The sequence below is a fragment of the Sminthopsis crassicaudata genome, chromosome 4 (genome assembly GCF_048593235.1).
Source record: "Sminthopsis crassicaudata isolate SCR6 chromosome 4, ASM4859323v1, whole genome shotgun sequence".
Lineage (NCBI taxonomy): Eukaryota > Metazoa > Chordata > Mammalia > Dasyuromorphia > Dasyuridae > Sminthopsis > Sminthopsis crassicaudata.
The window spans coordinates 70,726,618-70,870,796 of record NC_133620.1 but is presented as its reverse complement, the minus strand read 5'-3'; the positions used below and the strand labels follow the sequence as shown (position 1 = coordinate 70,870,796).

At 36.1% G+C, this 144,179-nt stretch overlaps 1 protein-coding gene, 1 long non-coding RNA gene and 1 pseudogene across 6 annotated transcripts; 1 reads left to right on the top strand and 2 right to left on the bottom strand.

Moving 5' to 3' along the window:
• Positions 1-25,802: 25,802 nt before the first annotated feature.
• Positions 25,803-29,036, bottom strand: LOC141540594 (heat shock cognate 71 kDa protein pseudogene; annotated as a pseudogene).
• Positions 29,037-30,853: 1,817 nt separating this feature from the next.
• LOC141565459 (uncharacterized) lies at positions 30,854-52,213 on the bottom strand. 4 transcript variants are annotated; one of them, XM_074308529.1, is made up of 2 exons: positions 52,132-52,213; positions 30,854-41,514 (listed from the first exon to the last, which is right to left on the bottom strand). In XM_074308529.1, exon 2 carries the CDS (start codon positions 41,402-41,404, stop codon positions 40,238-40,240), a length of 1,167 nt encoding a protein of 388 aa, XP_074164630.1. In that variant the 5' UTR covers positions 41,405-41,514; positions 52,132-52,213; the 3' UTR covers positions 30,854-40,237. The 4 variants fall into 4 exon arrangements, with proteins under 4 accessions (XP_074164630.1, XP_074164628.1, XP_074164627.1 ...); XM_074308527.1 differs by lacking the exon at positions 52,132-52,213 and adding an exon at positions 51,359-51,920 and having other exon boundaries at positions 30,854-49,449; XM_074308526.1 differs by lacking the exon at positions 52,132-52,213 and adding an exon at positions 51,359-51,920.
• Positions 51,910-136,604, top strand: LOC141565461 (uncharacterized). Of its 2 annotated transcripts, none has more exons than XR_012489027.1 (4): positions 51,910-52,186; positions 89,694-89,759; positions 128,238-128,330; positions 136,238-136,604. It is a non-coding gene; the product is annotated as an uncharacterized LOC141565461 (long non-coding RNA). The 2 variants fall into 2 exon arrangements; XR_012489026.1 differs by lacking the exons at positions 128,238-128,330; positions 136,238-136,604 and adding exons at positions 108,363-108,429; positions 108,715-110,189.
• The last annotated feature ends 7,575 nt before the right edge of the window (positions 136,605-144,179 follow it).

The window sequence follows — 144,179 nt, the reverse complement described above, 5'->3', positions numbered from 1 at the left end:
AAATGTTTATAATAGCAGTGGAGTCAAACAAGCCTTTGTAGACTGGCTTAACCATCAATTAGAATATTGTTTCAGTGGAGAGATGTATTACAAGTTCTGAACAATAGTCTTAGAAAATAAATTTGAAGGGGGGTGGACTAGATGATCTGCTAAGTCTTTTTGACCTCTCACTAAATCTAATCTTAATCTAAAATGCAAAAACTTTAGATTCAATATAAGGAAAAACGTCCTAATATTTAGAGATTTCCAAAAGTGGTTCCCTGCTCTATATATACTTCATACAACCAAATATCTCTCCAATCCTTTAAAAAACCCAATCTTCACTTGACCCCAGATATTGATATCCTATATCTCTCCTCTTTTCAGCTAATTCTTTGAAAAAAGTCATCTGTACCTGGCATCCCCTACTTTCTTTTATCAGAATCTGGTTTCTTATATAACCAATTCAACCAAAATTACTCTCTCCAAAGTTCTCAATGACCTTTTACTTGTTGAATCCAATGTTTTTTTTTCTTAGTTCCCATACTTCTTGATCTCTCTTAGGCCTTTGCCACTATTGAACACTCTCTTCTCCTTGATGGTCTTTTCTCTTTAGGTTTTCATAATACTGCTCTATCCTGTTTTCTTTTCCTATCTATCTGACCTCTTCTTCTCAGTGTCCTTTGCTGGATCTCCATTTAGGCCATGTCCACTAACTGCATTTGTTCCAGAAGCCTCTACCCTGGGCTCTCTTCTCTTCTTCTTCTACCTTACTTTACTTGGATGTACTCAATTTTCATCACCATGCTGATGATTCTCAAACATTTATCCAGTCCAAGCCTCCTTGCTAATTTCAAATCTCCAACTGCATATTAAGACATCTTGAAATAGATGTACAGCAGACATGTAAGCTCAGCATGTCAAAAAAGAACTTGTTATCTTTTCACTAAAGCTTTTTCTACTCCTAACTTTCTTATTACTGTGCAGGACACTACCATCCCTCTAGTAATTTTATAAAGGTTTAGTGTTTATTAATTTCCTATTATGCATCAGGCACTGTGCTAAGTGCTTTATAACTACAGTATCTTCTTGAAGTTTTGCACCATTCTGTTTATTCTCTCCTTGATATTTTCTAGGTTATCAATATGCTTTCTAATATGTGGTGAACAAAATGAAAATCAATGATCTCTCTGTGGTCTGACCAATGTGGAGTACAATGGGATCCCAATTCTCATTTCTTGAATATTATTCTTAATATAGCCCAAGATCATTTTAGCTTTTGTGTGTTTGTGTGTGTGGTTAAAATGACACACTGTTGCCTCATATTCAACTACCATAGTACTAAATATTCCATATTTTCCCCCATGTGAACCATTGTCCAATAGGCCCCTCTCATTTTATATTTTAAAATTAATGTCTTAAATCCATAGTTATCATCCAGTGCATTAGCATGTTAAAGTGTTTGAGATAGTTTGATCTGAAGTCTGAAGACCTGGATTTGAATCTGGGCTCTGCTCCTTAATCCATTTAACTTCTTTGGGCCTCAGTTGCCTTATCTATAAAATGAGGGAGGCAGATGATCTACATTATCTATAGCATCTCAAAAGCTATGATTCTGTAAAGATGAATAGGGCACTAAACTTGGAATTAAGAAGTTTGGGTTCAAGTCATTTTTAAAATATTGACTAATTATGTGGTTGCAAGCAAGTCTCCACCTCTGAGCCCCAATTTTGTCATTTACAAAGTAGAGATAATAATACCAGTAATACCTACCTGACAGTGTTGTTATGAGTCTCAAATAAGAAAGGTTTCTTTTTCAACAAAAGTGGTATAATAATAATTCTCCACCTACTTCATAAATTTATTGTTAGGAAGAAATATGACCAGTAAAGCAATAAAATTGAAAGTACTTTAAATACTGCAAGGTACTCCAAATAAAAGTTGTAATTATAAGGATAAACATCATTATTCTCTAGCAAGAGTTTGTTGTTTGTTTTCTTTAGACAAAGAAAAGGTGGGAGAGAAGGAAAGGAAGGAATTAGGATAGACAAGCATGACAAATCAGCTTAAGTAGTTAATATCCCAGCCCTCTTCTTTACTTCAATTGTTGTCCCTCCAACACTTTTCTCCTGTAAAAATTTTGTTGCCATAGCAACTGCAATTCAAGGTCACACATGTGAAGAAAAAGAGGTGATATGTGCACACCCACTTGATCTTTATTACCTTTTAAAAAAAATGAACTTACTTTTCCTGATGCCTGAAGCAGAGACATTACCAATATAAAATGTCAATTGATAGAAATTATTTGTCTGTTTAAGCAGAAGGAAAACATTGTGTAAAGGCTTAGGCAGGGCTCTGACATAAGTCTTACTAAATCTCATAATCACCAGATGAATGTTTATTAAGGATAAATATGTTTTCATGCCACATACAAATTGCAAAAGCAAGAGGTCAGCAGATGTATTGCTTATTGAAATTGAGAATGATTGGTGATCCCTTGGTCATAACCTGGGCACAGCAGGAAGCTGGCAGAGGTATCCCACCCACCTGCTGTCTAGAACAGACTTGTTATGTCTTGAACAGATTTGTCGGTGCTTTAATTTTCATTCTCTTCAACCTGAGCTACCTGTCCAACTGTTCTTCTCATTTAGAATTAAGGAACACATCAGCAAAGAGTCTGGAAAAAAAAAAAAAAACATCTACAGATTTATGGATTGCAAGATATGGAATCACTCAATTAACAAGCATTTAAGTACCTACTGTGGGCTAGTCAACGTGTTAGGGACTTGGGATATAAGTTCAAAGGATAAAACAATTTTTCACAGCAAGTACTTGTATATATACATATACAAGTACATACAGTAAATATAAAGTGAATTAATAGAACCAAATACAAAGCAGTTAAAAGTGAAGGAGTTTTGGAGGGAGAGCACTATGGAAAGAACTTTGAATACAGCTAGTCCCGCTCCCTCATTTTAATGAGAACTGATTGGACCATTCTGAAATCAAGGTTTTAAAGGATTGTGATACTTTGAACAGAAATTGAAAGTGTGTAAGAGGGATGTGGGAGAGGCACACAAAAAGAACTTTAAAACCCATCCCTCTTCCACACTTTCAAAGTTTCTTTTTTGTGCCTATTGAATTTGAAGTAACTAAGGGATATTGTTTGAAATGTTCAACAAGGAGTACATGATATCTAATGGGAGTTTAGGAGAGAGCCTATAGCTGGATACGTAGAGCTTAAAATCAGATGCTAAGAAACTGAAGCCATGGAAGCTAATGAAAAGCCTGGAGATAAAGAGAGCCAATGAAAGAGCCCTAATATACATACATAGTTAGTAGGCATGACAAGGATGAAAAACCAGGAAAGTAGAGTGAGAAGACTTCTGGCAAATAAGAGGAGAACCAAGAAAGAGCAGTGACATGAAAATCTAGAGAAGAGTAGTAAGGAAGAGCTAGGGAATCAGCAGCATCAAATGATTTGGGTAAACTGAGAAAAGGCCATTAACAGATTATTTGTACCTTTGGAGAGAGCAATTTCAGTTCACTGATGAGGAGAAAATCCAGACATCCAACTTAGAAGAGTGAAAGAAAAGGAATCAGCAGACTATTTTCTGTGCTAGAGATAATTCTAAGGTTTCCTGAACAATGAAACAATTTGAACAACTTCTTTCCAAAGAAGTTGAAGGGATATTCTTAATTGATGACCTAAGGAATGTCTTCCAAGACAGCTAAAACTTCCAGGAAGAATTTTCTTATACTGAAATAAATGTTTTCATTTCCTTCTACTAATCTACAGGGATGGGTAAAAACAAACATTGTAGTTCAGCAGAAACAACCTATGTGGAATTAGAAAGCTTCACTTTAAATACTGATTCTGCCTGTGTGACCTTTGGCGAGTCACCTGGCCTTCAGTTTCCTGGCTATAAAACTGGACTGTAAAAGTGACTGGCTGTAAATCTTTGATCCTATAGTTAGATACTAGAGACTCTCAGCATAGTGGAGAGGAGTTGGAGACTGGGGCAGCTGCAACAGAAGGATTACCCCTAGTTGGGGGTGATACTTGAACAATAGATAGCCATGCAGGACTTGGTTGGCTATGAAGGCTATGTGAGAGCTTTTTGCGTAATGGATTAGTGGTACCATCAGAATAAGAGCAAACCTGAACAGAAGTAGATTTAGGAGAAAAAGGATAAGTTTATGTTAGCTGCATTGAGTTTAAAGTGTTTGGGGCAGATATTCAAAAAGCAGTTGGAGATGGAGTAATGAAGATCAGGGAAGCTATTAGTGCTGGATTATAGATTTAGGAATCCTCTACCTAGTAGTCATTATTACAGCAAAAAGACTAAATGTAATCAATGAGGCAAAAAATTGTTGAGAAAAGAGGGCTAGGAAAAGAATCTTTGATGGGGGGCACTCAATTACAGAATACAATAAGGATTATAATTCCATTAAGAAGAACAGGAAAAAGTTAAATAGTAGGAAGAGAATCAAGAAGACACTTCATTGGGAAGTCACAGGAAACTGAAGAAAAGAGTATCTGTCCCACTTTGCACCTCAAGCCAATGAAATGTTATTTCCTTAAAAGAAGAGTCCAATTAACTTTTATATCTTTACTCTAGTGCCTATCACAATACCCAGCACATAGAACTTATTAAATGTTTGTTGTATGATAGTTTATTAAGTGCAGAGTATAGTATAAAGTGTCCAATTACATTGGAAATTTAAGGAAGAATAAATCTCTCCTATATCCACCTCCAAACAACCATAACACAATGACTTAAAACATATCTTGGAACAACAGAAACAGCAAAAAGATGGGGTGAAACAATATTTTAGCCCAAGAAACTTGAAATATCAGCAAGAAAGGTCTGTCTCATTGAGGTAAAAGGGGAGTGCAGTCCAGGACAGGAAGCAACCCAATAAGCCAGCATCAAAACTTCAGCAAACCAGAAGGAGATTCTGAGCCCCAGTGTGATGGAGCAGGCAAACGTCAATTCCAGGACCACCATGTACCTCAGCATAAACAGAGGGAATTGAAGATTCCAGCTTCAAATATGTGCTTTAGTGTGGCTTGGGGCAAACAATCATATTCCAGGAACCAGACCTCCTTGTGCTTCACTGTAGCCTTGGGGAAATGCAGAAAAACCCTCTGGCCTCAACACCCATGAGATACCACACTAGGATCCCCACTCAGCACGAGGTAAACTGACTTCAGCAGTGTTAGCCAGTATTTGTCCCACACTCTCAGTACAGACCTGGACACAGGGGTCCCATTTAAGCCTCAGGGCAACATCAGTGCAACATCAGGTAAACAGCCAGGGCCTGAAGACACTGGCACAAAGAAGTCTGACTTTGCCTCTTCCACTCTGGGAGCAGAGCTCAAATTTAAAAAAAGAAAAAGGTCCCTCCTCCCCCAAATGAGAAAACCACAAAAAAAATTTGATTATTAAATGTTATTATGGTGACCAAGAAGACCAACACACAAATTCAGAAGAAGAAATCAAAGCTTACATATCTGCATACTAATGAAATGGATATGTGTGTTTATTTTTACATAAAGAGTGAAATCTTGGTGGAATATTTGATACTTTTTACTGTTGCCAAATTTTTGGGACCTCCCTCACATTCCATATGACCCCATATGGAGTTGCAACCCATAATTTAAGAATAAGCTTTACTCTAGACTTCTATCTCTTTCAGGCAACATAATACAGTGAGGACATTGAACATGGAGTCAAGTGGTCACTTTATTAGCTTTATTAGCTCATTGCTTGGGTAACCTTGGACAAATCCCTCTTGGCCTCAGTTTCCCTGTTTATAAAAGGAAGTTGGACAATGGTGTTAAACCCAAATAGAAACAGATCCCTGTGGATTGTATATTGACTTAGAAAACCACACATTAACGTTATCTATGTTGTACCATTTATTTATTTATTTATTCATTCAGCCATTTATTTACTTATTTATTTATTTATTTATTTATTTATTTTAGCTTTTCTTAATGATATATTTTTTAAATTTTTTATTAAGCATTTTAAATTAATTTTTATAATTATAACATTTTCTTTAACAGTACATATGCATAGGTAATTTTTTTTTTACAACATTATCCCTTGTACTCCCTTCTGTTCCGAGTTTTTCCCCTCCTTCCTTCCACCCCCTCCCCTGGATAGCGGGCATTCCCATACATATTAAATATCTTATAGTATATCTTAAGTACAATATATATGTGCAGAAACGAATTTTGTTGTTGTTGTTGTTGTTGCAAAGGAAGGATTGTATTCACAAGGTAAAAATAATCTGGGAAGAAAAACAAAACAAAAACAAAAACAAAAAACCCAATGCTCACAGTTTACACTCATTTCCCAGTGTTCCTTTTCTGGATGTAGCTGATTCTGTCCATCATTGATCAATTGGAATTCGATTAGCTCTTCTCTATGTTGAAGATATCCACTTCCATCAGAATACATCCTCATACAGTATCATTGTTGAAGTGTATAATGATCCCCTAGTTCTGCTCGTTTCGCTCAGCATCAGTTGATGTAAGTCTCTCCAAGCCTCTCTGTATTCCTCCTGTTGGTCATTTCTTACAGAACAATAATATTCCATAACATTCATATACCATAGCTTACCTAACCATTCTCCAATTGATGGACATCCATTCATCTTCCAGCTTCTAGCCACTATGAAAAGAGCTGCCACAAACATTTTGGCACATACAGGTCCCTTTCCCTTCTTTAGTAGTTCCTTGGGCTTATAGCCCAGTAGTAGTATGGCTGGGTCAAAGGGTATGCACATTTTGATAACTTTTTGGGCATAATTCCAGATTGCTCTCCAGAATGGTTGGATTCTTTCACAACTCCACCAACAATGCATCAGTGTCCCAGTTTTCCCACAGCCCCTCCAACATTCATTGTTATTTGTTCCTGTCATCTTAGCCAATCTGACAGGTGTGTAGTGGTATCTCAGAGTTGTCTTAATTTGCATTTCTCTGATCAATAGTGATTTGGAACACTCTTTCATATGAGTGGAAATAGTTTTAATTTCATCATCTGAAAATTGTCTGTTCATATCCTTTGACCATTTATCAATTGGAGAATGGCTTGATTTCTTATAAATTAAAGTCAATTCTCTGTATATTTTGGAGATGAGGCCTTTATCAGAACCTTTAACTGTAAAAATGTTTTCCCAATGTGTTACTTCCCTTCTAATCTTGTTTGCATTAGTTTTGTTTGTGCAGAAACTTTTTAATTTGGTGTAATCAAAATGTTCTATTTTGTGATCAATAATGGTCTCTAGTTCTCCCTTGGACACAAACTCCTTCCTCCTCCACAAGTCTGAGAGGTAAACCATCTCATGTTCCTCCAATTTATTTATGATTTCATACCTTATGCCTAAATCTTGGACCCATTTTGATCTAATTTTAGTATGTGGTGTTAAATGTGGGTTCTTAATGATATTTTAATCTGGTTCTAGTGTACTTAACAGTTTTATTGGTCCTATGCACATCCTGAGCTTGAAACCTCTGGATTAGATGATCCCTAAAGTCTTTTCTAGCTGTAAGATCTCTTTTTAAGAGTTCTTCATTTTGGGGGGGTAGAGCCATGATGGTGGGAAGGCACATGCGACTTTCTGAACCTCTCTCATATCCTCACTACCAATTAAATTCAGCCTCAAAAATAGTGCTTGACTGGAAACATCCCTGAAGATTGGAAGTGCAACAACTCACCAGCCAAAGATAATCTGGAAGATTGCCAGAAAAGGTTTGTTCTTAGTGGGAACAGACCAGCACAGGCTGGGCTAGAATGAGAGGCTAGCATTATTTGGAGTGAACCAGGAACGGGGCAAGCTCTCTGCCATAGGCTGACTGCTTTGCTTTGGTTGCAGAGTAATGAACTAGCAGAGAAATTAGAGCCTAGGGTAGAGGGCACTCTGAAGGATGCCAGAGCCTAACAGGATCTGGCTGTGCCCATCCAGGATTGGAATGACTCAGTACAGACCATAACAGAGCTCTGCAATGGCATTCTGCAGTTAGGAGTTCTTGTTGGGGGGCAGTTACAAATCTGCATGGTAGGGGGCACAGCCTGGGCAGCCCCTAATCTGCATAGTCAGGGGCTCGGCTTGGGGCAATGGAATTTACCCAACTCGACTACACTCCCCAGGCAGACACTTTCGGTGCTGTGAGGGATAAAGAGACTGCTAATACCCTAAGCAGGCTTTTGGAGAGGGGGGGCAGGGATACTTTCACTGCTCAGCCTCTAGTCCCAAGGCAGTCACTAATCCTCACAGTGGGGCTCCTTGCAGGGCATTTCCCACAGCTCAGCCTGTGATACCCAGGCCTAGTCACTTCTGTTGTGGAGCTTTTCCTAGAGCACTGCTGTAGCTTGGCAGCTCTTTGCAGCCCATTGACAGGACAGCTACTGTCCATATATCTATCCCTGCTCTGCAGAGGAAGCTGGTAACCTCCTTGCCCTGAAGGCAGACCCTAAAGGCTTTAAAAAAATGAGTAAAAAAAAAAATAATCAAAAGGACGATGGATAGCTTCTTCACAGAAAGAGAGCAGGTTTTCAACCCCAAGGAGAGTAATAGCAGACAATCTACAGACAGTACCCCAAAGGGGGATGTAACCTGGTCCCCATCACACAAGGCTCTCATAGAAGAAACTATAAAAAATCTTAAAAGAGAGCTAAAAGAAAAATGGGGAAAGGAAAGAGAAGCTATGTAAGAGAGAAACAACTTCCTGAAATGTGAATTGGAAAAGGTAAAGAACTCCCAGGAAGTGCAGAGAAATAGAATTTGTGAATTGGAAAAGGTAAAGCACTCACAAGAAAGTAGGATTTGTGAATTGGAAAAAGAAAATAACTCAGTAAAAAAAAAATTAGTGAAATGAAAAAAAATTTCATAGAGCAAAACAACTCATTTAAAAACTCAATTGGACATATACAAAAAGAAGCAAAAAAAGCTAATGAAGAAAATAACTCACTAAAAATCAGAACTGAACAAATAGAAATGAATAATTCATTGAGACATCAAGAATCAGCCAAGCAAAACCAAAAAAAAAAAAAAAGAAAAGAAAATAAAACTTAGAAAAAATGTTAAATATCTAGTTGGAAAAACAACAGACCTGGAAAATAGATCTAGGAGAGATAATCTGAGAATCATTGGACTTCCTGAAAATTATGATGAAAAAAAAGAGCCTAGATAGATACTATTTTACAGGAAATCATCAAAGAGAACTGCCCAAATGTAATAGAATCAGTAGGTAAAATAGGCATTGAAAGACTTCATTGAACACCTTCTGAAAAACTCCAAGGAGTATTGCAGCTAAATTTCAGAATTATCAAACTAAGGAAAAAATATTACAAGCAGCCAGGAAAAAAAAACAATTCAAATACCGAGGTGCCACAATAAGGATCACTCAAGATCTGGCTGCTTCTACATTAAAGGATCGAAGGGCCTGGGATCTGATATTCCAAAAGGAAAAAGAATTTGGAATGTAGCCAAGAATAAACTACTCAGCTAAACTGAGCATTTTCTTCCATGGAAGAACATGGACGTTTAATGAAACAGATGAATTCCATTTGTTTCTAAGGAAAAAACCAGATCTAAACAAAAAAATTTGATCTTCAACCATAGGATTCAAGAGAAGCAGAAAAAGGTAAAAAGAACTCTTGAGAACTGTATTTCTGTTGTGGATATAAAGAGTACATGTAAAATTTAATTTTACTCATATAACATAAAAAAGGGAAGTAGAAATGGAAAGGGGATAGTGTCAGAAAAAGGGAAAAGGGGAGGTAAAAAGAGGGAAACTACATCCTACAAAGAGGCAAAGAAAACCTATCATAAATGAGGGAATTTAGAGAGGGGGAGGTACACTGTGTGAATCTTACTCTCATCAGAGTTGACTCAAAGAGAAAATAATTGACATATTTGTTTTACAGAGAAACTTCTCTCACCTCATTAAAAAATGGGAGAGGAAAAAGGGAAAAGGAAAAAAGTAATAAGGGAAGGGTACAAGAAAGGGGAAGGGATTCAAAGGGAGTGAGAGGGATTCTAAAGAGAGAGAGCTGTATGATGCAAGTTTAATACTAGGAAAGGGGGTAAGGGAGGGCAAGAAAAAGAAAAGCATAATCTGGGGATAATAAGATGGCAAGAAATACAGAATTAGTGATTTTAACCTTAAATGTGAATGGGATGAACTCTCCCATTAAGCGGAGGCAGATAGCAGACTGGATCAAAAGTCAGAACCCTACAATATATTGTTTACAGGAAACACATTTAAAGCAGGGAGATACATACAGAGTAAAGGTAAAAAGTTGGAGCAGAATCTGTTATGCTTCAGGTGAAGTAAAAAAAGCAGGGGTAGCCATCCTTATCTCAGATCAAGCAAAAGCAAAAATTGATCTAATTTAAAAAAATAAGGAAAGGAACTTCTTGCTAAAGGGTAGCATGGACAATGAAGCAATATCAATACTAAACATATATGCACCAAGTGGTATAACATCTAACTTCCTAAAGAAGAAGTTAAGAGAGTTGCAAAAATAGACAGCAAAACTATAATAGTGGGAGATGTCAACCTTGAACTCTCAGAATCAGATAAATCAAACCACAAAACAAATAAGAAAGAAATTAAAGAGGTAAATAGAATATTAGAAAAATTAGGTATGATAGATCTTTGGGGAAAACTGAATGGTGACAGAAAGGAGTATACTTTCTTCTCAGCAGTTCATGGAACCTATACAAAAATTGACCATATATTATAAAGACCTCAAAATTAAATGCAGGAAGGCAGAAATAATAAATGCTTTTTTGCAGATCACTATGCAATAAAAACTATATTCAACAAAAAGTTAGGGATAAATAGACCAAAAAGTAATTAGAAACTAAATAATCTCATTTTAAAGAATGATTGGGTGAAACAACAAATTATAGATACAAGTAATAATTTCCCTCAAGATAATGACAACGATGAGACATCATACCAAAAAATTTGTGGGATGCAGCCAAAGCGGTAGTAAGGGGAAATTTTATATCTTTAGAGGCTTACTTGAATAAAATAGAGAAAGAGAAGATCAATGAATTAGGCTTGCAAATTAAAAAGCTAGAAAAAGACCAAATTAAAACCTCCCCAATCAAATACTAAACTTGAAATTCTAAAATTAAAAGGAGAAATTAATAATATTGAAAGTAAAAAAAATACTATTGAATTAACAAACAAAACTAAGAGTTGGTTTTATGAAAAAACCAATAAAATAGATAAACCTTTGGTAAATCTGATTAGAAAAAGGAAAGAGGAAAATCAAATTGTTAGTCTTAAAAATGAAAAGGGAGAACTTTCCACCAATGAAGAGGAAGTTAAAGCAATAATAAGGAATTACTTTGCCCAACTTTATGCCAATAAATTTGATAACCTAAGTGCAATGATGACTACCTCCAAAAATATAGGATTCCCAGGTTAACAGAGGAGGAAGTGAATTGCTTAAATAGTCTCATTTCAGAAAAAGAAATAGAACAAGCTATTAATCAACTCCCTAAGAAAAAATCCCCAGGACCAGATGGATTTACACGTGAATTCTACCAAACATTTAAAGAAAAATTATCCCCAATGCTATATAAACTATTTGAAAAAAATTGGGAATGAAAGAGTACTACTAAATTCCTTTTATGACACAGACATGGTATTGATATCTAAACCAGGAAGGTTGAAAACAGAGAAAGAAAATTATAGACCAATCTCCCTAATGAATATTGATGCTAAAATCTTAAATAAGATATTAGCAAAAGGACAACAGAAGATCATCCCCAGCATAATACACTATGATCAAGTAGGATTTATACAAGGAATGCAGGGCTGGTTAAATATTAGGAAAACTATTAGTATAATTGACCATATTAATAACCAAATTAACAAAAAATATGATCATCTCAATAGATGCAGAAAAAGCATTTGATAAAATCCAACATCCATTCCTATTAAAAACACTTGAGAGTATAGGAATACATAGACTTTTCCTTAAAATAATCAGTAGCATCTATTTAAAACCATCAGTAAACATCATATGTATTGGGGATAAACTGGAACCATTCCCAATACGATCAGGAGTGAAACAAGGTTACCCACTATCACCATTACTATTTAATATTCTATTAGAAATGCTAGCTTTGCCAATAAGCATTGAGAAAGAGATTAAAGGAATTAGAGTAGGTTATGAGGAAACCAAATTATCACTCTTTGTTGATGATATGATGGTATACTTAGAGAACCCCAGAGATTCTACTAAAAAGTTATTAGAAATAATCCACACCTTTAGCAAAGTTGCAGAATACAAAATAAACCTACATAAGTCATCAGCATTCTTATATATCATTAACAAAATCCAACAGTTAGAGTTACAAAGAGAAATTACATTTAAAGTGACTACCGATAGTATAAAATATTTAGGAATCTATTTGCCAAGGGAAAATCAGAAACTATATGAGCAAAACTACAAAACACTTTCCACACGAATAAAGTCAGATCTAACCAATTGGAAAAATATTAAATGCTCTTGGACAGGGTGAGTAAATATAATAAAGATGACAATACTACCTAAAATAACATATTTATTTAGCACTATACCAATCAGACTTCCAAACAACTATTTTAATGACCTAGAAGAAGTAACAACAAAGTTCATATGGAAAAACAAAAGGTCAAGAATTTCAAGAGAATTAATGAAAAAAAAAATCAAATGAGGGTGGCCTAGCTATACCAGATCTAAAATTATATTATAAAGCAGTGGTTACCAAAACCATTTGGTATTGGCTAAGAAATAGACTAGTTGATCAATGGAATAGTTTAGATTCAAAGGACAAAACAGCCAATATTAATAATCTAGTGTTTGACAAACCCAAAGATCCCAGCTTTTGGGATAAGAACTCACTGTTTTACAAAAATTGTTGGGAAAATTAGAAATTAAAATGGCAGAATAGGCATTGACCCACACTTAACACTGTACACCAAGACAAGGTCAAAATGGGTTCATGACTTAGGCATGAGATTATAAATAAATTAGAAGAACATAGGATAGTTTACCTCTCAGACCTGTGGAAGAGGAGGGAATTTACGACCAAAGAACAATTAGGGATCATTATTGATCACAAAATAGAAAATTTTGATTATATCAAATTGAAAAGTTTTTGTATAAACAAAACTAATGCAGACAAGATTAGAAGGGAAGCAATAAACTGGGAAAATATTTTTACAGTCAAAGGTTCTGATAAAAACCTCATTTCCAAAATATAGAGAGAATTGACACTAATTTATAATTTATCAAGCTATTCTTCAATTGATAAATGGTCAAAGGATATGAACAATTTTCAGATGAAGAAATCAAAACTATTTCTAGCCATATGAAAAGATGCTCCAAGTCATTATTAATCAGAGAAATGCAAATTAAGACAACTCTGAGATACCACTATACACCTGTCAGATTGGCTAGAATGACAGGGAAAGATAATGCAGACTGTTGGAGGGGATGTGGCAAAACAGGCACACTGATGCATTGTTCGTGGAATTGTGAATATATCCAGCCATTCTGGAGAGCAATTTGGACCTATGCTCAAAAAATTATCAAACTGTGCATATCCTTTGATTCAGCAGTGCTACTACTGGGCTTATATCCCAAAGAGACCTTAAAGAAGGGAAAGGGATCTGTATGTGCAAGAATGTTTGTGGCAGCCCTCTTTGTAGTGGACAGAAACTGGAAACTGAATGGATGCCCATCAATTGGAGAATGGCTGAATAAATTGTGGTATGTGAATATTATGGAATATTATTGTTCTGTAAAAAATGACCAGCAGGATGATTTCAGAAAGGCCTGGAGAGACTTACATGAACTGATGCTGAGTGAAATGAGCAGGACCAGGAGATCTTTATATACCTCAACAACAATACTATATGATGATCAATTCTGATGGATGTGGCCATTTTTAACAATGAGATGAACCAAATCAGTTCCAATAGAGCAGTAATGAATTGAACCAGCTGCACCCAGTTTAAGAACTCTGGGAGATGACTATGAACCACTACATAGAATTCCCAATCCCTCTAATTTTGTTCGCCTGCATCTTTGATTTCCTTCACAGGCTAATTGTACACTATTTCAAAGTCTGATTCTTTTTGTACAGCAAAATAACTGTTTAGATATATACATATATTGTATTTAACATATATTTTAACATATTTAACATGTATTGGTCAACCTTTGTGGGCTTCTGAATGATTTAACAGGGAGATGCGCTTACTTCAATGCACACAAAGTGCATACACTTCTACTAAGAACCCACCTGCTAAGAGGCAAGCTAGATATCCCAGTAGATAAATAGGATAGGCTTGGAGTCAGAGAGACCCAAGTTAAAATCTGGCCCCAAATACTAGCCCTGTGATCTAAACAAATTACTTAATTTCTATCTCCCTTAATTAAAAAAAAAAAATAGACAATAAGCACCTACCTTCCAGGATTGTTGGGAAGATAAAATAAATACTTGTAAAATACTTTGCAAACCTATATAAATAGCAAAGCATCAAATAAACATTAGCTATTATTACTTAAAAAAAGACAATTCACGACTATTTTAGTTCATTCATTTTGCCAGTGGCATCTGAGAACAAAGGCTAAAATAGAACTTAGAGAACAACAGCTGGAGAGGTAAGTTAGAATGGAAACAGGAAATGGGGTAGAGATCTGGTAACTGATCCTAGTGAAGGTCAAGGTTGAAGCAGAAGATCTAAAGCAAATGAGGTATGTGTTGATGCTGGTATGTGCCTGTAGGGCTGGTATTGGGGCAAGGCACACACCCAGGACAGAGAACTCAGGGCAGCCAATAGGATTTCTGAATAGTTGCTACTCACCCTTTCCCAGCTTGAAACTCTCATGCCCCAAGGCAGGTGAATAGGTAGACAAAGTGTTTGCCAAAAGGTTCAGCTGGTTAATTCTATTTTTGTATTTAAAATTAGGATCATTGGGGCCCCAAAGGCAAACTAATATAATAGTTAGGATTTTGGTATTCACCCCATCACATTTTTTTAGGAATGTGACTGAGGATCTGGTGGCAGCTGGGAGCTGGGAAATAGGAAATGGGATGTCCACCGAACCATTAAATTTGAATATTCCCCTCATCCCAGAACAGGAACAAAGAAATCTAATTCTTTCCCCCTTCCTATTATGGAATTTTTAATTGGTTAAGGCGCTTCCATTTGAGATTGTGACTGTACTTCCATCTTCAGTTTCGAACTTCTCTTCTCCTCCCTTTCCCCATTCCACTACCCCATCACTATCACATACCACCTTTCACTGAGACCTGTCATTATAGGTCTATGATTGCACCCCTCTTCTCTGTAGTTAAAAGTTCCCTACTGTAACCTTCTCCTCTCATTAGAATCATTTGTCCCAAAACAGGCTTTAGGAAGGCTTGTTAATGTGGTCATTAATCCTGTGTTAATTTACTGATAGACTACGGCAGCTTGGGAACAGTCTCCCAACTTTGTTATGTAACCCATTAGAGGCTTTGGGGGTAGTCAGGGTGATTTCCAAGCTACAAAATACTGTCAGAGAAGATTGTTTTATGAGAAAATAAAATCAATCAATATTTACTGATTTCTATGGTATCCTGGCCTTTTGATGTCCCACAGCCCAAATTCTAGGCAGCCACTAATCTGCCTTTAGAAAGAATTCAGTTAATATTTAGGTTATAATTTACCCTGCCTGCTTCAAAGCCAGCTTTCCAAGGAGATGATTTGTTTTTGTCATGCTCGCCTTTGAATCAGATTCAATTAATCCAAAGGCTGATGCTGCCACCTGATGTATGGTTCTGGGAAAACTTTCTGGTTGTTCATATAGTTAGAGCACTTACCTAGAAAAGGAAGGCACTGGAGAACAATCATAATTACTATTGTGTTATCAACAGTATGAGATTTTGTGTTATCTTATCTTCTTCTTCACTCTACCCCACCCTCACCCAAATATAACCCTTTGTAGCTAGCTTTCAATCTCTAAAAACTACAGCCTTATACATGCAATGCAAGCCCATGATGCATCAGTAAAACCCATTTTCTTATGAGAAACCACTGATATATTAGCAAATCCTTATGGACTATTTCCTATATTGCGCTAGGTTATGTAGCAGATAAAGGAAAATCCTTTGCATTTAACAGTAGAAACAGGGGCAGCTAGGTGGCGCAGTGGATAGAGCACCAGCCTTGAATTCAGGAGGACCCGAGTTCAAATCTGGTCTCAGACACTTTTCCTAGCTGTGTGATCCTGGGCAAGTCACTTAACCCCAGCCTCAGGGGGAAAAAAAAAAAAAAAAAGGAAAAATAGTAGAAGCATCATCACAAGAAGGGACCTGGCAGTTTTGATAGACTTGTGATGGAAAGAACCATTTGCACTCATAGATGACTAGGGAGACAAAATGTAGATCAAAGCATAGTATTTTCTCTTTGTTGTTAGTTTTTTTTTTTTTATCTTTCTCATGTTTCCCCTCCCCTTTTGATCTGATTTTTCTTGCACAGCATAATAAATATGGAAATATGTTTAGAAGAATTGCACATGTTTAACCTATATTGGATTACTTGTCTCTAGGGAAGGGATGGGAAGGGAGGAAGAAAAATTTGGAACACAAAGCTTGGCAAGAGTAAATGTTGAAAACTATTTTTGTATATATTTTGGAAAATAAAAATTTATTACTATAAAAAAAGAAAAAGGGATCTTGGAGCTCTTTCAGTCCAACCCAATTTCTGTACAGAAATTCTTCTAAGTAACATTCTCCAACAAGTGGTTATTCAGGCAGCGAAGAGGAATGACTATCTTTGGGGCAATCTATTCTATTGCATCATATGTTTGGAATAGCTTGGGAATATAAGAGCATCAATTTAAATCTAAAAGGGATCTCAGGTTATCTAGTTTAACACTTTTATTTTCAGATAAGGAAACTGGGGCTCAAGAGAGGTTAAAATGATTTGTCCAGTGTCACAAATTGTTCAAGTGATTGGATTCAACTCGTCTTCTGAAATTGAAGTCCATTACTATTTATACCAAGCTGCAATATCTCTGAGTTTTCTGCAGCTATTTTTTGTTTGTTTGATTTAATGTTACTCTGCATTGTGCCCGTCCTTATACTGACAAAAACTTGTGTGGTCTGTATAGCTTCAAGGGAGTAATATAAATGGAACTGCTAAAAAAAAAAAAGTTACCAAATATGCTACAGCTTAATAACTTAAAAAAGAAGATGGTTGATGATATGAATTGACCAGAAGTGAGTGTATCTCATCATATTTGGAAAGATTTCAGATGAGTATGAGGAAGAACTAACATCAGACCATTTGTTTTATAGAAAACATGGCAAAAGAAGATGCAAGAAAAATACACTGGGATAAAGTGTGAGCAATTAGCTTGCAGCATGAGTTTCTGAAAGATAGTCCTTGATGTAGAACAGAGTGATGTCACATTTGTCAGAGACACCCTTCAATGACAATGTGAAAACTCCAGGTTCCTGGTGATCAGGAAAAAAGGAAAGGCCATCCCAACTGGAATCTAAGTGTATTTGTGACATGGTGACATAGTATTCTTTTCCCTATATGTGAAGTTGATATTGGGAAGGGCAAATAATTGATAATCTTCCACTGTAAATAATCTTTGGGAATGGATGTTCCACTGCAGAAAGTGATCTTGAATCTCATATTTGAAATAAATTGCTTTAACTCTTATGAAGATGAGATTTCAGATCTTTCTAGGAACTGCTTACTTTCAGCTCATCTGTGAAATGAAGAAATTGGGCTTAAATTATCTTCCTTATACTTTAAAGCCTAGGATTTTCCTAAGGGGTAGAGATTTACATTCTGTAATTTCTGTAACACCCAATTAATGGAGAATCAGGGGAAGCACTTTTACTTAAGGATAGAAAATAAAACACTGCCTTTGAGGTTTCAAAAGTGTGTCTACTAACCTAGGCATCCATTTTTGCAGGAATGTAAAATAAATCTTTCCTGCATTCATCAGTGAGACAGGGAAGTTCCTGATAAGAACTTCACTTATATCCACAGTTTGTTTCTTACACCCTTAATCATATGTGTTTCTTAGATGTGTGTCCATTTATTTTACTCAGAGATGAATGTTTCCTAGACATGTATGTCCCATATATATGTACCTTATGCATATGTTCTATGGCTATATACCCTGTATTATTTGTGTCCTTTGGTTATGTGATGAACTTTGTGTAAAGAGAGATGAGGTTTTTCTTGTTATTTACTTTGTTAAGCTATTAAATTAAACATACTAAATCTGTGTAGTTGATCAGATTCCAAAAGAAGAGCAAGATAAAGAGAAAATTATTGTTCTGAACTGGGTTTGGCTCAGGTCAGTCCAGTTAGTTTAGACACCTACAGATGATTCAACAGTTAACAAAAAAGATTTTTTTCCTTATGTGTAGCAAAAGGATAGTCAATAAGGACAAGTACAGAGGACATCTTGAGTTGATTAAGTTCACCAAAGCTTCCTTTCTTGAGTTACCCATTGTAAAACACTAGCTATGTATCTCAGCCCCTTTGAATTTAGGTATTGAAGAAGTAACTTCAACATGCTGAGCCTTTAGTTTTTCAGTGGGGAGGGGTGTGGGGGAGAGAAGTTTAGGAGATTACTCCTTCCCATAATTGCATCTTCCCAGCAGGATTCTATGAATTTGAACTCAGAGCTAATTACATAACCATATTCAGATAATATGGCATTTTTCAATGGCTTAGGAAAAGAAGGTAGTTGATATGAATTGCCCAGAAGTGAGAGTGTCTCTAGAGAGCCTCATCATATTTGAAAAGATTTCAGAAGAGTATAAGGAAGAACTAATATCAGACCATCTACAGGATATTGTTGTAAAGATGTTAAATGCCAATTTTACAATCACTGTCACCTATGTTAGCAATAAGATACACATAATATCTTAGCAAGAATGAGTTTTTCCTGAGGAAAATAAAATACTCATCATCTTGTTTATCAAAATCTCAAAGAATTTTTGACAGCTAAAGCTTTTGTTGTGATTTGGTGGCATCAGAAATTGCATCCCTAAAGGGAAGAGAAAATGTTTGAGAAGAACTAGATGGAGAAGAGCAAAAGAGAACAATCTGATCTGAGACTTCTGGCATTCTTTGCGGATCATTGCTATAAGAATTATAAGCAAACATTCAAGGACTTAGTCAACTGACTCAAATCATTGAATTATGTGGATCTGAGCAAGCTTTTTGTGTTACTGTTTTTAGCCTAGAGGGCTTGGAGAATGAATTGCATCAGAGAGTTATTATATTTTTTTAGAAGACTGATGGTGAGATTCATTATCCCTTAAGTAAAATTAAAGTTTTTAGCTTTGAAGTAGGCTGTCACTAATTAATTTCAAGGCTATGTGAATGCTGTTCATTTCCAGTTTGGTTAGACAAATACACAAGACAAATAGGATGATGAAAAATCCTGAGTCAGTGTGATAAAGGTCTGGTAAAGATTCTGGGCATGTTTAGGGTTGGAAAAGAAAAAAACTCAAGGTGGAAGACATACAGTATAGGTGTCTTCCTTCTATTTAGAGGGATATCAAAATGAGAAAGGATTAGACTTATTCTGTTTGTTTTCTGAGAACAGAAACAGAAGCAATGATTGCAGAAAGACAAACAGACTTCACGTAAAGAAAATCTTTCTCACAATTAAAACTGTCACAGACTGAATGGATTGCCTTGGATGGTATTGGGTTACCTTGGGTGGTGGTGGGTTCCCCTGTCTTGAAGGTTTTCAATAATCTTCTGGATAATCATTTGTTGAATATATTATAGTGGAGATTATTTTCTTATATATATTCCATTAGATGATCACTGAAGCCTCTTAAATTTTTCAAATCTTTATTTGCTTACTTATTTTCTGTAAGGCAGTTTGTAAGGCAATCAGAATTAAGTGATTTGCCCAGGATCACATAGCTAGTAAATATCAAATGTCCAAGGTCATATTTGAACTCAGGTCCTCATAACCCTAAGGCTGGTGCTCTATCCACTATACCATCTTGCTGTCCCAAGCACTGGAGTATTAATTCTAGTTCTGTGACTTTATGAAACATTCTAGTCATCAGTAGGTTAAATATTGCCTGCCTGTGATAAGTTACTGCACCAGCCAACTATGAATAAATTGTGCACTACCATCTTGAGAAAACTAATGTGGATGCAGGCATGATATCTTATAATTCTTATGTATTGGAAGGCTTGGTAACATACATAAGAGAGACAATGATCTGGGGCACACAGTGATCTAGGTCATTGACACACAAAAGCATAGCCAAGAATCTGGGACTTATATCAGTGAATGTGCTGTCAGTGAATATAAATTTTGTAGTGACAGATTAAATCTTGGCTGTCCTTGAATGAAAGGTGCTGTATGTTGAAGGTCTTTGAAAATTTGTACAGGTCAAGAAACACAAGCTTAATCCTTGGGAATTCAAATGATGTTCCCAAAAGAAGAATTTTTTGAAAAAATGGCAATTAGAGCTATGCAATGGATTACTATAGTGGACAACAAATAATCTAAAAAGAGGTGTAAGAATTAAATTGGTGTTACTCAAGACATTCTGCCCTATAAAAATGAAAGAATTATATGATTTTAGATAGAGTTAATATAGAACTCTGGAGCTGATGAAAAAAAGGAATTCTGTGCCTGAATAAGTTGTGGTATATGATTGTGATAGAATACTATTGTGCTATAGGATATGAAAATTATGGTTTCAGAAAAACTTGGGAAGACTTATGTGAACTGATTCAAATTAGAACAAACAGAAGAACTGGGAGAATGTTATAAACAGTAAGAGCAATATTATAATGATGATTTTGAAAGACTTATCTACTTTGATCAAAACAGTGATCCAAGACAATTCCAAAGGGTTCATGATAAAAAATGCTAATCATCTCCAGAGAAAGAGCTGATAAGAGTCTGAGCACATATTGAAGCATAATTTTTTCACTTTCTTATTTTTCTTAATTTTATTTTTTGCAACATGGCTAATATTATTTTATGTCTTGCATAATCTCACACATGTAATTGCTATCATATCACTCACTTTCTTAATAGATGGGAGAAGGGCAGGAGTGAGAGAGAGAATTTGAAACTCAAACTTTAAAAAAATATATATATATTTTTTTTTTAAATGGGGGGGGCTCTCTACTGGCCAAGATAGCTACACACATTTGTAAAATATGTGAGACTTTTCTTGTCTTTGATGTGTTCAGAGGAAAGTGCTAATGGCTTGTATCATTTCAAAAAATCCTGGAGGGTTTTAACATATATATATATATATGGGAAATACTTCATTGGAGGAGAAAAAGCTTTTAAGATTGGATTTTGATCTATCATATCAAAAGTTTTTTTTATGCCCAAGAAGCAATAAGCAGAGTGGAATCTTGAATTCTCTGCTCCTTTTGGTTAACTGACTACACAATATAATTTGGGAAATCCTATCTCTTCCTTTCTCGCATTTTTATCAAAGATGAAATTTCATAAAAATGTGTAGAAAAAGGTAAAAATATGAGCTGGTAGATCTTGATGATTTAGGTAGTAATAATGATCCAATTGTTCAGTGTCTTCCATTTTTAAGATATCTTGAGATTTATCAGCATCAACTTTCACAATTGTGTCACCTCCTTTGTGTCTACTTAATCTAGTCCAGTCACTTTTTCCATCTTTGTTTTCTTTAGTGGCAGCTAAATGGCACAGTGGAAAAAGTGCTGGCTTTGCAGTCAGGTCAACATGAAATCAAATGTAGTCAAGCTACTTTTTAGCTGTGTGACCCTGGGTAGGTCCTTTAAGCTCTGTCTGCTTCAGTTTCCTTGTCTCTAAAATTGAGATAATAATATCATCTACCTTCCATGGTTGTTGTGAGGATCAAGTGCAATATCTGTAAAGTGTTTTATAATCCTTAAAGTGCTATATAAATACTAGTTATTATTATTACTGCCATTTCTAGTTCCTCAATAGGGATTGCAATTGATATGAGTCCAAATATCGCTCCATGAATGAAATTAATGAAGAAAATAGTTTGTTATAGAAATATTGACAGATCTTCTTCATTTACCATCTGCTTGTTGTTCTTCAGTTTTATCCCTTGGATAATCAGGCTTAATTGGATCTTGTGACATATTTTCTGCAAGTTGTTTTTTTTTTTTCTTCTCTTTCACTTCTTCCTGTTTTATAAATGAGTTTCTCTCCACACTACAAAAATAAAAACAGCTTTGCATACATATTATTTGTACAAAATACAAATATATGTTGATATATATATATATATATATATATATATATATATATATGTACCTGTAATAGAATGTAATAATTATAATAATGATACATATTATTTATAAAGTGAAAGTTCCTGAAATAGCTTCGGATTAGTTTTAGGATTCCTGGGGGGGGGGGGGAAGGAGAATAAGTACATTGCTAATATGTGCCAAACAATATGCTAAAATAACTCTTATGCTATAGGTAGGTGCTATAATAATCCCCATTTTACAGTTGGGGAAACTGAAGCAAACAAAAGTTAATTTCATTGGTATGTTTTATTTTTCTATCACCTAAATTTTTTCCAGTTTATTAGATGGCATAATGGATAGTGTCAGGCATGAAACCAGGAAGACTCATATTCCTGAATTCAAATCTGACCTCAGACCTTAGCTGAGTGAGTTACTTAATCCTGTTTGCCATAATTTCCTTATCTGTAAAATGAGTTGAAGGGAAGGAAAGAGCAAACAATTCTGGTATCTTTGCCAAGAAACCCCCTAATGAAGTCATAAGAGTAAAACACAACTGAAACCAATCAACAACAACAAATTTCCCCCACTACCTATCTCTCCCTGTCCTTTTCCCAAAGAATTATCACATATAAGAAAAAAAAATTAATAAAGAAAGGAAGGACATAAAAAGAAACCAGCAAAAGCAAACAATAAATTTAAAAAATCTAAAAGTAAATCCAATGTTCCATTGTCATGGACTTTCCATTCCTGCAAATTAACAGGGCGTGTCTTGTCTTACAGGTCAAGCCTATTCTTTGTAATTTAACAATATTCATTTACAATTGTTTTACAATGTCTGCTGTTTTAGTTTGCATTTGTAGATATTGTGTATATTGTTTTCTTGGCTCTCCTTACTTCATTTTGCATCAATTCATATATATATATATATATTTCCATGCTTCTCTGTATTCAATGTATTTGTTATTCCTTAGAGCATAATAATATCCCATCATATTCACTTTTAACAATTTTCATAGCCATTCCATATGATGAGTATCTACCTTATTTCTATTTCTTTGCTACCACTCACATACCAAAAAAAAAAAAAAAAAAAAAAAAAAAACCCCCAAAAAAAAACCCTCCTATAAATACTCTAGTGTATATATAGGGAATTTCTTTTTATCAGTGACCAGCATGAGATATATGTCTAGTAGAATTTCTGAATCATAGGATATGGGCATTTTAACCTCTTTATTTGTATAATTATAAATCATCTTCCAAAGTGGTTGTACTTCTTCATAGCTCCACCAATAATGCACTAGTTTCCTATTTTTCCCAAAGTCCTCCAACATTTACTATCCCATCTTTTGTCATCTTTACTAATTTGCTGAATGTGGGGTAAAATTTTAGGGTTGTTTTAAAATGCATTTATCTTGTTATTAGTGATTTAGAAAATTCTTTTGTTTAGTTGCTAAGAGTTTGCAATTCTTCCCTTAAGAATTATTTGTTTCCATCTTTTGCTTACATATCTATTGGGAAATTATTTTTGGCTTTATATATTTCCACTAGTTGAACTGTATTTTCAAAAAGACACTAATCAAGAAGAAAAAGGGATAATATCTTCTTTTTGGTAATTAAACCAGCTGTATCTACAAGGCAATCTCTCTTTATGCTTTTTTTTTTTCCTTTTTTTTTTTTTTAACAGCATAGAAGTTCTTGCCTAAGCAGTTAATTGTATATTCCCTTTAGTAGTGAGATTCAGCAATTAGCTTCACTTTAAGTCTGATATAGGCACTATCTTAAAAAGTTTCTAGAATATTCTGTATCCTTCCACCTATCAGACACAAAGAAATCTGTAATTTTGCAGTTTCATGTTTGACACATCCAGATAAAGCCTACCTAACTACTGAAAATCATTTAATAACATTCTAAGTCTTTAACTCTGACCTAAGTAGAATATGTGAATACTTACCCAAATGAAAATTACTTTAGCTGTTTTTTGAAGCCAGGAAAATTAAATTAACAAATCCTGTCTCAGAAATATTTTTAGAAGAGTAAAAAGTATTTTTTTTTTTTATCCATCAAGTCAGTGGTAATATCCCTATCATCACTGTTACCAACTTTTCTTCAAAGGGCATTGCCATTTGGATATTTTTTGGATGACCTGAATCTATTGTCTGCATTTGGATAGGGATTATGCTGGTATTCTAGGAAAGTGTCTACCTCAAGCATGTGAAGACTTCTCCCTTGCAGAATGGGCAAATGAGAACAATTTGTTCCAGTAGCCACAAAGACAACAGGCAATGTGGAATGCTTAGAGCTTGGTCAGATATCAAAGACACCAAGGTCATCCATCACGTTCTAGGCCATTGCCAGTAATCCTGACTTTTGTCTTGCCACATCACTGTGATGATTATGGAAGAGAAAGGGAGGTCGATCCCTTTACACTACTCTGACTCACTTAAATCCAATCACTTGCAAGTCAAGACATCACCCCATGATGTCTGTCCTTGGTTCTCTTTGAAAAAATGAAGGTGAAAAATAACATCTGGATATTCAAGGATAGGTAAGCATATAACCAATAAAATGAATAGCTAGGCAGAATCTTACACTTTTTCTTCCCTATCCTCATTTCCAAACTTCCAGCTTTAAATACACACACACACACACACACACACACACACACACACACACACACACACACACATAAAACACAGGAACCAAAGTTGAATTAGTCCTACAGATGCTCACTTTATGCTATATGGTAAAGAGTGCTAGGTGCTTTCCTTCAATTTCAAAGACAGAACATTTCATCTATACAGTATCTCTAGGCTCCTGAGGTAACAAAATGTAGGTTTATTACATTCTATGTCAATTTTAGAGAAGAGGCTATGAGATTTGGTGGAAAGGGTATGGATTTGAACTAAGGAGGACTGGTGCAAATCCTGATTCTCCAACTTACTGCTATCTACTTTGAATTGAGGCAAGGCCCTTAACCTCTCTGTCACCTTCTTCTTCTATAAAAGGAAGAGTAAGATTAAGGAATCTCTCTTACTATGAGTAACTCATTGAACAACTTCTATTATATGAGGTCCAGGAGGGAGGTTTTGGAAGAAATGATGACTTTAATAATTAAATGAGAATGTCAGTTTATTACTTCTACTATTCTAGAAACCTCTTTTCTGCTAATTCCCATTTGCCATGAAAGACAGAAGAAACTTGCTCAAATTTTCTGTAGCTCAGGGCCTTGACCAACAAATCTTAACTCTGATTCTATCAATGTTCCAAATAGAATGGGTTCCACATAAGGCTGCTCCTTAAATCTGGCCTTCTGTTATTTAGAGGTATTTAAATACTACATCTTTTATGAGTGCCGATTTTAAATAGATCTTAATCTCTGGGACAAGATTTGCATTTGCATTTCCACTTGTTCATTACAGAACTGATAAAGTGAAATGCTGTTTGCTCCTCTTTGCACAGATTCAAGTATACAGAATACTTTTAAACTGCTACTGCCTTGGCTACAAATTTGATTCCTTCAATATTTGGAAAGCTGTGTGGAATGCTTATTCATTTTGTATGTTTAGTTGACCCCTTCATTGGGGGTCCAGAAGAAATACTTCCAAATGGGCTGCTCTACTCCTTGGGAACCCACCAGACATGCTTCCCGGAACTCTGGTACAGTTTAGAAATGATGGGGTTGCAGACCTTCTCCAATTCTTTCTGCTGATGCTCAAATTCTTCCTCCTCAGCAGTCTGGTACTTATCCAGCCACCTGATTATTTCATTACATTTGTAAAGGATCTCCTGTTTGTCTTCATAACCAATTTTGCCTTGCAGTTTTTCATCCTCTGGAGTAGCCTTCATATTGAAAGCATAAGATTCAAGAAAATTATTGGAAGACACCTTGTCTCTCTGCTGCTCATCCCCAGCCTTGTGTTTCTCAGCCACCTGTACTATATGTTCAATGTCTTTTTGGCTCAAATATTTTTTGTTATTGATGATGTAATCTTTTTTCTTCTTGCCTGTGCTGAAATCTAGAGCAGAAACATTGAGAAAACTATTTTCATCAATGTCAAATTTTACTTCAATCTGAGGAATATTTCTGAGTGCTGAGGAAGATTTCAATGAATTCAAACTTGTCAAGAAGTTGTTATCTTTGTCATTGTTTTCTCACTTTCATAAACCTGAATAAGCATATTAAGCTGGTTATCAGAATATATGTTTCTGCTTGAGGGGAATAGTGGTATTATGTTTGATCAGAACTGTCCTAACTCCTCCAGCAATTTCATTTCCCACAAAAAGAGGAGTGACAGCCAATAGCAGCAAGTCCTGCACATTTTCAGATTTATCTCCAGGAAAAATGGCAGCCTGGACAACTGCACCATAAGCCATAGCTTCATCAGGATTAATGCTTTCTTTGAGCTCCTTGCCACTGAAGAAATCTTGCAGAAGCTTTTGGGATGTGAGTAGAACCACCTACCAGGACAATGTCAAAAATCTTATTTATCTAGCTTGGTATCTTTTAAAGCCTTTTTTTTTTTTTTTTTTTTTACAGGATCCAGTGTGCTACAAAAGAAATCAGCATTCAGCTCTTTGAAACAGGCTTGGGTGATTGATGTATAGAAATTGATATCTTCATAAAGGGAGTCATTTTCTTTTTTTTTTTTTTTTTTTGAGGCTGGGGTTAAGTGACTTGCCCGGGGTCACACAGCTAGGAAGTGTTAAGTGTCTGAGACCACATTTGAACTCGGGTCCTCCTGAATTCAAGGCTGGTGCTCTATCCACTGCGCCACCTAGCTGTCCCAGGGAGTCATTTTCAATACTAGACTGGATACTGGAAGAGAGGGTACACTGTACGAGTTCCCAAGCATTATATAGATGGCAAACAATCCTCTTGTTCTCACTGATGTCCTTCTTGTTCTTTTGCTTGAACTCAAGAATGAAATGGTTAATCATGTGATTGTCATCGTCCTCCCTACTCAAGACCCACAGTCTCTAGCTGTGAATTTGATCTCAAAAAAGCCATCTTCAATGGTAAAGTACCATCTCCAAGGACAAAGATCAACACATTTCCAACACAAAACCAATCTGTTTGTCCAAACTATATACAATGGCAGCGGCAGTTGACTCATTGATGATTTAAACCACTTAAAGACCAGTGATTATACCAGCATGTTTTGTGACCTGATGTTGGGAATCATTAAAATAGGTTGGTACTATGACCACTGCATTTGTGACAGTCTTCCCAAGGTAAGCTTCAGCAATTTCTCTTATCTTGGTTGAGATCATAGAAGATACTTCTGAATAGAATTTGAGATCTTCCCTTGGTATTCCACTTAGACATTAGGTCTGCCTGTTTCATTGACTACTATAAAAGACAATATTTCAAGTGCGAATGTACAACTACATTTGCATCTCAACTTAAATTTTCTTTTTCTATGAACACTGAAGTTCATATAATATTAAGATTTCCACTCAGTGTACTTTTTCAACCTCCTTTGCAGTTCCCCATTTAGTCAGAAGATGCTGACACCAACTATTTGGCTTAAAAACAATGAGAGAAAATATGAAAGGAAATAAATATTTATAAAGAGGTTACCATGTTCCAGGCATTGCTTACTAAGAGCTTTTTACAAATATCTCATTTGTTTGTCACTATAGCCCTAAGACGAAGGTACTCATTATCCCCATTTTACAGTCAGATAGAGGTTAAGTGATCTGCCCAGGTCCCACAGCTAATGAGAGTCTTAGGCTGGGCTTGAATTCTTCCTGACTCTAGACCCAGCACTCTATCCACTATGCTTACAACCCAAACACCACTTTCTCAATACAATAATTCAGTCTCTCGTCTTTATAAAGAAACTGAAGCACTGAGAAAATCATTCATTCATATAAGAATTTGTTTAGCACTTAACTCTGTGCAAGATTTAATCATTAGTTAGCTATTCAGAATCCCCTTTTATTATTTATCTTTGTTTTTATTTTTATTTATTATTTTTATTATTATTATTTACTATTGTAATAATACAACTATTATCGTTTGTTTTATTGGCTTAGATCTTGGAAGACTGTTCTCATCTAAAGTAGCTAGCTCTAAACCTTAATTTCTTCATAGTTGTTAGGAAAACATAGCTACATATAAATATATCTATAGTAATGCAAGAAACCCTGAAATGCAGGAAAAGCCTGAATCAATACTTCAAGTCTTTCTAAGGCAATAATTCTCAAATTTTTTTCTTTCCTTATAACATAGCACTATTCTTTGATGTGAGAAATTTTGGTAATCTTATTAATCAAGAGACTTAGCATGTTTATACAATTTGCAATCTAAGTTCCATATAATTCATATCATACCCTTTGAGAAATACTATTTCAAGGAACTATCTTCTCTTCAAAAGAAATATAACATCTTCCAGAATGATTCTTACACTGTTAAGAATAAGAGTCCCTCATTATCCAAGTATTCATAATTTGAGTTCCCACAGTGAAGTTTTGTTTGTATCTGGATCTAGATGGAAATTCCTGACAAAAGATTTTTTTTTTACTGAAACAAAATTAGTCTATTCTACAATATAAAGTTTTAGAGAATTGCTGAGGTACTAAGAAACTGTGTGACTTGCCCAGGATTGTACAACCAGTATGTGTTTGAGGTGAGAAATTTGAACCAAATCTTTCTGACTCCAAGGCTGTCTCTTAATCCTCTAGATTACTGGCTTTCCAACTGTGGTTTGGGAACATTTGGAGATCCCTCATACTCTTTCAGTGAATCCATGAGGTCAAAATTTGTATAATTTATATAAGTGTAAAGAGGTCCTGAGACTAATAAATTTGGGAACTACTACTCTATGTCATATAGCCTCCCTATGAGATTGAGTTGTATATAGAAGCAAAAGTCTATCATAAAATTATTTTTACTAAATAAGTTGATTATTTAATCAGGGTATATACATATATATATCCCAAAGTCCTAGAGCAGTTTATTTTGATACTCTATGTATGTGTGTGTATGTGTTTATACACCTTATAATATATAAAGAAATATGGCTTGTATGTGGCAGAACTACATATTTGGGATCTGGACCAAGAAAGAAGTGTCTGCGGCACCAGAAGACTAGTTGGATGATAGCACAGACCAGGTCCAAGACTTTGGGAGCTAGTGACATTATTTCTCCTATCATCAAAAGAGATATTGGTCTAGAGTTTTATCTGCCACTGTTCAAAATGAAAGAAATTTCCCTGGTTCCTTTCAAATAGCGTAATCTGCTGCAAATAATGGTTGTATCCAAAAAAAAAAAAAACATCAAAAAAACCACTAATAAGCCTATTCATCAAAGAAAATGGGAAACAGAAATTAAAGAAGTTATGTGTGTGTATCTCCAAAAAACATACAAGAGTAAATGACATTTTCAATAGGAAGTAAATTAAAATTTCAAATTAGCCAAAAAGAGGAAAAATAATCTCAACTAGTCTTAAAGCAGCCAGTGCTAGGAGTCAATGGACATGTAGGAACTGATATCCCCACCCTTCTGCAGTTCTGGGACTCCATTCTAGGTTGTTGAACTCCATTTTACCATTCAAAAGCTCACATTTCACCTTTCCTTACACTATCTCTGTGGATGTTCTCTAAGTATGTCTCCAACCAATTTAAAAATGCCTCTTACTCAAGTACATAATTTTTCATTTGGCATCTTCTCAGTTCATCAGGAGAGACTTTTCCTTCCACATATGCAGCACAGGTTTAGTCCCTAGGAAAACCTAACTCAGGTTTGGGCAGAAGTCAGGTCACAACTAATCCAGCCATTCTGGTGAGCAATTTATTTGGAACTCCTCAAAGAGCTATAAAAGTGTGCATACCTTTTGATTCAGCACTGCCACTACTGGATTTATATCCAAAGAAATTGTAAAAAAAAAAGGGAAAAGAACCCACATGTGAAAAAAATATCTATAGCAGCTCTTTCTGTGGTAGGAAGGAATTGGAAACTGAGGTGATACTCATCAATTAGGGAATGACTGAATAAGTTGTGATATATGGATGTAATAGAATACTAATGTTCTATAATTATGAGCAGACTAATTTCAGAAAAACCTGGAAAAATTTAAATGACTGATGTTGAATGAAACAAGCAGAACAAGAACATTGTACATAGTAACAGCAAGATTGTGTGATGATCAACTATGACAGACTTATCTCTTAACAATATAGTGATTCAAGACAATTCCAATAGACTTGTGATGAAAAATGCCATCCACATCCAGAGAAAGATGGAGACTGAATGTGGATTGAAATATACTATTTTCATTTTGGGTTTTGATGTTTGTTTTTTTTTCTCATGGTTTTTCCCTTTTGTTCTGATTTTTCTTTCACAACATGATTAATATGGAAATATGTTTAAAATGATTATGCATGTATCATTTCTATCAGGTTGCTTGCTGTCTTGACAAGGAGGAAGACAAAGTAAGGAGGCAAGAAAAATTTGGAACTCAAAATATCACAAAAATGAATCTTGAAAACTATCTTTACATGCAATTAGAAAAAATTAGGTGGGAAAAAATAAAATAAATATATTACAAAAAGTAACCAGTCCCCACTCAAATGTCCCTCTCTACTTAGTAGTACCTAACCTTGCCTGATACAACCCATGGCAGGAAGTCTCTTGTTGATTATTGCTAGACACTTGAAACAGAATGATCTGAATGCCAAAAAAAAATTATGAAGCTTTCAAAATGTGTTTGTAGCAATGACCATTTTTACAGCCATATTGTCAAAGTCAAATACAAGGCAAATAAAATAATATTGTATCATATAATTTTGTTAGAAAAATTAGCACCCTCTCTTCCCATTAATGCAATGGTCCTCAAACTTTTTAAATAGGGGGCCAGTTCACTGTCCCTCAGACTGTGGGAGAGCTGGACTATAGCAAAAACAAAAACTCACACTCTGTCTCCACCCCTCAGCCCATTTGCTGTCTTTGCCATAACCAGGCGGGCCGCATAAATGTCCTCAGCCTGCTGCATCTGGACCTTGGGCTATAGTTTAAGAACCTCTGTATTAACATGACTCATTATTTGTAAAGCCTCACTAAAGAACATTTCATATATTTTTCATGAGCAAAGGCCTCTCCTTTGTAGACAGGCCCCTCTCATCTACCTCCCAAGACAACGAAATTTTTTTTTTAATCAGGCAAATGTTTCCTTGTTCTACAAATCAAATCAATCTAAGACTTAGCCTAGCTCTTCTCTCCATAGATCCAAAATAGTTAAAATGTAGTTTTCCTTACTTTACTTTTTTTTTTTTAGCACAATCTTTGTTCTAAAATTTAAAATGTATTTATAAATATAATTTAAATTTTATTATACCTAAGATAAAATTGTTTTCACAATTCTGAGTTACATTTTTTTTTTTGGATAAAGTCCCAATTAAACCCTTCCTTCCACACATAAACACAGATACTTTTTACTGTGAAATGTTGGTCCCTATTTTAAGTGGAGTCACTATAAGTAGCCTTTTTCCAGTTCCAATCATCCTTGAATAATGAGGACCTCCTGTATATATACAGAGTGATATAGAACTCTTTGTACACATTTCAAGGAAAAAAATTGGATTTTATGTGAATATTGTTGAAAAATATATGAAATGTTCTTTAGTGAGGCTTTACAAATAATGTTCTTAGCTCCTAATGTAGAGGAAAAACTGGTCCTCTTTATTTTTCCTTTAAAGATCCAAATTTTTGCCAACTTGTTATGTGACATGGAGTCAGGTACTTGATTTTAAATCTAGGCTCTATTATTAAATATTTCTGTGACTTTGGGTGACTCACTTCCCTTCTGAGTTTTAGTTTCTCCATCTTTAAAATGACAGAAACTCTTTATTTTCCTCATCCCTAAAATCTTCTCTAAATGCAAGTTAGATCAGTCTGCTACAAATGCTGCAATACTAATGAAATCCACTTTCTTCTGCTCTAGCAGATGCTAACCCTAGTTTGCAGAAAGTATCCTCAATGAGTATATCATGCTTTGTAGATGCTTTGTAGAACAAAAGAATTCCTGAAAAGTAACAACCCGTTGGTAGGCTAGTGGTTTGTGAATGTCTCACCTGCATTACAGGAACAGAAAGGAAAAAACAAAACAATTTAACTGTGAACTCTATTTTTTAAAAAATTATTTAGTATTTATTTCCCCCTAGTTTTATGTAAAAATAATTAACATTTGTTTTTAAAACTTTGTGTTCTAAATTTTTTCCCCTTCCTTCCTTTCCACTCCCACTCACATTTAGAAGGCATGCAATTTGATATGTTATACATGTGTAGTCATGCACAACATTTTGTTTAAATGCCTTTTATTGGCCTGGATCCCCCTGGGATCACGAATGTGGTGCAATAAGCAGGGAGAGTTTTATTTACATAAGATTGGACTGAAAAAAAAACACTACAGAAAGCTCTTGATTATAATATTCATATAATCCACTTCCTGGATCACAGATATAGAAGATATAGAAAAGATTTGTCTGAGGCAGCAAGTCTGAGAAGGCTAATAGACCACTGAAAAAATAAAAACAACAAAATATCCAAATAAGCAGAATTAAGGTCTCTAAAGTTGAAAATAATGTGAATAGAACCATCAGTGGCCAATCAAATGACCTTTCCTGACCACTTGTATTGAAGACTGACTGGAATTACCTCGAAATAGAATGAGTTGCCTTGAAAGTAAGTCTTCAAGAGAAGGTCAGATGACTACTTGATGAACTGAAGAAGGGATTTTTGCTTGTGCCTGAAGTGGACCCTTGAGTGGGAGCCTTTTGTTCCATTGAAGTCCCAGCTCAAATTCCAGATCATCCATGAAGACCTCTCTCTCCTCTACCCAGCCAGAGAAGAGGTATGGAGAGGGAAAGATGACTCCATGTTGTACTCCTGGCTTCACGTTAAATACATCTCTGAGAGACAGGTAGTGCAGGGGGTAGAATGCCAGGTCTGAAGTCAGGAGTTCAATATAGTCTTAGACATTTAAGCATATTGTGAACCCTGGACAAGCCATTTAACCCCCTTTTGTGCCTGCAAAACTGGGATAATAATAGCACTTATCTTCCAGGGTTGTTGAGAGGATCAAATAGAGATGATATTTGTAAAGTACTTAGCACAGTGCCTGGCACATAGTAGGTTATTATAAATATTTATATTATTATTATAATTGTTAATGCTGTAATCATCAATGAAGAATCAAACTTCACTTGCCTAGTATACATTTATTGAGGATTTTATATAAGGCTGAATATATACTGATTGAAAATGGATTCTTAATCAGTCACTCGTTGGACTACATGACTTCTGAAATCACTTGTAATTACATGACTTTGAGATTTAATGTGGAATACACTGGCTTTATATGCTTAATTAGCCATTCATTATAAATTATTCCAACCTAAGTACCATTATATTTAAATATAAAAGTAATTGATAGCTACAGTTAGATGGCATAGTAGATAGCCAGCCCTGAAGTCAGAAAGACCTGAGTTCAAATCCAGCTTCACACACCACACTTAGTAGCTATAGTGACTTGAATAAATCACTTAACTTATAATGAATGGTTAAATAAACCATATAAAGCCAGTGTATTCCTTACCCCATAGGAGAGTAGGAAGAGAAAGGGGAAAAGAAAGGGAGGAGGATAATAGAAGGTAGGGCAGAAAGAAAAAAGTAAAAGGGATAAGAAAGGGGGAGGAACTGAAAAAAGGAAGAGCAGATTGAGGGCAGAAGCAAAGTCTCATTTATGATCAACGACTTGGAAAATATATAAGACATGTCTTCCTGACTCCAGGCCTGGCACTCCATCCCCTGTACCAACTAATTGTATTTTGTTTTTACATAGCTGTCTTTCCCATTAAACTGTGAGTTTCTTGAGAACAGGAAATCTTTTACCCTTGTGTCTCTGTTGGATGCAGTGATTTATTTTTTTCCCCTGTGGAGAACTGATAGAGTCACCTTCCTACCTTCTTTCAGAAAAGAGGTGGTGGACTAAGATCAGAATGAGGCATACATCATCAGACATGGTCAATGTGCTGGCTGGTTTTAATATACATCTTTGTTGTAGAAGGATAAGTATTATTGGGGGGTCCCTGAAAAATGACATTATTGTAAAAAAAGAAATATCAATAATTTTTAAAATTTAAAATATAATTTTAAAAGGTCATTTCTGGAGCTCAAAATCAAGCTTATGTGTGGTATAGTTTCTAGAAATTCATCTTTTCTACTATCTTGGAAACCAAGGCAACATTTCCCTATATATGATCTATCCCATTTCCCACAATTCTTCAAGACCACAGACAGTGGTTCACCATTTCCACCTATAAGGTTTTTTTTATACAATAGAATATAATTGGTCTGTGTTGTGTGCTGGCTGAGGATGGTCTGTGATGGCTGATAGATGCTACGCAGTGAGAGTAACTTGGTTTATATTTAGGCAGGTGCCTTCTCATAGAGTTTTTTAAGAAATGAGATTTTAGAGGTTATTGAGTTCAAGTCTTTTATTTTAAAGATGAAATGACCGAGGTCTAAATTATTTGCAAAAGACTGCACAGTTAGTTAGCCAACCCTACTAAAAGTAGGTCCAATGCCCAGCTTTTTGCCATCCTCATTATTGGCAATAATACTACATTATATCCACTTTTTAGATATATTTCAAATTTAGCTGCTGGATCTTTTGCCTGGAATGTTTATGGAAAGAATTATGTTAACAATCCTATTCTTTGAAATAGTAGAAGACCTTAACACTTATTTCAATTCTTAAACGAATTTTAGAATTTGTGAAGATTCAAATTATATACAGAACAGAACCTTGAAATTAAGACATGAAGAATGAGATAACTTATCTTTGTGCTGACAAACTTTATTCCAATTAATTTTTAAAAAATCTTATAATCAGTATTTCCTTTCACCAAAGCATTTATAATCCTATTCATTATCTTTTCTGTTAAATTCAGAGCTATTCACTTAGGTTTTCACCAGACTTGGCCTTCTTCCATCTACATCTGCCTCTTACCCACTTGGTTGTCATGCTAATTAGTCTCCTATCCTCAATTCATCTCTAAAGATTTTATCTACGTTTAGCTTCCCAGAAATTTAAAATTTACCTTAAAAACAAATTACTTCTAAAAATCTACCCAGATAGCATGGACAAAACACATCAACTTCCTATTAAAAGATACTCAATCACCTTAATCTTATTTCTCCTAAGCTTTTATCTATTAGCTTTATATAATATTGATTGGGTACCTTATAAAAATGTTATCTAGCTTCAACTAGAAAGCAACTGAGAGCTTAGTGGATAGGGCCAAATCATTTAACCTCTGTTTACCCAAATTCACTGGGGAAGAAAATAGAAAATCACTCCAGTATTTTTGCCAAGAAAACTCCTGGACAACATTGATGTGCTATATGGTCCACTGGGTCATGAAGAGTCAGACATGACTGAACAATAAAGCTCAATAAGGTGATCCTTTTATTAACTATTCCCTTTTTCACTCAACACAGCAGCTCTACCAAACCTCTTCTCAAAACTCTTACACCTCCATTTCTTTCCTTCCCTCTTGATTGAAGGACCCATTATTTGAATGAAAATTGAGACTATTCAATCTGAGCTCCCTCTTCTCATTTTCTTTTAATCTCAAAATTGTTTTGACATCTCACTCTTCCTTTTCCTAGTCTCTAACAATAATATGCCTTTCCTCCCCACCCTTTTTTTGGTTAAGGTTAACACTTTTATATTTGTTCTTCATCCCATTCCCTCCCATTTTCTGCAGCAAATTGTTCCCAATATAATCTTCACCCTCTCTCCAACTCACACTCTTCTCTAATTTTCAGATTCTCCCATCATTCAACCAAAACTGTCCTAGAAAGTTAACATTAATCTCTTGAGGGGCAAATTTTGTTTTGTTTTAAAACTAATGCAAACAAAATTAGAAGGGAAGCAACAAACTGGGAAAACATTTTTACAGTTAAAGACTCTGATAAAGGCTTCATTTCCAAAATATATAGAGAATTGACTCTAATCTGTAAGAAATCAAGTCATTCTCCAATTGATAAATGGTCAAAGGATATGAATAGACAATTTTCAGATGATGAAATTGAAACTATTTCCACTCATATGAAAGAATGTTCCAAATCATTATTGATCAGAGAAATGCAAATTAAGACAACTCTGAGATACCACTACACACCTGTCAGATTGACTAAGATGACAGGAACAAATAATGATGCATGTTGGAGGGGATGTGGGAAAACTGGGACATTAATGCATTGCTGGTGGAGTTGTGAAAGAATCCAGCCATTCTGGAGAGCAATCTGGAATTATGCTCCAAAAGTTATCAAATATATCCCAAAGAAATACTAAAGAAGGGAAAGGAATCTGTATGTACCAAAATGTTTGTGGCAGCCCTTTTTGTAGTGGCTAGAAACTGGAAAATGAATGGATGTCCATCAATTGGAGAATGGTTGGGTAAATTATGGTATATGAATGTTATGGAATATTATTGTTCTGTAAGAAATGACCAGCAGGATGAATACAGAGAGGCTTGGAGAGACTTACTTGAACTGATGCTGAGTGAAATGAGCAGAACCAGGAGATCATTATACACTTCAACCACGATACTGTATGAGGATGTATTCTGATAGAAGTGGATATCTTCGACAAAGAGAAGATCTAATTCAGTTCCAATTGATCAATGATGGACAGAATCAGCTACACTCAGAGAAGGAACACTGGGAAATGAGTGTAAACTGTTTGCATTTTCATATTTTTTCCCAGGTTAGTTTTTACTTTGTGAATCCAATTCTCCCTGAGCAACAAGAGAACTGTTCGGTCCTACACACATATGTTGTATCTAGGATATACTATAACATATTTAACAGGTATAAGACTGCTTGCCATCTAGGGGAGGGAGTGGAGGAAGGGAAGGGAAGTCAGAACAGAAGTGAGTGCAAGCGATAATGTTATAAAAAATCACCCAAGCATATGTTCTGTCAATAAAAAGTTATAATAAAAAAAAAAAATTGTTTTGTTTTGTTACGTTTTAAGTTCCAAATTATCTCCCTCCATTGTTACTTACCTCAAAATTTATAATACCCAGAACAGCTTAGCCATTCACAGTGGCAAATCTTGACAACTGCATTTGCCACCATAGACAGTGTCTCCTCTCTGGATTTTTGTCACACTAACTCTTCTAGTTTTCCTTGTTTTCCTATCTCTGTTTTCAGTCTCCTTTGCTGGCAGCTAGGTGGCATAATGAAAACCTGGATTTTTAAGGAAAGATTTTTAAAATCTTTCTTCAGACACTACTTATGTGACCCTGGGAAAGTCAATTAATCTGCCTACATCACTTTCCTCAATTATAAAAGGGGGGTAATAATAGCAGCTGCATTCTAGGATTATGGTGAGGATCAAAGGAGATATTTTAAAGATAAATTTAAAGAGATATTTAGCATAGAAGGCACTTAATGCTTATTAATTTCTCTTTCTTTTCATCATTTCACACCCTCTAACTGTGCACGTTTCCTAAGATTGCTCTCTCCTTCTCCTCCTCTCTCCACACTCTCTCAGTGACTTTAGGTTCTATAGGTAAATGAGCTCTTTGTGGATAATTTACAAATCTAAATAATCAATCCACCTTTCCAATGATGGGGGGCGTCAGACCCCCATAACCAATTCCCTATCAACTATTTCAAACTGGATGTTCTGGAGGCATTCTAAACTCAAAATATCCAAAACAGAATACATTATCTGTCCCCTGCCTCCCTATATCAACCTCTATTCCAACTTCCTTATTTTTGTTCAAGGAAACACCAATCTCTCAAACTCCCAAGTTTCTAACCTTGGCATTATACATGACTCATTTTCTTTCAACCTATATAGTTAATCAGTTGCTAATTGTGGCTTTCTATTTCCAAAGGATCTTTCATATCTTATCTTAACCTTTCTAGTCACATTGTAGTCATCGCCTTAGTTTTGGTTTCCATAACCTTATTGCAATGGCCTAATTAGTCTGGCTTGTTTTAATCCAACTTCCACAAGGCTGCCAAGATAATATTCCTTAAGGTTCAATCTGAACATGTCATTCTCCTATTCATTAAACTCTAGTGGTTGCCTATGTCTCTATGTTAAACTCCTTGGCTTAGTCTTTAAAACCTGTCAATCTGGACTTATTATACATTACTCCACACTTCCTATATTCTGCATTCCTCATAACACTCCATCTCCTATTTCTGCACCTTTTTATGCACATTTTCATACCTGGAATATATTTCCTTCCTCATCTCCAACAGAGATGCAGTTTAACTATGACCTTCTAGATGATAGCTTTACTCATCTTCAACTGCTAATAACTTTCTTCCTAAACTATTTTGATTTTAACTTTGTCTTTATTTTCTACATTTAATCTATTTATATGTGTACCTGTAATCTCCTCTGTCTGAATGCGAATTCCTTGAAAGTTAAGATTGTTTTTTTTTATATTTGTATCCTAAATACCTGACACACAGGCCCTTAATAAATGCTGTCCTGTTTAATCTAAATAGAAGATAAATGCTGCAAAGGGAACAACAACAGGGATACAGTAGGGAGATTTCTTTGGAATGAGTACACCATTTTTGAGAGATGCAAGTTCATCATAAGGTGTAACAGGAAAATAACTGGGAATAAACCAGAAGCTACATATACCCTTTTTTCAAATTTGAAACAGCTGAAAAATAGATGAAAGCAGCACCTTTATCATGCTAGTACTCCCTTCAAAATTGCTTCTTGTTTTGAAATTCCATTGTAATACTTGTGGATTGTTTTTAGGTACTGACTAATAAAAAATGATAGATGACTTCCATACCGAACATTACTCCTCTCCAAACAGACTATGGTCTGGCCACATAGTCATAATAACCTAATTAACTATTCCTGCCAGATATATTCCACTTTTCATTTCTGTGTATTTGGATGTCCCTCATGTCTGGAATGTTCATTTTCCTCCCCTTTCCTTTCATAGGAACCTTAGCAAGACTTAGCTCAGAGAGCTTTTGTAGATGGCCCTTCCCAGTTCTCTGTTGGAATTTTCCATTCTGTGCATATCTTATATGCTTAATAAATGGTTGTTGATTGATTACTAAGTTATTTTTAAGGATTTAAAAACTAATTAGGCCCTTAGGTATCTTTCAGAAAGCATTAATACTTATATTTCTTAATCTGAAGATGAGACTAATGTAGTTCGTATTCAAGGGGAGGGGGAAGAGAATCCTCCCTAAATAGTCATATTGCCATCTCATTTATGGGCACTGATAAATTAAGTTGAAATCAAAAATTTCCAGACAAATATCAATTTACTTTAAATATGCAAATTCAGCCATACAAAAGGTAGCAATTATTGGCCAGTTTATTAGGGACGTGGGATTTTACAACATACTTTTTTTTCCCAAAAAATATATTTTTCATTAAAAAAAAATGGAGATAACAAAGATGACCCAGATTCTCAATAATGTACACTAGAGGAAGGCTGTACTTTAAGTTTTAAACACAAAACTGTATAAAAGGCTGATATGGGCCTTTAAAGACTAGACAGATATATCTTTGTAAAAGTCCCAAATTAAACAATAAGTCTTTTGGAAGGAATCCTATCCAATACAAACTGACAAAAATCAGTAAAAAATGATATATATATATATCCATAGGCAAAAGTAATTAAAAAAAATATATACATATTTTTTTTTTAAATTACTTTTGCCTATGGATAGAAATGTAAGGTTCAATACTGGATGAGACTTTTTTTTTGGCAGAAATTACTGGACCATTTCCAAGAAAAAAATGGCATCCATAAATATGACTGGAAGATGGAATACAGTAAGGAAGAGGTGTTAGACTAAGTTTCTAGTGAGTGTTTTGGAAAGTTTGTCCTAGAGAACAGGTCTTGGTTTGTATGAAAAAAACAAAGTAATCATACAGCCACTAATCTTTTCCCACTTTGTGTGTACGTTCATGCCTCCTCATAGTGCCTGATTCAGTGAAGGAATGACCACAATAAACACAAGAATATGGCTTCTCTCCAGTGTGAATACGTTGATGGCGCTGTAGAGATGATAATCGGGTAAAGGTCCCACCACACTCATCACAGTAAAAAGGACGCTCTCCTGAGTGTGTTTGTTGATGCCTTTTCAACCTGAGCAGCTGGATAAAGGCCATGCCACATTCCTGACATATGTATGGTTTTTCCTGACGGTGAATTACTTTGTGTTTGGAAAGTAGGTTTGGTTTACGAAACCCCTTACCACAGGTCTGACAGACATGAGGTCTGAGCTCCTCCCCTCTTGGCTTTTGGCCCTTTGAACTCCGTTTATCTGGATCAGCCTCATACTCATTTCGGCTGTTTGCAGACCAGGGGATCTTCATAGTATCATTTCCTAAAGCCACTTTGGCATGTTCAATCTTGTGAACATTTTGTAGATGTCGCCATACATCTGCCGTACAGATGAATCCTTTGTCACATTCAGGACACTTATGTGGCCTATCACTAGAGTGGATCAACTTGTGCATGCGCAAATTAGCAGCACAGAAGAACTCTTTGCCACAGATGGGGCAGCGATAGGGATGTTCAACTATATGGATCTTCCTGTGCTCCTGTAATCTAGCTAGATCCTGGAAAGATGTGCTGCACTTCCTACATCTGTAAGGGAAAGCTTCCCTGGAGACGGGTTCAAGGTCTTCATCAAATGTATCAACGCGGACTACGTTTTCATCATCCTTGCTAAGCACTCCCTGAGCTTCTTCTTCTGGGTTATCAGAGAAAGACAGTTCTAAATCTTCACCTTCACACTGTAAGTCAAAGTTAGTACTGGAGTTGACAAAAATCCCTGTGGTGGCTTCACACCATTTTTGGTTGCAGGTTTCATAAGTTTCCCCATCTTCACACTGTAGTTCCACCGGGAGTTCTTGCTTACCTGAGAGTCCTGTAGAGTGGCAGGACCATCTAGAGGATAGAGAAGACTTTTCTTGTTCTTTGAGCTGGAGGCTGGATTTATGATTCCCTCTTTTAGAGCACAGGTTCACACCATCAGAACATTGTTCTGCTAAGTCCTGGGTGTCACCAACTGACTGCCGGCCCACCTCTCCATCCATTCTGTGCTACTGCTGGACTTGGTAGCTGTTTTGGGCTTTTCCTGGAAAGCCACAGTGACTTACATCCTTACAGGATGGATCTGAGGCATCCTCACTTCAGGTACCAATCACTGTATGGAGGAAAAACATTGAATAAAGTTCAAACTCCAGTCTAGAATTTAAAACCCTCTATAATCTGACTCTACTGAAGCAATCCCATTATTCTTCAAAGTGGACCCTTTGTATCAGGTAGGATGATTTTCTCACAGTCTTTTGAAAACATGCCATATTCCTACCTTCATTTTTGCACATGTTAAAACTTTCTTCTTACTTTTTCTTTATCCCAACTGTATCTTTCCTTCAGGATCTGCTTATATAGATCTCTACAAGGATTTCCTTGCCTACTCTCCTATATCAAGCTCTATCTTTTTCAACTCCAGTTGCATTTTTTCCTATATATATTTTCTATATAATTTTATATATATTATAACTATAATACAGTTTTTTATATATATATTTACTGTATATGACGTTGGCACTTAAAATACTCAGTATACTTCCTGAATGGTTCATGTACACATATTTTCCCAGTCTTTACAAACTAAGCTACTAGAAAGCAATTATCATGCCTCTCAAGTCAAATGTGCCCTCTTTGGCATATATACAGCATAAGCACAAATATACTATATACAGCATAAGCACAATCATTCCTGTAGTAAAATTAATATGCATGTAGTAGGCCCTATGAAAAACCAGAAAAATGGAAGAGCAACATTTAAAAATTCAACTGAAAGGAACAACTTTGCTTTTAAAGTGAAACAGGTACAAGGATAAGAATATTCATCTTTGATTTTAGAATTACATGAGTAGTAAGAAATACTCTTGATTTCCAACTTCCTCTTCCAAACCATAAAGATCTATTGCTATTTTCATAATAATTTAATTTTATTCTCATTATTTCTTCAGATTTCCATTATATTTCAGTTCTACACTTCTCCATGGTCTTAATATGGATTTATTAATAATTTTCTCTCTCCAGATATTCCAGATTATTCATCCAGATTGATCTTTGCAATCTGAGTAGCAACAAATAGTCTTTCCAGATATAGAATGCTCAGCAGCAGAAACCTTTTCTTTATATTTTTATTACCCTTAAAAGCATTCTGATTCTTTAAGGGCTCTAAAACATGATTTTAATTATATGCTAAAGTAAATCAATATATTGATTTATGATCTTTAAAACCAAATAGATGCCCTGTATCCCTGTTCCAGCAAGTTGCTAATCAGAGTCAATAGAAAGAATCCCTTGGAGGTCCATTCCTGGGCAAGTTACCCTAGGAAAAAAAGAAGGAACAGATGAAATTTGCTTCTATTTCCAACTCTCTAGCTATCAAGATAGCAAAGCTAAATGTTTGACAGTTAATGGGACAACCAAAAGCAGAAAGCTTCATCCCAGCAGTATTCATGTCATTATTTATTATGAGAGTGAAATAGATGAGACAGAGAGAGAGAGAGAGAGAGAGAGAGAGAGTATAAAAGTCTGTACTACTGTATTTGGGGAGTAGGATTAAGTTAAACTCAATCATATTAAAACACTATCCTAGTCCTCTAATCTGCAGTCAATAGAGAACCTGTTTATAACATCATTAAGTCATATTAATTTAAGTTTGTTAGAATAACAATTCTCTATACTTTTTTCTTCTTTTATCTTATTCGACAAAACACTATTTAAAAAAAAAAATATATATATATGTATTTTTGCCACAGATTTCCTTTCAAAGAGCTACAATATAATTGAAGGATGGAGATGTTAACTAATTTAACCCACTGATCCTTTGATTACTTAAATATGTTCTTTTCACACTCAAAATACTTAAGAGGATACTTAAATACTTAAAATACCAGTAGGATTTTTAAGTAACTCATCTACATGTTTTCAAATTCGTATTTTAAAATTTATTTGGTAAAATTATATAAACTAAGAATTTAAAGAATAAAGATTTTTTTTTGGGGGGGGCTGAGGCAATTGGGGTTAAGTGAATTGCCCACGGTCATACAGCTAGGAAGTGTTAAATGTTTGAGACCACATTTGAACTCAGGTCCTCCTAACTTGGGGGATAAGTACTCAAAGGCAATATGCTGAGAACAATTACAAAATAAATTGAACACTATTCGATCAAGCTTACATATCAAGACACAATTCTGAATCCTAAAATAAATCTTGAATAATATTAGTCCCTTATTTCCTGTCTCTCAAGTAATATTGAAAGAAAATGAATAATATCAAATGAATATTACAATCAAAATGAATACTAACGGTCAAAAACTATTAAACTGATTTGGAGAAGGAAATAGCAAATTACTTAAGTGTTTTTGCTGAAAAATCCCAAATAGGAACAAAAAGAGTTAGTCACAACTAAAACAAATGAATATTAACTACAAACACATATCCTCAAATATAGATTGTAATTTTCCTTAATGTTAATATCACATTCTAGTGCAAAATGCCCTCATATTTCAGGAAGATTTTCCCTTCTGATGACAAGTTTTTTGGTACATTTTCTTTTTCTCTTATGGCTAGATTACTATCTACCAAATGCAACCAAATCAAGAATACTCAGAAAAAAGGTAGTTATCTGTCAGAAAGTCTGTTTCCACAAAATATTCACCTTCCTCCTTTAACGATATAAACGTTAATTGCTTTTAAGTGAGCAACTATTTGAGGAATAAAATCCAGAACTTGAATTTTGCTTTCCATTGTTTTGGGCAACTTTGGGCAAAACTCAATGTTTTGTTTCCCAACAGGGTACGTCTCCTCAAAAGTTTAAAAAAAAATCAGGCTATGAAAGGGCAGTTTTACATGTCAAATTCCATGACAGCTTCCGTATAAGAAGGTCATTTTCCCAACTGAGGGTCCACTTAATTTCCAACAATACTCAAAACAAGGAGAGATTATTCAGGAGCTAATTATTCAATTTGAGTCTTCTAATACTCTAGTGGCTTCCCATTGTGGTAATTTTACTTTCATTAGCACTTCATCCAGAGACTAGAGGAAGCTATTAAATTTAAATCAGTCATTTTAAAAAAAATTTTGGAAGGTTTGATAAAAAAGAGAAAAGGTGGAAAAAGATAGGAACTCTAGTCAAAAAGAGCTATAATAATGATGATGATAATGGTGACCAGGGGATCTTCATATTATCGTTTCCTATTAATTTTCACTGTTGTTACTTATTGCCATGTATATAATTAACAGATGATCACCTGACTACAATATATAACAAGAAAAGTCCATAGCATTCATCAGCCTAGTAATTTAAAGCAATAGTCAATTCAACAAAATCTTTTGATTTGATTTAGTTGTAACAAAATTTGACCTACTCCAGTTCCAGAAAAAATGCTATGAAACATTTATTTCTGAGTTGTTTGGCTTTTATAAAAATAAAAATACTGGGTCTGGCAAAGAAATCTCCAACTCATTTTAAAGAAAATGATTTAATAAGCTCAACTCATTTCAAAGGCTATTTTCCCCAGAGGAAAAAAGGAAGGCTCTCTTTGGATGCCAATTTATATGAAGAAGTATTAAGGACCACCCCTAAGTGTGAACCCTAAAAGCCAGTAAAGGGTGAAAGGGGACTGCACCACTAAGGGTCAGGTTGGTTCTTTGAAAGCCCCCAGAGCTGTGAATCATAACACACTTGAAGGAATTGCAAATCAGCCTTTACTGAAGCAGATGTTGCTTGTGGATTGAGAATGAAATAAATTGGAGGCAAGAGAAGAGAGGTCAGATAACAACTGCCTCTCAGTCTCCTTGTATCCTTATCATTCTCTCACATGAAGGGATCTATTCTGATGGTCAGTATTAGATCTCAGCAGCCACTAGCAGGTGGCTCCCGTAACAAAGAAGTTATCTAAAAAATATAAAGGAAGCTATGGTATTGTAGAAAAGGTTCTGACTTTAGTTAGAGGAACCATGATGAAATCCCAACTCTTACACTGTAACCTGTAACTGTCTCTTTGTAGGGCCCAGTTTACTCATTGAGATGGTCTTAATCACCTCTAAAGTCTCTTACACTCTAAATCTACAATCCTATTTTTAAAAATTTCTGCTAATAAAAACAGAAGATGGATACACAACTAAAGACTCAGTAGGAAACCTACAGGCTTGACTTCTAAAGAGAATCTCTATTGCACTTTAGCAAGGAAGACAAAACTTATTTTTGGCACAGGGAAATTCCTTTATATAGATTCTACTGAGGGATGAAAAAAAAACCCTATTTCTTAAGAAATTCTGATGATTTCCTAATGAAGACTGGAGAATTAATTTCTAAATGTCCTTCAGTGAAATAGTTGATATAATAACTAATTAATTATAAATATTTAATGATAAATCAACTAATCTAACAGGCAATACACGTAGAATCAGATATTTTAAAATTTTTACAGAGTGGTACAATTGGTTTTTCTACTACTGAGTCCCATGAATTGAAAGGACAAGTGATATTCTGGCAAGAGACAACTTTTACTGGAAGGAACCCAACCTTCAAAGCTGAATCTTTTCAGGAAATATATTAAATTATCAGATAAATGAACTTAATGATAAATGATTCTTCAGGGAATCAGAATATTCTAGTAAAAACACAAAACTCACTTTCTGAAGTTATTGTTATAGAAGATAACTGTCCCCCATAAACTACTTCTTAGTGCCACTAACAGAAACAGAATCCTAGGTTTACATGATATTAAGTATGGTTCAATATGAAGATTTTAAAAGAAATTTTTATACCATGAAACAGTAGGGATAGATCTAATCAGGCATTTTAATCTTCTATTAAGTTTGCATCCTAAATTCTTTTTATGGAAAGATCATTACTTAAAATAAATATTTAAGACTAATACATAATGAAGTATCCCAATTTTGCCTTCAATTCAATCATGCTGCTGCTGGTAGACAGGTTTTATACATTGTCCAGCAATCATATTCAGAAACATTTTTATCCTTCCATTTAAACGGTGTCTAGAAAGTCTCCCTAGAACAGGATTCATATAGTTTCCATTAATTAAAAATTTCTGAACAAATTGTTCCCAATGTTCCAAGTTCTGCTTAAATTTTGAAAGATGAGGTTTTTTTTCCAGTAACTACAATGATATTTTAAAAATTTTAATAGCTTTGCAATGATTTTTAAAACATCAATTTTATTATTTTAAAATGGAACATTTTTTTCCTCCATTCTAATTCACATTAACCACAAATAATCCAGAACATGTAACATTAAACCTGCATCAAATCTCTAATTTCAGATGTAATCATTTTCTAACTATATGGCACAAAGATCAAAAACTAAGCTACTATGTATCATACTCAGGGGTCTACATTTTCTGAGACCCCTGGAAGCTAGGAGAAGGGGATAAAAATAGTAAAGTAGAAATAGAGAAGTATAGTAATCATAAGAAATTCTAGGAGGTCAAAAGAAAAGCCCAAATCTAATACTATATTATTCTTGGCTGCTGCTGCCATTTTCAAGCTTCCTATTATACTATACTATTTGTACATTTGTAATACTCAATAAAAACATTTTCTATTTTTTGGTGGTTGTCAGATTTCAGCTCACCATTCTTAGAATGGTACTCACCTTCTGTTGTGTAGCCTAAAATTATACTGTGATACTTATATCAGTATATTTCTTAAGATAAAAATGCCCTACTAGTTCCCCATACTGTTGTCAAGTCTCTGGTACATAAGAGAACTATGACGAAAATTTATTCTAAGGACTGAGTATTACAGGGAAAAAAACTATTGGTCAAATGAGTATTGATATGGTCAAAAGAAAAAAGGACATTATTATCAAACTATAAATAATAATTTTATTTTTTAAAAACCAGATCCCTCTTTAAGGTACCCTATTCCTAAAGTAGAGACAAGTACCTATCTCACATGAATATATTAGATCTATATTGCTTTTTTTGTTTGTTTGTTTTAAACTATGTCTCCTGAGATAGATATATTTTAATCTTAAAATACATTATTTAAAAAACTTATGGATAACTTAGGAACTACTTGAAAGCTCATACAAACCTATAATTGACATTTACAGAGTTGGCCATATGCTTTACACGAATAATCTCATTTGTGCTTCAAAATTACCCTGTGAGGTCAGTTCTGTAGATACTATCACTCCTGTTTTAAAGATGAAGAAACTGAGCTACTGAGAAGCAATGTCACAACCTTGAGATCTTAGATTTAGAACTGAAGGGAACTCAGAGGTCTTTAAATTCAACTACCTTCATTTTATAGAAGAGGAAACTAAAAACTGAAGGAGGTGGGATTGATATGGCTGATGAAGAGAAACAATAGACAGAAGGAAAGAAAAATATGAAATAGAGTGGGAGAGCACATGGCAAGGAAAGGGATTTTAATAGTCAGTGATGGAAGGGGCAAGTTCCCTGGTGGAATCTGACATTTACCAGGAGAAAGGAAATATGCCATAAGGTTGGGGCATGCCCTTAGCTGGCAAGGAACTTAGCAGCCCAAGAGTCAGTCAGCTCTAAGGAGGAGAAGTGGGCTTGAAAGGAGACACACCATGTGGCATGGGGGATAAGGGAAAAGATACCATGAGGCAGAGAGCTTGTCAGACTGACCTGAAGACTACAGCCTCCATGTCATGGGCCACAAGCTGATTTATAGGCAAAATTTAGCCTCAGGGACTTGACCTAACTTGTTTTTCTGAATGGATGACCTCCACAGAGGGGGGAACCATGAGCTAAACTGATCTCTATCAGAGCCTTCTTCCTGTCAGCCCCAGGGAACAATCTTATGAAGGCTTAAGTTTATCTCTGCCAATCACACCAGCCATTCAGGAGTTCACCAGGATGATTCATCCAAAGTTACCCAGATAAGGAAGCAAATGGAGGATTTAAACCCAGGGCCTGACTCCAAAGCCCATGTTCCTTCCTCTGTCCTACTCTGCTTCTCTTATTACCATTATCATATTCATTATTGTTTTTCACATTTAATTAAAATAATAATGCAGTATATATATGCATATATTATGCACACATAAATATGTATCCCACTTTTAATCAAGTAGAGTTTATTAGATTAAGCACTGTACTGATTTTACCACTGACAATAGCCATCTCTGTGACACCAATATTCTGATAATGCTTTTTGACTAAAAAAAATGAACTACCATTGATGAGAGTTAGGGAAGGGGAATTCCTTTTGGGTCAGCACAAAGATAGTCACATGAAGACACAGAGTCCCCTATAAAAGGAATTTAGAGGCCAGAAAACCTAGATTGATAAAAAGGTTTACTGTAGGGATTTGGAAGTAAAGTTAAAGGTAGAAAGACACTAGGACCAGAGGTGGTCGCTGGGCGGACAGGAACCCTTACATGGTCAGAAGGATACCATGTTTGGGGGGAAGGTCTCCTGCAAGGAAAGAGAGAGCTCCAATTTGGCTCCTTTATACCTAAAGTGGCTTGTGGGTGATGTCCCAAGTTAGCTCAGATCCTGTGGGGGATGGGGAAAGACCAGGATTTGCAAATCAAAGGTCAGCCTTGGGGGGGGGTTCTTAAAGGGACCTCAACCCCCATCACCATGATCTCCGAAGAAACCCCCAAAACAAGAGAAAGATGTACAGTGAGAGTCAGTAGGCTGTTACATGCTACTAACAGAGAGTAGCATGCCAGGAGGGATGATATGAAGGCTATGGATGACCAAAAGGAAGTAAGTTGGTCATCTGAGCTATGGAGAAGGGCTCTTTGTGCACTCAGGCCGGACCATGAATGCAAGCTCTCTTTCCACTTACTAGTTACCGGGATGACCAGGATTTGGTTAATCACCTTCTTTTTCTGGAACTCGTTTTTTTCACCTGTCAAATAATGGCATTGATTTAGATAACATGTGAAGTCTCAGCCCTGAATTCTTGACTGTAGTTAAATGGACACAACCTGATGCACTGGTACCCCTCCAAGCCTCCCAGCCGCTGGATGGATCATCTTGAGGCAGACTCTACAAGGGCACCTGAAGAACAACCTTACAAGATGAGATGACAGAGGAAGTGTGATCTGTGGGAATATGTAACACATGAATAAAAGCACAGCTTGTTCAAAGTATCAAAGAACCCACATTGGGCTGAGCATTCTGAACTAAGTATTTAGTATTTGTGTGTCACTGAGCTCTCACTGACTCGAGTTTAATCTGGTGAGTTCCATGCCCAAGGCAGGTGGGATGGGAAAGCAGGAGACGATCCTTGCTTTCAAGTTCACAATCTAATTGTGAGTCAGACGCGTGGTGGAGCACGTGTGGTGCCAGGCAGAAAGGTCTGCACTAGACTTCAGCCATATGCAGGGGTTCTCAAACTACGGCCTGAGGGCTAGATGCTCTGCTGAGGAGTTTATGCGCCTGCTGGGTTATGGCAAATGGGCTGAGGGGCGGAGCAGAGTGTGAGCTTTTGTTTTTACTATAGTCCGGCCCTCCAATAGTCTGAGGACCTCTGGTAGTGCACGGTGAGCCTCAGGGATCCTAGGGGTACACTAGAGGCCTGGCAGCAGAGCCACTGCTCTGACGGGGAGACTTCACTGGGCTGCCCCACATCATGACAGAAGTTTGGTTTGACTAGTTACTGCAAATGTAAATAGTTCCAGAATCATCTGAAAGACTTCAGGAAAACTTGGTTACTCCCAGCTAAAGAGAACAGAGTAAATCTCCATACATGAGGTCCTTTGAACAGAGAAGAAATCTTCTTTTGGAGGAAGATATTCCTTCACTAATGTCCAGAAGTCAAATCAGTTCCAACACCTCAGTTGGCTATATTCTGACTTGCCAACTGTGTTCCCTTATGTCTCTAGCAGAGGAAAGTTGGGTTATTTTCTGAGTGAATGAATTTTTAACCAAACAAAGAAAGTGTAAGCTCTTTGGGGGCTCTGAGTCCAGAAATGCCCTTTCTGGCGTTTGGCAGGGTAATTAAGTAACTTGCCTAGGGTCACACAGCCAGTAAAAGGCAAGAGTCTGACTGGATTTGAACTCAGCTCCTCCCAGCTTGGCTCTATCCACTGCACCACCTCGCTGCCCCCAGAGAAATGCCTGTTGAAGGATCTTGGCGAATTGGGTGGAGAATGGACTTGTTGCCCCGCAGACCCAGATTCAAATCCTGCAGCTGACACTTCACAGGCATGGGACCTAGTCAAGGCACTCCATCTCTCTGGAACTGAGTTTCCTCATCAGGAGGAACTGATGCATGTAACTTTACTAACAACTAGATTAAAGTACTGCGGCGCTCACCAGCGCTGTGCCGAGGCTCCAGGCTCGGCCCGGGATCAAGGTCTGAGTCCCAAGGTCCTCTCAAGGCCAGCTGGCTGACCCCGGGCCAAGTAATTTAACCTGCTGCCTCAGTTTCCAAAATTGTGAAATAGGGATAATAACAGCAGCAACTTGGAAAGGTTGTTGTATAAAAGCATGCCGGTAGATCATTGGTAAATATTCATTTGCTGACCCCATGTCCTGTCTGTTTCATGCAAAGGGTTACTCGCAGGTTACTAGGCAGGGGAACATCACCCATAGGGATCTGAGTTCAAATGCAGCTCAGACACTTAGTGTGTGACCCTTAATCTCCGTTTGCCTCAATTTCCTCATCTGTAAAATGGGGATGATGATAACCGCATCTACCTCTCACCTTTGGTGGTGAAGGGGAAAAAAACAAGCGGGCTAAGGTTGGTATAGTAAATACTAGGGATGATCCATGCAGGGGATACAGACGGAACGTCGGAGGAAGGGTCTGCCCCGCAGTGTCCGAGGAGAGCGGGCAGGGCCCTCTAGAACTCCTGTGCTTGCTTAAGGGGATCACTCCTTCAGGACTTGCCCGCTCCATCCCCTAAGGTTGGGAGGCGGGCCTGGGAGAGGGTCGCGTCGCGCCTCGGAGCGGCCCGGCCTGGGCGCGAGAAGTCTTAGAGGGAAAGCGGAAAGGAGGGAGGATACCTGCTCAGCTGCGAGGCTCCCGGGCGGCGGCTCCGCCCACCTCCTCTTCCTGCTCCGCCTCCTCCTCCGCCTCCCCCCTGTTCTTCAGCAGGCCGCGTAGCTCTCCTCCGCAGGAGGGCGGAGGCGGCGAGGCTAGGCCCCCTCACGGGCAGGCGCAGCCAGGGCAGCGGCCGCCATCTTCCACACCCAACCATGAAGGAAGGAAACAAACCGAGTGCCCGCCTCGGCACTGACAGACAAGCCGCCAGCCAACCCAAAGCCAGATCTTGCCTCCACTCCGCCCGCCTCCAAATGGCGCCCCGGTCGTCCGAGGGCCTTTAACCCTTTCCCCACTCCGTCCGTAAATCTATAGTAAAAGCCACGCCCCCCCAATGCTCCGCCTCTTGGGTGCGGCTCAGTCTTAGAGAACTTTAACTGGTCTCACTTTTTCAGGGTTGCCCCACCCCTGGTAACAATAAATATAGCGCCTCGGGCCCGACCGTGCAGAATGCGGCAATGAAGGCTCCGCCCCTCATGGACTCTCCTGCCAGCAGGCTCCGCCTCTACTGGGTAGAGCTCAGGGCTCTCAGTAGTAATCTCCGCCTCTGAGCTCTCCCCACTACGAAATTAGAGGCTCCAGCTTTTGTGGGTAGCCCCGCCCTCTGCATAATTTAGCAGTAAAGGCTTAGCTTCTTATGGGAGTCCTGCGCTACCGGTAAAGGCAAGAGGAGGATTGTCATAGGTGGCCCCAGTCTTCCACAATTCAATCATTAAAGCCACGCCTATGAGCATACCTCTTGTGGATCGCCTTTCCCTAAGGGTTGTTCATAAATAAAGGCTCTTCTTCTGGTAGGTGAACCCACTTCATCGATAATTTAGCAGTTAAGACTTTGCCCCTGCCCTGTGGGTAGCCCCTCCTCCTCAGTAACTTAGCAACAAAGATTTTGCCTACCCCGCCTCCTTACTGTGTGGTTAGCTCCGCCCCTCAGTAATTTAGCAACAAAAGCTTTGCCTTTGCCCTGCCTCTCCACAGTATGGGTAGCCACGCCCCTTTAGAATTTAGAAAGAGTTTTTGCCTCTGCCCTATCTCCAGTGTGGGTAGCCCCTCCTCAGTAACTTAGCAACAAAGATTTTGCCTACCCCGCCTCCTTACTGTGTGGTTAGCTCCGCCCCTCAGTAATTTAGCAACAAAAGCTTTGCCTTTACCCTGCCTCTCCACAGTATGGGTAGCCACGCCTCCTTAAAATTTGGAGAGACTTTACCTCTGCCTTATCTCCTAGTGTGGGTAGCTCCGCCCCCTCAGTAATTTATTAATAAAGGTTTTGTCTCTCAGGGGGCCCCACCCGCCAGGTGGGAGAGAACCTGTGATAGAAGATAAAATCTGTTTCAGTTTTCCCAGTGGATCAGAGATTTCTCAGATCTGTATGGTTTAGGCTCTTAGGGGGCCGCACCTTTCATCTCTTGCTTCCCCTCTCTGAGCGTTTTCACTGGCTGCCCCCCAAGCCTGGTCTCCATCTCAGCCCCCTGGCTTCTGAATTCTCAGCTGGTCTTTAGACCCCAAATTAGCAGCTCTCCCCTTTTAATGCCGTAATAGGAAGGTTAAGAGGAAGGGCAGATTTAATTGGAGAAGTATTTTGGAATTGTTTTAAGTGCTGGGGAATACAAGCACCAGCAGAAAGCAGATCTCTGCCTTCAAGGAGCTTACATTCTGATGAGGGAGGAAGATAGCACATAAAAGGAAACTGGAAAGTGGTGGAGCAGTACGTTGGCTCTGGCCATGGTAGATCAAGGCAGGGAAGAGTCCAGTCTAGAGAAGGAGGAAGCCATGAGTGGCCCCAGCATGTTTTATTAAAATGGAGGTTCTTGGAGGAACCAGCTAATCTGAAGGAAAGGCTGCTGCAGGGGTACTGGGTACTTGGAAAGTATGAAGCCCAGGGTGAATGTGAGCTTGAGGGCCAAGAGATTAGAGTGCCAGGGTAGAGAGAATGTGAAGAGTAACGAGCAAACCTGCAGAGGAATTAAGTAAGCGTTTCCTCTGTGCAAAGGGCACTGTGCTAAGCAGTAGAATGTTACAAAAACAAAAAGGCAAAAACTTGTTTTCAAGAGGGAATGAGTGTGTGTTTGACAACATGCAAACAACTTTCTAAGTGCAAGATATATACACACATCTATATCTCTATATATAGATATATAGCTATATACTTTGAATATGTATATGTCTATATATAGACATATACTCTGTAAATGATATGCAAAATGCAAAGTAAGTGAAATTATTATCCCCATTTTTGCAGTTGAGCAATCTGAGGTGAGCAGAGATTATGTGGCTTGTCCAGGATTAAGCAGGTAAATCAATAAGTGATTTAAACTCAGGTTTAAACACCAGGAATGGTGCAACCCGGTAGTACTGAATAGATAAATGAATGAAAAAAAAGATCATCAAGATTGTTTTGTGAAAAGCATTTTGATGAGCACTGGGATGTGAATAGAAAAGGAAGGCAATTCCTATTCTGATGGAGTTCATATTCTAATGAGTAAAGCACCACAAATACGATCACATGATCTCACAAGAAATCGAAAACATGGAATTATACAATTCCAATACTTTTTCCTCTCCATGGTGGCTCCTACCACATTGTATTTGCTGATGGATTTCCATATAAGACTATAGGAACTTACATAACTCAGAAAATTCTGGCTTTTGAGCTGAGAGAAGTTTTGTTACTAGTAAAAAGGTTGCCAAGATGGCAAGAAGTTTCTCAGGTGCTTGTAATGGGCCCCAAGATCTTCTTGACTCTGGAAATTCTCACTGGCTGTCCTCCCTCCTCATCTCCATTCTGGCTTCTCATTAGGTCTCAGCTAAAGTCCTACTTTCTAGTGAAAGTCTTTCCCAATCTCCCTTTTGATTCTTTCACATTTATTCTGTAAATAGCTTGTTGCACATAGTTTTTCCATGTCTCCTCCACTAGATTGTGAACTTTTGGATAGTTGGTCTTTTGCCTTTCTTTGGATATCACTGCCTAGCATGTAGTAGTCAATTAACAAATGTTTTTTGATGGACTGTTTATTAACTGACTGATGGACCAGGAGAGGGCCTGAACTAATAGGGGTAAAGTTAACAAGATTACAAACTAATTGGAGGGAGGAAATAAAGATGACTCCAAATTTATGAATCTGGTTGTAGATTGTAGAAATTGTAGAATTGTAGAAAAATTAATTTGAGATGCTTAGAGTACTAATCTGTCTGTATATAAGATAAACTGAAGGAGGGGATGTGATTTAAAGTTAGGGAACTTGGATAAGTCACTTAACCCTGTTTGCCTCAGTTTCCTTCATCTGTGAAATAGTCTGTAGAAGGATATGGCAAATCACTCTAGTATCCTCGTCAAGAAAAGCCCAAATGAAGTCACCAGTAGTCAGCTATAAGAGAAACAACTCAACAACAAATACCACTTTAAAGGATTTTTGCAGTCCACCAGGTAAAAAGAAATAAGGATATGAACTTGGATGATGACAATGGAATTAAAAGGAAAATAAGAAAAATTTGGGATTTAGAGTTAACTAAATTTGTGTGTTGGCTGAGTATGGAATGGGGGCCACTAGGTGGCACCTTTGTATAGCTTACACATCCTTGTTTGAGTACGACAATATTACAAAGGAACTCCTTTCTAATTTACCCAACCACAACATGGGCGATCAATAAGGTCCTCCTCCTAACATTGGAGCTAAGTGGCTCAGTGAATAGAGCACTGAGTTCAAATGCAGCCTCAGACTCTCACTAATTGTGTGACTCTGGGCAAGTCACTTCTGTTTCCTTTAATCTACTGGAAAAGGAAATGGCAAACTACTTCAGTATTATTTACTAAGAACCCCATGGACAGTATTGGTATGCTATGGCTCATGGGATCACAAAGAGTTAGATACAACTGAATAGTGATAACATGGAATACTGGTAACTAATATGCAACCAAATCTATAAAATTTAGCACCTAGAACTCTTATAGTTAACCAAAAGAGAGGGCAGTGACAGGTTAATCATACCATTCATTGATAGGTTTAACTTTTTATTCCTATTCACTTTTTTTTTTCCATGTTGAGATAACTATTCCTTTTTTCTTAATCATCAAGCATTTGTTTCTTTTCTTGTCATTTTTTAGTTATTTCTGACTCTTCCACACCCAGTTAGGGGTTTTCTTGGCAAACATACTGGAATAGTTTTCCTTTTCCCTCTATGGATAATTTTACAGATGAGGAAACTGAGGTAAACAGGGATAAATGACTTGCCCAGGGTCACAGAGCTAGTAAGTGTCTGAGGCTGGACTTGAACTCATGAAGTTAGAGCACTAAACTTGAAATCAGAAAGAGCATCTAGTATGTTAGTTATCTCCTAGGCACTGAGGATAGAAAGACAAAAATAAAACAGACCTTGTCCTTAAGAACTTACACTCTAATAGGGAAATATTCATATACATGGGTATATACAAACCATGAGATATGAGAGAATCTTGGAGGAAGCACCACAAGCTATTAGGGACACCAGAAAAGATGTCTTGCAAAAAATGGTATTAGAGCTGAGCCTTGGAGGATATCAATGATTCCAAGATATGGAGATGAAGAGATTTGTGTATTTTGATCATGGAGAATTGGAAACGCAGGGTAATGAATAAAGTATTAAAAAAAAGCCAATAAAGTTACTTTGGGGTGTGTGTGTGTGGATGCGTGTGTAAGGGAATGATATATAGTAAGCATGAGAAAATAGGATAGGGTTGGATGAAGAACTTTAAATGTCAAACAGAAAAGATTATATTTTATCCTAGAAGCCAAGGAAGTCTGTAGGCGGAGTTGAGGAGGGAGAGCATTCCAGACATGGGGGACAGCCAGAGAAAATGCCCAGAACCAGGAGATGGTATTCTCAACAGAAAGAGGGAAGATAGGAAGAGGGCCAGATTTTAGAGGGAAGATGATGAATTTAGTTTAAAATCTAATGTGTTTAACACATTGAGTTTAACAAATCCAGGTGGAGATTTAGAACTGGAATTTTAACAAGAGGAGGTCTGTTAAGGATATAGAAGTACTTTTCTACTTAGAGGTGATGACTGAAGTCATGGGGGGGGTAAGATCAGTAATGAAGGGAGTTTAAAGCTAAATGAAAAGTGACTCTTTAGGGCAGAGCTTTGGAGGAGGAAGAGTAGGGAAAGAAGGAGGAAGGAAGAAAAAAGGAGGAAAACCAGAAGAGAGAAAGAACAATGTTACAAATGAAAGAGGAGAATGACCAGAATGACTTCTGACCAGGTGTTCACTCGGGAACCAACAAGTCAGGACATCAAGTCAGGGCATTATGTGAGTAGGTATAAAAAAGGCTTTTAAGATTACACATGGCTGTTATTGAGCACGCTACTGGTTATTAAACTATAGATTCAAGAGATTGTGGCCAGAGACCTTTGAAGGCCTCAGAGAGGCGAGCCAGGTAGAGTTGACACTGCAAAGGTCAGGGGTCAACAGTACTCTGTTGGGCCTAGGACAGACTAGTAATTGTAACTGCCAGGAGGGCATGTTACAAATGGTCAGAAGACCCACGTGAGAATGACCAGAATGAGAAGGGTGATCAACAATGTCAAATTGTGTAGAGGTCATGGAGCATGAGGGCTGACTGTAAAGCTATTAGAAATGTCAATACAGTCCTGATCACTGGAAACAGGAAAGAGAAATTTTAGTAAAGGGAAAGAGGCAAAAGTCAGATTGTACAAAGTTAACAAGAGAGTCTGTATGAAGAAGTTCTCTTTCTAGAAGTTTGACAAAGGGTTGGTGGATGCTTGAAGACATTTGTTTGTGGAGGAAAAATATGAAAGTGAGAGAAAGACAAAAACAGAGAGAATTTAAAGTTTCAAAGAAGAGAGAATAAAAGAGGAATTGGAAGAAAGGGAGGAAGAAATAAGGTTGATGGATGAGAAGATATTGAATTAAGGATGCTTAATCTACTGTAAACTTTGGAATATGGTTATGTGCTTGACTCCAGGTTCATCATCTCTCATACTATAGATTGTTAGTAATTACTTGGTAATAATTATGCAGAATCGAATTTTTTGGAACTTCACTGAGCACAGCAAGTATAATTTGTAAATTATCTAAATTAGCCTTTCACTAAAATCAGGTATGAACTTGAATTTGTCTTGAAAACAAAGAAATATTAAGAAGTCAAGATTATTAAAGCTTCCTTCAAGCTCTCTGTCTTTTGAGAAAACTTGAAAATTGAAAAGACTTAAAGAGATTTCTCCTATTTGAAGCCATTTTCTCCACTTTTGCAAACAGGATCCCTCTTCCCCTGGTAGCTTTACCTGTTTACATTACTTGTTTAAATCTTAACATAACTGTAAACAAGAGGCCTATTTTTCAAAGGGATGATAAAATAAGAACATTAGCCGTTTGAAGGTTAGATTTAAAAGCTGAATGAGATAATATTGTTAAAGCTCTTAGCAGAGTATCCACTACAAAATTAGTGTTTAATAAATGTTTCTTCCCTAAAAAATGAGCTTCATCCTTCATTCTTGGGCTAAGTAGATAAGATGTATCGACAGACAGACATATGGATGATTGACCAAATCTTCTATGGAGACAACTATCCTCTATCACTGAGGTTATCTCAGAAATCTTTACTACCTGGTGCTCAGCATCAGGATCACTATCTGGTATTCCTCTTTGGATATTTCCTTCAAACTGCTATTTACATCAAACATCTTTCTTAACTCATTTGTACCAAAGCCCTCAGGTCCATTAACCATTGATAGCTAACATTTAGTGAATATTTGCTTAATTAAATTGAATTGGTGACTTCTTCATAAATTATAAAGCCATTATGTATGTGAAATCTTCACATGCCAGTTCACAGTTAGCTCTTTTACCAACCAAACATTTTTGTCTTTTAGTTCTTTTTAGAGTATTTTTATTATTTTCCAGGTTTGAGTTTGCAAGGCTAATAATCTGAAGCAGTTTTTTAGATACTTTGATACAGTACCTAAAGTTAAGATATGTTTCTACTAGGTGAAAGTTAACATATTGGATATGCTTTCATAATCAAGAGTTCATATCTATTTGATTAGTTGACTTTTTACATCTCTCTCTCTCTCTCTCAAAATATCTAACAATAAACATTAAACAACATTACTGATAATTATATTTGCAAAGGTGAGTGACAGTTACAGTAAGATTTAAGAAAATAAAATATTTTGCTTGTAAGAAGGAAAAAGCAGTAGACAATTTAAAAAAAAACTATTTTAAATTGCTTTGGGAGTTAAGAAAAACAAGAAAAATATTACTTGACAGTTCATAATGACTAACTATGGAGTGTTAGGTAAACATAAAATGAAAATAAATTTCAAATGCCCAACACAACATCATAACACTAGATTTAAATTTGATCACTGATTCACAGATTGCTCACTGCTGAAAGAAACAAGAGGAAAGAGGACATAAGAAACATTTTATAAGGAGGGGGGAAGAAGGGAAGGCATGTTCGAATTTGTTGAGATGTGCATTCTCCCTCCTTTCTCATTTGACTTTAACTTCTGAGCTGGAACTTTTAGTGCATAGAATTGTAATTTTCTGACAAATTTGCAAGGACTTAAAATAAGTTGTTTACTGGTATCTTCTGGTAGAGAGGCAGAGTGATGAAAAGAATGGAAGACTGCTCTTAGAGTCAAAATATTGCATTTCATCCTGCTTCTGACATATTCTAGGTCTGTGTCAATGAACACATCTAGCATCCTCCTCTTTAACATGTGGGCTGTCCCAGAAAAGCTGTTTCACATTCATGTTATTCTATAGGTCTTCATATCCTTGGGGAAAAATATAGCTTGAGAGACTCTTACCAAAATGTTTATTTTTTGCTAGTGAGCCAGAGAGCATAATTCATTTGAAGCAAAGGCATTTCATGAAATAATATAGTAAGAAAAGTAGTAATAGAACATTCCCTTGTATAATTGGGGGAATCCTCTCTCACTGTCACAAAACATGTATGGAAGGGAATGCACAGGGGGCACATCTGGCCTGGGCAAACTCAGGGGGAAGGAACTCACATCTGCAATGCTACAGAGCTGTTGATTCTTCTGGAGATGACATCATGTTGCTCTGTTTTGAGACTGCTCTCTGCTGAACATTATGTCTCCTTTTTCAGGGTTATATAAGATCCTTCCAAAATCAACTAAAAATACTCTTCAGAGGAGGGTCCTAGCTATTAAACCCAGTTCTTTCAGCTCTTTTATGGGTCTCACTTATACTCTTCAGCTGAGATGTAATCTTCATTCTCCATTTCTTATAGGGTGTTGTCATCAGTAAGCCTCTCTTAGCTATTAATGAAAAATTTCCCCTGAATTACATATAATAACAGATGCCCAAGCTTAGATCTTGTCTGCTCTATGAACTCTTCTTTGACCTTCTCTTTCTTTTTCCGCCTCTGAATTCCTCAGTTCAGTTCTGATTTGACCTTTGATCAGAAAACCCATTTTAGTTCTTATAATCCTCCTTGGCTCTGGCAGATGGGTTCAGTGCTTTATTTCCTCAAACAGAGAATGCCTGAATAAAAATGATGAGCAACCAGTTTTAATTTCCCCTATCCTGCTCTTCTGTTCTATGCAAAAGATAAAAGCTGCATACCTTTGTTCCATTTTATCCCAGCAGCAAATGATAGCCTGGCCTTTCTTTTACATCTATTAATGGGTGAGTATGCTGAGGCCTAGAGAAATTAAATGATTTGATTATGGTCACACAATTAGTTTAGAAAGCATTTCATACAGTGGTTAAAGAAAAAGGCATTAGCGTAACTTCTTATCTTAGAAAGCAAAAGGAAAAAAAAGTGTAATTCTGGAAAAGGTGTGATTCAATTTAACACCACATTGTCAAATATATTTCTGGAAAAGGTGCTAGTACTAGAACAACATCATAAGCCAATTTCAACTTTAAAGAAATATAGGAAATGAAAAACTCAGAGCATTTATAAGTCTATCAACTTTAACAAAATTAGACTGTGATAAGGAAGGCACAGCATTATTTATGTCAGAGTATTTACAAATGAGAGCAAAATCAATTAGCTAGATACTTTTCTGTGATATTAAAGAGATATTAAATTACCTGAAATCAAATCTCATAAGAGCCCTATATTTCTCCTATTTCTTTCAAGGATACCCCACTTCTCTCAATTCCCCAGATTCACAGCCTCAGAATCATCCTTAACTCCATTTTCCCTCACTGCTCTTGTCCAAATACTTTCCAGCTCCTCTTAATTTTGATATCTTTCACATTTGTCTTTCTCTCCATTCATGAGAAAAGTGTCACTGCTGTAGCTCAGGCCCATCACATCTTTCCACACCTAGAGAATCATGAGAATCTCTTAATTGGTCACCCTACTTCAACTTCCTTCTCTCTTCAATCTGTCCTGTACAAAGTGGATAAGTTATTTTCCTTAGAGATCAGGTCTGACCATATTATTCCCTTACTTAGTAAACTCTACTGCCTTTCTGTTGCCTTTAGAATAAGCTACAATCTCTTTTTGGACGAAGTTTTTCACAACTTGATCTCAACAGATATTTCTAGCCTCTCTATATCTTAATCCCCTTCTCATACTCTGTAGACCAGATTGCCTTCATTGATATTTCTCACATGCTCACATTCTTAATCTTCAGTACCATTTTTTGGGAATTGACTGTTTCCATGTCACTTTCTCATCACCTTCCCCTCTGGAATATCTCATATGAAAAAAAAAGTGACTGAAGAATGCCCATTGCTCATATTATGAATATATCTTGGACAGACAACAAGAATGCCTTAATCAAAGTATGAAAATACTTAATCCTCTTCAGGCTACATCCCTGATTCTTCACAGGACTTTTTCTACCACACCATAGTAACCTTTTCACTGAGGAAATTCACACTCTACTCCTAGACTAGTTGTAATATCAGAAGTATCTTCTACATCTTTAGCATCTTCTTCTGATTGGTTAGTTCCTCATATACCTTCATTTAAAGGAGGATGTCATCATTCCTCTCCAGGATACACTCTTGATTCTTAGGCTTTCTCTACTGTGAACCAGGCTACCCCACAACCTTTTTTAGTTTTTTTTACATCATTTCCCACTAGAATGTAAGCTCCTTGAGATCAGTGATTGTTATTATTTCTGCTTTTTTGTATTTCTGGAATTTAGCACAGTGCCTGGAACATAGTAAATGCTTAATAAATGCCATTTGACTTTTCTCTACATTGGAAAATGACTATATAACCTAACTGGAGAATATATTCATTCCAACCAAAATAAATTCATAACACTTTAGAGTTGGAAAAAGATCTCACAGTAAGTGATTTTCCAACCCTAAAGCACTATCTAAATGTTAGCTATTATTACCTAGTCTGGATTTATAGATGAGAAAAACTGAGTGAGTCCAGGCAAGTAGTGGCTTGCTCAAAATGTAGTTATATTATATTTAGGTATTTCCCAGATATATGACTTTAAACTTAATATGTTCTTATAAATTATCTATATTAATAGTAACATTAGAAAACTTTTGATCTCTTGGTGGAGCACTAATTCAGAAATTTGGGGGAAAATGTAGTTTTCAGATAACTTTCTCCAGTCCATATAAAGAATGTGCAATACATAGACAAATAAACTATTGCAACCATGCACATGTATGTATATTTTACTTTTTATTTGTGTTGTATATATTTATATATGCACATATTTGTTTCCCCATAAAATATAAGCTCTTTGCATGTAAAGTTGGTTTCCTTCTTTGTATTTGTATGCCCAGTACTCATCATGGTGTCTGGCATAAGGTATTTAATAAGTGTTTGTTGATTGAGTGGTTGGTTTTTGGATTTTGTAATTGAGAGAATAATAAGGAAAGTTGCCTCCTTTTGATTCTTTGTTCTTTATCATTAGGCCAACTCATTGTTTCTGTGGGAAAATTACTGCAAATTATGAGGAACAAAAACTGATGATGCTTTGCAGATTGTCCTGATTTATACATGAAATTCATTTTAAAAAATGCAGGCTCTTAGCAATATTCTGTCTATCTCTAATAAGTATTGTTAGTTATTTCAAATTTTCAAGTTCCTATGATTTCATCATTGTGGGTTCTCCATGTACCAATGCAGATCATCTGTGCCTTTTTCTGTGCCTTACTAGACAATCCTCAAGATTTGCTATGGCTGGAATTACTTATCATTCTACTGCCAACCTGATTATAAAGGTTCTGAATTTATTTGGGCTTATTTTCAGATAATAAATAGATGTATATTCTATTGTTGGATTAAAATCCTTCTCCTTGGAAAGGGTCTATTAGAGTATGTGTTCCTCTGGCTCAGACTTCAAGAATCTAGTGTCATCTTCACATCATAATAATGTGTAAAAACCAAAACTTTGAAGAGAATTTTAAATTGTATTACACAAAATCAGAATTTTTAGCAATGCAAATTTATGATATGGTTTTTCATTCTGCTCTAATTTTTTATTCTATACTAGATTTTTACAAAGGATAACAGGCAACAGCATCCTAGAAATTATCGGGAACTCATATATCGTCTTGAATCTCTTGTTTTATCTTGGGCAGATATACATTTGTTTATAGAATTAAAAACCATAATTGTCACTCAACTGTCATGGCAGTCAAAGATTCAGATAATTAAGATCAATTAATAAGTGTTTATTAAGCACCTATTATATGTGAGTTGAAGTACTCAAAGCTCAGAATATGAAGACAAAATTGAAAAAAAAAAGTCTACTCCCAAGGAACTTGGTATCAGAATTTTCAAACTTTCCATATATATGAAGGTAACAGAAGACTGAACTCCCATGAGTCAGTTCTCTAAATCACTACATAATCATATATAAAACATGTTCAAAGTAAATACAAAAGTAGATTAATGGGAGGGTGAGTTTGGGTTTGTGTGTGTGTTTTGCTGAGAAAGAGACACTATGTAAAAAAACAAAACAAAACAAAACACAATCTTTGAAGAACTAGAGATTTTAAGGTATGGAAACAAGAAGGGAGATCCTTCTATAAATGATAAAGGCAATGTCTTAGGTGATGAATAATAAGAAGTCCGGTTTGGCTGAATAATAGAGTGTGTAAATGGGAATGCTATAAAGTTAACCTTGAAAAGTAATTTGGAATTGATTTGTAAAGGGCTCGAAATACCAAAATGGAGAAGTTTGTTTTTTATTCTAGAACTAATAGAGAGCCATTGGAGTTTACTGAGCAGGCAAATGACATGGTCAGGTTTATACTTTAGAGATACCACTTTGGCATCTGTATAAAGGTTGGGTGGTGTTTATTTTCTTTCATTTCTTTTATTGGGTAGTTGGAGCTACCCAAATTCACATTAATCACATATATGGTGTCTAGGGACTTACATTTTCACATAGAATATGTTTCCCAGGCTTGGAGATAAAGAAGAATCTGAGATAGGAAATTTACTTCTGAGTACATCAATACTAGTGCATGTTCCTGTACGTCAAGTTTTGTAGGTGAATAAGGCAGGGCTGAGGCAGACACAGAGATGACTTGAAGTATGTCTGTCCCCTTGCCCTTATCAGTGTTAGATTTGTGATCTGACATCACTCTATAGCCATAAGCTATCTAGGACAATTGTCTTGTTTTCTGTGGGTTGCAGGGACAGATTTCTCAACAAAGTTCCAGATTCAATGGAACAGAGATCTGAGGAATAGGACCCACTTTCCTTCTCTGCCATTCACCCATATAGCTAGGACCATGAAGATTACTGAAACCTTCCAGAGATTGTCCAATCTCAAAATAGACAATCAATTGTGAGTTATTTGTCTGAGTTTTAGGAGAGAGAAGAAAATTGGACTACAGCCTAAAGGGGATTTCTTTTTTGGGAGAATCTGGATATGAGGCTAGTTCTTTCTCCCAGATATGTCTAGGAGATAGAGAAAAGAATTGGACTACAGCCTAAAGGGGATTTCTGCTTTGGGAGATTCTGGATATGAGGAATGAAATATGCAATTTGTGTTTGCAATTAATACTTTTGCTTCTACTCTGCATTTACTAAATTAATTGAAATGTCTTTAAATTAAAACATTGTGGTTAGATAAATGAAGCAACAGGAATGGAAATGTAATGGAAAGTAGGCAGAGGCCAAGCTATATTTAAATGAATCAAACTTGTAAATTAGGCAAGGACCCAGGGAAAGATATAGTAATATGGACTAGTTTCATGATCCTCATTACTCAAAGGGATAAATGGATGAATAAAAAATATTTATTAAACTCTTATTCTGTGTAAAGCTTGGGGGATACAAAAAGAAAAGAAAGGCAGCTGCTGCTCTTCAGCAGCTCACATTCTAATGGGGGAATACATAGAGGTGACTTTAGCTGCAGGTCAAATCAGTTGGTCCCATGCTGCTTTGTATGCCTTGGTAAAACATATGGTGGTTGCATTTTCTCTAATGACTTTTCCATTAAAAAAACAACAATAACAACAACAACCAGATTAGTTTCTGATGTTGAGCCATTTTGACAGTGGCTACAACTTTGCTATCAGGAATTTTCTTTTCTATGAGGTCAGTAGTTATGACCTCAGAAATGGATTTAAATATTTGCAGAGGGAGTTGCCACATTTTGTCTTCATAAGAGTAATTTTCTGACTTTGGCTGTGGGGCTAGAAGTAGGGCTAGAGGTGCAATGGAGGCTGCCATTCTTGGAGCTCTCAGGCACTGGGTTAAAAAGTGTTTCTATCAGGATCTGGTAAAGTAGTTTGATTCACTTAGGACATGCCAAATGCTACTCTTCCTCAAAATTCCTGGCTACTTCAGCGAGGCTAACTTGTCTTCCCCATCAATTTTTTTGGTGGAGAAAGCCCCCCTCTTCTTCCTACCACCCAGATTGACTTGCAACATTACTAGTAATTCGAAGATGCAATAAAGATAGAGATAGAGGTAGGGACTAGACCTGTGACTTCACTTAATTAGGAAACTCCTAAATAAGGAAGCTCCCTATACCAATGCTAATTGGCACCTTCTCTATAACTCATAGACTTAGATTGCTGCCCAGAACACTGAGAAGTTAAATGACTTGCTTAGGATCATTTAGTTAATATGTGATCAAGGCAAATTTGAAATCTGTGTCTTGCTTTCAAGGCCAGTTTTCCATCTACCATACCATTTTGCCCATCTAAGGCAAAGTAATACTATTTGCCAGGCACTACATACGACATCAAAAATTAGATTAATGGGTAGATACTAAAAGACAGTGTATAATTAAAGACAGGGCCAGGAAACTCATAGCTTAAAATTCCTTAAAATGCCTATTATGACTTGCGAGATATCTTGATATTTATTAAAGGATATAACACAACTAACTGGACAGAAAAACCCAATAAATAGGTAGCTTCTATGTATAAGTATCAATCTGGCAATACAAAAATGAGAGACATATAACATGGAACAGGTTGAGGAAGTAATTAATTTTGAAACGTTTTTGCCTTCAACATTTCTGGGACAGGAATGCTTCCGGGCAACAGTAGATTCATAAGCCTTCAAAATATGAGAACTGATTCGCTTCAACACTCTTGTTATTTGGTAGTGCCATAGTTAAAAGGAAAGGAGTAATGGAAAAAGGAAAGGGGAGGGATGTAGTTTGATGATTTATACATGAGGCATTTTATTATACCCTCAGAAGTTTGCATTCTGTCACCAAAAGCGCTTTAGGGATTTGGAAAATTGATAGTGTAGTCAATGGGGTTAAGTGCCCCAAAGGCATTGTTTCTAACTTATGTTAACATCTAGAGATGATAGCTAAAGATATAGTTCCACATAAATCTTCTACAAAATGGGAAAGTTATTGGTCATGCTTGAAGAAAATATTTGCTCATACATTTGGGGCACTGGACCACTAACTAATTTATCTTAGAGTATTAAAGAATAAACCTTTAAATTGGGCCAATGGTGCAGAATAGCAGCAGAGTTAACTTGTAGGAACCCATCTCTCTCTCTTTCAGCATATGGACAAAAATACAAGTTGTTGTTTTTCGTTTTTTTTATCTCCTCAACATCCTTCATAAATGTCACTCTTCATTCACATAACCACAATCCTAATTCAAACTGAATTTCTGATTGAATTCCTGAGTAAATTCCTGATTGGTTTCCCTTTCTGAAGTTCTTTCCCATTCCAATTTAGTTTCCATTCACCCATTTGGGTTTGACCATGCTACCTCCATCTACTTATTAAACTGCAAAGGCTCCCTATTATTTCTATGATGAAGTGTTGTTGTTGTTGTTTTTTTTTTCCTGAGGCAATTGGGGTTAAATGGCTTTCCCAGGGTCACACAGCCAGGAGATTTTAAGTGTCTGAGGTCAGATTTGAACTCAGGTCCTCCTGACTTCAGGGCTGGTGCTCTACTCACTGTGGCATCTCGCTGCCCCTCTTCTTCTTGCTATTCCTCACAGATGATACTCGTTTCCTTATCTACATGCTGATACTCTGGTTGTTCTCCCTATCTTGGAGGCACTTTTCCTTACAGAGTTTCTTAAGCTCTGGGTTATGACTTCACATGGAGGTCATGTAACTGAATGTAGGAGTTGTGAAAAATTTGACAACAGTAAAAAGGTTTCTTAATGCAATAATCACAAATTAATGTAAAATCAGATGCATGATGTTTCTGGAAGTATTGTTCATTTTGCATCATTTGACTTCTCTGCAGCCTTATTTTTAACATACAACATGTATATTTTGAACCTTGCATGCACAATGCTGTCAGAAACAACTTAGCTCAGATTCTATACTAGGCCATGTAAAATTTTCTCAGGCAAAAAAGAGTCCTGAGTGGAAAAAATTTAAGAAGCTCTGACCTATTGGAATCTTTGATTTCCTTCAAAATTCAGCTTATGAATCATTATCTCTATATGGATCATTTCCTTATTCTTGTAACTGCTAATGTCATCTCCCTTTTCCAAAGTTACCTTCTTACCTTTGTTCATATTTTCTATGTACCTGTATGTATATGTATAGCCTGTCACATTAGAATTTAAAATTCTTGAGATCAAGTCCTGCTTTGCTTTTGTTTCTGTAGTTTTAACATTTAGAATAGTGCATGGTGTACAGTAGGTGCTTAATAGATGTTTATTGATTGATGTGGTAAATCCTTCAGTGGAATAGCAGTACTGGAAACTCAATTCAAATACTATCAAATGTGTGAAAGCAAAGCACAAGATTTGACTTTTAGGGAGGAACACAATTCTTTACTTTTAGCTATACAATTCTTCCTTGCTTAGCAAAGTCAATCAAAAATCTGCTTGCAACCGAATTCTGGTTTGAGAAGCAGTAGCAGGTTGAGACAGAACAAACTGTCATCATGGATTAAAATATCTCTCCACCTCAAGTACATTAGTCATTTCTGAGACTTCTGGTGTTGTAAACCCTTGACTTAGAAGTGGGAAGTAACATGGAATACTGGGAAGACCAATGGTTTGGAAGCCAGAGGATTCAAATTGAACCTGTGCTAGATGACCAGAAGGATTCTAATCTGGAATGTTCTTACTTTTTAAATGAGTGGTTGTAGAATGAGATATTGGCATAGAAACAATGCCTTTGGGGTGCTTAACTCTGTTGACCCTACTATCAATTTTCCAAATCCCCAAAGAGCTTTTGGTAACATAATATAAACTTTTGAGGACATAATGAATGAGTGGGTCTTTTTCAGTTCCAAATGAACGGCAGACATATTACTGAATTCAAACTCTTTCCTCACTGAGATTTTGCAACACAGAAACTGAGAGCATGTTCTTCCCCAAATGTCCCATCTAACCTATGAACTTTTATATCAAAATCCCAAGAATAATGCATTTTTCAAAGTTACCTCTTAATTATTTTATTCCTCCCTCCAAATGCTTTTAATTCACTCTTTTCTCTGAAAGCAGAAGAAAGTTTTTCACATAATTAAAACTTACTGATTATATCAGAGTAGTATCATAACTATAAACTTTCTTTTTTTTTTTTTGCTGGACCTCAAACATGAAGCACCATCTCCCAACTTCGTACATTTACACTAGCTGTCTCCTCTTCCTGGAATGCACTTTTCATTTTGATCTTAAGAATCCCTTGTTTTCTCCTTAAAATATTTGTTAAGCACGGCCTTCTACAAGAAGTCTTTCCTGATTCTCTTAAGTCCTAATGCTCTCCTTCCAAAGTTTTCACAAATGAGATATATATATGTATACACACACATATATAAATATAAATGCATATTTTCTTAAATTGTTATACTTATATAAAAGTGACATATTTCATATAATTTCCAGGTTTGTGCTGGGGCTTGAGAAATCCAGTTTTTAAATTTTCAGAGTGAGTATTCACATCCCAGAAACCACCAAAAGCTATAAATAGAGTATTAATCTATTGTTTTGTTGATTGTCTAGAACTAGTAAAATGATGGAGAAAATATTAATGATACAAGCTGAACTTAAAGTTATGTTGTGCATTTTTAGAGAAACCATTATTAAATGTTTACTAGCACTCCTCTATATTTACCTACTCATATACATAAAGTCATTTGAAGAGATAGAAGTGCACATAATTTCTTGATGAATTTTTTCTCTTTTCATTTTTGTCTTTATACTTTGCTTTATAAAGCAAAATGTAATACAAAATGTTAAACATAAGTGTCATCTAAGAAAACACATTGTTTCTCTCCCTACTGCAACTCCCACCATTAGAATTGAAATAGACAATCAGAACATCTTAAGTTTTCCTTAAAATTTCTTTGCCATATTTATTTATGCATTAAAATTTTATTTTTATTGATGATTTTTGTTGCTATGTGATTCATTTCTAACCATATCCCTCCTTCTCCTACATACCCAGTGAGATAAAAAAGAAAGAAAATAATTAAGTTTAACAAAACTGACACATAGATTCTTCCCATTCTGGGAAGAGGCAGAGGATTTGGGCTCAAATCTTTCCTCTACCAACTGAATGATCTTAGTTAAGTCACAGCCTTTCTGGGATAGTCTTCTCATCTATAAAAGAACAATATTGGAAAAGATAGTCTCTGAAATCCTTTCCAGCTCCAATCAATGGTTCTATCATGTTATATCAGTATACATAATATTTGATATCTTTAATCTGCCTTCTGAAGTGAAGGTGGGAGGGATACAAAAAAATTTTTTTTTGAAATTTCAATTTTATTTTGGCAAGCTTTATTGTTAGATATTATTGTTAAATATATAATAAAGTATTATTCAAATAAATGAATATAATCTAAAGAAAAGAAGTAAAAACAAAAGTAAAACAAGAATAAAAAACATACAAAAAGTATTGCAAATTATTATAGGCAGCTAGATGGCATAGTTTATAGAGTACTCAACCTAGAATCAAAAAGATCTGAATTTGAATCTGGTCTCATATACTTATTACATGGATAATCCAGATCGAGTACCTTGCCTCAGTTTCCTCAATCTATAAAATGGAGAAAATAATAGCATCTTTCTCAGAAAGTTGTGAGGATCAAATGAGATAATATTTTTAAATGCTCTGTAAACCTTAAAGACCCATATAAATGCTATTATTGTTGTTATTATGTAACCATCTTACTCTACAATGAATATGTGATCTCATCTATGTGGGATTCTATCATTGCATAATGCTGAAAATCTTCCTCCAAATGTCTTGGTGTTGACATAAACCAGTGGAGTTCCTAGGCTGTCCATCAGTTATTCCTCACTCTCACTGAGTGGTAAGTCATTTCATCTTTTCTCCAGCCATACATTTTCTTGGTTACATTCTTTACTTCCTCTAAAATTCCATGTTCATACTCCATTGTTGTCTGTTCTTATCTGCCATAAATTTTTCCATTAACCTTTGCATTACCCTTAGTTTTAGTCCTTTGGAGACTGATATTCTATGACTTCCATCTATATGATGCCATCTAAGACCATTGGGAAGGTGCTCATAAATGTTTAGTAACTGGGTTTCCAAAAAATGTGCCATGTACTTTCAAGTTCAACATGCATTAATAAAACTTTCTGCATCACTTTGTTCAAGTCTAGACAATCAACAAAACAGTAAATCAGGCCCCATTGTAGTATCTGCCAACTTCTGAGGTATAAATACTCACCCTCAAAATTTAACTCTTGGCTCATTGTAGTTGGTTTCTGCGCACTCTGGAAACATCATCCTTGTGGTCATATATTTGCTATTTACCAATTACTAAATTAACAGAGCATGGTTTTTGCTGTTTAATATGGCTGTCATGGTCTGTTCGATATTCTTTTTTATTTTTAAATTTAAAAATTTTTTAAATTTAAATTTTTTTAAACCCAAAAGTCTTTATTGTCTCCTTCTCCCGGTGCTCAGCAAACTTTCTTTTTTTTTTTTTTTGAATTAATTTTATAATTATAAATTTTTTTGACAGTACATATGCATGAGTAATTTTTTTTATAATATTATCCCTTGTATTCATTTTTCCAAATTTTCTTTTCCCTCCCTTTACTCCCTCCCCTAGATGACAGGCAATCCCATACATATTAAATGTGTTACAGTATAACTTAGGCACAATATATGTGTGTAAATCCAATTTTCTTGTTGCACATTAAGAATTGGATTCTGAAGGTATAAGTAACCTGGGTAGACAGACAGTAGTGCTAACAATTTACATTCACTTCCCAGTGTTCCTTCTCTGGGTGTAGCTTTTTTTGTTCATCATTGATCAACTAGAAGTGAGATGGATCTTCTTTATGTTGAAAATATCCACTCAGAATATATCTTCATACAGTATTTTTGTTGAAGTGTATAGTGATCTTCTGGTTCTGTTCATTTCACTCAGCATCAGTTCATGTAAGTCTCTCCAAACCTCTCTGTATTCATCCTGTTGGTCATTTCTTACAGAGCAATAATATTCCATAACATTCATATACCATAATTTACCCAACCATTCTCCAATTGATGGACATCCATTCATTTTCCAGTTTCTAGCCACTACAAAAAGGGCTGCCACAAACATTTTGGCACATACAGGTCCCTTTCTCATCTTTAGTATTTCTTTGGAATATAAGCCCAGTAGTAGCACTGCTGGATCAAAGGGTATGCACATTTTGATAACTTTTTGGACATAGTTCCATATTGCTCTCCAGAATGGCTGGATTCTTTCACAACTCCACCAACAATGCATTAGTGTCCCAGTTTTCCCACATCCCCTCCAACATTCATCATTATTTGTTCCTCTCATGTTAGCCAACCTGACAGGTGTGTAGTGGTATCTCAGAGTGGTCTTAATTTGCATTTCTCTGATCAGTAGTTATTTGGAACACTCTTTCATATGAGTGGATATAATTTCAATTTCATCATCTGAGAATTGTCTGTTCATATCCTTTGAACATTTATCAATTGGAGAATGGTTTGATTTCTTATAAATTAGGGTCAGTTCTCTATATATTTTGGAAATGAGGCCTTTATCAGAACCTTTAACTGTAAAAATATTTTCCCAATTTGTTACTTCCCTTCTAATCCTGTTTGCATTCATTTTGTTTGTACAAAAACTTTTTAATTTGATGTAATCAAAATCTTCTATTTTGTGATCAATAATGATCTCTAGTTCTCCTCTGGTCATAAATTCCTTCCTCCTCCACAGGTCTAATCTATTTATAATCTCATTCTTTATGCCTAAATCATGGACCCATTTTGATCTTGGTATATGGTGTTAAGTGTGGGTCCATTTTTAATTTCTGCCATACTAATTTCCAGTTTTCCCAACAGTTTTTTTCAAATAATGAATTCTTATCCCAAAAGTTGGTATCTTTGGGTGTGTCAAACACTAAATTGCTATATTTGTAGCCTATTTTGTCCTGTGTACCTATCTGTTCCACTGATCGACTAGTCTATTTTTTAGCCAATACCAAATGGTTTTGGTGATGGCTGTTTTATAATATAGCTTTAGATCAGCTACAGGTAGACCACCTTCATCTGACTTTTTTTTCATGAATTCCCTTTAAAATTCTCGACCTTTTATTCTTCCCTATGAATTTTGTTGTTATTTTTCTAGGTCATTAAAATAGTTTCTTGGGAGTCTGATTGGTATAACACTAAGTAAATAGATTAGTTTGGGGAGTATTTTCATCTTTATTATATTTGCTTGGTCTATCCACGAGCACTGAATGTCTTTCCAATTATTTAAATCTGACTTTATTTTTGTGGCAAGTGTTTTGTAATTTTGCTCATATAATTCCTGACTTTTCTTTGGTAGATGGATTCCCAAATATTTTATACTCTCAACATTTGTTTTGAATAGAATTTCTCTTTGTATCTCTTGCTGTTGCATTTTGTTGGTGATGTATAAAAATGCTGAGGATTTATGTGGATTTATTTTGTATCCAGCAACTTTGCTAAAGTTGTGAATTATTTCTAATAACTTCTTATTAGAATCTATGGGGTTCTCTAAGTATACCATCATATCATCTGCAAAGAGTGACAGTTTGATTTCCTCATAACCTACTCTTATTCCTTTAATCTCTTTCTTGATTTATTGCCGAGGCTAACATTTCTAATACAATATTGAATAGTAATGGTGATAGTGGGCTACCTTGTTTCACTCCTGATCGTATTGGGAAAGGTTCCAGTTTATCTCTATTACATATTATGCTTACTGACAGTCTTAAATATATGCTCCTGACTATTTTAAGGAATAGTCCATTTATTCCTATACTCTCAAGCGTTTTTAGCAGGAATGGATGTTGTATTTTATCAAATGCTTTTTCTGCATCTATTGAGATGATCATATGGTTTTTATTAATTTGATTATTAATATGGTCAATTATACTAATAGTTTTCCTAATATTAAACCAGCCCTGCATTCCTGGTATAAATCCTACTTGATCATAGTATATTATCCTGGGGATGATTTTCTGAAGTCTTTTTGCTAATATCTTATTTAAGATTTTAGCATCAATATTCATTTGGGAGATTGGTCTATAATTTTCTTTCTCAATTTTCAATCTACCTGGTTTATGTATCAGTACCATGTCTGTGTCATAAAAGGAGTTTGATAGGACTCCTTCATCCCCTATTTTTTTCAAATAGTTTATATAACATTGGGGCTAATTGTTCTTTAAATGTTTGGTAGAATTCACATGTAAATCCATCTGGTCCTGGGGATTTTTTCCTGGGGAGTTGATTAATAGCTTGTTCTATTTCTTTTTCTGAAATGGGACTATTTAAGCAGTTTACCTTCTCCTCTGTTAATCTAGGAAGCCTATATTTTTGGAGGTAGTTATTCTTTTCACTTAAGTTATCAAATTTATTGGCATAAAGTTGGTAAAGTAACTCCTTATTATTTCTCTAATTTCCTCTTCATTGGTGGAAAGATCCCCCTTTTCATTTGTATGACTAACAATTTGATTTTCTTCTTTCCTTTTTCTGATCAGGTTTACCAAAGGTTTATCTATTTTATTGGCTTTTTCATAAAACCAACTCTTGGTTTTATTAATTCAATAGTTTTTTTGCTTTCAATATTATTGATTTCTCCTTTTAATTTTAGAATTTCAAGTTTAATTTTTGGTTTATGGTTTTTAATTTTTTTCTAGCTTTTTAAGTTGTAGGCCCAATTCATTAATCTTCTCTTTCTCTATTTTATTCAAATAAGCCTCTAAAGATATAAAATTTCCCCTTATTACTGCTTTGGCTGCATCCCACAAATTTTGGTATGATGTTTCATCATTGTCATTATCTTGGGTGAAATTATTAATTGTTTTTATAATTTGCTGTTTCACCCAGTCATTCTTTAAGATGAGATTATTTAGTTTCCAATTACTTTTTGGTCTATTTATCCCTAACTTCTTATTGAATATAGTTTTTATTGCATTGTGATCTGAGAAGAAGGCATTTACTATTTCTGCCTTCCTGCATTTAATTTTGAGATCTTTATGTCCCAATATATGGTCAGTTTTTGTATAGGTTCCATGAACTGCTGAGAAGAAAATAGACTCCTTTCTATCACCATTCAGTTTTCTCCAAAGATCTATCATACCTAGTTTTTCTAATGTTCTATTTACTTCTTTAATTTCTTTCTTTTTTAATTAAATTTTATAATTATAACATTTTTTGACAGTACATATGCATAGGTAATTTTTTTTTACAACATTATCCCTTGTACTCCCTTCTGTTCCGAATTTTTCCCCTCCTTCCCTCCACCACCTCCCCTAGATGGCAAGCATTCCCATACATATTAAATATCTTACAGTATATCCTAGGTACAATATATATGTGCAGAACCAAATTTTGTTGTTGTTGTTGCAAAGAAAGAATTGTATTTGGAAGGTAAAAATAATCTGGGAAGAAAAAAAATGCTCACAGTTTACATTCATTTCCCAGTATTACTTTTCTGGATGTAGCTGATTCTGTCCATCTTTGATCATTTAATTTCTTTCTTATTTGTTTTGTGGTTTGATTTATCTAATTCTAAGAGTACAAGATTGAGATCTCCCACTATTACAGTTTTGCTGTCTAATTCTTCTTGCAATTCTCTTAACTTTTCCTTTAGGAAGTTAGATGCTATACCACTTGGTGCATATATGTTTAGTATTGATATGGCTTCATTGTCTATGCTACCTTTTAGCAGGATATAGTTTCCTTCCTTATCTCTTTTAATTAGATAAATTTCTGCTTTTGCTTGATCTGAGATAAGAATGGCTACCCCTGCTTTTTTGGCTTCACCTGAAGCATAATAGATTCTGCTCCAACCTTTTACCTTTACTCTGTATGTATCTCCCTGCTTTAAGTGTGTTTCCTGTAAACAGCATGTTGTAGGGTTCTGACTTTTGATCCAGTCTGCTATCTGCCTCCATTTAATGGGAGAGTTCATCCCATTTACATTTACAGTAAAATTACTAATTCTGTATTTCCTGCCATCATATTATCTCCTGATTATGTTTTTTCCCTTGTCCCCCTGGAATCCCTTCCCCAGTATTTAATTTATGGACCCCATTTGTGATGCGCAGCCCTCCCTTTTTAGTATCCCTCTCCCCTTCTTTTAAGTCCCTTCCCCTTTCTTGTACCCTTCCCTTATTCCCCTTTTACTTTTCCCTTTTCCTCTCCCCCCATATAATGAGGTGAGAGAGAATTCTCTGAAAACAAATATGTCAATTATTTACTCTTTGAGCCTACTCTGATGAGAGTAAATTCACACAATGTTTCTCCCCTTCTCTAAATTCCTCAGAAGTGGTAGATTTTCTATGCCTCTTCCTGAGATGTAGTTTCCCTCTTTTCATCTCTCTTTTCCCTTTTTCTGATACTATTCCCTTCCCTTTACTACTTCCCTTTTTTATGTTACATCAGTAAAATCAAATTATCCATGTGGACTTTCTGTATATCCACAACAGAGATACAGTTCTCAAGAATTCTTTTTACCTTTTTCTGCTTCTCTTGAGTCTTGTGGATATAGATCAAATTTTTTTGTTTGATTTTTTCTTAGAAACAAATGAAATTCCTCTGTTTCATTAAATGACCATCTTCTTCCATGGAAGAAAATGCTAAACTTAGCTGGGTAGTTTATTCTTGGTTGCAATCCTTGTTCTTTTGCCTTTCAGAATATCAGGTTCCAGGCCCTTCGATCCTTGAATGTGGAGGTAGCCAGATCTTGAATGACCCTTATTGTGGCACCTTGATATTTGAATTATTTTTTCCTAGCTGCTTGAAATATTTTTTTCCTTAGTTTGGTAGTTCTGCAGCTTAGCCACTATGTTCTGTGGAGTTCTTTTTTTAGTGTCTTTTTCAGAAGGTGTTTGATGAATTCTTTCAACGCCTATTTTCCCTTCTGTTTCTATTATCTCTGGATAGTTCTCTTTGATGATTTCCTGTAAAATAGGCTCTTTTTTTTCATCATAATTTTTGGGAAGTCCAATGATCCTCAGATTATCTCTCCTAGATCTATTTTCCAGTTCTATAGATTTTCCTAGTAAATATTTGATGTTATTCTCCAGCTTTTCCTTTTTTTTTTTTTTTTTTTTTTTTGTTTTGTTTTGTTTTGTTTGACTGATTCTTGGTTTCTCAATGAATCATTCATTTCTATTTGTTCAGTCCTGATTTTTAATGAGTTATTTTCTTCATTCACATTTTTTAGTTCTTTTTGTATATGTCCAATTGAGTTTTTAAATGAATTATTTTGCTCTGTTGAATTTTTTTCCATTTCACTAATTTTTTTTTTTTTTTTTTTTTTTTTTTTTAGTGAGTTATTTTCTTTTTCCAAATCACAAATCCTACTTTCTTGGGAATTTTTTTTATCTTTTCCAATTCAGAAATCCTACTTTCCTGTGATTTTTTTAACGTTTTCTAAATCATAATTTTTGTTTCCCTGCACCTCTTGTGAATTCTTTATTTTTTCCAACTCAAATTTCAGGACATTGTTATTCTCTGTCATAGCTTCTTTTTCCTTTCCCCATTTTTCTTCAAACTCTATTAACTTTTTAATAGTCTCTTCTAGGAGAGAGTTATGTGATGGGGGGCAGGTATCATTCCCCTTTAGGGTGTTATCTGGAGACTCTCTGCTATTAGCCTCCTCGGGGTTGGATACCCTCTCTTTCTCTGTATAGAAGGTGTCAATCATTTTCTTCAGCTTCTTACTCATTGTTAACACTCTGTGGCGGGTTCTGCCCTTGGGTAAGAAATTTATTTATCAGCTTCCTCCCAGACCAGAGGGATGCAGCAATCCTGTGACTGGGCTATGAGAGAGCTCTGGGAGAGAGTTCCCCTCCCTCCTCCCCAGAAATGCCTCAGAGGTGGTTAGCACCTCTGCCCAGCAAAGAGTGCCCAGTGAAGGACCCCGCTGTGTGACCTAGTGATTGCCCTGAGGTTTAAGGCTGAACAGTGAAAGCATCACAAACCTTAGCCAAAGCCTCCTGTGGAGACATGAATATTAGCAGCTGATGCAAAAAGCCCCTGCGCTCAAACTGGAAGTTTCTGCCCTGAAACCATGGTCCCTGCTGCAGAGGTTCCATTGATCTGGGAGTTCTGCTACTGTTGGAGTTTCTCTTCTGCTAGAATTCCACTGCCTCAGGCTGAGCACTGCACTATGTGGATTAGAGGCTGCCCCAGGCTATGTCCCCACCATTCAGGTTCTTAACTACCCCAAGGAGAAGCTCCGGACAGCAGAAGGCGGCTGCGTAGCCATGCCAAGATTGGTGTTAGGTCACTTCTGGATTGGGGTGGTTCTAGGATCTGGCTTTATATTTTAAAGTGGCTTGATTTCTCTTCTGATCTGCTGTTTTATAAGCAGAGTAAAGCTATCAGCCTGTGCAGATTCCTCTATCTCAGTGGTTTCTCTGATCCCAGAGTTCTCCCCAGTCCATTTGGCACAGTGTGCTAGCATCTAACTCTGTCTGTGCTGACCTTTTTTTCCTCCCCTCAGAACCGACCTTTTCTATTGAAATTCCAGATTCTCTTCAGCTGGTAAGTTGTGCTTCTAATCCTTATGGTTTTTATCAGTCCAGCATTATTTTTGAGGCTGATTTAGCTAGTTGGTATTGAGGGAAGAAGGGAGCTTACAAATTCATGTGTATCTTCTCCGCCATCTTGACTCCGCCCCCAATATTCTTCACTTTGCCTCACTTTTATGTATCTCTCATGCTTATTTGATTATATACTATTGTTTTTCTTTATTCTAAAGTAATATTTTGGAGCATTAATATATCTTTAGCCATCCTCCATGCAGTTAGATTCCAGGTTTTTTCTATAATAAATACTTTTGCTAGGAACATTTCTCTATAAAGAAGTCTCTGTTTCAATGCCATTAATATTTTTAGAGTAGAGACCTCATAGGAGAATAATTTGACCAAAAAATATAACTCTTTTTGTAAATTTTATTTTCAAATTCCATTTTGCTCTCCTAAAAGGTGGAAATAATTGACAGCAGTAAAGTGCCCTGTCCTAAAAAAAAAACTTGCATTATTTATGCCTTTTTAACAATGCTTTCCTTTCTCAAGAATGGACCTATATCCCCATTTTCCTTGTAATAAAGGTAATAAAAATAATGTGTTATACTCATCTAACAATGTCTGCCTCATTCTGTATCTATAGTTGACTACCTCTCTGCAAAGAGGAAGAGAAAGCTATATTTCACTACAAGTCACCCTCTGAGGTCAAGGTTTGCCACTGAATTGTTCAGAGTTCTAATGCCTTTCAGATTTTTCTGTACACTATTATCTTGGTTTTGATTACTTCTTTTTGCATCATTCTTCATAGTCAGCTTTCTTATAGTACAATATTATATCACATTTTGTTCAGCTAAGTCTCTCTCCCCCTATACCATTTGCCTTTTATCAGACAATGAAGGAGTCTCACTCAGAGAGAGAATAATCTGAAATTAAAGCCTTTTGAAAGCAATTTTCCCCTTATTTCCCTCAGTTCTGATTCTTCAACTGCAGTCAATCAGAGACTGTTATTCATCATGTGGTTAGACAGGAGCCAGTTCCACAATATGTATGTTCCATTGTGTCTCCAAGATAACTTCATTACATGCCATTTCAACTCTTTTGGAAGTAGGCTGCCTACTCTCTTCCATGTGGGGATTCATTACCTGTGAGATCCTATGCAAGTTACATAACTTCCCTTTACCTTGATTTCCTCATCTGTAAAGTACGAGTCTATTGCTAGGTTCAAATGACATTATATTTGTAAAGTACTTGGCAAACCTTAAAGTACTATATAAATTTTATTACTATTATTACCAATTACATCAGTGGCATTTTTGTACAAGTACTAATTTTCCATTATACCTTAATTGTTTCTTCTACACATTTATTAAATATTTGTGTTTGAGGTGCTGTTCTAGGTGCTAGGAAACACAACATACCTCTTGTCAAAGATTTTAGGTTCTGCGGTTGATGGGAGAAAATAATATGTGCTCAGATGAAGAAATACAAAAGTGATTTTGTGCTAAAGAGCAAAGTAGTACATGTCAGAATGCATGGACAACTGAGCAGATTAGGAAAGGCTTCATGTTGAAGGGCTCCCTTGAACTGAGTCTCAAAAGGGAAATTAATTAAAAGTAAACCTTTTAAAAAGTCCAAAAATTTAGATTTTGCCTTTGTAATGAGTCATGTATTTTCAAATACTCAGATTGGCTCATTATCTTAGGCAGCTTCTTGGTTTTTTGATAAGTAGCTAAAACATAATTATTTACTTTTCTTCTGTGTTATTTATGGAAGACTTTTAAAAAAATTTCTACTAGAGTCCTCCTCCAAGGCCTCATTACAACATGGAGGTGGCCCTATATTTTCATAAGTAACTGTCATGAGTAAAATTCAATTAAAGTAGACTGACACAAGTTTCTCCAAGCAAGATAATTTTTATTAGTAGTATGTGAGCCTCCTGACAGAATAGGTCTTTGACTGCCTTACTTTCTAGGCTAGAGACCCTGAGCTGAAGAATTAATTCATTTTATAAGGTAAGAACAAAGAAAACAAAGAAAAAAAATGTAAGTAAGATTATAGGATTGAGGTCACCATGATTTGTTACATAGCTGAGATGAGGGGAACAATTTGATTGGTTGGAAGGTGGTAACTGAGGGATGAGCAACAATCCCCTCCTTCCTGCTTGTGACTAAGAGGTGATCATTCTTTGAGTCCATTTGCAAAGAGTAAAAGATAGTGGACTAGACTTCTTTAGATAGAAAACCAGACATCCTTGGAGAATAGCTTAGTGGTACAAAGATACTAGACCATACTGCATAACATCCACTTACATCCTCCAAGGCCAACAGAATTCCTGGAGGCATGAATAGACTAGTGATTAGCAGGATAGAAAGATTTCCAAACTTAATTCATCACAGGCCAGCAGAATTTCTGCACTAAGCTCAGGACAAAGAACTTAGGAAGTTATAGGACAAAAACAATTAGTTATGAATAGGGTTAATAAAAATGATTCAGAATCAATTTAATTTTCTTATTACACCAAACTCAGCCAGGTTCTCTCAAACTAACAGAGATTAGAACAAAGAAACAAAGAAAAAATGTAAATGAGATTATGGGATTGAGGTCAACATGATTCGTTACATAGCTGAGATGAGGGGAACAATTTGATTGGTTGGAAGGTAGAAATTGAGGCCTGGGAGTGGTTCATATGTCTTTTGTCTAAGAACCAATCTAACTCAATGTAGAAAAATTCATTATGGGAAAGTTGACCACTATATAACAAGGACTCTTTTTAGTCATAGCAACTCCTTGAGCTGTCTCTTAAGGTATAGGTTGCATAAGGAGGTAGTGGATTCTCCTCACTGGAGGTGTTCCAGTGCAGGCTAGATGACCATTTATGAGGTATGGTCCAGGCAAGTATAGTGTAGTTAAGCTTCTGATTGGATTATATGACCTCAAAGTTTCTGTCATTCTGAGATTTTACAGTATTTGGATTAGTTATGTGGGTGTGGAATAGATGGGGAACATAATTTACTAATAAACCAACATTACACTTCTATTAGCACTAATACGCGAGCTTTTAAAATAATACTGCCAATTTACACATTTAGATAATGGTTTGTAATGACATTCTAAATAGTGTTTTCTTCATTTTAAATGGTTTTAAATTAATTCCTGTGAAAGATCCAGGATTCTGTGATCAGTCAGGACTCCAACTTAATACCTAAAAGTAGAAGAAAGATGGTATTTTGATAATTGTATAAATTAGCTCAATTTCTGATTAAGAAACTTAGTTGTAACTTATAAGTGAAAGTATCTGAAAAACTTTTTTTTAACAAATATTGATCATGCACTTACTATGTGCACTCACAATGCTAGATACTATGGGAAAAACCAAAAAAATGTATTTTATGCTTCACCTTATTAGGAATTCATAATGTAGGTAGTAGATTATATACACATAAACATATAATATGTATGTTCACATATATGTATGTATGTATTTATATACATATATTCATACAAGATAGTTTCTGATAAATATGATATGAAAAGAACCAACTATGAAGAATCAAAAGAGGGTAAGTTAATTTCCATCTCAAGGTGAAGATTGAAGGTTTCATGAAGGAGGTGATTTCTGAGATTAGATAGGCAAGATTTTGATGGGCAAAGATGGAAGAAAGGGCTTTCTAGGGAGAAGAAACTGTAATTGTAACAAAGACATCAAAGTAGGGAACCATGAATAAGTAGTCTATTTAGGTTAGAGAAGGGAGGTTACCTTCTACTTCCTCATTCCTATTACTGCTCCTAATCCTTAATAGGAACTCTAGTCTTTTACTTTCCCCATGTTCATTGCCAATCTATGCTTCTTTCATTTCCTTTCTACCAAAATCTTAAGCCATCATAATCAATCATTGTATGACATTGTAATGAGACATCGTAATAACAAAAGGTTATTGCCTCAGACTTCTTTGTCCCTTGGTGTACCATTTTGCAAAAGGACCAAGCCGGGGCAAATTTTACTTTTGCCATCATCTATGTTATCTACTAGGTAGTTTCATATTGTTGGAGAGTCACCAAGATGGATTCAATGATTTTATTATAAACTCATGCAGCAGGCAAGGATGAGATAGGAATTAAAGGGAAGAGAGTCAGCCAGTCAAGAAACATTTATTAAGCATCTCCTATGTGCTAGTTACTATATTAAGTACTAGATATAAAAGAAAGGATATCCTATTTAGCACTAAAGAGGCCTTGCAAACAACTATGTATAAACAATCTTTAAACAATATAAATCAGAGATAATCTATAGATAGAAGATTACAGCATTAAAAGGGATTGGAAAAATTGTCCTGTAAAAGGTGGGACTTTAAGCTATAACATTCCTGGGCCCAGGAAGAAATTTCTAATTGGGGAAAGTTTCTCTGGGTTTTGTTTTTCTAAGAGGCTGAGTAGAATGGTAATTCTGGGCCAGAGCCAGAAGAGGAATTCTTACCCTTGAGTCACAGAGAAAGTAAAGGCTCCCTCAGTTAGAGGTAAAGTTGGGATCTGAGGAAGTGATGCAGAACTCCTACGAGTAATGAGGGTAGAAGGGGAAGAGCTCTCCCCTCAAGATCATTAGGTGGAAGCTTCCAGTTCAATTTATCAGTATTTATGAATCATAATCATATAACAACATCTAGCAAAGCACTCTATAAATTATCTCAGTTGATCCTTATACAATCATATTAAAATGAGGGCTATTATTATCCCCATTTTATGAATGAGGAAAATGAGAGTGAAAGAGGTTAAGTATCTGCCATATCATCATGCTCGAGCCAAAGTTTCTGATTCCAAACCCAGTGCCCTATTCAGTATATCCCCTAGATGTCTCCATATTCCCTATCACTGATTGTTTATTAGACATTTCAAACTAGATTTCCTATAGGCATCTCAAGTTCAAAATGTCCAAAGACAAGTAATTTTTATTTATTTTTTCTTTATCCCCATCTTCAATCCATTCCTTATCTATTTCTGTCAAGGACATCACCATCTTTCTACTCTCTTCAATTTATAATCTTGGAATTATCCTCAATTTCTCCTTGTCCCTGATCACAAATACTATATAAATTGTCCAATATTTTCATTTCTACTTTTACAACATCTCATACATCAAATCTTTTCTCATTACTCATATGGACACTATCTTTGTTCAATCCCCCAATACCTATCATGTGGACTATTGTCATAGCCTCCTTATTGGCTTTTTCTCCAATTTACTCTTCTACTCAATAAATACTAGTGGCTACCTAATATTTCTAGGATAAACCATGAAATCTTTCCATTTCATATTTGAAACTCAGAACCGAGCCTCAACTACCTTTGTAATTTTTTTTATTAATATCTTTTGTACTCTACTGTCTAGCCATTATTTCCCAAACCATCTCCTTCCTTCTTTCTTCTTCAAACTTTGAATCAATTCTGTAGCTTTTCCTCATGACCCCAAAGTTCTGATCATGGTGGCACTCAAACCAACCAGATATCCTGGAATGGTCAGTCCCTACTGAAATGCCATCTTCCAACAGACACATTGCTACATATGTAAAGTACTTTACCAGTCCATTATGTTCAAACAGAAGCTATTCTTCATTTTACTACCTATCTTTTTAGAGATATAATTTTTCCCTTTTCCTTATTCCTATCTGGAAATAAAACCTTTTACTTTTCCAATAGCTTGTTATACAGTGCATTTTCCCATATATAATTAATCCCATTAATTAGTCTCCATTATTTTTTTTTAAATCATGTTTTCTGTCATTTGGTTTTGCCTTTGTCACCTCCAAGTCCCACCTCTTAGAGTCTTTCCCTCTTGTCACTCTTGTGTTCTTTGTATTTTGTGTCTCACTGCACTCAAATTAAATGCCAGCCCTGTTAACACCACAGAGGAAAAAGGGCAGAGGAATGCTCATTCTTTCACCTGCTCTCTAAATGCACTTTTATTTTTCTTCTTGCAAATGTTCCAAATGTCATCCAACCTTAATGCAACTCTCCTGGAGCTGCACTTTCCCCTGATAGTGTGTTACACTAGAAAGGAGTCCCTTTGTGTAATTTTTCTCCTAATCTATATTTCTAAAGATTTAGTAACATACAATAGCATCCCCATGAGTGTCCTCAAGTTCTGACAAATATTGTTAGATATGGAGAGAAAGGGAGAACTGATGGGTGTCATGCATTAGTTGTAAAGCCTAAAGTTGCTTTTAGGACACATTTCCCTGAAGAGAAAAATTCAAAGATGGGGAATATGTTAATAAAACACATTGGCACTGCTTGAAAGTAACTGTATGCTAATGATATCCCATAATAAAAAAAGGATCTTCCTCCTCTTTGCTAAAATTAATTTCTCCCAAATTATTTGAAGGCCGACTGCTCATGACCAGAAGTTCTTACATCCATATATACTCTTTGCTTGTAGTCTAAATTTGATATTCTCATATTACTGAGGAAGAAATGGAGGCTCAGCAACAGCAAATGATCTACCCATGATTTTTTTTGCCCATTCAGTTGGTTAATAACTGAGGTGGGATAAATGTGATATGTGATCTCCAAATAAGCAGGCAAAAACATGCATGTTATAAAAATGTTCCCCCCCACACATTGAAGCTTCTTTTCCCACTGATGTTCAGTCATTGTCAGAATTGTCACTCTCTTAGGATTCTCCAGAGAAAGAATGCGTTTTCATTCATAAGCTTTATAGTTCTCCAATTTCATGTTCATTTGAAGAGAAATGAACCACAACCTGCTTTAGTGTCTTTCTATATCTTATTTGTGTTGGTGCAAAACCTCACACACTTAGAGAAAAGGAAAGAAAAAAGTCACTTTATCACATTGGGGATCAAGACAGAACCCTTCACTTGTTCTAGTAAAAATAACCAAGAAGAACACTTAAATGTGATAGAGAAAATTAGACACAGCAGCATGCATGTGGCTGGGTGGGGGTGTCTTCTGAATCATTCTCCCAAATTTAGCAATGTATTTTTTTTTTTTAAATCAGGCTTGCAGATCTGTTTCCCAGAGATTCTGTTATAACTCTGTAGATCTCTTATATAATTCTGTGCCACAAGCTTGCTGAATAAATGGTGAAGAGGACAGCACTATCCAGAGAAATGTACAATCCATAACTGACTCATGATTGAAGAGAATCAAAAAGCCTCAAGAAACCCAGGTAGCTCAGCAAATGTTCACCATTCCCTAATCATGTGTCAAACTCTAGGGATATAAGAAGCTTACCTTCTTCAAAGGGATATAATATGTGGACAGATAAGTAAAAACACATTTGAGAAGGGAGGCAGAATTAACAAATGGAAGAGGGGGATCTAAGAAGGCTCCTTAGAGGAACTGACCTTTGTGCTGAAGTGTGAGGATTCTGAAAGGTGGAGGTAAGGAAGAAACCTATTCTAAACCATAAAGAGATCTAATTTGGCAGGAATGTAGAATTATGGATAGGGGTGTACTCTTGGTGGGTTGTTGTCCTTCATACTTGAAGAGGACCAAAATAACGTCATTATGTTATTGTGACTGATGAGACCAATACAAGCTTGAATGGTTCTATCACAGGATGGACAGAAATAGTCCATGTAAGCATTATGAATGGAGATATGCTTATAAAGGTGTGTACTAAAAATAATGCTGAAAGAATGAAGTGGGATTCAAATTTTGGAGAACCTTAAATGATAGGTTGAGGAGTTTGTTTTTGCATTTCATTCTAGAGTTTGCCATTTTGCTCCCAAAAGGTCTTTGAGCACTGAAGTTTTAGGATCCCTCTTCCTGTCACCAAATTTGTGATTATTAGGCAGCCAAATGGATAATGGATTGTAAAAGGCCAAGGCAAGAAGGTACCTCCACAAAACCAACATTTAATATTTGTTTTCTCTAAGTGCTGAAGCTTTACTGGAATTAAAGGTACTGATGGGAGAAAAATGGTGTCTTTGTTATCTTTGTATACTTTCAGTATCTAGCACACAACTTATGTATTTAATATATTCTAATAAGTTCATGCCTTTAATAAATATTTTCCTCCAAATATTTTTCCCAGATAAAGAGGAGAGTTAAAGTCTTGCAAGAACAGAAGTATTTGAAGGAACTAGAAATGTTTAGACTGGGGGTAAGATGATTTAGGCGTCATGACAACTAGTTTTAAGTAACTTTTTTGCCATTTCCTCATTATTTTATAGTTTATTGATACCTTGATTTTACATTATCTATATCTCCCACTGTTCCCTTCTCCTATCTATCCCAAAGAACAATAGCTAATAATAAATACTTTTAAGGTAGAAAAAATTATCAAAATTTTAAAAGGCTGACATTATATGTAGTATTCCACATATATGGTCCTTCATTTTTTTTGAAAGACTATCATAAAGAAAAAGGAATAAACTTATTTTCCTTAGGGGCTGGAGAACAGATGACCAGGAGAAAGGGATAGAACCTGCAGAGAAAAAAATTTTAACGTATGAAAACACAACCATATAGGAGAGTAACTCAAGTTTTTAGACTCCTCCCCCTTCAGAGTTTCAATATCTTGCCACAAGGTTCTCAGACGAAAATAGAATGACTAAGCTATATTCCATGAACCCTTGTGTGTTTCTTGTGTGTGTGTGTGTGTGTGTGTGTGTGTGTGAGAGAGAGAGAGAGAGAGAGAGAGAGAGAGAGAGAGAGAGAGAGAGAGACCCCAAGGGACAGAGACAAAAAGAGTCAGAAAGTTAAAAAGAAAGAAATGGAGAAAGATACACTCAGAGAAAAAAAGACCATGGACACAGACACATAGATACAGAGAGACAGAAAAACAAAGACAGATACAGAGAGATAAAGAAATCACATATACTAGAGAGCAAAATCCATTAAATGATAACAAAACATACGCGTGGGTAATTTTTCAACATTGACTCCTGAAAAACTTTCTGTTCCAAATTTTTCTCTTTTCCCCCACCTCCTGCTCTAGATGGCAGATAGTCCAACACATGTTAAATATGTTAAAATATATGTTAAATCCAATATATGTATACATATTTGTACAGTTATCTTACTTTGTGCTTACAATTAAACATGTTCTTTTGCTAAGTTAGCTGATATTATTTTCATCCATCGTCTTTAAAATCAGAAGCATACTATCTCCCAAGATAACAGTAGGGTGAAAAAAGATAATGACTCTTGGGCATCAGCTGCTCATCTAATGGGAGGAAGACTTGGTGCTTGTTCAGAAAAGTGCTAATTTGGTAATTACCAGTCTAGTGTACTGACTGATAACCTGACAGTTCCTTAAAGCCCAGTAGAGTTTTATTCCCAAGATATCTTGTTAACCTATGTTTCTGTAATACCCAAATGTTCTTGCATTGGGAAGAATTGGAATATGTTGTGTCCTGCTTTCTAGAGCCCCCAAGTTGGAGTGACAAAAATGTACTGTGCTTTCCAGAGTTCCTACATCAGGGTGAAAAAACATACCATCTTAGTGGAGGAGTAATGAGGTGATACTTCCAAGGAGGGTTAAAATATGGAGTCTGTTTATTCCAAATTCTCTCTCCCTTATATACCCTCATGCCCTTATATAACTAAAACAACACTGGGATAGACTAAGTATATACTGCACATGTGGGACCACATAAACAACTTTCTATTGTACGTAAATGAATCTTTGCCACTTGATATCACTCTGCTTCAACTACAGCACAGGTTTTCACCCTGTGACTTCTCAGGAAGGCTGAGATCCCTTAGGAGAGATGGGAAGCCAAACCAGACATTGTTAGCTGGTATCTCTGTGGGCTGAAGGGTCTTATATCTCACCCAGAGTTCTTCTGCTATCTGCAGCCTTCTACAGGAATAGATGCACATGATATTTTCCATGCTAAGAATTCATATTCCTTCCCTTCTCTCTTATCTGGGGAAATTTTGCTTCATTGTTCCATTCCTTCACAATCCATTCTACTGTCTGTCATTCATCATGTATATCAGTGACTTTTAGTGTTTTCACGCTGACATTAAATTGAACAAGTCAATGAAGTTTTGCAGTGCTAAGAATCAAAACTAAATAGATAGTTACTGTAAATCATCTCTTTGGTTAATCATTGCTCTAAGTTTGTTTTTATAGTTATACTAGACTGCTCTCCTACATATAAACTTTCTGCCCCATAACTTCCTAAGAGCCCAGAGAGGAAGAAAAGGTGTCAGTGGTGTGGATCATTATCTTTGAAGTAGAGACTGGCCAAGGCACCATGAGTGGGTTCTTCATGGTAAGAGGAGGTGCTGAAGCTGAAGGGGTGCCTATTCTTGTGACTAAAGTACTGGACCTGCATCTGTTTTTTTTATGGATCCCCCACCCTTTCTAAATGGAAAGAGTCACTCCATCCTCTACCCCATTCAAAATTAAGAAGATTGGGAAGTTTATCTTTTTTCTGAGACTCCATTTGAGAAAAACATCTTAGCAACCATTATTTGAACCTGAAGTTCAGAGCCTTTCATTCATTCATTTGTTCAATTAGTGTATACATTACAAGTATACACTAATTGAACAAATTAGACATTGTAGGAGATGCAAGTATCAAAAAAGATATGTGATTTGTCCTTAAGGGGTTTATATATTTTCATTTTCAGGAGATAATAATAATAATACAACAATATGAAAATACCAATACCCATAATATCATCCAAAAAATCTTAAAAGAAAAAAAATCAAAACAGGATATGGAAGCAAAACAGGTATTTTTGGCCCTATTTTAAAGTGAATAGTAAAAAAATGCAAATGATTTGGAGTCTGTGTAACAATCATATCTGAATGCTTGTCTTTGTTCATGGCTACTAAGTTTAGAATGAGAACTATTTGAAAATTTAGAAAAAAGAAAAAAAGAAGAATTCAACAGGCATGTTACTAGCTCTGTGGGATTATGATGGAAAATGTTTGGTGGCTCATAATAGTCTCTTCCCAAAGTAGTGTTTGTTTTTTATTTCTCATCCTTTTTCTGCAATGGTGTCTTTACAAATCTCCAAACCTCCTGGGGGTTTGAAGGTATCACATTATAGGCAGGGGAAGAGCTCTCATTCTTCTCAACTGTTACAGTTTGGCCAGTGTAGAGTTAATGGAAGAAGTCAAATAACTTTGGAAATGAGGCCAAACTAGTGTGTAGATTTGTTTTGTCTTTGTTTTCTAGCCTGAAACAGCAGTAGTCACCTGAGAAAAGGAGGAAGGCTGAGAAGGTGTTATAAAAGAGGAATCTGAAGCTTACTTGGAACACTGTATCTTTTTCCCCAGTGCTTTAGCATTGTAGAACAAAAAATCAGTTTACAGCAAGATTGCCTTCTGGGATACATACAATAAACACTGAAGTTTGAATCTCCCCAGATTTCCCAGTCCATAAACCTACCCTCAACTCTCCTGTAGCCAGCAGATCATCACTGAAAAAAGAGATCAGGATTCTAACTTCTACATGTTGGGCAAAGAGCCTTAGCTTAATTGCAGAGCTCTCTTCCCCTCTGAACCTTTAATTGCCTCTAGGAATTATTTCTCAAGAAAAAAGGAACAGGACAAAGAGCAACTCCAGATCTAGATATCCCACAATTTTCCCATATCTCACAAATTTTGTTTTCCCCTCAGATAAATTTGTCTGAACTTCTGGGAACTCTTTGCTCTTTACAGAGATAAATTAACTAGTCAAATATCTACCATGTGGCAGTTTGGCATTGACAATATAAAACCAAAAAATAACAGTGGTCTGGCCCTCAAATCACTTACATTCTATTCTATAAGATGTGACAACATTCTTATAATTCTATATAATACAGCAACAGAATACATAACTACTTCTAAGTTCTATACAGCTATTAACATATTAAATAGCAATCACATTTGTGGTTTTAGAAAATGAAGACAATTTTAAAAAGGGAATCACAGAGAGGTTTTAGAGATAATAGTGTATGTTCTATTTCTAGCTCTACTTGCTGTCATCTCCCTCCTGAGCTGGAGTCGCACATGGCATGAAGAATTTGGAAATAGGGGTATGTATTTCACAGGCTGTGCAAAATCCCATCATTTTCTTATTTCCTCTGTTCAGGGCTTATCATATGCCAGGTTAGTAACTGTGATTAATTACAGTAATGTACCATACCAACTAATTTGTACATGATTCTAAATACATCTTTAATTTGTAACCAATTACTTTGAAGAAAAGCATTCTATCAACCTCTTGGGACTCTTAGGACTACCTGTCTGCTTTCTGAATGAGGCAGCCCAATTCAGTCTGTAATTATTTTTTTTCTTCAATCAGTGAAAGACTTGAGAGAGCCTCTAAATATTACATAGTAAAAGAAGGAGAAGTTATTGAAACCCTCTTTTGATGAGCCCAGGAACATATATCCTAGGCTTGTTCTTAGCAATGCAGATCGCAAAAGTGTGAGTTTCCATTTAGATATTGAATTCAATCTAACAAAAATGTATTGAGAACCTATGACATATCAGTAGACATATAAGATAGAAAATCTTATGTCAGAATGGACAGTATGATCTGGTAGAGAGATTCTTAAAAAAGAAATTAAAAACCTAAGTTTAATAATAATAGTAATAATGATAATGAGGATGATGGTGACAACAATGATTATGAAGAGGAAAAAAACCATATTTTGTAATAATCAAGACTGGACTTGAATCCTTTTTCTGATATATTGTTATGTGACCCTGGGCAATCCCTTGTGTATGTGTATGTATATGGATGGGACAAAAGAAACATACAGGCACAGAGGCAGAGACATATATATATATATATATATATATATATATATATATATATATATATATATGAAGATATTATGATTAGTTTTCAAATATGACTGGCAAGTGTCTTGAAACAAGATTTTATAATGGCGTCATGAATTCTCACTGATTTAACCTTGGACAACACTGTATGCAAGTTTCTCACCATGCACTTGGGAACCCTGCATAAAAACAGTGACTCTTAAAAATGATTGAAACAATAATGTAAGAGGAGAGATGGGAGAGGGTAAAATAGACACTGAGAAGTCTTTTTGTCATGCTTTGATGAAATAAACCAAACACATGCTTAAGAAATGCAGGGTTTCTTTCTTTTAGTAATTTACTTAACGGAACAACTCATTTTCCAAGTGGTGAACCATGGAGCATAGGAGAAATTTTTCAAAGAATAAATAAGGTACTTGTGTACAACCTTTACTCTGAAGATTCATGGATCCTGTCAGATTACTGCTTGTGGGTTTTCCTCACTAGCTCTGGAATATTTTAAACTAATAGGCCATTAGCCTAAGGGAGCATCAAGGAGGATGATAATTACAGGAAAACTCATAAAATTGTTAATGTCATCTTGGATTTGTACAAGCTGAATTCAGAAAGTTCATAGTGTTTCTTATCTATTACTACATGAAATATCATATCACATCAAAGTAGTTAATTCAATTAAGTTTGATGAACATTTATTAATTGTGTACAGTGAAATTATTCTTGGCTTTATCTATGAGGAAATGGAGGCGTATTGAAGTCAATTGACTTGCCTAGGCAGATGGTCTGTTACTAAGACATAACAACCGCACAACCCTTCTACTTCCTTTCACTACTTAAGACTCTTTCTAATTGAATCTTCAGGAACCATTAAATTAGAAGCTGGAATTGTTCTTGTTATTACAAAAAGGTTCCAACACTTCCAATCTATCATTAAAAGTCTCACTTTGTATTTTGTCTTGAATGGACCATGCTGATTCATTGAGCAAGTGGAATAGTCTTTTATGTACTTATGATTGATCTTTTGAGTAACTTGGCCATGGATCATTTTTGAGACCCTCACTAACCTTTAATATAAGTGACAATTATCTGTTGTGTATGAGGGTGTTGTATAAGGTGAGGATGGCATGTAATGGATACCTAAGAGTTATTTGCATTCTGTGAGTTGCTTTGTTCACCTTGGGAGATGGATATTATTGCAGGATGATCAATCTGCAAATTAAGCTACTAATAATTATCTTGAGAATAACCTTGGAAGAAACTACTATTAACTTTTTTTTCAGAGGCAAAAGGCAGGCAGTTTCTTGCAAAAATTACAAGGGAAAAATAATTTTAACTTCTAGCATGCAAACAATGCTGTTATAAGTGACCTTCAAAGTTTTTAACTTTTTATCATGCAAGAAAAAAGTATTTCATAAAACCATAATTAATGCAAATGTTTCTTCTACTTAGAAAACTACCAAAATAAAGGTTAAATAAGCAGTCTTAGTATAACACAGGGACATGGTCTATCCCCTAACCATACTCCAAATAGGTTGAAATTTATACCTCAGTAGTACTTTAAACTCTGTTTGGTCACATCTTATCAAATTTACTAATAGCCATGAAAAGTCCATTCTGATCACCAATTCAGTGAAACACTAGTAAATAAGAACTATATACAATGTACCTCTAATTAGAAGTATATAAAGAAGATCTTTTGAAAAGACAGAAAATATTTAATCTGGAAAAAGGAAGACTTCAGGGGGACATTATTTGTCTTCAAATTTTGAAGGGCTATCATATGGAATAGGAATATGACTTGCTCTGCTTGATTCCTCAAAGTTGAACCAGGTCCCATATGTAGAAACAACAGGGAACCGTGTCATTTCAAGTTAAGGGCAGACTTACTAATAATTGCTGCTGAGAAAAAGAAAAAGCATGAACTGACTTAGAAGATGGTATTTTGAATAATTCTTCATGAAGAGGTTGGATAATAACTCTTTGGAGATGCAACATAAGTAATTACCATTCAGGTATTAGTTAAACTAAGTGACCTCTAGGATCCATTGCCATCTCTGAAATGCTATGATTCTAAAACAAGGTGTTATGGGAATTGCGATGATAGAGAGGTCATTTCCAGTAGTAGAAATCAGTGAAGCTATCATAGAGAAAGTCATATTTGAGTTCAATCTTCAAGTTCTAAGGGAAATGAAATTCAATTACAATAGTTCCAGTACAGGGTAGTACAATTTGTAAGAAATGGAAAAAACCCTCAGGTCAATTCTCTATCTTCTGTTATGGTGAAAGGTACATCATTGGCAGTAATACAAAAGAAAAGAAAAAGAAAAAGGACTATCTGTCCAGAAGTATTCTTCCTTTCCATAGCAGCACTGAATTCCCTGACCTCTCTATATAATCTCCTTTTCAAATTAAAAGGTTATTAACTTTGAAATCCAGCTACTATTTCTTCTAGCCATGTTAAAAACTGAACCTTTTAGAGAGTCAATTATAAAATAATTTTCCTCATATCTGCATTGAGTGATACAAAAGAAAGAGTCCCAAAATGGGAGTAAAAAGACCTGAGTTCTTGTCTCAAGTCTGAAATTAACTTAATATATTATCTTAAGTGAGATACTTGTTGAGATTGGAAAGGTGATTTTTAAAACCTTTTCCATCCCTGATAGTGTGAAATTCTGTAAGTTCTCTATTAAGTCAGAACCTTCCTCAGAGATTTGGAGATCTAATATGAATTGCCACATTCTCTCACAAGGCAATTAAAAAAAACATAATAATGATAGCTAATATCCATAAAGGGGCAGCTAGATAGCACCATAGCATAGAGCACTGGGACTGGAGTCAGGAAAATTTATCTTCCTGAGTTCAAATCTGGTCTCAGACACTTACTACCTGTGTGACACTAGGCAAGTAATTTCATCCTGTTTGCCTCAGTTTCCTCATCTGTAAAATGATTTGAAGGGAGAAATGGCAAACCACTACAATATTTTTGCCAAGCAAATTCCAAATGGAGTTATAAAGAGTTAGACACAATTTAAAAATGACTGAAATAAAGCCCTTAGAGATTTGCAAAATACTTTAAAAATACTATCTAGTTTTATTGAATTCAGGTCTTCTTTGGTGAGGTAATCAGGTTTAAGGGACTTGCCCAGGGTCACACAACTAGTATCAAGTGAATGAGACCAGATCATGTCTTCTTGATTCCAGGGCTGGCATTCTATCCACAGTGCCACCTAGTTGCCCTGAACTTAGATCTTCTTGACTCCAGGTCCAGTGCTCTATCTATTGATCCACGTAGCTGCCTAATAATCATATAACATTTATTACCCAATAGTATCATGGGAAAACATGAGCAGACATTCTTGGAGTAATCATAGATATCAGATACTTTTCAGAATCAAAGGGGGAGGCAAAGGGAAAGGGACATTATGAAGAGAGAGTTTTGAACCTAGATGGCCATTGGATGTCACTGGTGCTCTACTTGAAGGAAGCTTGAGCTTCTCTTTTGGGATTCTAGGCCAATCTTGAGGAAACCCATATTCCCTAGAAACCTCTAGGAAAGGTGAACTCATTTTTATAAAATTGTGATAAAATCACCCCAGAGGGCAATGTGAGGTCTAGTTTCTTGTCAGATTGATAACATTTTTTAATTAACTAAGATCTTAAATTTTATGAAGAAGCTAAAAGCTTCTTAAGCAATTAGTGCTGCTCTCCAGAAGCTGTGTGGGCTGCCTCGGGAGGTAATGGATTCATTGGAGGTGTTCAAGCAAAGTCTGAATGACTACTTGTGGATTTTGTAAGAAAGGATTCTTATTCAGTTCCTGGTTGGGCTAAAATGGTTTTTGAGATCCCTTCCAACTTCAGGAAGCTCTGATTCTGAAAAACTTTAATAATAAATATTAACATTTAGATTGATGCTAAGGCTTACAAAGTACTTTCTTCATAGTAACCCTACAAGATATTATTTATATTATTTTTTTCCCAGAAAAAGGACCAAGAAGCTTTCTGGCCCTACTTGAGCCTATTTGTAGCTCAGAATGTTACCCAGCTGGGTCACATTCTATGGACAGAAAAAGATCATCTTATCCCTCCTGCCTCTCTCTTGGTTAAATGATGATGATTCTTGACAGTTAACAGGGAACTCGATCACCTTATTCTTTCCTAGCTTGTTAAGCTGGGAATCTTCAACAACATCACTTACCTTCATCCTTTTGGAGGGGATTCACTTGTTTTAACTGTGTGTGTGTGTGTGTGTGTGTAAGAAAGACAGAGACAGAGAGAGACAGAGACAGAAAGAGATAGAGGACAGAGAGACAGAGACAGAGAGAAAGAGACAGACAGACAAAAACAGGCATGCAGAGAGACAGATAAATCACAGAAAGAAGTTGTGAAGGAAGGGGGGGAAGGGTGAAAGGGAGACTGAAAGGGAGGGGAGAGAGAGGAAGGAAGAGGGAGACAAAGAGAGACAGACAGACAGAGACAGAAAGAGACAGACATAAGACAGACAGGCAGGTATGCAGGCTGTCAGAGAAATAGACAAATCACAGAAAGAAGTTGTAATGGAAGGAGAGAAAAAGGGTGAAAAGGAGAATGAAAGGGAGGAGAGAGAGAGGAGAGAAGAGGGAGACAAAGAGGACAGAGACAGACATAGAGAGAGACAGACAGACAGGCATGTAGGCAGACAGAGAGACAGATAGGAAACAGAGAAGTAGTGAGGGAAGGAGGAAAAAGGCTGAAGGAGACAGTCAAAGGGAGGGGAGAGAGAAAACAGAAGTGAGAGACAAAGAGACACAGAGACAGAGAGAAAAAGAGAGAGACAGAGAGAGAGACAGAGAAATACACAGAGAGGAGAGAGAGGGAGAGGGAGAGAGAGAGGGGGGGAAGACAGAGACAGAGAGAGAGAGAGAGAGAGAGACAGAGAGAGAGAGAGAGAGAGAGAGAGAGAGAGAGAGAGAGAGAGAGAGAGAGAGAGAGAAGGGAGGGAGAGAGAGAGAGAGAGAGAGAGAGAGAGAGAGAGAGAGAGAGAGAGAGAGAGAGAGAAAGAGAGACAGAGAAAGAGAGAAAGAGAGACAGAGAGAAGAGAGACGAGAGAGACAGAGAGACAGAGACAGAGAGACAGAGAGAGAGAGACAGAGGACAGAGGGAGAGAGAGAGAGAGAGAGTCTAGGAAGTAGCATGCAATGTTACCTTGCGTTATGGAGCATTGGAGAGGGGAGAGCATAGTGTTATATAATATCTAGCATAGAACACGTGATACCAAAATTTGGGATCCATTCTTTCTTTTTTGGTACCCTGTCCCTTGCTGGACGGGCTGGATCTTCAGCAAAATTGTAAGGTGAGTGAAATTGTCTTTGAGCATCTACTCCCACTGTTGTTTTCCCTTAAGCCATCATCCAGGTGTCCAGTGTCTTAATTAATTAAATAATTAACTAAGACATCATTTCACTCTATTACATTCAGTAGAAGGTACCAAGAAATTTCTATGTAGCTTCTTTCTAACTTTTTCTGTTCCTATTCCTGTTCTACAGAGCTTTGTGTTTTCAGCTGCCTGGGCCACAAGCCCAAATATTTGAGAACAAGATCTTTTGGGGAAAACAGTCATGAGGAAAAGGGGGCTCCTGGATAGTAGCGATGAGAAATGCAAGCTAACAGCAGTAGATGGTGGCAGAAGCTTCTGGGGGAGAGATGGGGAAATTGCTAAGCTGAACTGGAATCTGTAGGAATCAAGATGATCTGGTATTCAGGGCCATATAGAAGAAAAAGTGTTTATGGTGACTAGGGGGCTCCAGTAAGGAGTCAGGCTAAAGAGAGTAGAGCAGAAAGTCCAAAAGAAGAACGTGGGTAAGTGATACTGCACAAGCTTTCAGGCACCAAGAGTTTCTTACAAGGCTAAGTTTTGATTCAAAGGTGTTGCTGGTTTTTCAAGATCCATACAACTAAATTTTGGAATGGGGGAAAATGTCATTTACTAGAGCATATGTTGTAATTGTTCCCTTGCTAACCAGACTAAGATATTAATCCCTCCTCTGTTCTTTTCATGTCTTTTAATAAATTATGCTTTGTTCATTTGATATTTACAAGAATGTTGAAGCTCCCTTAAGGCAATCAAATTCTGATGTTTCTAGGGTTATTTCTGGGTGGGGAAAGCACAAGTCCTAGTTAATAGTAAGTTTAACTTATCTCCATGACCTCAGAGCTTCAGTACTGAGGTCATGGATTACACTGACTGTTTTTAGGAACGCAACAAATTTGACTGTGCCAAATCTTATTTGCCTCTCCTGAGAGAATCTTCCAATTAGTTGGAGCTTTTTTGTTCTGGATTCATTTATAGGGAGTGTTAATATTGATGTGGTTCAGTCCCTTTAGTGATATATCATTTGGCATTAGACAGAAATCTCAAATTTAGAGTACTAATAGTTAAATTAATGTTTAAAGATGGTCTAAAAACTGCATGGTTCTTAGTACACTCTGCTCCCTGTCTGCCATTTTGCCACCATCATTGCAGAAGCTTAAAAGGGCTCATAGAAAACCAAGGTCCATTTGTATTATTCTTTGTCCCAGAAGCTGTCATCAGCAAAGAATTCATCTCTTACTTTCTAGCTTCCTAGCTTCTTATTCATCCTTAGACCAGCTAATTTTCTTATGGTTAGAATAGCTTCTCCATTATATTTAACTCAAAGTCTTTGCAGCTTGGAATTATACAACAGAGCTTACTCTCCAGTGGCAAAGTCTTTAAAAACTGAACAGTACACCAATATCATGATAAATCACATCATGGTGGCATTTATATGGGCCAATATGGTAGAAAGAGTAGAGATGACAGGTAGATAGTCCTGATACTGAAATTTTAAGAGGCCTGAAAGAAACCATCTATAACTAAAGACCTAATTTCTAAAATATATAGAGAATTGGCTCAAATGATAAGAATTCAAGCCATTCTCCACTTGATAAATGGTAAAAAAAATATGAACAGACAATTTTCAGATACTGTAACTGAAACTATTTGTAGTTGTATGAAAAGGCACTCCAAATCACTATTGATCAGAGAAATGAAAATTAAGACAACTCTGAGATACCACTACACACCTATCAGATTGGCTAAGATGACAGGAAAAGATAATGATGCATGTTGGAGGGAATGTAAGAAAACTGGGACACTAACACATTGTTGGTGGAGTTGTGATAGGATCCAGCCATTCTGGAGAGCAATTTGGAACTATGCCCAAAAAGTTATCAAACTGTGCATACCCTTTGATGCAGCAGTGTTTCTACTGAGCTTATATCCCAAAGAGATCTTAAAGGAGGGAAAGGGACCCACATGTACAAAAATGTTTGTGGCAGCTCTTTCTATAGTGTCTAGAAACTGGAAACTGACTGGATGCTTACCAATTGAAGAATGGCCAAATAAATTGTGGTATATGAATGTTATGGAATATTATTGTTTAGTAAGAAATGAGCAGGATGATTTCAAAGAAACTTGGAGAGACTTCCATGAATTAATGCTAAATGAAATTAGCAGAACCAGGAGATCATTGTACACAGTAACATCAGTATTATACAATAATCAGTTCTGATGGATGTTACTTTCTAACAATGAGATGATTGAGGCCAGTTCCAATGATCTTGTTCTGAAGAGTGCCATCTATACCTAGAGAGAGGAGTGTAGGAACAAGTGTGGATCACAATATAATCTCTCTCACTCTTTTTGTTGTTGTTCACTTGCATTTTGTTTTCTTACTCATTTTCTTTCCTTTTTGATCTGATTTTTCTTATGCATCAAGATAATTGTATAAATATGTTTACGTATATTGTATTTAACAAATATTTTAACATGTATAACATATATTGAATTGCTTGCCATCTAGGTGGAGGGAAAGAGGTGAAAATATGGAACACAAAGATCAATGTTGAAAAATTATCTGTGCACATGTTTTGAAAATAAAAAGCTTTCTCATATTTCAAATACACGTTCCTGTAGTGAGTGAATTAGATGGAACAAATTTCTACCCTCCTGGAATTTGAAGTCTACTCTCAATTTCTGTTATCTGCACAGAAGAATAGCCATATCAGGATGAGATATTGGAAAGAGAATTAGATTTAGAGTAAAAAAGACTAGGGTGAAAATTAGCTTTTACACATATTAACAATGACATAGGTAAGTGATATTACATCTTTAAGCCTTATTTTTGTCATGTAAAAATGAACATAAAAATATTCACATCCTACCTTATACTGTTATTATGAAGAAAGTATTTTATAAAATTTAATAAACTGTGAAAAATAGTTTTTATAGTGCTTTGCCTATACTAGGTTAATATCTCATGTATTGGATTTATTTTAATAGTGTCTCAAAGAAATCGAGACTCAGCTAGAAAAACTAACTTGTCTATGGGGCAAGTGGCAGAAGTGAGATTCAAACTGCAGTTTACTTTCAAGTCCAGTGTTCTTTCCACTAAACCACAGAACCAAAGAAGAGATGGGAGAGATTTTATAATGTATTTTAATAATTTTAAAGAGTGACATGAAGTTAAGAATTAAATAAAGGATGAATAGGTATCTAATTCAGATATTCCTCTAATTAGATAAAGCCTCTAAGTACTGGAATAGATAAAAAATTCACTAAAACTAAGATATTTTGGGTGGGTCCCATTCATTATCATTGTTTTCTAATCACACCCCAGGAATCTATTTTGGGATTCTCAGTTTTTCTAAATTAGAGGCACCATGGAAGGGCTTACTTTGGATTCAGGTAACTTGGATCAGATCTTGGCTTTGCCACTTATTTATGTGACATTGACAATTGACTTCATCTTTCTGTGGAATGAATTATCTCATTTGTAAATTTGTGATGACCTTTAAGATTCTTTCCACTTCCAAATCTATGATCTTATTTCAATGGAAAGGACTGAACATCGAGGGCCCAGTCTTTATAGCACGGGCAGTATCCTTTGTTTGTTGCCAATTCACATAGAAGGTTGGGGATCCTGCTTCTGGAAATCAATGATAGGGAGCTTTTCTCTCTCTTGATTCAGAGTATGTATAAGTATTCTTTGACTATTTTCTTTTGCCTTGCTGCATAGGGATGAAAAGCCTTTTAGATGACTGCTGAGACAGAATGGGTGTGCATATAAAAGAGTAGGGTAAATTATCCCTCAGTCTTTCTTCTCTGAGAGCAAGTGAGGCAAGAGCTGCTGTGAGCTTCTGGATTAGGGGACTAGCTGCCATGTGGCCATGAATACCTTTTTCTTTGTCTCGGTGCTCATTCTTTCCTGCTCTGAAATGAATAAGTATATGAGACAGAATTTTGTAATCTTCTGAGCTTCAGGATTTGAGAAGACTGGAAGTCCAGCATCTCTAGCAGAGCCAGCACTGGGGTATGACTGGCTTGATCCAGTCAAGTAGTGAATGGACTTGGATGTTGAGACACTGGTAGTGATTGTCTATTTGACGTGCTGCACTCCAAGATGAAATTTGTGGGGAAACTATTTAGTAGAAACTACTTTAATTTTGAGTTTACTCTTCCTAGGCTTCAACTTGGTAGAGAAGAATATGTTGCCCTTTTCATATTGTTGTACTTTGGCTCTTGTCATACCTTTCCGTTATATATCATTTTGCTAATTGGTATTCATTGGCTAAATAACATTAGGGAAGTGTGAACTGCTGATTGATATAGGAGGAGCATACCAGATGGGGGTTCATGAGCAATGGTATTGGAAAAGCACTTCTTCCTCAGTCATTTCAGAATTATCCCTAAACTCCTAAAAATAGGGGTAATAACTTTTGTTTGGGATCCAACTTGTCATTTTGAATGGGGAGTGGAAGTTTGAACTCAGAACCAATATGTTACATGACAAAACATAACTCTTCTCTCTTTCCCATCAAGTTCACTTCTGGCTATGGCACAGTTGATGGATGAGTCACTCTCTTGCCTGTAGGACATGATGTCTCAACCGTTGAATTAATACTCTTCTGGGCTAAGTAAAGTAGGTTGCTCTTCCAGGCTGGTTACGTATCAGACTTGGCTATTGATGCTACTGACTTCAACTATTAAGGTGACCTTTAATGCTTCTTCTAATCTTGTGGGGCTTATAGAGCCATGATTTGGTCTCTTCATCTTTTATATTCACTAACTAAGATCAGAAAAGAAACATCTAGAGACAAAAAGAATAATGGTGTCCTAAATTCATGGTCATATGGAAGACAATGGGGAAGATAATATGCAAGCAAATATATATACAGGGGGCATTCATGCATTCAAGGCCATATGGAGGACAAGTGGGGAGAAAAGGCAGATTGTGATAGCTGCTTTTTTTTTCTCCCTCCACTCAGAAGCTTAGAAAAATTCTTGTTTCTCTCACCATAAGGAATGGCAGAAGAGAATTGATATTTTCCAGATTTTTGCATTTGCACTCAGTTCCAGCTCAGCACTGAATTAAGAAACTTTTCATTACTACATAGTAAATCAATAGATAACATATATATTCTCTGAAGTGGGCATGGAAAGGGACCTTTCATCACAAACTTTTGGAAGCAAGTTCACTATACCTCCACATGGAATGAAATCAAACAGGGATTGCATACTCTAAGGACAAGGTCTCTCATTAGCCAGTTCTTTAATTACACTGGGTAGTTGGGAAGCATATAGAGCACTGGATCTGGAATTTATAAGACCTGAATTTAAATTTGACCTCAGGCATTTACTAGCTGCCTGATCTTGGACAAGTCAATTCTGTTTGCCTCAGTTTCCTCATCTGAAGCTGGAGGAAAAAAATGGCAAATATTCCAGTATCTTATGCCAAGAAAACCCTCAAATGGGCTCATGAAGAGTTGGAGATGATTGAAACAACTTAACAACTAATTACACTATGACCACAGCATCTATCCTATTTTGTTCCTTGGCTCTTTCCACAATAGCTGAGTGAGATCATTTGTAAATAAGACATGAATGTGTTTAGAAAGTTCTCAGAGCATTAGTTCTGATTGTTTCAGCAAAGAAGGTTCCCAATATTTCATTTTCTCTCTGAATATAAGTCCTCCAGTAAAGAGCCTCTGATATGTCCTAACAGCATTTCCAAGTAGTGTCAGGAACAGCAGGGATCCTTCTTTCCTCTCTTGGCTCCCCTACCAGCTTTCTAGCAATACTCGTTGTGGTGTGACATATTCTATTCCCCAATGAAAGCCCATCACTTACTATGGTGATAATGTTTTGTCAAGGGCTACCCAGAGCAGATTAGAGAACAGTGAGAAGAGAAAGAATGAATAAGTGACTATTTGTCCAATGTGGCTAAGTATGAACATATAGAGAATGGGTCAACTGGCCAGAAATCTATTATGTCACAGAGGTCATTGACAGCTCTTTTTTTCCTCACTCCATAGACTTGTGATTGTTAAGGATTTCCAGTACTACTTTTTTGTTCCAAATCCTCCATTCACTCCTTCCATGTATTTTCTCTGTTTTCAATTCTTCTCTGGTAATAGTTCATTTATGTGGGGAGAGAAGAAGGGAGGATAAGGAAGCCAAGAGGAAATGTGGAAGAAAAGAACTGAAGAAATTAGGGAAGCAGAGACCAGGAAATGGAGGCAAGGACCATGCATGGAGGCAGGGACCATGCATGGATACAGGACACAAAGAGCTTCTAGGTAAATATCCACTCATCCTAAGTTATCATTTCAGCCACTTTCCTGATTAAAATGAGCTATCTCAGGAGAAATAATGGGGCTCATTAAATTCCTATTAGTTATGGAGGTACAGAATTCAGGACTTGAAGTATATAGAGCTGGTAGAATGGGGTGTCTTAGAGAGCATAATTATTCCAAATGGCTTTTGGAAAGGGAAGTAGAAAAGCCAGGCTTGGAAATCAAGGGACTGGTTATAATCCTAAATACATTACTAATTAGCTATGTGGTATTGGGTAAGTAGCTCTACTTTTCTGAATCTCCATTTCTTCAACTGTATGTGAAAAATTTAGACTAGGTGATTTATAGGACCCCTTCCAGTATTAAGTTTTTTAGTTCTGTGGTTCTATGACCCAAAATTGAGACCTATCCTATCCAGTGCCCCTCTGGAGAATTGTTGGGCAGCAGTTGGACTGGCTTGTGTACTCTTAGCTAAGTATAGAGAAGGCTCTTAGGTGAGGGGTGGAGGAGGAATACATACTCTAATGTGGAGGGGTGAAAGAGATATCAAGTTGCTCAACCTTTTGATAAATGGAGCTTGTATTGGGGGCCATCAGGTAAGTAGAAGAGAGAAGACATAGTCTTCAAATATTTGAAAGTCTGGCAGGTAGAAGGAGAAGGATTACTCTTGAGTTGTCCTGTGAGCAAATCTGGGACCAAAGGACAGTGGTTCAAACAATTTGGCTTAATATAAGGAAGGACTTTTTAATAATTTGAATTGTTCAAACATAGGGTTGGCTGACTCCTCAGAAAACAAACCTTTCAGACATTGAACCAACAATCATTTGTTTTTCTTTTTTCTTTTTAATCAGCAATCATTTTAAAGTATCTACATGTCAAAAAGCATTGATTAAATAGGAAGAAGAGAGGGGAAGGAGAAAATTTGGAACTTAAAGTTTTATTAAAAAATGAATGTTAAAATTATCTTTATATCTTTTTTCCTTTATATCTAATAGGAAAAAAGTACCATCTTAAAGGAAAAACACAAGCATTGATTAAGTATTTTCTATGTGCCAGGCACTATTCTAAGTGCTAGTGATGCAAAGAAGGGGTGGAAGCTACTTCACTCAAGGAGCTCAGTCTAATGGGAGAGAAAACATGCAAACAACTATGTACAAACAAATTATAAACTGAATAAATTTGAGGTAATTTCAGAGGGAAGACACTAAAGTTAAGAAGGACTTTAAAAGGCTTCTTCCCAAAGGTAGAATTTTAGCTGAAGCTTAAAGGAAGCTAGGGAAGCCAGGGGACAAGGAAGGAGAGAATTTTAAGCATTGAGGACAACTAGTGAAATGTTACAAGGCAAAAATGACATGATTTATTAGATATCAAACTGAAATTTTGTGTGTGTGTGTGTGTGTGTGTGTGTGTGTGTGTGTGTGTGTGTGTATGTGTGTGTGTGTGAAAAATAGACTGAAAAGTTGAGGAGAATATCTAGGTTGTGAACTTGGGTATTTGAGACAATGGCAGTACCCTCAACAATAATAGGGGTGTTAGGAAGAGGAGAATGTTTGGGGGAAACACAGACAATGTTCTAGATACAGAGTGCTAAGACAAAAAAATGGAACAATCATAAAAGGAATTGTTATAATGAACCAGAGTTTAACCTAGATGGACCTCTAAGGATTATTCTAAATCTAAGATTTATAAAATTCTAGATTTAGAAGGAAAAGATCTTTTGGTTATTTAGTTTATAGATTGGAAATAGACCCAGAAAATTTAAGTGATTTGTCCAAATCCCAGACCTGGGATTTGAAGCCATATCCTCCTACTACAATACAGTCTCCCTTCTACTGCGTTGCACTTTCTTTTATGTAATCCCATGATTCATCTCATGTCAAGAACTCACTGGAGCCTGAAGAGGATCAACTAAAATTATTTAAACTGCTTCTGATTTCTGTCTGTGAAGGGAGAAAGTGATCAGACTGTTCATACATTATAACTTGGGATCAATTAAAGGATGCAGTTTCTACCATTCTTACTCATCTACATCTCATAACACTGGACAAGATACTCACAGAGAGAGCCTTTTCTCAATAGTACCTTCTTGTCTGAGGCTGTGTCTGTTTCAGCCCAGCAGGAAGCCAATCAATACAGACCTGTTACTTGGGCATCTCTATGCTTCCTCACAGCGGTGCTCAAGTTGTCCAGAGTGCTAATTGCTACTTTTGCCCTAATAACACTGGGTTGTTATCTCCAGGGATGCCCTTCCTTTCCCTGGCATAACCCCCCCTGCCCAGCAGGGTCCTCTAGTTCTTTGCAGTGTAAGCCCCTTTATAGCAGAACTGCAGAAATGTCATATAGACCACCAACAGGGCTCCATCAATACCCATGAGAGGCTTCATCTAGGCAAGATTCCTCATAGGAGCACCCTTTTAATCTTGGTCTGAAGCAAACACATTCTTCAGTTTGCATTCTTTTTTTTGTTTTATTCTGCTGGCAGGAAGAGACCTGAGAGATCAACTAGATCCCTCTCAGAGGAGGAAACTGAGTCTTAGGAAACGGAATGATTCCCTTGAGCTTTTAGAGCTAACAAGTTAAGAGAGCAGAACCAGACATTCCAATCTAAGCTTCCTTCCTCTAAGCTGTTATTATCAAATTCCTCACCTAGAGTCCTGAGAGCATCCCCTCTCACCCACTGTGCCTTCCCAACAGTTTTTGGACAGAGTACTGAGCTAGAATTAATTAGGAGTAAGTCAGGTGGGGGTGAGTCATTGCAGCCTTAGGGTATTTTTGTCAGATTACAAATGGGAGTTTTAGCTAAGGTACAGTCAGCCACCTCCATCATCAGTTTATTTAAGATTACAGAGGGTATGTGTACATTGACCCTCCATGGAACACTCACACTAGGCCAATCATGGGGATAGGAAGGGAAACATATTTTCATTACTCTTTGGGGTCTAACCTACTGAATGGATCCTTGATTTTGTCAAAATTTAGGCTGAATAGGAATGCCAAATAAACAACTAAACCAAAATAGATGTTTTGTGTAGGTTAGAAATAAGAGGAATCCTCACTAAATAGAAAGAAGGTATAATTAAAGGGAAAATTTCTAGAGGAATTCGACTAGGAAAAGCAACCTGCTCTAACCCTGGCTCCTAGCCCCCACATCTTGTACATGACCAGAAAAATAAAGGTTTTCTTTTCCTCTTTTCATCCTCCCAAACTTTGATTTTTACCCTGTTAGTCACTGAATGATAGAACACTGGCTTGACTTGAATTCATATCTTCCATTTGTCACTTTCATGGTACAAAGATCCACCCAGATTCAGATGCAGCTTAACTCTAAAAGAATTACATTTTTTCTTGTGTGAGGCAATTGTGGTTAAGTGGCTGGCCCACACAGCTAGTCAGTGTTAAGTGTCTGAGGTTGTAATTGAACCCAGATTCTCCTGACTCCAGAGCTGGTACTCTATCCATTGCACCATCTAGCAGTCCCTAAAATAAGTATTTGCTTTTTTTATCCTACATGTATTTATTTTTGTGTATGTTGAGGTGGGTGGGCAGAATCAATTTAAAATCCAGCATCCGAGTCATCTCCAGTACTTTCAGGCAGCTCTCTTGAACTGGAAATTCAGTTCTGATATGGTCTGATAATAAGCATTGATAGAGGAAGTCCTTTATCAGAAGGAAAGATGCCTCTACAATCACAGGGCCAGTGTCCTCCCTTGACTCTCCCCACCAACATTCCCCACTCCTGAAAGAATGTAATCTTATTGAGCAGACTTTTTTGTTTGTTTCCTGGATGCTTAAGCACAGAACTAGGCACATAATAAGTTCATAATAATGATTATTGATTGATTATTTCAATGTGCCCTTGGATCTCATGCCAGCCTCAACTATGAGCTAATCTTAAAGAGTACAGTTTGGCTAAGGATATCCTCAGGGAGCCCCTGGAAAATGCCTGACTCCCAATCTAAGGACATACAAAGGCCATTAATAGGTCTCTAGAAGGGGGTGCTCTATAAGAACCTGCAAGATCTGTCTCCTAATCCTATAAAATAAGAGGGTCATTAATAAGATTTGGGGAGGGGCTGTTCCTCACAATATACTGAGCTATGGTGGATGAGGATCAGGGGTGGGAGGTTAGGGTTCAAACAGGAATGAGTAGTGTTCTTATAATCAAGAGCCATTGAGCTAGTGTTGAGCATTCTTAGGATGTTCTGTCACTAACTAGACTCTATTATTATAAAGAGTGCACAGGTATGCTTGAATTACTGAAGGAAGCTGCCCCAACATGATCATCATCCTACCTTAGATCTACAGGGTTGAGAGTGACATCTCACCAAAACAGTTTTCAAAGTCTAAAAAACTCTCTTGTGCCACTTTGGGAAGAACATATTCCAAGTATCTGTCATTCCTCCTCTTCCTACTGTCCAGCTGAATGGTTTTTTCATTTTTTAAAATTGAGGCTTTTTATCTTCAAAATATATTCAAGGATAATTTGTCAACATTGACCCTTGCAAAACCTTGTGTTTCAATTTCCCTCACTCTTCCCCTTTCCTCTCCCCAAGATGGCAAGTAATTCAATATGTTAAACATGGTAAAATATATGTAAATCCAATATAGACAAACATATTTATATAATGATCTTGTTGCACAAGAAAAATCAGATAAAAAAGGAAAAACAAATGAGAAAGAAAATAAAATTCAAACAACAACAAAGAGTGAAAATGCCATGTTGTGATCCATACTGTTTCCATAGTACTCTCTCTGTCTGTAGATGGCTTTCATCATCACAAGATCATTGGAACTGGCCTGAATCATCTCAATATTGAGAAGAGCCATGTCCATCAGAATTGATCATCGTATAGTCTTATTGCCGTGTACAGTGATCTCCTGGTTCTGCTCATTTCACTCAACATCAGTTCATTTAAATCTCTCCAGGCCTTTCTGAAATCATCCTGTTGGTCATTTCTTACAGAACAATAATACTACATAACATTCATATTCCATGACTTATTCAGCCATTCTCCAACTGATAGGCATCCATTCAATTTCCAGTTTTTTGTTACTACACATAGGGCTGCCACAAACATTTTTCACATGTGGCTCCCTTTCCCCCTCTTATATCTCTTTGGGATATAAGCCCAGTAGAAACACTATATCCAGCTGAATGTTAAAAAATATCATACTTTTGCATAGTAAGTACTTTCTTATACAATGCCATACCTAATCCTCACGACAACCCTTTGAAGGAGGAAGAACTGATGCTACTGCCCCCATTTTACATGTAGAAAAACAGAGGCTTGAAGTAATTTTACCATAGGCTCATAGATTTAAAGCTGGCAGGAAGGTCTTTTTAGAGGCCATCTCATTAAAATTCTTTTATAGATGAGGAAACTGAAGCCATGAAGATGAAGGGATGCCTAAAATCTGGTGGTAAACATTAGGATTCAATGACTCACCTGCAATGAGACAGTGGAAAAGTCCAGTTGTTGCAACATCTCACTGAAAAAATTTTGAGAGTTTTCAAATTCTCTTTATGTATTTTATCTTATCTAACCTTCACAAAAGGCATAGGAGACAAAGCAGGATAGGTATTCTCATTTCTCAGATTGAAAGCTGGCCCTGTGAGACAATAAGGGGCTTTCCAAAACCCTACTTCTTTCTTCTAATTCCAAGTCCATAATATTTCACTATACTAGCAATTGGATTTGGGCCACATTAGCTAACTTCTTGGACTCATGGTTTCACAATATATAAAATGGTCAAAATCTTTTTGATCTGATTTTGTGGAGGGACATTGCTACCTCTGAATTGATGGTTGAAATTGATTTCATTATCATTTAGTATCAAGTTTCATTACCATTATCTGTGTAGGGAATCTTAAACTTTTTTTACTTGTGACCCCATTTGCCCAAGAAATTTTTATATGAACCCAGGTATGTAGATATATAAAATAGGTATACAAATCAAATATTTACTGATGATAAATCATAGTTTTCTGACCCTTATTTTCAGTTACAAGACCCCATGTGGGATTGCAACCCTTAGTTTAAGAAGCTAGGGTCTATAGCATCCCAGATGTGAGGAGCATAAACAAATAACAATTTTGCTTTGGTCACCACCACAGAGACATGCCTTTTGGCACTTATATGCCACTGAGATTGAGGGACAAACAGATATGAGCAATGTGTAATGCAAATATATGACTATCACATATATTTTTTCTTCTATAGGGTCTTGCCTTTCGTATGGTGTGAGATGTTGCAATGGACAGAGTGTTAGACCTCAGATATTTAGTGGGTAAGTGATCCTTAAGATTTCATTTACCCTTTTTCTTCCTCAGTTTTGTCAGTTGTGAAATAGGGATACCCACCTCGCAAGGTTAGTAAGAGGATCAAATGAGACAACTTAGTTGCTATGTAAATGCTTACTCTTCCTTCCTTCCCAAAAGCTAACAAGGGATACAATCAAAAACTATATTCAATCAGCCTCAACCCTATGAAGGTACTCTGTTTTCTATTAGATCCTCTGTCTGGTTCACAAAATTGAAATTTTCCTGTGCTTTGTTCATTTCCCCTCCTACAGGGATGCTGAAGATAGAGGTCTTGTGAGATTCTGCCATAGTTTAAACCTTAGGATTCCACTTTCTATCTTTTGCTCTCTTCTATGCTACACTAAAGGGGTACTACTTCAGAAGACCCTATATGGACCAAAGGAAAGGTAATGCAGGCAGGAGACATTTGTCTCTAAATATCTCTAAAAGCTCTGCTAGATCAAGGACAAACATTGCCTGTTATTTGAAGCTGGAGCATCCAGAAGGGAATAACATCTCCTTTCCCATCACCATTCATCAAAGAACTTGGACATCAAAGGAGAGAGCTCTCAGGACTTGTGGTCTAAAGATACTCTTCCAAAGAATTACACACCAGGTCTGAGGCTCTATTTGGTGACATCTGTTTCTGTTCCCAGTACCTAGAAAAGAAAGGAGAGAGAAGAGTATGGGAGCAATCCTGGGGCCAGTTTGGGTGAATATACTGCTTATCTCAAGAATCTCAGCCTTCAAAGCTTGTCCAGGAATTTGGAAAGCTCGTAAAGAACTGATTTTTTTGGCAGAAAGTCAGGCATATCTACTTCTGGCATTGGCCTAAAATAGCACCAGCAGCAGAAATACCTTCCCTGCCAGGCGAATGGAACAGCACTTCTCTGACACTCAGCCGGGCCTGGAACTCAAGTGAAAGAACATTTTTCAGAATTTGCCAAGCTTCCACAAGTGATTTGGTTTCACAGGAACTAAGGAGGGGACGGGAGGGTTGATGTCTCAGGCAGCATCAGTGTAGGTAGGGCTAGAAAGTTTGAGACTGGTTAGAATCAAAACTTATTATGCTTATGGAAGGGATTTTAAAGGGACTCTAGTCTAGGTCTCACTTTTCCCATATGTAGAAACTAATGCCCAGAAACAATCAGAAGGTAGCCTGATATAGCGAGAAAAGCCTGGTTCTGAAATCAAAAGACCTAAGTTCAAATCTCAACTCTGACATATTACCTGTGATATATTACTGTATCACTTTGGAAAAGTCACTTTCCTGTTCCTCATTTGTAAAATGAAGGGATTGGGCAACATCAGGGGCTCTTAACCTAGGGTGAATGAATTTTAAAAAAAATTTTTGATAATTGCATTTAAATGAATTGTTTCCCTTTGAATTCTTATGCATTTTATTGTATTCAATTAATATTTTATTCTAAGAAGGTGTCTATGGGTTTTGTCCATCAAGCAAAAAAAAATGTCAAAAACCCATAGGTTTTATGGTCTTTGAGATCTCTTCCAGCTCTAAATCTATAAGCTAACAAAAGGAACATCAGAGCTCTACTATTGAGCATTTTAAAGCAAAGGTTAGACTTTGTATCCTTACTTCAAGATGCTCTGAGCTAACAAAGGAGAATCACAGAATCTCTGGATGGGAAAGAAGCACAAAAGCCATCTACTTCAGCCTATTCCTAAAAACGAGGCCATGCCATGACCTAGCTGTGGAGGAGTAAGGGGGAAATCCATGAGCTCCTCAAAAAAGGCTATTCCAACTTTGCGTTGCTCTAGTTTATAACATTTTTCTTTTCTCTTATAAATAAATCTGTCTCTCTGAAGATTGTACTGTTTATTTCTAGTTTTTTTTTCTTTCTGGGGTTAATCATTTGTAAAATGAGGGGGTTGGACTAAATCTGGTTTTTAACCTGGGATCCTTGAACCTTTTTATATTTGAGCAATAATAAATGCCCAAATTAACTAGAAAAAAACTATGAAGGAAGATACTATCTGTATCCAGAGAAGGAATTGATAAATAAAAGTATGTGTAGAATGATTTTACATAGTTACACATATTTGTGTTTTCTAGTAGCTATTTTAAGAGTGGGGAAAGAGGAAAAAGGGAAAAAAGAACAATTTACATGTTAAATTTATTATATATTTTAAAAGAATAGCAAGTTGTACATAATAGACTTGCAGTTTCATGGGCTATCATCTTTAAAAAATTGTACTGTGTTATAGAAATACTTATTTTATTCCACAAATTAAAAATAAATTATTAAAAACTAATAATAGGGGTAGCTAGAAGGCACAGTGGATAGAATTTCCAGCTTGGAGTCAGAAAGATTCATCTTCTTCAGTTCAAATCTACCCTCAGACACTTACTAGCTATATGATCCTGGGCAAGCCACTTAATTCTGCCTCAGTTCTTCATTTGTAAAATAAGCTACAGAAAGAAATGGCAAAGCATTTCAGTACCTTTTCTAAGAAAATCCCAAATGGGGTCTTGAAGAGTCAGACACAATTGAAAAATGACAAAGACAAAAAATAATGATGGAGTCCTCCCTGCAACTTTTCTATTTCTGTTGAGTATACCACCATTCATCTAGTTTCCCACATTCAGGATGTAAGAGACAATCTTGACTCTTCACTTTTTCTAAAACTCCTTTGTCTAATCAGTTGCCACGTCAATAGCCCCTGAATTTATTTCCATCACATTGCAACCACCCTATTCCAAGCTCACATATCCTACATTTTCAATAGCCTCCTAACTGCTCTCCTTGCACTTAATTTCTCCCATCTTCAAACAATTCTCCACATCGAAGACAAATTGATCATTTTAAAAGTACAAATATGACTGTCACTTTTCTGTTGAAAAAAAAATGTCATGGCTCGCTTTTGCTTTAGGATAAAATATGAATTCTCCTGTTTGACATTCAAAGCCTTTCCCAGTCCAATTCCAGATTACTTTCCCAGGATGATCCCAGAGTATTCTCCTTCATATAGTCTACACTCCAAGTAAGTGGAATGCTTTGGTTTTCCAAACATACAGTAATCCATTGTCCACAACGATGCCTTTATACAGATTTCCCCTAATATCTGGAATGTTCTCCTTCATCACTTCTATCATTTTACTTCAAGGTCCAGCTCTCATGCCACTTCAATCAATCACCAATAAGAAATGATTTCCCCAGTTGTTAGTTAATTCTGAAATTAGTTCACATCAACCATATATTTTACTTATCTATGAATATCTTTGTATCATTCAAAAGGATGGAAGCTCCTTGAGGGCAGATGTTTCATTTTTGTATTCATATTCCCAGCTCTTAGAAGCTCTTGGAATATAATATAACCTTAATAAATGCTTGTTTATTGATCCTTTTAATTTTTAAAATCTATTGAAAAAGCTCAGCAGTTGACTGAAAAGAGGTCCATTCAAACCTCTCATATAATCCTGGTCTGAGGATTAGTGACATTGATTTTTTAGGATGTTGAAGAGACTTGCATTTTCTTCCTTCTTAGAAAGTTACATTTAATTAAGAACAGATCAACCTCACACACACAGAGGTGTGAGTTCTAAACCCACTGCTAAGTTTGGATGTTCTAATTCTCAAGCTCAAATCAGTGATAATGGAAAACTCCAGAGATGAGTCAGAACACCTCAGACTGTTAAAAGCTACTTAAGGATTTTGCCAAGAGGCCCACTCCTTCAGGAGAGATCAACTCAATAGCACTCTTTCTGAGCAATAGTGATGTTGGAGAACTGGAAGGGAAGTAAACAAAGAGAGTAAGGTCAGAAGTAAGACGTCATGCTCACATAGCAATAAGTTGAGGTTTACAAAGTGCTTTATAGATATTATCTCATTTTTATATTTGTTTATTTTAAGCTTGGGAAATAGGTATTATCCTCTTCATGTTACAAATGGAGAGACTGAGGAATATGGAGGTAAAGTGACTTGGTCAAGGTCACACAGTTTTTAAAAATTAATATTTTATTCTTACCAATCACATGTAGAAAAATTGCAACATTCTTTTCCCCCCAAATTTTTTGACTTGCAAATTCTCTTCCTCCCTCCTCCATTCCTTCCCCATTGAATAAAACAAGCAATTTGACATAGGTTTTATGCATATATATTCATGATATAGATAGATATAATGAGATATATACATATGTGTGTATATATATATATATATACATATATACAACTATATGTTTATGTAAAACACATTTTTATGTAACTCATGCTATGAAAGGAAACAGACAATCTCTCCCCCACCCCGCCCCAGATTACACAGTAAGTGTCTGAGGCTGGATTAGATATGGTACTCTTATTCATTGGGTCTCTTGGCTTATATTCAGAATGAAAATTGGTGTTATTGGTAATAAAAAGCCCATTCATCTCCCTAACTTTCTAGCTTTTTATAATTCTTCTTCCCATGTATTCAATAATCTGGACAAAGTAAATTATTTCTTGTCCATCCTAGGTGTCTATGACTTTGCATTTTTGTGTTCTTGTTGTTTCCTATGCCCCACATGCTCTCATCTGTTGAAATCCTTATAATTTGTTAAAGCCCAACTAAATTGCCACTCCACCATGTTGTACTTGGAAATGACTTTTCTGTAGCATTACAAGCCTTCTCAAGTTGTGGAATCCCTGAAAAGCTAGTCAAGGTTTGGACCATTCTGTGGATGAGCACATACTCTAAAATCATAGTTGGGTGTCCCCCACTACTGATGTATTTACTTTTACCAGTCAGTCTAAGGACACAGTTCAAAACAACAAACATTTAACTAGATAGCCTGAGAAATAGGGGAAAGGAGAGACCCCACTTCTCTGAATATAATGTCTTACATGTTACATATTGTCAATAGGCATCAATAGAGGGGATACTTGTAACCAGGAGAATGGAAAACAGATATTATGAACCCAGTTAGCTACAGTTCATATGCACAGAAAGAACACACAGGAAATATATATGGTCAGAGTGCTTAAAATAAACAAACCATTTGTAAGGCTCAAATGTCAGTTTCTCAGACTGGTATCCAGTCTGGTCTCCTTCTATCCAACATGTATCTATCTTTTGTGCTTGGGCAATACAAAAAGTACATACAAAATACAGATTAGGTGAAAGGTAACCTGAGAGAAGAAACTAAGAGATGTCAAGGAAGGACAACAGGAGAAATGTGAATTGTATGTAAATGAGGAGGGAGTTAGTCCCTGGCAACAAGCCTGAATTATACTTGATGAGGGAAGGTAGGCAGCAGTTAAGTATGTGCTGATTACATACACCAAGCATTTCAAATTTTGTAAAGTATCCCAGGGGCATTGCCATGTCATTCTTTCCAATCACTGCTTTCACCTTATTACACCTTAGGGATAATTCCATTCTATGGTCTTTAACATCATCATCATCAGCACACTCTTGTCTTTAACATCATCATCATCATCATCATAATCTTCATGTTTATCATAACTTGTGATTACATAGAGCTTAAAGATCAGCCAAGTGCTTCACACCTATTACCACCTTATTTCATTTGAGCCTCACAACCATCTTGCCAGGAATTGATCTAGGCCTTAATGTCCCATTATCTATATGAAGAAATTGAGTCTGAGGAGTGTTAAGTGAATTTTCTGGTACCACACAGCTGAGTGATGACATATCATGTCTGAAATAGGATTCAAATCTAAGCCTCTTGAGTCTAACTCAAAAACTCTACCCACTATTTCCATACCATCTCTTGCCCTCAGTGCCATCAAAGAAATATAATGTTCTCTTCAACATCATGAATTTCCCCATTGCAATTTGTATATGTCATGGGTCAACATAAGAAATTAAATGGCAGTTTTTGGGGAGAAATTGAAAATGACATATGAAGTCCAGCAGATGTTACAGAAAAGGTTTAGAAACTCAGAAATGCATAAACCATGTGTATAATATTGTGTTTTATTGTTAATACCATAATAATTCAGACTTCTCTGATACAAAGGGAAGGCCAAAAAATTTTAATGGATTTTTCAGATTACAGGGTGCTTTGTCCCTAACCATCATGATGTGGAAAGGATAGCTATAGGCTCATATACTGATGGGGGCGGGGGGAAACCATGGATTTCATCTAGCCTTATTTCTTCATTTTGTAGATAAGGAAACCAAGGCTGAGAAAGATAAAATAATTTGACCAAGGTCACACAGGAAGACTTTGGATTTAAAACTCTGATACTCTGATTCTAAACCCAGAATTCTTTCTTTTGCATCCCATTATAATCTCTTCTAATTTTAACATTTTGGGGGTTAATATTTTTAGGACTAACCCTTTGGAAAACATGTCTTGTTTAGTCACAAAAGACATAGGTGATGATGACCTTTAAAAATGTAGAGAAAAAAGATGCTTCTAGAAGTGGCTGTCTGCTCATTATGACATCAACATCTGGGAAGAAACTAGGACAATGATTTATAAGAACATGAGATACACACAACCTGATTTTGTATAGAGCACATGGCACCTCAGTAACGGAGCCACCCTTTTATGACAATGTGACAGGCTGGGTAGGCAAGGGGGGAAGTCACAGATATCAAGTGAGTGATTCTAGTGAAATTTTGAATCTATCTCATGAGGCATTTCCTTTGACTAAAAAGTTGGGATGTGCTAGGTGTGAGTAAATACCTCAAAGGTCATATCCAAAATGATGATAAACCCCTTGAAGACAAAGACTATTTTCTGGTTTTATCGGTATGCCCAATGATTAGAAGAATATCTCGTACACAGTATGGATTTAATAAATGCCTGTTGGATTAAATCAAGTTTAGATGAAAGGAAAAGATGGAATATTGTGGGACAATAAATAATTTTGTATATTGAATTCAATTCCACTGAAAAAAAAAAGTATGGAGCATTTACTTTGTTTCATAATAGAGAGAGTGTTTGATTTGAGTTAAAATTCTGGCCCTGGAATTTCCTATCTCTATGACCTTGGAAGAGTGATCTAATATAACTGAGTCCTAGTTTTCTTAAATGTAAACATGGGGTTCCTTCTAGCTTTAAATCTATGGCTATATGTGCAGGGTTCTGTATTAGGAATATAAGACTTCAAGGAGTTTGCATTCCCTTGGAGGAGTAATGGAGAAAGCCACCTGCCTGAAGGCAAAAATCAAGTCCAGATAATCTGAAAACAGATTTATTTGATCACTTACTATAAACTTACAAAGCTTATAAATTAAGTCTCTTTCTGCCCTTAAGAAGCCTCTAATTGGTGATAAATGTGGGGAGGGGAGTCTTAACTATTATGGTCTATAAGTCTTTGAAGGATACATCATAAGCTCTATAAAAGGGATTCTTAACTTTTTCTTATTTTGGACTACTTGGGCAGTCTGGTGAAGCCTATGGACCCTCTAAGAATTATATTTTTAAAATGAAAATAAAATACATAGGGTTACAAAAATCACAATTATATTAGCATAATTATGAAAATAAAAACACCAAATTCATGGACTCTTAGGCTAAGAACCACATTCTATAATTTTGTTATTTGAAGTCTGTCTCTAAAAGTTACTTCCCAAACTTCTGGGGGCAGCTAGATAAGATAAAACACAAAGAACTATATTTAGAGTCAAATGAAAGAAATTATATTCTGAGGGAAAAGATTGGGTTTTAGAGTTAGAGAGCCTACAATCAAATCCTTTCTTTGTCAGGTATTTTCTCTAGGATTTTGGGCAAGGCATTTAGGTTTCTTGCTCCTCAGTTTTCTCATCTGAAGAATGGGTGGAGGTATTGGTATGTATTGGTTTCCTTATAAATCGCTTCCAGTACTAGATCTGTGATTTAAGATTGTATTCTTGATTTGAATCCTGCTTCTATCATCTATCAACTATGTGACTTTGGATAGTATGTTCACCTTTCTAGGACTCAGTTTCTTTGCCTTTAAAAATGAGTTGGAATGCATGATTCATAATGAAATTTAAGATTGCCATTTTCCCCCAAATCCTCCCCCAACTCTTATCATCTGTGATGACTGGTTGCTTCTCTTCTCAGTACCTGTCAAAGACTCTTTTGACAGGTTACTTTTCCCCTCCCCGAGTCAAATTAAATTTCTCAGCACAAACCTTGGAGTCCTGGAGAAAGCCAATGAGAAATAGAACCAGGGACAGCTCCTTCCCCGGTATGCTCTAAATCTAAGTTGTATTTTTGGTTACGAAAAAAAATAATGTATTCTTCTGCTTCTCCTGAAGGGTTTTCAGCTATAATGTTCTTGTTTTGATTTACCAAATAAGTGGAGAATAATTTTTTGGTCATCCTCTCTTTTTCTCCCTCTAATACATTGGATATTCAACGTGGTAATTTGTGATTCCTTAAGACAGAGGTGACAATCCCCTGTGGCCAGTGGATAAAAAGTCTAAATAAGGTGCAAGTTCTTCCCAAGAAGAAAAGTGGGATTGTGTAACAATCATCCGGAAGAAAAAAATACCTTATTGAAATAGATCCTGCTCCACCAAAACCACTGCAAATAACCTTGAAACAATAGGCAATGGCATCTTCATGATATTCTGTACTGCAGTGTGCATGGCACACTAGAGCCTGCAGGGAAATCCCTGAGGCTTGGCAACAGGATTGCGGAGAGTATGAGGCTCTCACCCTGAGAATACTGCTGGCCAGCCTCTCTTGCAGGGTTTTAGAGAAGCCCAGCAGATGGCGATGCTGATTTGTAACAGCAAAGCCTTGCAAGGTAGCCAACTTCTGTTGCGAGGCAGGTTATCCCAATTCATTGAGGTTTACTTCAGGGACTGCGAAGTGGAAGAGACTGATTGATTGCAGCACGTACAGCAAAGCATCCCGTAGCCCACTGCCAGAAGGGGGTATACAGTATCGATGGATGGATTACATCTCGGTGGAGGAGGCTGCATGCTAGTTATTTTTGCTGGCCTGTGGTTCCCACAGACAATTAAGCTGGTTTGATACAGTGAAAAGATACAGCTCACATCTTCTTGCTGTACTTCCTTGGCTATTACAACGCTCCCAGGAGGAATAATTGATTGAGATCAGCCTCTTGGCCATTAATTACTCAGAGGCAAGAGTGTTCATTTGGAAACCACCTTCAGCCTGGCTCAGTTCTTTTACAGACAAACACCTATACTTGGAAAACATGGGTAGTTGGCCTGCATTGCCCCCTTGGGTGCTTGTAATAGGAAGACTAGATGAACAAACTAAGAAAAGGAACATGAGCTTGATGGTATAAAAGAGGAATGATTCTCGGAATCATTTCCATCTTTTAGGGACAGACAGTATAACATCTATATGCTTGGTCCTCTGCAGAATTAAATTACCGTAACCCTTCCAGGAAAGAGTTTGCAAAGGGAGGAAACATAGAGCAATGGATATGAAGTCAGAAAATCTGAGTGCAGGGACAGCGCTAACCATGGATTAATTATATCACCTGATGCCAGCAGTCACTTTTGCCTCAATGAGCCTGAATTGTAAAATAAGCCTTTATTTCTTCACATAGATAATGTAGGGCTTGCATGAGATGATCTCAAGATCCTTTTCAGCTCCAGTCCCTAATGGTTTTAATCTATAGTTAAATTTTATTGAATTTCACATTTAATAAAGCTTTCCCCCTACCTTTCATTAGTCAATTTTGCACATATTCATAAAAGTGTTTGCTATATGGAAGGTATTATGCTAGACATTAGGGATAAAGAAGCCAGAATAAAATAGCAGCTAAGTGACCCAGTAGATAGAGGTTGGGGCCTGGAGTTCAAATTAGGTCTCAGACATTCTGTGACTGTGCAACTCACTTAATCTCTGTCTCAGTTTCCTCAACTGAAAATTTGAGATGATAATAGCTCTTATTTCCCATAAATGTTATGTAGATCAACTAGATAATTTGTAAAGTGCTTATCTGTTTCTGGCATATAATAAGTGCTTAGCAAAAGCTTATTCCCTGCCCTTAAAAAGCTCACATTTTCATCCATGTTTCACATTCTATTTCCTCACCTTCTTAATTTTCTTCTTAAGGCACACCCAGACTTTCCATGGTATAAAGAAAAGTTTTATGAATGACAGCTATTATATTATTTCAATATTAATAGTTATGATTAAAACTAACAAAATACAGGAACTCTAGACAGCTAGATGCCACAGTGGATAGAGCAAAGGCCCTAAAGTTAGGAGGACCCGAATTCAAATGTGGCCTCAGACACTTGGCACTTAGTAGCTGTGTAACTGCAGGCAAGTCATTTAACCTTATTTGCCTCCAAAACAAAACAAGATAAAATAGCTAGTCAATAGATTTTACCACATGCTATGCCTATAGCAGAATTCTTCTGGGGTTTTCTATCTAAGAAACATCTCTGGTAGTTCTATACCTCCAGATTTGGCTAATTCTTATATTTAAAAAAACAATTAATCAGATATGTTCATCAATTAACTGCTCAGATTATACATGTATACATTGCTGTCTATTGTTAGAACATAGTTCAGATCATAACTATCTAGCTAGATAATAGCTAGGTAAATAAGAAAGTAGGTAGATGAGATATTTATTAAGTAATTACTATGTGTCAAGCACTGTGCTAAGCACTAGTAATGAAAATACAAACCTGGTCTTAGAGAGCTTACATTCTAGTAAAGGTAAGATAATACTGAAAAGGAAACTGTAAAGGGGCTTGGGAAGGTGGAAGAAGCTAGAAAGTTTACCTAAGAAGTCTTGGGCTGGATTAGAGTTGAAAAAAGCATCATGGCTGTTGCAGGCACTTTAGAGAAAAGCTCATCAACTGGAGAAAGAGCCATTAAGGGTGAAGTGTTACCAATACAAGAAGGCAATTGGGGTAGAGATGGAGAGGTGGTCTATGGTGACATGTAGTCTTTGCTCCCTATGAAACTTGCACTGAGATATCTTAAAAGAAGAATTTGTATCTTGAAAGAAGAATTTGTATTTGTTGAATTTATAGGGCTCAAATATGCACTGATTGCACTAGAGAAAAATTTTCAGTTAAAAAAATAACTGCTTGGATGATTTCAGAAAGTTCTGAAGACTTACATGAATTGATGCTAAATGAAGTAAGCAGAGCCAAGAGAACATTGGATACAGAAACAAGAAGATTATGTGACAATCAACTCTGATAGACATGGCTCTTTTCAACAGCATGGTGATTCAGGCCAATTCCAAAAGACTTGTGATGGAGAGAGTCATTTGCACCTAAAGAGAGAGGACTATGGGGACTGAATGTGGATCACAACATAGTATTTTCATTTTTTGTTGTTGTTGTTTGCTTGTTTTTTGTTTTCTTTCTAATTTTTCTCTTTTTGATCTGATTTTTTTTGTGGAGCATGATAATTGTGGAAATATGTATAGAAGAATTGCACACATTGAACATATTTTGGATTACTTGCTGTCTAGGAGTGAAGGTGGTGGGGAAAGGGAGGGAAAAATTGTAACACAAAGTTTTGCTAGGGTAAATGTTGAAAACTATCTTTGAATATATTTTGAAAATAAAAGGCTATTATTTAAAAAAATAATTGCTCATCTACAAATAAATCAGAGGTTCTAAAAATCTATTCATATATCAACATTTAACATCAATGAAATTGAACTGCATCTTCCCTGAATCCTTGTGTTTGGAATTCAAGCTCAGAAGCTTGAGGCTCTATGCTATACATTTTCAGTGCCTAATAAAGTTTATATGCTTCTAGTTCCAAAATCTCATGTAGAGTTATGAAAAAAGGGGGAATATATATGACTATCCTTGTAGTCTTCTCCATCATGTCAGTAGTCATGATCAACTGTTATTTCCTTTCCTGAATCCCAAGACAAGACAATTACCCTTCCATGAAAAACTTCTAGAAAGTTATTTTGTTTTTTAAGGTCAGCTGCTCCAGAATTTTGTCTTCAGATATTTTTAGAGATAAAATTGTATTTCTTAGTATAGTCCATCACAGATCTTTTTCAAAGTATACTGGGAAAGGACAAAAATGGATGTGAAACAACTAATATATGAGCCTATTCAGAATGTCATCTTTCTGTTCCAAACATGCTATTCAAAGTACTTTCTTTTGAAGAATTCTCTTTTGATTTAGACTGTCCTTTACAAATGACTTAACAAGACTCTGAAAATGAAGTTTAGTCAATAACTTTGTTTTAGAAATCTTATAAATAGGGTTCCAGGTAAAGTTAGAGTAAGGAGCAGGTTTTGTGGGAAGTATGAGCTGTCAATAGAGAATTAAAGTTGCAGTGGGACATCCAGTTGGAGATGTTTGGTAGGCAGTCAGAAAGGAAGGTGTGGAATTCAGAAAATAGATCAGGGATGGAGATACAGATATGGGAGTCATCCACTTAGAAGTATTAGCTGAAATTGTGAAACTGAATGAGAACATCCCTATAGGGATGTATAGGAATAGGTAGGGAAAGAAGGAAAGAGAGTTGAGGACAAACTCAGGAGAGGAAGGAAGAAGAGAAATAGTAGAAATAGTCCTCAAATGAGACCAATGAGCAATCAAAATGGTAATAACAGTCCATATTTATAGCATGCATTAAAGTTTGGGAAATGCTTTCCTTATAGACAATCCCATGACATAGGTAGCACAAACATTAAACCCAGATTATAGATGGGAAATGTGAGAAGTTAAATGATTTGTCATAATCATACAGGCAGAAAGAATCACACCAAGCATTTATAGAATACCTACTCTGTACCAGGCACTGTATTATCTCATTTAATCTCCGTAAATATCCTGAGATGTATGTTCTATTATTATCTCCCTTTTATCATTGAAGAAACTGAGGCATACAGGGGTTAAGTGATTCTCCTAAGATCATATAGTTCATAAGTGTATGAGGCCAAATTTGAACTTTGGTTTTCCTAACTTACTGATCCAGTATTCCACATGTGCTTCTTTTAGATGGTGATACAAAGAGGCAGGTTATGAAATATGGTCTCTGCTCCAAATTCAGTACTTAATTCATTACCATACTATAACTGCTTTGGAAAGTAGAACTAAAAATAGATGTCACAGAAACCAAAGAGAATCAAGAGATGAGAGTAGTGGAATGCTACATCCAGGTCAAAGGGAATGAAGTCTGAGAAAAGGCCATTATATTTGAAGTCATGGATAAACTTTAAGTGAATAGTCTCAATAATAATATAGGGATAGAAACTATAATATATTGAAAGGAGTTGTGTCACGGGTAGTAAGGATAAGAAAGCAATTATAGCATTTAATACTTTTTTAGTTTGGCAGTGAAAAGTAGGAGAGCTTGAAAATCATAATTTAAAGGAAAAAACAAGATATAAAAAGCTTTTAAAAATAGAAGTGATCTGAACATCCTGATAGGTAGGAGCAAATGAGCGAGCAGAGAAGGAAAGGATGAAAAATGCAATAGAAAGACGGGATGATTGATAGAACAAGATCTATCAGATCTTTTGGAGGAGATAGGATTTGGCATAAAGATTGCATATTTAGCTTAGGCAAAAGAGAAATTAATATATTTTTTGAGTAGCTATAGAGAAATTGAAAAGAACTAGTGGACATCAGGAATTCTGAGATGGGGACAAAGGGGAGTTTAAGATCCGATGCTTTAAGTCAGAAAATAGGAGATAAGGGAAATCTTTTGAGTGAGAGAGGGCTGAGTATACATTTAGAGGCATGAGGAGTCTAGAAGAGTTTGAAACAACTGCTATGGGATTTATAATTAGAGGACATGAGTTACAATCCCATTTCTGTTCCTTACTGACTGTATGATCTTAAATAAAACATAATCTCTCTGGGCTTTATATTCTAAATTTGTAAAATGAGAAGGTTGGACTCAGTGACTTCTAAGATATCTTCCATCTTGAATACTGTGATTTTATGATTATCAAGCAATGGACAAAGAAGGGGAAGGGAAGATTGTCTTGACTCCAGATCCAATGTTCTATCCACACTGCCTCTCAGTAATGTCCAATGAACTGGAATAGGGAGAGACAACCAAGCCTCCCCTGGAGATCTATTGTCATGGATATAGTATCCTTGAGTTTTGGAAAACTAAACTTCAGCTAATAGGAGGAAGTAGAAATGCTTAAGAATAATTTGAGGACAGAGTGGGGATTTCTTGCTCTTAATTGAAAGGGCTTTCTAAAAATCACAATAAAAGGAGATAGAAGAGGTAAAGATAGGGATAGAGTTTTCAGGGCAGAGGTGAATATACATGTAATTATGACATTAAACAAAAGTAGAAAATGCCTTGGCCTAGATTGGTCATAGTGGATGCAATGAAGAAGCTGGGGTGAGACTCAGGAGGGCAAAGCAGGGAGACTGGGACATCAGACCAGAGCAATGCTCTGGAGGAAATAGCTCAATCCCTATTCACAATGTTGGATTGGGTCTTCTCCCCTTGGGGTTCCAGCGGTAGTCCTGAGGGGTTTTCAGGAATCTTTCATAAAATACTCCTCATGAGAACCTACCAATGTGTTTCTCCCCAGCTGGTCAGCTAGACTCAATGTGATTTTAGAAAGGTATATTTGGTGAAGTGATACAGTAAAATACTTGTATTTCTCTGAAAGTCTATATTATAGTTTTCCTAGTATATACAGAGTTTTAAGGAAAGTGGGCTTTGAAATAATTTTGAGAGGTGGGATATTCATACATACATAAGTATGGTACAGCTCCTCTGTGGGATTTTTAGAGATTCTTGAAGCTAATTCTGTCAGGATATCTAGTTTGTTCCCACCTCCCAATGCAGATGCTACTGTCAGTTATTGATGTCTCAGTTATGCAGCTAGGGTGTCTAGATAAATCCAAATCCTTTACCCTCTGAAGGTCACAAGGTCCCCATCCTTTAGACAAGAATAGGGAGATAGAAGTTAAGATCCAAACTCTCTGTACCTTCTCTGGACCATTCCCCAACACAAGAGATTTCTTCTCAGGGGCTTAGCTGAAGGATTCTTTTATTAAGTTGACATACACTTGAATTTCCTATTCCCAACAAGCATGTTAGATTTATAAAGTCTAGAAGGTTTATGACCAAGTCTTTCAATCAATCTTAACAGGTTTACTGTGCACTCAATCTAAACAGCATTGATTGATAAGAATATGTCCCCAGATCTTGTTCACACTGAGTTCAGACTTTTGATTGGTACAATCAAAAATGTCCTCATCAGATAAAGATGGTAGGTCTAAATGGGGTGAAGCTGAGTAGTTGACACCCACCTTTCCTTAAGAACTGAAGAAATAAGAGGTTGGAAGGTTGTTGGAAAGAGTGTGTCATCAGTTGCTGAGAGGAAATAGCAACTAGGCAGAATTTAGTCAATAGAAGAAATGGTAAAATGAACTTTGCCCAGGGTTTCACTCAATTATTTGATGAATAGAACATGGACTTGACAGCTTTTGTCACTCTGTATACTGTTAATTTTCATGTATTCTCTCTGTTCTCCTCAGGATCTTTGGTTGAGAGGAAAAAGGGAATGGATTTCATTGTTGTTCCTTCCCTCCTTTTTAGCACCAAGCTTCATGAGAAATTTTTTGAAAACATTTCTAGGTTAGAATCAGGTTGAGTGATAGATGTGAGAAATCTTCTGATTATATAGGTGTTTATCATATTACAGAATGGGTACCATCCTGAAAAGTTGAATTTAACTTATTTTTAAAATCAGAATAACATTGTATATGTAAAGGATCTTGATAGAAATTAATCAACCAATGCAATAAGTATTTATTAATTTATTAATATATATCTATATATAGATAGCAGTGTGACCCTGGGGGAGTCACTTAACCCCAACCCACCCATAATAAAAAAAAAAGAGAAGATACTAGCAGGTGGGGGCATCAGGAATAGTCTCTGGTCAGAGGAAGTACTTAATCTTAATCATGAAGGAAACCACAGATTCTAGAAAATGGAGATGAAGAAGAACGTTGTAAGTATAAAGTCAGAGCAAAGGCATAGATATGAAACATATGACTGATAGGTCATAGTGAACTACTGTAGTATCTATCATCTGTGAGAAAGAAGTAGGCCAGTTATGACAAGATGGTAAGAGTTTATGGAGGGTAGTAAAATATAACAGAAAGGGAAAGATAGCAAGGAAGGTATTGGGTTGTAAAGAGTTTTAATGCCAAACAAAGGTGTTTATAATTGATCCTGGAGATTACAATGAGCCACTGGATATTATTGAGTAAGGGAGGTGACATAGGCAGATCTATGATTCAGAAAAAAATTGCTTTTGCAGTTGTATTGAGGATAGTGTTGGAGTGGAGAAGACCATTGCAACTGTTTAGGCTAGAGGAACGTCATTGTATGATGAGACTGGAAATCAGATTGCAGAGGGTTCACTAGAAAATGAGAGAAAAAGGTAGAGATCCACTTATCTGAAAGAAACCTATAATAACTCTATAAAGTGAATAATTTCTTGCATTTAAAAGAAACCTATAGTGAATGTTTTGGCAAAATGGATTATATTTATATTTAACTTAATCTTAATTTATATTTAGTATAAATGTGGGTTTTCATATATTGGCTTTCCTTCAACTAAGTTTCCCCTGAGTAGATGATACAGGGCAAGAGATTAAACAGGGGGGGTTGCCCAAATTAATAGAATAGGGAAAAGAATGGTAGCAAGAAAGAAAGAAAGAAAGAAAGAAAGAAAGAAAGAAAGAAAGAAAGAAAGAAAGAAAGAAAGAAAGAAAGAAAGAAAGAAAGAAAGAAAGAAAGAAAGAAAGAAAGAAAAATATCTTTCTGCCTATGGGGTAGCATCTCTGGTATATGCCCATGAGTTACTGATGACTAAGAGAGCTCTGCATTTTCTTTTACCTGAAATAGCTAAAGCTCCATCTTTCCTAATTTTCCTAAGAAGCAGACTCATTAGCTAAACTCTCATCTAGGAGTCTTCCTTAATGGTATTGATGTGCAAATCAAAGTAAATACTGATCTGAGGTTGAGCTTGAAGTGCAGGCAATTAGCAACCTCATTTGTTGACTTGGCGTGAAGCAATTCTTGGATTGGGACCATGAAGAGAAAAGGAAGGAAAAGCAAACCTTGTCATGTTCACAGTTTCTGAATTCTGATTTCAAATGAAGTAACTGAACCAATGTAACAATTATTTCTTAAGAATCTACTAGGTACTAGGCATTGGGCTAGCTACTAGAGACACAAAGACAAAGATGAAACTATCACTAACCTCCAGGAGAGAGAGTAGGAACAATGGGAATTTGTGTTAAATCCCCTTGTAGGAAAGGATAGAGGTAAGCATGGGTCTGATGCAGCAAAAGAAGTAGCTGCAGGAGTCTACTAACTCCTGCTAACTAATTAACTGCTAACATACTGATTTAGACTAACAAGCCCCATGTGCCAACAGGGTTTTGGGTCCCCAAACTGGGTTAAATATGGAGTTTTGCATCCGGAGTACAGGAGCATGATAAGCACCTTCTTCATTTAATAGAGAACTGGTTTCCTGAACTAGCTAAGAATGGAAATATTGGACAATTTATGATATTTTGCTTTTAATCCTATTTAATTTCTTCCCTTTTGAAGGATGACATCATGGGAGTACATAGAGGAAAAGAACTGGAAATTTTCTTTCAATCCTTTCCTTAAGGCTTTTTTTAACCAGAAGCTCACTGATGTCAGGATTCTGGACCTGATTTATACAACACTTCACCTTTACTTAAGCTGGGGTGTTTGAGTGCAGAGTGCAGTACTTTTCTCCAGGGTGCCAGATTGTGGGAGGTATATTTCCTCCCCTTGATGACTGATGTACTGTATCTTACCTCATGGTGGTCTGGCAGTGCTGTGCAACCATCTTGGGATTCCACTACTAGTTCTCACTGTGTTATTCCTTTTCTGTGTCCCCTTTCTCTTTACACCACTACCAAGACAGAAACAAGGGTACTGTTTTGTTTCCTAGTCTGATTAATCAGGATTGTTTTCTATGTTGCTGGAAAAAAAGAACAGAAGGAAAGGAAGAAAGAAAGGAAGGAAGGAAAGAAAGAAAAAAGAAAAGAAGGAAAAAGAAAGAAAAGAATGAAATTAGGAAAGAAGAAAACGTTTATTAAGCACTATGCTAAGTGCTTTATGAATATTATTTGGTTTAATCATCATAACAGCCCTAGGAGATAGGTGCTATTCTCCCCTTTTTATAATTGAGAAAAAATAAGATCTATATTAAGCGACTTGTCCAGGCTCATGTAGCTAATAAATGTCAGAGGCTAAATTTGAAATCATATTTATGCCTTGGGGTCCAATGCTCTTATCTCCCTACTCCATACCCCACATATAGCTGCTTCCTCCTATAACTACTTTGTGTGTCACCTCTGTGCACTTATGTTACCTTTGTACATTATTCACAATTTCATGGGGAACTTTGTGTGGTCATTTAAATGGCTCAAGTAATTAGAATGGTTGCTAATACTGAAATATTTTTATATGGTGGTCCTAAGTTATATGCTTAGCACATTAAAGCCTTCAGACTAAGTACTCTATTCAAAATTTAATCAATCAACCAATCAAGTTTTACCCTCTTCCCCTGGCCCTCCCCCATCCTGTTAGTGATTTCTAGTCCTTCAGTTATATTTCATAGAACAGTATCTCAAAAAGAATATCTATTATCCCACTTCTTTATAAATTGCATTGAAAATTCCAACATTATGGCCTTAAGGGCATTAGAAGTGATGGATTACCCTATTCAACATGTCTTGAAAATAAGAGTCATGAGACATACTAACACAATGACTATACCCACTGTTCTGAATCCCTGGCTCTCCAAAAAAAGCCAAAGATATGCAGTTACAATCCTACCTTGGCTGCTGTAGTTGCAAAAGCCCTAGTTCCACCATAAGCTTAGGCACTTGTGATATGACCTTGAAGAAATTATAATACATCTCAACCTAAGTTTCTTAGGGTTCATCTATAAAATGAGGAAATTAGATTAGATGGTGTCCTCACTTCTAATATTTTGTGTTCTTTATTCTGTGTTTACAAGCTCAATACTGATGCTGAATGCATGGTATTAGCCACTGATATCGATTTGTAACAACAAATACTGAGAACAGGTCACAAGTAATAATACCCTCTTATAGAATTATTCCACATAAAAAACCACACTTTATGAGGAATGTAAGATTGAACTGAACAGTATTGCTTTGTCCCTCTTACCAGAACTCAAATAGATTCCTTTTCCCCAATACTCTCCCAGAACCAAAAATTGATCTTCTCTCATAAAAATGGAGAAAGGTGATCAAGTTGCAAAAAATGCAAACGTTATCTAATAATATTTTTTGTCATTGATATTGCCCTTTGACACTTTCTGATCTTCCCTGACTTAAAGACCATCTCATCTATTGACACACAAAAGTTTCTTATTTCAAAAAAAAACTTAATCTAAAAATGATTTGAAAAGACATATATATATATATACATATATATATATATATTCATTTTTATATATACCATGCCTCCTCTGAACTATTACACCAACTTGCATTTATATTCATGATGGGTCCCTAGAGAAGTGACCATTTTCACAATCTAAGGGTAACTTTATGAATTTGCATTTCTAACACTATTGTTAACTTACAAACCCCTACTAGTATGCTTTTCATTATTAATCAACCACTAGATTGATTGGGTTTTAATTCTAAGGCATTTTTAAAGATGAAATTATAGAAAACAGTAATGATAAAACTATGGAATGTTTTCCTACAAGAAAACACAGTATTCATAGGAAGAGTAGATTAACATTTAGAGAGCAGTGGAAGTAGGGCACTCATATAGGATACATGAATGATAAAGAAAAGTCACAACTTTGAATACTATGAGACCTGACATCCTTTCTTTCATTATAGAGTTCTCAAGCTGAGTTCCCAGGATCTATTCTTCTTCACAACTTAAGTCTTGATTGCTGGAGATCAGCATCCTTGGTGACGTTACAACCTTAGGTAACTATCTTTGCGGCATCTGTGTCTGTAAACAGTGTTTGTCTTTGTGTCTTACTGAATTTAGGGCTTCTCACTAGTACATTAGTTTCTTTTCATGGCTACATAGTCAGTAGGGAAGTAACAGAAACAGAGCATTTCTCTCCCTTCTCCATCCCAATCAAGGGTCTCATACAACAACTTCTTTGAGCCTTGACTGCCTTGAGCTTTTTTGATAACTACTTTGAGGTCCTTTAGAAGTATGACTAACTTGGTTTCTCAATCTATTACATTATTCCCCTGTTGACTTAATCAGAGAGGTATTTGCATCTTATATAAGGATCGTGGAACAGCCACATCTTTTACAGTCAATTTAACATCTCATTAATACTTTGTGATTACATTCTGTATCTTCTGTTACTACAATAACTGATTTGGAAGGAAAAGTTCATCTATCCCCTCTCTTGACTCTTGACTTATAATAGAGGATCTATCCCTCAGGAGTTTAAAATCAAGTTGCTTAAATAGAACTAACAAGTGAAATAATTAGTCATTAAATTCTTTGGTTTTTTTGGAGGGTGTAAAATGTAGTGCAACTTCTTTTTATATTGAGATTTAACATTTAAGTAACTTTTTTTTGCCTTTCTATCACCTTTATTTCTAACTGTATTCCCCCTTCCTCTCTTACTTATACAGCCATCTCTTGACATGTAGACTTAAAAGGGGAAAAAAGAAGGGAGAAGAAAGTGGTTTATTCAAAACTAACCAACATTTCAATCAAGTCCACCAGTATTTGCAATATTCTCCATCTGAAGTCTTTCATTCTTGTAAAGAAGAAAAAAGAGATACATTTTTCTTCTTTTGGGGCCTATTTTAATCATTATAATTATACAACATTCAGTTTCTTTTATTCTTGTTATTGCTCTTTTCATTTACATTATTGTATATTTTGCTTTTGTGCAATGATTTCGCAGGGTCATTACTAGGTTTGTATCCCAAAAATTTCATAAAAGGGAAAAAAGACCTATGTATAAGAAACACTTGTAGAATCCCTTTTTGTAGTGGCAAGGAACTGGAAATTAATTAAATACCCATCAATTGGGGAATGGCTGAATAAGTTATAGTATACAAATGTAATGGAATATTATTGTTCTATAAGGAATGATGAGGAAGGCTGTTTTCAGAAAAGCCTGGAAAGACTTACATGAACTGATGCTGTGTGAAGCAAGCAGAACCAAGAGAATACTGTACACAGTAACAACAAGATTATATGATGATTAACTGGTGATGGAATTGTCTCTTTTCAACAATGTGGTGGTTCAAGGAAATTCCAATAGACTTGGGATGGAAAATTCCATCTGCATCCAGAGAGAGATCTATGGAGACTGAATATGAATTGAAGTGAATTATTTTCACTTGTTGTTGATTTGTTTGCTTTTTCTTTCTCATATGTTATCCCTCTTTGGTCTTATTTTTCTTGCACAACATGACAAATATGGAAATATGCTTACAAGAATTGTGCATATTTAATCTATATCATATTACTTGCTATTTGAGAGAAGGAAGAAGTATGGGAGGGAGGAAGACAAATTTGGAACACAAAATTTTAAAAAAATAAATGTTAAAAACTATCTTTACATGTATTTGGAAAATAAAATGCTATTGAAAATTGTATATCTTGTTTTTCTGATTCTGTTTGCTTCACTTTGTACCAATTCATATAAGTATAGTGTATTTTAAAAGGAAAAACTCTTGTAATTAAAAGTTAATTTTCCATCTTGCATGTTGAAGCACAAGCACTCAACAGATCCTATCCTTTCCAATCATGGATCATCTTAACATGTGGGATCCTAGAAAACAACCCCAGGTTTAAGATATTTTGTCGAGCACAATCTCATTAAAAACATAGCTCCCATGGTTTATCGATATGCTTTCCTTTACTAAGTCAACTTGAGAAAATAACCATTGAAAACCAAAGATATCAAATTAAACAAAATAACAAAATAAGGGACAAAAATATTTCCATTTTGTAATACACAGAGCTTTATTAACTTACAAACTGCCACTGTATATTGAGAAAAAGGAGTATAAATTGAAAAAACAGAAAGGCACGCTCATGAAGAATAAATTGATGAATATTATGCATAGAGTGGTGCATATGTGGGTAATCTATATAGCTAAGGAACATTAAAAAAGAGAGAAGCAGTTAGAATATATACTTGAAGAGGAAAACTTATGCTTTCAAGACTGTTGAGCCACTGATAACCTCCTCTGGCAATCATCAGACTTTCTGCCTTAACCTCAAATCTCCCTTTTCTAGAGAGAGCTCTATAAGTTGAGAATGACTGAACATGTTGTAGTATATGATTATGAAGGAATATTATTGTGCTATAAGAAATAATGAATGATAATGAAGAGAGAAATGAGTAGAACCAAGAGATCATTGTATACAATAACATTGTTTTAAGAAAAACTTTGAATGAATGTTATTTTGAATATTACAAGTACACTAATTATGAAGGGTATATGAAGAAATATGGCTTATTATCTAATAATGCTATCTTTAGGGTGAAAAGGAGGGTAGATAAAAAGGGGGGGGGAAAGAAATTGACTTGATAACTCCATTATATATGTAAAAGGAATAACAAGTTGTACATAGTAGATTTGCAGTTTCACATGCAATCATCTTTTAAAGAAAATTTACTGTATTATAGAAATGCTTGTTTTAGTCCATAAATTAAAAATGAAATAAATTTCTAAAAAAAGAAACTCTTTATTCCAGTTCTACCCAGATCCTTCACATAGTAGTAGGATAAATTACTATGCAGAATTTTATAGCCCTTTGGGCACAGTTCCAAATTGCTCTCCAGAATGGTTGGATCATTCCACAGTTCCACCAACAATGCATCAGTGTCCCAGTTTTCCCACATCCCTCCGACATTTATCATTATTTTTTCCTGTCATCTTAAACCAATCTGAAAGGTATGAGGTGTTAGGAAGGTGGCACTTTAGCTGAACTTTGAAGGACACTAGGGTTTCTGAGATGGAAAGAGAAAACATTTCAAATGTGAGGTACAGTAAAGGGATAAAGTTCATCTGCCATAAACAAAGAATATTAAGAGAGCCAGATGGGGTCGTTCTGTGCATAAAATGGAGCAATATGCAAAGCTGGAAATATTAGGCGAAGTTGTGATAGATTTTAAATACCAGACTAGTTTTTAGTTGATGTTAGAGGCTGTCTGGAGATTGTAAAGCTTGCTGAGTAGGGAAATGGCATGGTCACATTTGTAATTTAATAAAACCACTTTGGCAGCTGTTTGGAGAATGGATTGGAAGTAGGAACAGACTTGAGGCCAATTAGGAGGATTTTGCAATAACCCAGGAAAGAGATGATGAAGTCCTGAACTAGGGTGATGGCTATGTGAGTAGAGGAAGAAACAAATGAGAAACATAGTATGGAAGTGGAAACAACATCTGGCCAAGGAGTGGATGTGTACAGTGAAGGGTTAAGGATGGCACTATGATTGGAAATTTGGGTTACTGGAATCATCGTGTTGCCTTTGATGGAAATAGAGTAATTCAGAATAGTAATTTTGGATAAATGTTGAATTTAGTTTTGATTATGTTGATTTCAATCCTATGATCTCCAGTGTTTATTTTGTCAGGAGCCATATGTGGTTTCTGTTCCCCTGGGGCATGCACAGCTAAAGTATTAGTAAGAAAAGAAGGATTCTTTGGATTCCATCTCTTCTGTTCTCTGGACAGAGGTACCTCTTGGTCAGGTGTAGTTTTACTTGACTTCCTTGACCAAGAGGGTACTAATATGTAATTTTTTTCTTCATGAATAACAATTTAGGTCTTTTCCATGGTACCTTCAGTTCTAACTCTAACAGTCCATCAGTAACTGGTATAACTGAAGCTTGGTTGGCATTCTTCATCACTTAAAACTCCCTAATCATCAGGATCTGTAAAAGACTTGCTTATAGCAATCTGATAATTGTGATTATTGTCTTTTCAGGATCCAAAGTCTTCTCTGAAACTACTGTGTAGAAAGGATTGCCAGGCATTTCATCTTCTTGATATGGAGTAGCTTTCTACTTATCTACACACTTGTGTTTTCCCTTGACACCAAGATTTCTTAGCAGAACTCTGTAAACTTCTTGACAGTGAATTCAAAGATTCTATCATTTTTTTTCTTGTGTGAGCTCAATTACATTGGGACCATAGCTAGAAGTAGTAGTTTAAGGAGCTTATGTTCTGAACCAATAAATAACCAGTTTTCTGATAATACTATCTTCCATATCATTGCAATGATTAAGGAATATGGACTATGGCACTCTGCAAAAATGCTGTTGATTAACAGTTCTTTCAGTCTATTCTTAATGTCTTTCATCTCAGCTTCTGCGATTAAACTCTAGCAGGAATTCTTAGCTGTTATTCATGAATTTTTTTAAAATGATAACCGTATTTCAATATAATTGGTTTCATTTTTAATTCTATATAATTTTTATGCATTTAAAGATATTATTCTGAGATGGAGTCTATTAGCTTCATTAGAGGTTAAGAATCCTTACTTTTAAAGGTTGGGGAGTTTTGGAGGAAATTCTGTCTGTGACATCTCTAGCACATGTCCTACCAAGGCAGTATGAATATATCAATCTATCAACCAAGGTTCTTCCTCAGATGTCAAGTACCAGAATTTAGACATGTGTCTATGGATCCTCTCAAGGGAGAAAGTTCAAGAATTCTTCTTTGTTCCTTGTTATTGGCTTCTATTTACTTGGGAAAGCAGGGTAACCAGGTAATGAGTACCAGATCTCTACTTGCAATTCTCTGCTAGGACTTAAAACAGCCTGGAATTTATTCCAATTAATGCTGAGACATCAGAGATCTGCAAAAAGTCTAGGTTGATAAACCAATGCTGTCCAAGATTAATGAATGAAAAAAAAAAACAATAAATGTATTAAGAACTTACTATGTGTCTGATGGAGCAAGCAGGTGGCACAGTGGCCTGCAGTATTGGGCTTAGAATCAGTAGGATCCATCTTCTTGAGTTCAAATCTGACTTCAGACACTTACTAGATACTTACTAGTTGTGTAACTCTGGGCAAATGACTTAATACTGCTTGCCACAGTTTTCTCAATGAGCTGGAGAAGGAAATGGCAAACCACTTCAATATCTATGCAAAGAAAACTCCAAATGGGGTCATAAAGAGTCAGACAATGGAACAACAAATATACAAGACAGTATTCTAAACTATGTTGGGGATACATATGGTATAAAGTAAGGTAGTCTCTGCTCTCAAGAAGCTTATATTCCAATGGGAGAAAGACAACACAAAGGAAGGCTGGAAAACAAGGGAGGGGGGAACATATGATATAGACAACTGGGACCATGACATGCTACATGAGGGAAGTTGGTCATTTTTTGGAATTGACTTCAAAATAATGAGACTGATTTTCATGTGTGCTTTCATAAGTCTCTTTACTTCTTATACCTACGCAATTAGCAAATAATAAGAGATAAACTTGGTAATTATAAAGACATAGATTCAGTGCTGATAATTCTGTGTAATTGAGAGCAAATCTCTACACTCCAGGTAATTACCTAAAGATACAAGTTAGAGGTTTGTTATTTGCCTTGATGAAAGGACTTTCCATATGGGGAATTCTCCCCATTGATAAAATCATAGACATTAACCAAAAAATAAAATCATCTTCTTTTCCAATATAATAATAGTCTTTAATTTTTTATGAAATGCATTTAAAAAATGATGGGGAAAACAATAAATGTGAGAGGAATTCAGAGTAGAGAGAAATCACTGGGATTGCTGTTAGAACATATAATTTATGAAGAAGGAGAATTGTAAAGGATTGTTTAGATGTGAAAAGGCAGAAAGAAGAAGAAGGACATTCTATTTGTCAGAGGTTGGAGGTATGCAGATGATAGGAAGGAAGGTCAGGAGGTGGGAGTGAGCCAAGCATGTTTGGGGTTATAAAATATGTCAAAGTAGAGAAACCTATCTGAAATGGTGGATTACTAAGGAGTTAGTAAAAATGGGTAATGGAAATGAAGTCAGAAAAGTAGTCTGGTACTGGATTATCAGAGATGTTAGGTTAAAGATCTTATTCATTGGAAAGTGGGGAACCACAGAATGCTTTTGAGTAGAAGTCTTTTCAAATTCTGTGATTTTGAAACCCTATAAATTAGGTATACTATTGTTAATGAGTCCATTCCCATGCCCAATTCTTTAAGCAAATTTGCTATTCCTTTTGGCCAAAGAGTTTTCTTGTCTAGGGCATCCTAGTCTTTATTTTTCATTCTAATCCTAGTGTCCTCTTCCTCTTCTACTTCTACAACTGGAGCTGCCTCCTGCAACTGTCCGCCCCCTCATCTGGATTTCTGAGCAGCTTCCTCCACCTCCCACTGGTTCACTCCTCCTCTTACCTTCTCACAATCATCTATCAAGTAAGACAGGTGACAGTTTCTCTTGGCTCCATTTTATAGACTGAGCAATAGAAACCTCAAGGGCTAATGACTGGTTCAGGGTCACACTACCAGTGAGGGATAGAGTTAAGAATACTAAAAACAACTTGTTTTCACAATCTGTTTTCAGTGGAAAGCTCCCAACTTTTCTAGATGCATACTTTCTCTGTGTAGGAAACAGGACAAAGAGAGACTTTCCTGCGCTGTCAACTTACAGTCTGAAGTCTGGAGATTGATGTCCCTTGTAATTTCAGCAGAATGAATGTGACTGCTGTTGCTATTCTTGTTCTAACTCTAAACTGAGATAAAAAAAACAGTAGCTCTTTCAACTGGCTGTGATACTTGCAAGCATTGGCAGGTTTCCATCTGGAATTCCTATTGTAGAAAAGGCCTTTTCTCTTTCTTTGAGTTCTGAGACAGAAGGGGACCCCAAGAACTCGCTTTGGGGTCTTTTTCCACTGACCCATTCACTGCTCCAGCAGTAGAAAGAGGTTCCCAGGTGAGGCGCTATCTTTAGCTGGTATTCTAGAAGCACACCTGAAAACTTAAATATTGGGGGGTCAGGAGGATAAAAGCAGGGTGTGATGGAAGAATGGGGAGATCATTTGCTGTAGCCCCTATCTACAATTTACACATAATTTTAATGTTTTAAATCTATTGGAGTAGATGAGATTAGCCAGCTCATTGGAGGCCTACAATGGGGTTTGTCTTCTTGAAGGTTTTTAAAGAATAAATCCCCAAATAGCCTAGTCACAAGCTAGCCCAGTGCAAAGTGTATTTATGGAGGGAGGGAATAGGCAGAGCATGGGATCCATAAAAGGACCATTCTTCAGAATATCACTTTTCCCCTGATCTAGTGAATCTTAAATTTGCCAACTTTGAACAAGACATAGTCAGGATTGTCCTAAGACTTTTGCCCTGAATAGTGTGATATCAGGGAAAACTTTCTGTCTGCCAATGATTCTCTTCTAAAGCCAGGTTGCAATATGGCTTTAATCCTTTAAATAAGACTTTAAACCTTTTAAAAATATTAACACTCTTGGGGTGTGTGTGTGTGTGTGTGTGTGTGTGTGTGTGTGTGTGTGTGTGTGTTTAATACTTTAAGATGGTGTCAGTTATTTATGCCTATAGTATAAACTGTGGATCTGGGAGCAGCTTTTGATTGAAGTGTGTGTGGGAGTGCAGTGGGTGCATAAAGTGGGGGGGGAGGGGGAATGATACCGTAGATCATTGGTTAGCTAGGAGAAAGACAAATAAGATAAAATGGCAAGTAGATAAGAAAATAGCTTTACTTTCCATCTGTAGTTGTGCTTGGTTTGAACTCCCTGGAACAAGATGTCCCTCCTAGGATAAGTTGATCATCCAAAATCTCCTCAGCATTCTGTGTAACTCGGCTTTTGATACTCAACACTTTCTCAATTCCCTCATTCTCCTTTTCCCTCAGATCAGCAGGTCGGAGAAAGAAGCACTCAACTCCTCCCAAAACTTTACAGAAGACAGGATCAGAGTTTTGCAACTCCTCACTTTGCATAAGTAGCTATGCTTGGATTGTGCTCCACAGATAGAATGCAGAAGTATCCCCTGGGTCCAGATGGTACCCATTGGTGCCCTCACCTCCAAGCTACTTTTTGTTTACTTTCCTAGCTTCTTCATTAGATTGCAAGTTCCTTAAGTCACAGAGCAAGAAGAGGAGGAGGAGGAGGAGGAAGAGAAAAACAAGAACTGGAATTCATATTGCCATTTAAAAAACCTTAAAGTTTGCAGAATTATCTAAAATAAGCATTTACAAAAGTTACTTCATTTTATCATCACAAGAGCCCTGTGAAATGGATACAATAATAAATCTCATTTTAGAAACTGAAGCTAAGAATCTTCAGCTCTGGGGGTCATTCGTTCACTAGTCATTAGTTTTTCATTAGTAAAACAAATGGATTTGGACAAAGAACCTAAAAATTTACTTCCAGCTCTGGGATTTAACTATTTCAGACACTCCCAATTCTTAGCACCTACAAAATCACTTTGCTTTTTTTAAAAAAATTAATATTTTCTTGTTTGTATACACATTGTCTCCATCCTTCTTCCTCCCATCCTAAAGCAATCTCTTTAAAGTTAGGGGACTGTTTGATTTTTGTTTTTGTATCTGGCCCCTACACCATTATGACACATAATAGAAACTTAGTAATGCCTCTTAAATTGGATTGAATTCTGTGAGCCTATAGTTTTTTCCAGCTCTAACATTCTCTGATTCACTATACCTACACTGACCAAGCACATGCTTCAGACACTTTGTACAAGTTAAGATAGATGACTTCACTGAGCATATTCCCAACTGGCTATATATAATCCTCTATATTATACATCACAGCAGCTACGTGGGCTTCATATCACTCAGGGTTTTTAATGATCTCCTTTAAGAGAGACCCTTAAGAACTGACATTCTGATTCTTGCATGTGTCTGCATGTGAAGAACATTCTGTCTGGGACAATGCTGGGAGATGGGACCTCATCTCTCTTGGCAGGTGGCAATGATAGAGCCCACGCTGCATGGGGTGACTGTGGGACCTACAATCTGGATTTTCTGTAGTATGTATGTACTTTTCTTTTCTGTATTCTGATATCTCCTTAGCCTTTTACTAGACTTTCAACATTTATCCATTTAAATATGTGTAACACTCTACGATGTTGTTAGCTTTGAGGTTGATTACATTTCTCATACTTACATACTCTCCCTTCCTATTTGCTGCTACCTGTACACAACATTCCATTTACCACTTCTACCTTTTACAGAATCTGCTCCCATACCTTGAACATGTTCTTTCCTTTCCTGTACCTCCTGAAACAGCAAGTTTTTTTAAGGGTTCAATTTGAGTATAACTTCCTACATCAGCCTGTTTTGATTCTTTCAACTGCAACATTTTGCTCCCTAGATTCTGTATAGATTTTTTTAAGCTTCTTTATACATATTGCTCCTCTCAATAGAGTGGAAGCTATTGGGTAAAGGGGATTATTTAATTTTTGCCTGTGTATCCCCAGCTCCTAGAAGAATAGAGTTTGGATAGTAAAATACGTCAACGAAGGAATGAATGAATAACTGTAAACCCACTTCCCACTTCTTTCCTTCCTTCCTTCCTTCCTCCCTCTCTCCCTCCCTCCCTCCCTCCCTCTCTCTCTCCCTCCCTCCCTCCCTCCCTTCCCTCCTCCCTTCCCTCCTCCCTCCTTTCCTTCCTTCCTTCCTTCCTTCCTTCCTTCCTTCCTTCCTTCCTTCCTTCCTTCCTTCCTTCCTTCCTTCCTTCCTTCTGCTTGATTTAATACCCATATGGATGTCAGGCATAGCTGTTTTCTGGTACTCATGATAGAAGTCTTAGCTGTCTACTTTTGAGCATGCATAGCTATTCTCATTAATACACCGTATAATAGAGAAGGATCTTTTGATTGACTATTAATCTGTGGATATGAAAGACACTAATGGGCTAAAATGATGTCTCTCTTTATAGTTGTATTTTTTCCTCCCCTGAGGCTGGGGTTTAGTGACTTGCCCAGGGTCACACAGCTAGGAAGTATGAAGTGTCTGAGACCAGAACTTGGGTCCTCCTGAATTCAGGGCTGGTGCTCTATCCACTGCGCCACCTAGCTGCCCTTATAGTTGCATTTTAATGAGAAGGATCAGATGCTGCAAGCTCCCGGACAAGCAAAGAGATCTTAGGCTTTTATGTCCTCACCTGTGTCACCAAGAAGCCATGAATTTAAGGTCTTGCCATTATTTCTGTTTCATTCTGGATCATTCTTTGGTGAAATATTGGAGACAGCTGTGAGCTCCAAAAAGACAGAAGGCTCACCCATCAAAAGACCAGGGACTAGGAATCCATATCAAATGGAGGTCACCCAATCAAGGACACCCAATATAGATTGAGTTGTAGGAAAACAAGGAACCAAAAGCAGCAAGAAATGGCATGAGTTTCAGTAGACTCCCATACCATGACTCAGTAAGTATTCTTTTATTAACTGTTCAAAATTATATCCTCTAAACTAGAAATATACTCTACTCTGTAACATCTGTCACTTTAAGGAGTAGGTTCAAACTTAAAAGCAGTTGCTACAAATCATTCATCCCATTTAGTTGACTTCCAAATATTTTGTTGTTTTTGCATTTTATGTAAAAGTGAAGAAATAAAAATTTTTCCTGTATCATATACATATTAATATCTTGCATGCTAGTTCAGGAGGACTTGGGGAATTTTTAATTTATATTTGCGGTAAACTAGACATGAGTTATATATTTGTTATATTTGATATTTATTAGAGCTGACTCCAGGTTGGAGCAAAATGAGCCAAAGAATGATGTTTTTTGTTTTTTTGTTTTGTTTTGTTTTGTTTTGAAATGCCATCCATACTAGATTTGGTCTGCACAAATTCAAAGCTTGAGAACTTTGGGATGTGGTTCATAGATTATGTCATTTTTTATATCTTCTCATCTATATACATGTTGGATATCCCCCTCCAAAGAGCACAATGTAGTTATTATATTTTTTAAGAGTAGAGAAGACTGCTGTCCTAGAGTTAATTTTAGAGATTGGTGGAATGATCATTCTACTCTTCCCATTTACCAACATTAAATGTTTTCTAAATGGAGATCTCTGTAGCAAGCATTTCTACTATGCTGCTAAAATATAGAAGCAGAGTTCAATACATAAAGTAATTATTTAGGTAGGATTTACTGAAGTATTCAATATAGCCAAAGGAGTCAGGAAATAATGGGAAAGGGGACTAGAGAACATCTGTATTTAGTATTCCTTCCAGATTTATCATGAATCTTCATGTCTCCATCTTGATGAGCTCCCCTTTGGTGAAAGGCTGTCTTTCACAATGATGCAACTTGAAGCCAGGTTTTTTTTCTTATATAATGATACATGGAGTAATCACACATCATGTAGCACCCCATACTTTTCACTTGGACTTAAGGATACCTACTTAATCTCTGGGATGACTTGCTCATTCCAACCTTACCTCACACTCAAAGGTTCACAGAGGAGGATGTAATTACCCTCAAATTCTTTCACCAATAGATTTGTATTTATACAACCAGCCCCTCACATTAGTGATATTTTTAGATCTTAAGCATAGTTATTATATTTAGTAAATGTATTAAAATAAATAATATTATCACACACACTGCAAAAGAATAAATAATAAATATATCATGATATACTCATAAATATACATATAGTACCTTTTTCCCTCTGAGGTAATTGGGGTTAAGTGACTTGCCCAGAGTCACACAGCTAGGAAGTATTAAGTGTCTGAGATCAAATTTGAACTCAAGTCTTTCTGACTTCAAGGCTGGTGCTCTATATTGTATCTTACTGATGAATGCAGTAATTGCTGTGGAAGAGTAGAAGATATCACATAAGAGGAAGTTTGAAAAATGTAGAGCTAGGCTAAAGGTCTCAATCTCATTTACTTTATAGAAGATGTGCTGAATCCAGGTTGAAGAGAAACGAGACACAATTGGCCTGGATACTTGTCCTTATTATTTTATTTCATTTTCCATTTTTTATTTTCTTTTACTTTTTAGTATACATTTCTTTATGAATTATGTTGGAAGAGAAAAATCAGAACAAAAGGGAAAAACCACAGGAGAGGGAAAAAACATAAAAAAGAAGTGAACATAGTATGTATTGATTTACATTCAATCTTTATAGTTCTTTTTTATGGATGCAGATGGCATTTTCTATCCAAAGTTTATTGGGATTGTCTTGGATTCCTGAACCATTGAGAAGAACCAAGTCTTTCATAGTAGATAATTATATAATCTTGTTGTTACTATGTGCAGTGTATTCCTGGTTCTACTTGTTTTGTTCAGCATCAATTCACATAAATCTTTCTAGGCCTTTTAAAATCAACTTGTTCATAATTTTTAATAGAAAAATAATATTCCATTACCTTCATATACCACAATTTATTCATCCATTCTCCAGTTGATGGGCATCTACTCATTTTCCAATTCTTTGCTACCACAAAAAGAGTTGTTATAAATATTTTTTGCACATGTGGGTCCTTTTCCCTCATTTATGATTTCCTTGGGATACAGACTCAGTAATGGCATTGCTGGGTCAAAGGGTAGGCACAGTTTTGTAGCCCTTTGCTCATAGTTCCAAATTTCTCTCCGGAATAGTTGGATAATTTCACAATTCCACGAACAATACATTCATGTCCCAGTTTTTCCATATTTCCTCCAGTATTTATCATTATCTTTTCCTTTCATTTTAGTCAATCTGAGAGGTACCACACGGTACCTCAGGATTGTTTTAATTTGCATTTCTCTAATCAAGAGTGATTTAGAGCATATTTTCATATGACCATAGATGGCTTTAATTTTGTCATTTGAAAATAGGCTTTGACCATTTATCAATTGGGGAAAGACTTGTATTTTTATAAATTTGACAATTCTTAATGTATTTTAGAAATGAGACCTGTCTCAGAAAAACTGACTTAATTTTTAAAAGCTTTGTATTTCCCTTTTAACCTTGTTTCTGTTGGTTTTGTTTATGCAAAAACTTTTAATTTTTTGTTGTCTATTTTGCCTTTTATAATGTTCTCTAGTTCTTCCTTGGTCATAAAGTCTTTCTTTCTCCAAAGATCTCATAAGTATCTCTTGCTCTGATAATTTGCTTATATTATCATCCTTTATACCCAAATCATTTACCCATTTTGATTTTTTTTTTTTGGTATGGAGTAGGAGATGTAGATCTATGCTGAGGTTTTGACATGTTAATTTCCAGTTTTCCCAGAAATTTTTGTGAAATAGTGAGTTCTTATCCCAGAAGTTGGAGTTTGGGAATTTATCAAATATTAGATTACTAGATTCAATGATTATTGTGTCTTGTGCATCTAACCTATTCCACTAATCCACCACTCAATTTTTTTAGCCAGTACCAAAGGCTTTTGATTACTGTTGCTTTCTAATATGGTTTTAGGTCTGATATTGCTAAGCCACCATCCATTGTATTTTTTCATTAATTCCCTTTATATTCTTGACCTTTTGTTCTTCCAGATGAATTATTTTTTTCTAGTGCTTATCCTTAAATGGAGGCCTAAGAGGAACAAACCAATCAGAGGGAGAGTCCTCAGGGAGAATGGTATTAAATGCCTTGCATGTTGCAGATATTTAATAAAAGTTTTCTAAATTGAACTGTAATAGAAACAAGAAGGCTCCATAGATTCATACTAGTAATGTGGTCTCATTTATACGAGCATTTCATTAAATTAAATTATAGAAATCACAAACTGTCTCTGCTGTCTTTCATCTTGAATGACATTTGACCATTGTCCTTCCTTCTGTCTTCCACAGAAAGTCCATCCAACATGCTAGTAGTATTTCATGTTTTGCAATCCTATAATATCACTGGGAAAAATAGCATTAAATATATAGGCCTTTGTTTCAGAAAAAAAGTTGGAGTCATTAAAAGCATTATGCAATTTCTCAAAGGAAACCTGGTTCATTCTCATTTTCATGTTTGATTTGTTCAAACAAACACAGCTTCAAATCCCATTTCTGTTACTTAATACTTGTGTGATCGTGAGCTAGCTGCAATTTATTGACCTCAGTTTCCTTATCTGGAAAATGAGTGATTGGACTCTCTAATCATGAAGACTCTTTCCAACTCTTTATCTATTATCCCATAAATCATTCATAAGTGCTCAAGATATATGTTACAATGTCTGTCATATCTGCCCAAGATATTTATACTAATAGATCAGTTTCATGGGTTATCCATCTAACTGTGTGACCTAGGAGAAAGATTCCTAGGTTTTGAACTGGGGACCTGGATAAAATTCCTCTTTATGTTATTTATTTTCTACCAAGCCTAGAACAAATCACATTATCCATTATCTCTTTTCACTTGAGTTTTTCATTGGTAAAATTGTGGTGGAAGGAGAGGTTAGACCAATATGTTCTAAGATAAGTTATAAGTCCCTAAGTCATAAATTTATAATGCTTTGCCAACCATATGCTTTAATATGACTTTATAATAGGGATTCTTTATCCCTTTGGATTTTTCCATTGGGAATGGTTAGTATAATCTCTTTCAAATGATTGCTTATTTCATTTAAGAAGTTCAACAATGTTCTAGAGTTTGATTTAATTGGCACAGTGACCTGCAATCAAGAACATCTAGAGAATTTTATCATTTGTGGGGAATCCCTTTTCTACTGGGATTGTGTTCTGGCCATTAGCTATGACAGAGGTAAAAATCTTTGGAGAGTGCAAAACCTCTTGCTTTGTATTTAAATGTGTATTAACAATGTGGGGGGTCATTAAACAAATTTATTGGGCAGCTAGATGGCACAGTATAGTGCCAGGGTAAGTGAGTTATATTGTTCTATATTTCAGGGACTTCTATGATTTTGAAATGTGTGGAGAAGACATCTTATTATGAGGCATTTGAGGCGATACTGTGCTATTTAGAATTATTTTTTTCATAGTTCATAAACAACAAACACAATAGGAGCTTCTGTTCTCTTTACTTTTTAACCAAAGGGATAACTGTAAAGATGTGATTTAAAGACCCTGACTTGTAGTTTGTTAAGACTAGAAGATACCTTATAGATCATCTACATCTGCAGATTGTTTCATTTTACAGATGAAAAAGCTAAAGCTACAAAATAAACTTTAACTTTCCTAAGGTCATATGTGCTATTAAATTGGGGCTTTGACCATAGATCTTCTAACTCTGAGACCAGTATTCTTTCCACTGTGGCACATTAGTTGATCTTTTTACTCCAAATTCAGAAGTTTATATTTAACCCTGTCCAATTTCTCCTCTTGGTTTTGTCCTAGATTTCAGCCTCTTTAAATCCTTAAGAATCTTGTTTCTATCATCCATATTATTATTTTATACTTTTTGTAAATCTAAAATCTTCGCGACCATTTTTTCATACTTTTAAGTTGGCAATGCAAAATATTGAACAAGACAGGGTCAATAGCAGAGCCTTATGGCACACCACAAAATACCTTATTTTGACTAGATATCAATATTGTCCAATCCCCTTTAGAACATTTGTTTGGTCACCCAGCAATATAATAAGGTACAGAAGAAGGATAGCTAATTTGAGGGTGCAAAGATGTGGATTCAGATCTTATCTCTGTTACTTAATACCTGTGTCATCTTGAACTGGTTCCAATTTGAAGGCCTCATGTTTTCATATGTGGAAATGAGTAACCATTCTAGTTCTTTATCTATTATTCTACATATCTTTCACTCTGATTCTCTCCATTTTTTTCTATGACAAGATCATTTGATTTAATTGAAAATGTCTAGCTTATTTATGAGTCCACAACTCTTTTTAAATCCAATGACCACAACTTTCACTGCAGGAACCTAGAA

Excerpts from the sequence above, each read along its gene's own strand:
- LOC141565459 (XM_074308529.1), bottom strand. The coding sequence starts at position 41,404 with ATGGATGGAGAGGTGGGCCGGCAGTCAGTTGGTGACACCCAGGACTTA.